General features: G+C 29.6%; 7 protein-coding genes across 9 annotated transcripts; 4 read left to right on the forward strand and 3 right to left on the reverse strand.

The window, feature by feature from the left end:
• The first annotated feature begins 17,754 nt into the window (after positions 1–17,754).
• Positions 17,755–80,589, forward strand: LOC113385823 (cadherin-86C-like). The gene is made up of 18 exons (XM_026623652.1): positions 17,755–17,772; positions 18,974–19,184; positions 21,352–21,593; positions 51,140–51,223; positions 52,727–52,852; positions 61,153–61,417; positions 66,056–66,248; positions 72,280–72,523; positions 72,706–72,925; positions 73,993–74,127; positions 74,479–74,714; positions 74,803–75,119; positions 75,491–75,614; positions 75,686–75,816; positions 76,180–76,488; positions 76,602–76,859; positions 77,205–77,500; positions 79,275–80,589. Exons 1-18 carry the CDS (start codon positions 17,755–17,757, stop codon positions 80,273–80,275), a joined length of 4,410 nt encoding a protein of 1,469 aa, XP_026479437.1. The 3' UTR covers positions 80,276–80,589.
• Positions 54,410–56,544, reverse strand: LOC113384527 (probable arginine--tRNA ligase, cytoplasmic). Of its 3 annotated transcripts, none has more exons than XM_026622259.1 (2): positions 56,463–56,544; positions 54,410–56,396 (listed from the first exon to the last, which is right to left on the reverse strand). In XM_026622259.1, exon 2 carries the CDS (start codon positions 56,390–56,392, stop codon positions 54,410–54,412), a length of 1,983 nt encoding a protein of 660 aa, XP_026478044.1. In that variant the 5' UTR covers positions 56,393–56,396; positions 56,463–56,544. The 3 variants fall into 3 exon arrangements, with proteins under 3 accessions (XP_026478044.1, XP_026478043.1, XP_026478045.1); XM_026622258.1 differs by having other exon boundaries at positions 56,515–56,534; XM_026622260.1 differs by lacking the exon at positions 56,463–56,544 and having other exon boundaries at positions 54,410–56,209; positions 56,299–56,396.
• On the reverse strand, positions 56,939–58,978 carry LOC113384529 (probable GDP-L-fucose synthase). The gene is made up of 7 exons (XM_026622261.1): positions 58,661–58,978; positions 58,395–58,509; positions 58,204–58,332; positions 58,061–58,134; positions 57,512–57,653; positions 57,268–57,418; positions 56,939–57,187 (listed from the first exon to the last, which is right to left on the reverse strand). The coding sequence occupies exons 1-7, from the start codon at positions 58,798–58,800 to the stop codon at positions 56,952–56,954; spliced, it is 987 nt and encodes a 328-aa protein (XP_026478046.1). The 5' UTR covers positions 58,801–58,978; the 3' UTR covers positions 56,939–56,951.
• Positions 80,590–92,045: 11,456 nt separating the features above from the next.
• Positions 92,046–97,871, forward strand: LOC113384505 (SWI/SNF-related matrix-associated actin-dependent regulator of chromatin subfamily A containing DEAD/H box 1 homolog). Its single transcript, XM_026622221.1, has 15 exons — positions 92,046–92,216; positions 92,325–92,509; positions 93,316–93,444; positions 93,927–94,081; positions 94,291–94,462; positions 94,693–94,877; positions 94,963–95,156; positions 95,362–95,636; positions 95,890–96,027; positions 96,179–96,415; positions 96,581–96,808; positions 96,875–97,086; positions 97,199–97,357; positions 97,421–97,551; positions 97,609–97,871. Exons 1-15 carry the CDS (start codon positions 92,123–92,125, stop codon positions 97,722–97,724), a joined length of 2,610 nt encoding a protein of 869 aa, XP_026478006.1. The 5' UTR covers positions 92,046–92,122; the 3' UTR covers positions 97,725–97,871.
• A 1,775-nt stretch (positions 97,872–99,646) lies between these two features.
• Positions 99,647–109,788, reverse strand: LOC113385824 (tyramine beta-hydroxylase). Its single transcript, XM_026623653.1, has 10 exons — positions 109,740–109,788; positions 108,346–108,554; positions 106,823–106,963; positions 103,366–103,632; positions 102,863–103,012; positions 101,676–101,808; positions 101,448–101,614; positions 101,046–101,228; positions 100,180–100,367; positions 99,647–99,890 (listed from the first exon to the last, which is right to left on the reverse strand). The coding sequence occupies exons 1-10, from the start codon at positions 109,786–109,788 to the stop codon at positions 99,647–99,649; spliced, it is 1,731 nt and encodes a 576-aa protein (XP_026479438.1).
• Positions 109,789–126,359: 16,571 nt separating this feature from the next.
• Positions 126,360–129,551, forward strand: LOC113385406 (ovarian-specific serine/threonine-protein kinase Lok-like). The gene is made up of 8 exons (XM_026623253.1): positions 126,360–126,546; positions 126,622–126,770; positions 127,326–127,434; positions 127,532–127,779; positions 128,188–128,391; positions 128,464–128,672; positions 128,829–129,009; positions 129,213–129,551. Exons 1-8 carry the CDS (start codon positions 126,420–126,422, stop codon positions 129,390–129,392), a joined length of 1,407 nt encoding a protein of 468 aa, XP_026479038.1. The 5' UTR covers positions 126,360–126,419; the 3' UTR covers positions 129,393–129,551.
• Positions 129,552–130,887: 1,336 nt separating this feature from the next.
• Positions 130,888–135,538, forward strand: LOC113385825 (protein pelota-like). Its single transcript, XM_026623655.1, has 8 exons — positions 130,888–131,047; positions 131,119–131,215; positions 131,773–131,919; positions 132,490–132,744; positions 133,312–133,534; positions 134,090–134,282; positions 135,213–135,319; positions 135,441–135,538. Exons 1-8 carry the CDS (start codon positions 131,007–131,009, stop codon positions 135,536–135,538), a joined length of 1,161 nt encoding a protein of 386 aa, XP_026479440.1. The 5' UTR covers positions 130,888–131,006.
• The last annotated feature ends 8,641 nt before the right edge of the window (positions 135,539–144,179 follow it).

Genomic DNA, 144,179 nt, shown 5'->3' on the forward strand with positions numbered 1-144,179 from the left:
ACAATCTAAACTCCTGCTTTTATTTTGATTGATTTTTAATAAGCACTTCTAAAAACATATTTTTTTAATTATATTTTTGATGTCATATAAAATATGAAGACGGTCTGATGTCAAGTAGTAATGACATTGGTTGTCACTTAAGAATATAGATGGAAATGTGTTTTTATCCTTTTCTAGCATTGCTACTTCAAAATAGAAGATTATTTGTTAATACGTCTGATCATTATTTTAAAATAACTTCATTCGATCAGACAATGTCTGAACTGAAAATTTTTTTACATAATTATATTTTGGGTAAAAATTTCACAATTATAACTCCTGCTTTCATTTTGATTGATTTTTAATAAGCCCTTCTCAAACAGACTTTTTCTACTTATATCTTTGAAGTCATATCTTGAGACGGCCCAATGTCAAGCAGTAGTGACATCAATTTTCACTTGGAAATATATATGGAAATATGTTGCCCGCAGTCCTTTTCAGGCATTGCTGCATCAAATTAAAAATCAGTATTAGAGAATTCTTATGAAAATATGTCAAATGGAATTAGGTGAAAAGTTTGGCGGCTTCCTAAAAAGCCACATATTTATGTATTTATTTTTACAATCATTTAACACAATGATACCGATGGTATCATACCATTATAAACAGTTTCAAATCAAATAGTTTAGAAGTAACATCAGTAATATCACAGCAACTCTTAGGACTCTTAAATTCTATTCCTTTTATTTTTTTAGATGTATTAGATGCATTAGATCAGTGGTCGGGTAACCGGGGAAAATTATCCCAATTGGGATAAAAATGAAATTTTTGTGGGTAATAAGTATGTATTTTTAATTGATATTCACTGAATTTGCTACATAGTTGTCCGTGGGTAATTTATTTTGGCGATGGGGGTAATAATAGTAACTTAGACAAAAAATTGGACTAATGTTTAAAAAAGTTCAGCGAAAAAAATTCGGGGTAATGATTAAAAAAGTTTTCCGACCGCTGTATTAGATGTAAAATTCACAATTTTTAAAGATTACAAACGACCTATATACAAATACAATGAAGGAATGCTCAAATAATTCAGTGTCTCGATTTTATGAAGATTGATATTAAGTCTTCATTTAGACTTTAGAGCATCTTCAGAAGATGAGGTTCTATATATCTATTGATTCGCAGAATATTTAAAAAGTTTAAAAGCTTTTCTGAAAAAAGAGCAGTATCAGAAACGAAGAAAATATTTCATAGCGCAGATTTTTCCCTTAATAATTAAACTTGTATCGTCGGCAAAAATAATGAATTACTAAAGATTGGTACAATTAGGCCTTATATAATCCTTAATATAAATTAAAAATATTTAATTAATATATAAAAACCTTGGGACAAAGAAATTATTTTTATGTAGCCTGTATTCATGCAGAAGAACAAATTTCAAACGAACAGTAGATTTATTAAGAAAATGTAAAAAAATATTAATAACTTTATTAAATATTTTGCTTAGTACCGGATATAATGTAATAAGTCAAGTGTTCTTGTGTTACCATTTTTTTACTGATTTTAATTACATAATTAATTCTCATTAAAAACAAGTGCAGTGTTTCTTTTACATATGTTTCACATGTCTTCTAAAACCTTGTTCTATTTTCATACACACTACGTTGGTATCTTTTCCTTCTACCTACATACTCTGATTTCTACTAATAAAAATAAGTGTTCTTCAGCTTTATTCTTGCGATTATTACGTGAGTTAACTCACAAGTTGAAAATATAGTTCTTATTGTAGTGTTTTAACCTTATAATTCAACATCTGTCTTCATCTTGATTATTTTAAATGTTTTAAACTTGGCCTTGTCACGACATTACACGATGCGTGCGCTGATTTAGAGAACTCTTGAACAAGATTTAACATAAGAAACTGAGAATTGTCGTTTTGCATGTGCGATCTGTATGATTCTTCTTTATTATAATGCAGATTCATGTTCTGCTAGACATTTTGTTGCAAGTTTCTTGTAGAAGTTGAAAGGCTTTGAATAATAACACATAACATTAAAAATGAATGATATTGTAATCACTACTGTAACCTCGCTGGATTATATGATTCTCTATTAACTACTCTCAAAATTGTACTAAAAACCAATATTTACCAATTACTCTGTATTCTATATTCTCTTATTCACAAAAGATACTATAATTATCTATTCTGATACTGTAATCACGACCAATTTCAACATTTATGCACATGTCCTCCCAGAGCCTACTATCTAATTGTTTCAAACTAGTGGCTTATATTCAAAAATATAATAATATTTATATTGCAGCTTGCTATATGATGTAATTTTTAATTAATATTAAGATCAGTGTTTGCTTATTTTTGTTTTCTTGATCACAATGCAAATTCATGATCTGCTTGACATTTTATTGCAAGTTTCTTATAAAAATACAAAAACTGTGAAAATTAGGGAATATCTTCATATCCAAATGGACCATGTTTTTAATCCAGATTTCTAAATGCGATGGAAGCATTTTACTTACTTTCATTTAAAAATATTAATTGTGAATCCGTCTCGATGTTCTTTACTTCGTCAGCAATAAGACCTTACACGACGATGTTAATATAGATTTTATAGAATGCCTAATTAAGCTCACCAGTGTTCAACATTTCCTGCAACTGAAAGATCATACAAATTCTATAGTTACTTAACTTTTTGAAATACCAGTTTCAAGAAGACTGAAAACGAAATTTACAAAAGACAAAATTCAAGACAATTAGCATTCTACATCTTTGGAGAAATATGGGCAGTGTGGTGAATCACTCTTTGGAGTGGCAACTATTGATATATTAAAATTTAGCATGTGTGTTCATAGGTGTGAGTATGTATATATTTTTTTAAACTCTGTTTTATTTAGCAATCAGAAATACGTAAAGATTCCTGTGAGCTAAATTGACAATATTTAAGAGCGATGCCTAAGAAGAACTCCAATGAGATCTTCTCAGTTTAACAATTAATATGATAATATTATATTAGACCCAATCTAAGACTAAGTCTAAAGACCATTGTCGTTTCAATTTCCTTATGCCAAAAGGTTGAGTAATGTCAACTATTGATGGGTTCGAATGTGAGTCCAGTTTGCGTTTGTATTTTTCCTTGAATTCTTTGAACGTTAATTGCACCATTTTCATGTTGAGGTCGTTGTGAATGGTTTCATTTGTCACGTACCACGGAGAATTAAAAATTGCACGTAAATTTTTTGACTGAGTTCTTTGCATTATAGCTATATTTGATTTGTAAGCACATCCCCAGAGCTCAATTCCGTAGGTCCAGATTGGTTTAATGATTGATTTATATAGCAGCAACTTATTTTCAACAGAGAGCTTAGACTTTTTACGCAGTAGCCAATCAAATTCTTTCATTTTGATCATTATTTGCTGCTTTTTTGTTTTTATGTGGCTTTTCCAAGTAAGTCTGCTGTCTAAATGGAGAGCTATTGTATTTTGATTGCTGTTAAAACAAAAAATAAATCTCGAAACTTAATTAAACCTAACGTATACCTCATGGATTTCCATCACTTAAATCATTTTTTTACATTATGAAATAAATTTTAAAATTTATTTCAATTACATACCAGCATCAAAATGTCGAATCTGAAACTGTAATAAAATGTTTGTAAATGAAATTATAGTACCTACCATTGTTGAAATAATGATTCGCATCCAATGGAATAGAATAGCGTATCTTTGTATGTATATTCTCGAATCTGGAATAAGATTTGTTTTGCTGTAGTTATTATTGCATTGTGCATTGTAAGATCCGCGAAAATGCCGAACTAAATTACTATTCTAAATGGACTCAGCACAAATGTTATAATGTCGCAACCGCTGTGATGTGTAATCAGAAATTTAACACTTATCTCAGAATACTCGGACGATGCGACGATTGCAAATGGTAATTATTTTACAATATATATATATATATATATATATATATATATATATATATATATATATATACATAAATATATATATATATATATGTATTTTCAATTTGAAATAGGCAATATAGACAGCCCAATGTCAAGCAGCAGTGACATTGGTTTTTGCTTGAAAACATAAATAGCGTAAACATGTTTCGACTAAGTTTCTAACTAGCCCTTACTTGGTATCGCTGCATCAATAGAAATTTTATCAGTATTACAGAAATTATAATTGCAATAGCTGTTGTTATGTGTACAAATTAAAAAAAAGTAAAATAAATTTCAAATTTACCGAACAATATCAATTTATTGCTACCTTTCATAATTCACTGTGTAATATTTGATTGTTTTCCAAATATTAATCTATCTGATAGACTATTATTTTTTGCTATTGAAATTTCCATTTTATCAATAATTTTGTAAAGCAAACATGGACTTTCCTCTTAATTTGAAAATTTAATTTATAATAGTAACGAGATAATTTATTCTACATTTCTGATAAAATCAAAAAAATCAGTTGACTTCCTGAAAGAGAAGTTTGTTTTTGGCAGAAAATCCGAGAAAACTTTGTTTTCTTGACATTTCAAGTCGTTCTGAATCATTTGTAACTAAATCTGGAGAAACTACGTGTGTATATGGGCCAATTTTTGACCTTTCATCAACGTTTTCTGGAAACTGCTGAAACAATTTCAAAAGTTTAAGAATTATTCAACGTAACAAGATAAGGACTAGCGTTTATTAGTTTTTCACTACGATTGGTTTAGTCGGTTTTCTTTAATTATCAGAGAAGTGCAAATTTTTGCCAAAAATCCTGAACCGATTTAAAATTTACAAAATCTGTTTGAAAGATTTATTTTGGAAATTGTGTAATCAAAATAGCAATTGGAAATCACATTAAAAGCTAATCGTTTTTAGTGAAGACAAAAACATTATTTTTGAAATAAATAGTTGAAAATTTTAAGTAAATTGCTAAATCTCAATTATTATTAATTAGATCAATTATTCACACCATTGGGAAGTTTATGCAACTGGCCTTAAGATAAAATGCCACCTACACGTAGTTTAATTGATTTTGAAAAACAGAATAAAATTATATTTTTTATGACTTTTTTTAAATAGGTAAGTTTTAGAAAATTGCAAACTCAAATAGTAATTTTATAATGCTGTATGAGTAATAAAATAGCTATATAAATTTTCTTATTTTAGTTACATTATCAATGAGAAAGTAACTTTTTGATCAGTTAGAATTGAAATTTATTTTCTTTTATTTGAAGATATAATTCACAACTGTCTTTAGTAAATCTGAAGAATTAACGAATCTAGACATCTAGCAAATATAAAAAATAAATGAATATGTTAAGAAAAATGATATATTATAAATAAATGACTCTAAGTAGAAGTAGCCTATGCTTTTTTTGCTTCCAGCATAAAATGCAATTGAATATGAGTTTCTTACAAAAAAGAAAAAAATTATATGAAATTAAACTTTAGTGGGTGTGTCCTTTTTAGTTTTTTTGGAATGGTAACAGCCAAGAGGATTTTCTCTAAAAAACTGGAATGGGACATCAACTTTCCTTTATGTCTGGTTGCAAACCGTAGTATTTTTTCTTGTATAGTGAAAATATTGGAGTCTTTATGTATGAGCCAGTTTGGGATATATTTAGGCTTTGACAGGCAGATTTTTAAGATTTTATTACTGTTGATGTAAGGTTTACTAGTGCAGCTCAAGAACTGGATGCCGTATATCCATGTAGAGAATTGATATTTGTAATCGTTGCACATTAATAAACAAATTCATTTATAACATGCTGTCGCCCTGCCTTTGTGTGGGGCATCCGATTATTATTATTAATATATCATGTTCTAGAGATGAATATGCATCCGCCTTATCGCGTTGAAGTGCGAATCATATATTCTTGTTGAAAAAAAACGTGTTCTGAAATATACGATAGAACTAAAAAAGAAAAAATACCGAAGCCTAGAGCCCGAGTAGATTTCTAAAGAGCCAATCACAGCAACATAAATCATAAGGTACATAAGCATTTATTAAGCTCGGTACGGCAGATACTACTTCTATCACATTGAGTGGCATTAGTCCGAGAGCCAAAGGTACAATGATAGCGATCCTTCTTACGCAGTCAAATAATACATATATATATATATATATATATATATATATATATATATATATATATCTGTAATAATATATAGCTGAATGTACTGGGTACAGTTTGCTATGAAAAATAAACCAAAAAGAAGGTACAATGAAGTAAATAATGTCAGTAATTTTATGTTATCAATTTTAAAAAGAAATCAATGTCACAGTAAATAATGTCAGTATAATATTCAAAAATTAGTCTGTTTAAGTGGCTGGATTTGATTGTTCAATTTGTAACATTAATAATTTTTCCAAGATAAAATAATGCATGCTTCCTCCAATCTAAAGTTTAGAATGGTTTTTTGTTACTAAATATAAGGCATTCAAAAAATCTGAAGAATCTCTAATTACTTATATTTAGTAACTATAACTATAACACAAAAGTTATGTTTCAAAAACAAGACTTTATCACGGCGTGTAAGAGAATTTCATACATTCAAACATTTCTAATTTCTTGAAGAACAAGTTATTGTTTTCGACAGTAAATCCCTTTTGCTGATCATTTGACATCAAAATTGGGAAAAGTATGTTTGTAATGAGTGCGTGAGTGTATGTGACCGACAATTAGACCTCTAATCATTTTCTACAAAACGGCTACATTAATTTCAAATATTCAAATGTTTTTTAGTTAGTTTTGGGAGACGATCAGTTCTTTCTTTTTTTCATAATAAGCAGAAAAGTCTAAAAAAATTTGTCTACCTTCAAAGATATCAGTTGGAAAAAATCTTGTTAAACTGATTGTTGAAATTTTTTTTCGTGTTTTTGATGAAACTTTATATGATGATTTGAGTTTGTGATCTTGACAAATATCCGAAAACTTTATAACCTACAACATGTGGTTGAATTATAGGAAATCATCAAAGCTTAGAATTATGGGCCGAGCTTCTAAAACATACAGATTCTAAATTTTAAGCTAGAGTTTATAAACTATAATTAATACAATTATAGTTATTATAAGTTTGTTCGACAGATATCAATCCGATTGGAATTTTTTCTTTTCTTTCTAGTTTCCTTTTTATCATCATTTTAAAAGTTGTTTAAATTCAATTCTTAATGATGAAGTTAGTTATTAAGCAGAAAAGTATATGCAACATTCCTTAATGTAAGCATTTACCTAGCTAATAAAGTTATGAGAAAAGTATGGAACTAGAGGTGTTGGGAAAATATAGCTATCAGTATAAAATTAATCAGTTTTATTTTCGTAGATCATCTGGTAGTCATATTTTTTTGTTTAAGATCATATAATTAATATTCAAAGTCCTTGTCTTTTCATCAATCTAGCAAAATTTGAATGGAATCTCAAAATTAGTATTATTATAGGGTTAATTTCAATATACCACTGCTGCAATGAAGGAATTTGATAGAATCCTTATCAGATCAACTTTAATGGGATAAATTTCAGATAGCTTAGTTTTTGGATCTACTGTTGTTTCTTGTATCTATAAAAGCCTTTTGCTATCTACTAGATGGTATTTAGCTCTATGACTATCAGAAGTACCTATATTCGGCCGCGGCGTAAACACATGCTTGCAATATGCCCACATGATTTACGTATCTACAAATAATTAATGATAATCATAATTCCCAGCAATTAGAAATAAAGATTCTAAGCTAGATGTGCAATATCTGTTAACCGAATAAGGATAAGGAACGAACAGTTTAGGGGGCCTGAGGTTGTCGGTAATTGAACAACGGTTGAAGAATATTACCTGAAATTTTCTTAATATTAATTAAAGGTTATATTTTGCCATAAGATCTATGTCTTTGAAGCGTTATACACTGGGTAACACCTACATTTTTTAAAAAACTATATAATCTTTAGATTACCCGACAGACGTTGTCCTGTACCCACGTCTACAATTTAAGTTACAATTTTCTTTAATATCCTATTCTACACTTGTTAATATTATATTTAATCTCCTTTTATTTATGGTCTAAGCATAAGCTATGTATGTATTGGAAAGAATAAATATAATATCTACGGTAAAAAACAATAATAATTGCTTCAATAATTCATATATAATATATAATAGTCTATAATTTTTATAATTGGGTGCCCTATATTAGTTGCTTTTTGGCAATTACAATTTTTAAATTACATTTTTCTTACTAATGATTTAATAAGCATTATTACTCTAGTTAAGATCTTAGGTGAATTAATTTGTAAAATCTAGTTCATATGGCACTTTTCAATCTAAGATCATGATGAAACAAATGAATTTTTGGCACATGAAACAAATTTCTAAATCATTTTTTCAATAAGTAGAAATTTTCTTTTGCATTTAAATAATTTAGTAAAGTAAAGCAAAATACAATATCGATAAGTTTAAAAAAAAGTATATGCAATTTTGGACGTATTGTGTTATTTATTAAACTAAATTATATATTTTCATCTGCCAAACATATATTGTATCTTAAATTGTTTTAATTTTTGGCACATCTAATCTGGTTTGCGGCAATAATATTGTAGATATTACATTTTTTATAAGCAATTATGAATATGGATGTTACATACTAATATTGTCTAGACTCGCTTGAACTAAATTCAAATATCAAGTGTATCGACATTTTTGGCAGACGACAGAGTTCTCATATATCAAAATGTTTTCAATGTCAAACAATATGCTGTTTTTGAAATTTTTTCCATTTATTTCTACAATATTACTATATTTTTATAATTACATACATCCTGAAGAATTCCATACATCCTGAAGATTTATCAAAATCCCAATAATCGTTTAGGAGGAGTATATTTACATGCATCATTACAGAATAATTTTATATTATTTTTATAATCACATACATTCTAAAAAAAATTCCTTAACAGACTTCAGAAAGATTTATCAAAATCCGAATAATCGTTTAGAAGGAGTATAATTATATACATTACATAAGAATTTTATATTATAAAATGTAGCTGCATTTGAGATACAGATGATTTAGTAAAGAATTTGCACGAACATAAAGATAAGTTATTGCAAATGAATATTAATATGGTAAACTATCAAACAAATATTATGGTAAAAATCAATCGATCAAATATAACAAACTAATGATTTAGTCAATATAGAAAATATTTCAGATGCATCCAAGAATTGAGAACAATTTGTTAGGTATGCCAATGCCAATGATGCATTTTGCTGATTAAGTAAGAAATTTTACAACCCTGACCAAATAAATTTATCTAATAAATTCTATTATATTTTTTCATATTAGAATATAAACTTATTTTTAATTAATTTAACAATAGGTATAAATATTTTGAAAATTATTTTTGTTTTGTGTTTCTCCTATTTTATTAGTTTTCTCATATCATTTATTTTTTATAAACTTTGTCTTAAACATCTTCTAAATAATTAAATCTATTATGTATGAAACATCTTTAACATCCAAAGATAAAACTATTGTCTAATGCAATTGTCGTTTGAAGTTTCAAGGTTGATGTTATTATTTTGTTTAGTGTGTCAATCAAATTGTTCTTTTAGAATTCTTTATGAACAAAAAATTGTAATTAACCATTATTTTTATGTCACATATTTTATGAATGTGATATTGATAGGAAAGAAAAGGCTCGGGAATTACGGACAATAAAATCGATTTTTTAATAGCCGCGGTTTAATCCGCGACATCCGATAATTCTTTTGTCTTTTTTATTTCATACCTCATATGAAGACATACGATTTAACATGGGAGCTCAAAATAATAAATATTTTTTTTAAAAATATAATAATTTTGCAGTAATATAGGTACAATTTTGTTAGTCATATCTTATTGATTAGATCTGTATTTCATTAACATATTATTAATATTCTTTAAAAAGTGTTACTAAACCATATTAGAATTTTTATACAAATTGCATATTTATAGGACATATTAATAACAACACACAAATGAAATACAATGTAATGACGAACATTAATTTGTGTCTGATAAATATCATACTACTTGTTACCGAATCAAATTTGTATGTCTATTATTAATATTTTTACTTTACAAAAAGACTTAAGAAACACTGCTATGCATAGAAATTTAATTACACATACATTTGTTATTTTTATGTAAAAACTTAAATTGATTCTAACCCGATTATATTTTATTAAATTTTTGAAAAATGCTCATTATTTATAAAGGTTTACTCCGGCACCTTCGCACTAGATTTTTTTTAAAAAATACTTCTATTTTTTGTGAATAGATTGATCAGAAAATGGTAAGTTATTTTATCACTAATTTATAATTATTATTATTCAAAATCAATGTACATCGACTATATAATGAGAAATAATATTCTAAACGGATTCAGATTTGTTCAACTCATCTAATTTCAAATTTAATTATTAAACATTATTATCGTTTGACTTGCTATAATTATACTAATTGCTATAGTTATATTGATATAAATTAAAACCTATAAAAATATTTTTAATTAGAATTAGCAAAAATTTTAGTACATTTTGAAAAATTTTTATAAACCTATTTCTTCAAAGAATTTTTTTCTATTCTTTATTATTTTTGAAGAGCAATCAGAACTTGACTGTTCTCCAACTTCTTTTTTGTTGCTTTTTGTAGATGCCAGCCCATCTATAATTATTTTAATTAATTAATCCATATTTGGATTAGATTAATTAGGTTATTATATGAGTTCGATTAATAATTAATCTATATTTGGATAATTTTATCTTTATTTATAATATTATATTTTTATTTGATACGGTATGGAATATTATTTAATTTAATTCAATACGGCAATAAAATATTATTTAATTTAATTAATATTATATTTTTATTTGATATGGAAAAAGGCTTTAGCCGTATACATTGTCAAAAACTGGGCTTCCCCGTGGCTCAGTGGTTATAGCTTTGGGCTTCAAATCAGAAGTTCCAAGTAACCCGTAGCGTAGGTACCTAGAAATAAGCATGGTTGAAGAACATTTAAAAGTTCTGATTGCTGCTAAAACAAAATGATCAAAAATAGCAAATAAGTAAAATATTCACCGACTCTTTTACTATTCATTCAGAATAGAATTTTAAACCCCAGTTTCCTATCACGTCTATATAAAACCGCGTCCGCTCAAAATGAAAGATTGTTAGAACTTTATTGTTATACGAAGCGTTCTAAAATAAGTTTTATCGCCATTTTTGCGGGTCACTTGCAATCGATTTTACCTCAGAAGTAGTTTTATTTCGCGAAATAAAAATTACAAATTTTCACAGATGCTATAAATTTATTGTAGCTAAATGCTTTTACTCTATCAGAAACTTGATTTATGGCAAAGTGATTTTCTTCAAAGGTCTGCGATAATTGAGCTTGTATAGAGATCGTAACCTTCATTTTATTCTCGATTGTTATTTACTAATAACTAAATATTATGAAATATTAAAGAGAATTGTTAAAGATGAAAACAACCTTCTGATCTTGTTTTAAAAAATAGTGCGTTTAATTTTTCTAAATTATATATTCTTATAGCATCTTTCTATCTAATCGCATTCGTGTTCTAACTTGTTACTAGAGAATTTAAAACTACGAATTTGAACCATTCAAAATGATTTTACATACCATTGTAACAAATATTATTAAAAACAAAATACCATCTCATTTTGTCCGTATTTTCCCTGTGAACACATATATATATATTTTCTACACATTTCATCTCACATTGCAATATTTGAAAAGATGGACAAACCATTGCCAATAAGGATCTGTGTGCAATACAGAAAAAATCTCTATTTGAAAGTTAAAACTATCCAAAGAAATTCTAACACTACATTCATTACATATGTTTACTAATATTACAGGGCAATGATCTCTCGGATAATACACTATATGTTATATCGTTGCGAAATCGAATGACTTTTACCATGATTTTATTTTCTAGGTACTAATTTTAATACTTAGGCTTAGACACTACTAGAAATGAACGTTTATTAGAACGTATGTCAACATGTTGTCTGTTATAAATAATATAGTTGCAGAATTGCTAAATAAATTTTCTAATTCGCTCGTTATAACAATTGCAAATTCAACTTATGACGTTGTTAATCGCCCTTTCATTACACCTCATATGTTCTTAGTAATTTCTTGCTTAATCTCTTCAGCGAAATAATTATTTAATATAATGCAAAGTTAAAGGACCTAATAGTAGTGGTGCTAACTTTGTATGACACATTATAAAAGATATTTTCATGTAACATGAACTATTTTATTCATTAGTTTTACTAACTTCAACAATTAGGCATACCTAATGTTTGCTAACTGCCCATATTACCTAGTGCAGAATGAAATGTATTAAGGTATTCCAAATACTAACATATACGTTTTCAGAGTCAATTCTCATTTACTATTTACATAATCATTTACTATTTACTATACTTTACTATCTCAGTGTGTCGACTTTTGCTTACATTTCTTTGATATGTAAATTTCACTCTGAGTTAAATTATTGAGATTTCTAATTTGTTCTAGTAGTTTTTAGTTCTATAGAAGCGTAATCATTAATTTTGATATACATTTTTATAAATAATAATTAAAATATCTTGAAATCTATGTAAGTATACTTGGGCGATTTACTGGCATGTACATCAGTGACCTAGAAAGTAACTCTACTAAAGAAAATAATTGAAATTTTTTTCAAAATCGAGCTCAATTAAAATCCTAGAGATTGGCCTAAAATTAGATGCCTTTCGACTTGGTATAGTTATAAATAGTTACATTTCATCAATTGTATAATTAGAATTTGAATTTAGATGACTATTGAAAATGAGATTATATGTTGGAGTTATTTCAATCCATTTTACTAAAATTCATGTATGTATCACAATAATTATATCAATAGTGCATTTTTTAACCCATAATATCATGCATCAAGAGTTATTATTAATTTCTCGTAGGGTAGGTTATAGTGATAGACCAAAAATAGAAAATGAGAATTTTCGCAAATATTCACGATTCAGAGGTTTCTGAACATTTGGCATGCCTCAGAAATAATTGATGTGTATTTGTGTATGTGCATGTGTGAAGCCAATTTTTCGTCGACGATTTTGGGCGTACGGATTATCCGATTTGAATGGTTCAAAAACATTCGATTCCTATTGATGAGAAAACCTTCTGATTAGTTTTTGATGAAGACAGATCGAGCAGCTTTAGAAATATGAAGCAAAAAGTGTTAAAATGGCAGTTTTTAAGATAACGGATCAACCGATTTGAATTATCCAAATGAATTGAATTTGATTAGATTTTGACAAAGGCAGGTCCAGCCGTTTCGGAGATATAGAGCTAAATGTGCAAAAAATGGCAGTTTTTGAGTGAACTAAGCATCCGATTTGAATCATTCAAAAATGCTGCTTGTTTTGACAAAATGATTGCTTTTGAGGAAAGAATTTTTTTTCAATTTCAATTTTCTTTTTAATTTTCCAGCAATTTACCTTAAGGCACGCTGCCATACACCTCTAGTTTTTGTTTAAAAATACATACCTCTATCAGTTATAATTGATTATCCCCTGTTTTACCTACTCAAAGTTCTTATGGTAGTAAATACTAAATCTACGTAAAAAAAACTTGCTTATTGATAATTTTACTTACAATTAGCAATGATATAATTTTTTACTCTAAAATCACACTGACTGATAATGAAAATATAAGTTCCTCCAGATTCCATTGGTGCAAAAAAAATTGACTGACTAAATGTTATAGCTTGGGATAAAATTTATTACTTAATCTCTATTATTAATAATATAAGATGTTTTAAAAATAATGTTTATATTGCATTTGAATCTGTTTTATCAGAATAAAATTCCAGAAACTTATAAGTGAAACTGCTCCGTCTACAGTGTAGTGTATTTTCCTGTTTTTGCTCGTAATAGGCAATGCATGCTGAATTCTTTAATGAAACGCTACTAACATTTTTACAACAATGAAATTAAGTAGGCATTCAAAGCAAACGTTTCCATCGTCTATATTTAAAATCTAATTATATTAAGTTTTTCCCAACAACAAGCTACTTTGTAAAATGTTACCTAGATTCTTTTCAGTTATGTACACACAACACACGGTCTTCCTTATCATATAATTTTCTACGGCGATACTGTAAATACTATTGCTGATACAGGGGTTGAATACTTTAAACAAAGAAACATTTTTAATAATAAAAGAAATTAAATTTGTAGGAAACGTATATATATATATATACTAGCTGACCCGACAAACGTTGTTTTGCTAAGTAAGGTATATTCTAAACAATTTCTAGAGAATCAAAAATATTGATACTTTAAGTGTATAAGGATGTGTTGTTTGAATGCTATATACAATGGGGTATTATAAATACAATAAACCCTATTAGTTTGTCTATATTTTGTCAATACAATCAAACTGGAAGTTTTACACACTCTATATAATCCAATCCAAGTCTTTTTTGGTCTTTCGACTTATTGATTACGTTTCAAGTTTTTCAGATTCTTTTTGAATTCTGGATTTTGTGTATAATTGTAAATAATTCTACTGAGCTTATACAAAATTTTCAAATTTCTGCGAGGAGAGATAGAAAATGAATTGAGTATTTCTTCTTTGATCTGCATTTTGAAAAGTTTCAAGTAACATTCGATAAATTAAAGTAAATTCAATAAAAAGTGTATATGTAGAGCAGGGCTAGGTCCAAAGGTCCAAAAATACAATATTTTTATAATTGATATCGTTATCAGAAATCGTTTTCGAACACTGTAGTTCACAGTGCACCTCGCACGAGCGATTATCGAGGATATTGCGAATGCATAATTATACATCAAGATAATCCTAGAGAAAACATTACAATAAAGATTCTTGTACAAACAACACCACTTTTGCAAGTGGTAGACAATTAAGATAAAGACAAAGGTAAATATAAATGCGTCGAAAGGAATTTGAAATTTATATTCGGTTTTCTTGGATTATTATATATCCTAACTATAACGAATCTTAAAAAAACGGTAATTTTTCATTGTTCATTTTATTGCAAAGTCTACAAGTTTGATGCTTCTGAACAAACATCTCAAAAGATTAAATAATATAATAGCTGAAAATGAGAGATGTCTATAATATTATCTAATTTTTTGTGCCAGTTTTGGAACATCTTGGTACTCTTCAGAGTTCTTGATAATATTGCTATTTTATAGAAGGCATTTATAACTACTTTGTCAGCACTATAGATTTAAGTTCAGAATTCTCTTTTGCTGACTATTTACCATTTTCTCATATTTATTTTTGTCAATTTCTTGTATTTAATTTGATCCAATGAGTTATATCAAATATCGAGTAATTACCCACTGGGGTAAATACTATATATTATTATATATAAATAATGTTAATCAAAATAATTTATAGAATGTTTTTATCCTCTGATGATTATTAATAAAAGAGAAAAGAAATTTTTGTATTTTACTATTCATCTATATCTCCAATTTTAGAAACTCTCCAAAGAGATTTTTAGGCCCTTTATATATATATATATATTTTTAACAATAGGTGGTATGGTGTAATTATACGAGTAAGTATGACCTGTTGACTTTTCTACGTCCAATAGAATACATCTCTATTTCATTTATTTTATAATCTGAGAATTATGGTTCGCAATCTTATATCTGATTGAGATTTTCTAAATAGATCTGTAGAATAACTGTAATCAGTTGAGAATTCTACTTAGTATCATTAAGGCAAACGCGTACATGCATTTCACATACGTAGCTTGAATAATTTCTTCTGAACGAATAGATATCATTGCATTCCTCAAGGATTCCATTTCTAATCTTATTGAATAATCTTACAGGTCGATCAGACTCTTCTGAAGGGCAGTACATGGTTAAAACTTTTGGAGTTAATTTTAGAAATGTTTAAGATTTCATTGTACTTTCACTTGATGAATTTATTTGAATTGATAAATAGTTACTAAGAAATAAGAGGTGGTATTTGTGGCATAATATAGAGTACTATTTGTATGATATGATAAGAACATTTATCTTTTTTATTAAACGTTATAGAAGCAGTAATATTACAGATCAATCAATGCCCTTGGTTCCAAAAAATTTCAGAATTTTAAATACTTTATAAAATACTTAATCGACAATACTAAAATATTGACAAAAAATAAAATAAAACTTAAAAAAAATGAATATAGTTCGTATAAATACGTATACATTGCCTTAATGTAGAGATTATTATGCTGTATACAATTTTCCAAGACATAAAAAATATGTAAAATTTATTTAAGACATGATCAATGATAGCATGTCTATTTAGTAGTTTATATGTGTTTTGATGCCGTAAATTTACCTGCAAATTTCTCTTCAATATTTCACGACTGTAAGTCCTTTAAAGAAGCATTACTTGTTTGCGATGAATTAAGAACCCGTTTCCATTTGTTAGCCAATCGCCAATATCTCGATATGTTTTCAATAACAAGAAATGTCGGAGATGCCAATTTCCTTCGATTGTATGACATTTGTTGTGAAGGAACATCAAATTGCCAATTAAAGCAATAAAACTGTATGCGACCGCGCGACATTGACAAACTGGTCGAAAAACATATTCAAGAAAATTACTTTCATGTTCAAATACATCACCCGATTTGGAATGATCAAAAAACATTCGATTCATATTTACTTTGCGAGGTGTCAATTAGCTTTAAATGCAAGTCTAAAGGCTTCAGAGTAACAGAGAAAAAAGTTGAAAATGAACATTGACATACTGATAATAAATTTCATAAGTTATTATGAAAGTTTTAATGGTTTGATGGCTTTTCTTGTCTAATTTTTGGATTTACTTTTAAACTTAGTTCTATACTTCAAACAAATTATTTCACTTTCCATGCAGATTTTCCCCTTTTTGTACAGAACTATTAATATGTGTATTTTTTATATTTTATTAGGGAGATTTTAATAGTTTGCATGAACTTTCTTATCTAATTTTCAAATTTCGTCACAATATTGAAATTTTTTTAACTTTCAATGCAATGATATAGATTTTTGAAGTAAAACTTCTTTAGGCGCGACTAGGATGTAAATCCGTACTAATGCAACGGAAGTCCGTTACGTCCGAACTGTTCGTCATTCGCTATCGATGAGGAATCAATTGTGATTAGTCATCGTGTATGTGAATAGAGATCTGTCGTTGTATGCGTACCGGAATCAACGTTGTATGCCTACCGATATCAACAAAGAAATCGGCATATATATAAACATTTCAAAGTTACATCGTAGTACAAATCTTGATTTGTATGATATGCCTAAATCAGAATAATATTTTACCCTGTTCCTTGCAAATAATAAAACTTATTAAACATTTATATTATATATTAAATTAAAATTAAATTAAAAACAATTATATTTTAAATATATAATTTATAATTTATCAATATATAAATGTGTAAAATGATTGACACTAATAAATATGTGCATCACGAGTGTTACCATATTACTAATAAACATTATTCAAAATTGTTATATAATGTATTTATTTTTACTTAAATGCCATCTTGTACAGTAGCAAATAAGTTTTATTTCAATCGCTTGTGAACCTTAAGCGCACTTTTTTTACGTCTATTTTTTACCTAATTGTGGGTTTTGCATAAACATATACAGTAGAATCTTGCTAATACGACACGATTGAAAACCGAAAGATGTCGGATTACTGGAATGTTTGGATTATTGGATCATAGTGAAAAATTTTTAATTTTTAAATTAAGACATTGGAAATAACTTTAAAATTTCCAAAAAATTGTTCGGCGCTTCAGTCGCTAGGGTGTCAGATTATTGGAGGTGTCGGTCTCTCTAATTGTCGGATTAGTGAGATTCTACTGTAATTGTTTTATTACTTACTTAACTACCTATAGCAAAATAAACTAAATAGAATATAATTGATTATTAATTTTATAATACTAATGGCTAGCATCATTTATACTCGTTTATCTAGTTCCGGGTTCGCAGCTTTGATATCAAATTCCTACTTAAGATCATAGACCTCAATGTAATTTTGAAGAGAAAATTGCCCTTAGTAGGTTTAGGTGTAGCATTTAATCATATAATAACTATGAGGCGTAAGAGCTAATACAACAACTCCACAAAGAGGAATGGTGAACCGATGGGTTGCCTTTTTTGAAACATTAGGTTATAAATTTTCAACAAACAACTTATAGCACATGTAAGGTTAAAGTAGTTCTCGATTGCTGTTCAAGCAATAAATAAAAAAAAAATATAATAGTCTAATATGATTGATCTTGTTCTTTGCTATCAACAAACTAAACAGTTTAGGTTTGCTATTATACAATATTTTCCAATTTAGAAGCGGTAGTTATCAATAGTAGTACCCTAGAAAATCTTTGTACGCTAGAAAATCTAACAATTGCAGTTTTTTATCTAAATATTTTTGTTAAATAAAATTACAAACATTTAAACCTTTAAAACAATTCTTTTTATAAAAAATTGAACCTTAAACATCTTGCAAATATACTAATTACGATATTTACTTATTTTTTCACAATAACTTATATTAAAGGTGTGATATAGCTATTTTATAATCTGGTCCTTCGAGGTAATAGATTGTTCGTGTGCAGTGTAATTTATTGACTTTTTTAATAAACATAGCGCCGGGCGTCTTTAAATGTAATTTGCCAAAATTATTTAATTTTTATAAAAATACTAAATATTTGAACTAAGATTTTAAGCAAGGAATGTCTTGCAAAATCATCTTGAAATTTTTTTCGCATAGAAATTGTAATAAATATTACGTAACTATTTCAATCTATTTCAACTATAAGTGACTATATTAATCTTGATTTATTAATGACTATTCCGAAATGTTTCTGAATGATAATACTTATGTATATTTATTTTTTTCAGATGTCGCGATCGCTTTCCGGCGGCTGGCTGCTGCTATGGCTGCTCCTGGTGGAACAAGCAGGCCGCTCGCTGGCAGCCGCACCAGTTTTTGATCCGGCAACCAGAATGCGGACAGTTCTTGTACCTTCGGACACAGCGGTCGGCACTGTCATTTATCGTTTGAGGGCATCAGATGACGAATTTGATTATCCACTTCACTTCGAACTCTTAGGTAATATAATATTCAATTTATGTATTTTTTATTTTTTTCTATAAAATAACGACCAGAAGCACGTATGTTGAAGGTATTTGCTTAATGATTGATAGATCTATAGCCACATAAAATGAATAAAAAAAAGAAAGAAAAAAAATATGACATTTTTATTATGATAATTGATATTACTTATAGTACATAATATGTCACTTAATGACAATTATCTTAAATAAATTATGGCAATCAAGAAAACACTTCAGGATAATTCATGTTAGTCAAACACATACGTGGTAATTTGGTTTCGAGTAAGAAATATGTTAATGATAAAGGCAATGTTATCAAAACAATATTTTTTTTAAAATTTATAAGCCTCCGCTTTACAGCATTTTTAGTCACCTACATCATTCATATTCTATACAATCCTTACATATATTTCTTATACATATATCATACATACTATTTTTCTTTATATCCTAATCTTCCATTCAATTTCCTTTCAACTGATTTTCATTCTTCTCTTTGTTTCCCAATATGTTTTTCTCATGTTCCTAAATAAACTTCTTTTTTTCTTCTTACTTCTAATACAATTTTTTCTTGTATTCTACAAATTAACAATTCTTAATCTACTTAAATTTTTATGTTCAATTCTGGTATTGATGGAGATTCGAACCGAATTCCTCCAGCGTGTGTTTCGAGAACGCTACTGAGTGAGCTATTCCCGCCACAAAACAATGTTATCAAAATATGAATTTAAATTGTTATCAAAATATATAGAGTGTCACAGACCTTGACGTCAAATCGAAACAAAGTGATATATGGACTTAACTGTCCTGAAAAAAATTTAGAAAAAAAATATCTTTCTTTGTTTCGATATCATAAGCTTTTAAGTGCGACCTAGAGCTTTGGTGAAGTTACGATCATTTTTCGGTTATTTTGGTTAACTTTTTTTTATTTCATTCATTTAAACTGTTGAATCGTAACCGTGAATACGTAACATTTCTAGGGCTTTCAAGCTTTTTAAAATAAATTTAAGTTTTTTACAATCGATCAACTTTGAGAGGCCCTTCTTTGAAAAAAATATACTAAATGTGTTGACAAGTTTCGCCAAGAATTCGCAAGAGTTGTAAAATGATGTAAATGTACCCAAATCCTTTTGTTTCGCATGAACTCTTTGTAGATTCCTAATTTAACTTTAAAATGATGAGAAATTGATGGATGATGACTAATCATAAAAGTTGTTACACATTAGCAAAGATTGATACAATTGTAACGAATTAAGATATATAAAATTTAAAATTAATTGATAATAATAACGCAAACCAAAATTTTATGATAGTACAATTGTATATAACCAGTCAAAAATGACACACCTGCCCTATTCTGTTTACTACTGCGGGCAGGGGGCGTCCATCAATCACATGATCGATTTTTTAAGGATTTTTGGACTCTGCCTCCCCCTTGATGATACGTGGTGATATTCCAGTTTTTCTCCCTCCCCCACGAAATATCATGTGTATCTTTAGGTACGAGAAAAAATTATTAAAAGGTAAAAAGAAATACACGTGATATCTTACTATATCCGTCCCTTCTCCCACGTAATATTTCGTGATTTTTTGTCAAAAGACCCCCCCCCACTACACCTAAAAACCTCTCGTGATTATCGCCTGTTACTACTTATCCCTGGCTCCTGTATATAATGATTCTAATGATTCTAATTGTTAGGACAGTTCACTATATATGTATCCTATTCTATATTCTTCTTATTTTTTCTTCTTCTTATTTTCTTCAATTTATGTTCTTTTTCAAATTTCTAATTCTATTTAACTTCTAGCCTCATTCCATTTTTTCTTCATTCTTCTTTTAATTTCAGCTCAGTTCCAATATTTCTCTTCTTACTTCTAATACAATTCAGCTATTCGAACTCTGTTATTCCCATTTTCTTAATTTTTATTCAAATTCTACTCAACAACACAATTTTTATCTTATTTCAAATTAACTATACATATTTTTTTTCCTATATTCTAAGTCAATGACAGGATTTGATCCGAAGATCCCTGTCGTGTGAATCGAACACGCTACCAAGTGAGCTATGCTTGCCACATATATATGTATATACATATATATATATATATATATATATAGATATATATATATACATTTCTATTTCTATTTCTATTTTCAGAAGGAGCATCATCCTCCGCATTCTCGGTGGATTCGCTGCCTTGTACGCGTTATAACTCCGTCTGTCAGGCGAATGTCGTGCTCAGGCGGCGTCTGGAACGCGGAAGATATTACGATTTTCGGGTGCGAGTGGCCGATACTGCGGGCGATTCTACCACTTTGGATTGCGCTGTGAGCGCGACCAATGGCACGACGCCGATCCAAGACACGTTTCCGAAAGCTCCGGGTCTTATCATGGTGCCCGAGGTAAGGGAATTAAGTTCTGATGCGTGTTGTGTTATTAGAATTGTTTTTGAGTGGATCGTTAAGGTTTTTTATTAAGGTTGCAGGGTTTAATTGAATATTTGAATCGTTGTGGTATTACGATTGCTAATGAAGAATTATAGGTTTATTCTGTAAATATATTATTTGATTGAACTTTACAATAAATTGAGCGACTCTATAAAATGCAATCTGTATGGTTTTAGCTGAGACTTAGGGGCCGTTCAAGTATTACGTAAGCGCTATAGGGGGGCGGGGGTCGGTGGTTGATTTCACTTATTTTGGGTTGACACGAGGGCAGGGGAGTCTGGATGATGATTACGTCATAGGTAGTATTTTTATTTTTTTACATTAATTGCAAAATGTTTACGTAAGCATTGGGGGTAGGGGGTAAGAGCATTGTTTACTTTTGCTGACAAGAGGGATGGGGGGGTTAATAGATAGATTGTAATAAATCTGCTTGCTTGATACTTGAACTATCCCTTATTTAATAAATTATAATTTTTAATCAATTTACTTGTAGTCAATGCACTGACTAAATTATAGTATATTATAGTAATTTGGGGCACTGACTAAATTAAAGTATTCATGTAAGTAGATTGGCGACAAAATATAGTTTAATATACTTGGAATAATACTTGGAAATGATAATTTTCATTACTAGTTTTGCATTTCAAAATAAGCACATATTTATATAAACATATAAATGTTTAATGGAAAGTTTAAGTCATTTATTAACCCAATTGTTCGCGCCAAATCAAAGCATGCTATATATTAATATAGAAAACATATGTTCACGTTAAATCAAAGCATCCGATTTATGATTAAAAACTAGGATTAAAAACAGACTAAAATCATTCAAAAATTTATCATAAAATAAAGTCAATCAATACAATACTTAAAACATTAAAAATATTGTAAATACAAGTACAATTTTGTAATTAATTTAAAATAAACACATAAGATTATAATTAAAGCGTTTCACAACAAATTGGTCCTTCAAAAATCAAATCAATCAAAAATTCAATGACATGGTAATTCAAAATGACATGGTTGTGTCAGTTGACATGGTGGCTTATGGTCCACTATAATTATATAAGTGATAATATAAAAAACATTATTAGTGATACAAATTTTCACTTGAAAATATAGATCAAAGAAGCTTACACGGGTATTGTTTCATCAAATGGATCAGCATTAGTTAAATCCTAAAGTCAAAAATCTAATAGTTAAAAATAGACCAATGGAGTTACCAGCTGGGTGGAAAAATTACCATAAAGGAAAAGTTTCATCAGCTTAAAAAATTAAAGTTTTGATTGTTGTTCAAAAAACTGAGAATAAAGGCACAAAGGTCCAATTTGATTTTAAGTAATCAAAACCAAATGAACTACATCACAAAACATAACACATATGAAACAAACAACTATTAAACATTATATGCAGTAAAATTTTCAGTTGATTTTTAATTATAGAAATTATAAGCGGGGTAAAATCGGACAGCCAGGGACAAAACGGATCCAATGTCTTATTTCTAATTATGATGCAATTTTCTGAAATAGTAGCACCATTATACAACTAATGCAAAATAAAATGTTTGGGGTTTGTTTTCACAGAGGTAACCTTGTATATAACCTTGATCTGGTTATTTGTCAGAAATATTCATCAACAGAGTTGAAATAACTATTTATTTCATTTATTGCTAGTAAAATTTCTTTTTTGACTTAATTTTTTATTTAGTATTTAGTAGTGCTACATCTTTGCCAGGATAAGAGTCTAAGTTTTTATAGAGGTTACATAAAAAAAACTATTGAACCTAACGTAAAAATAACAATATATCTTATGAAGCATTTGAATAACGTTTACTTTGAAATTATATTAAGTTCTCGTACACTAAACAACAGTGAGTTTTTAAACGTCTCCTGAAAGCGACGTCGTAAGAATCAAGGTGATGACTGTTTATACATCTTTTGCCCTCTTCTCTCAAATATTGGCGTTAAAAAATCTATCTTCACTTTTTTTTTAGATGTCGATGGTCGACCATTTTATTTTTGGCAATAAAACGTATGCGAATATAGACTTTACGTAAATATCTAATAAAATCGCAAAATAAAAGACCGAAAGGCAAAAATACCTAAATGTTGTTGAGTAAAATCATTCCGCAGTGGTAAACTTCTTTGACTGAGATTTGAATACAAAATTATTTAACATCTTGCACTATTCTAACAGGAATTTATTACGTCTTTAACTATTTATTTCAGTATTTTGAACAGACTAGAATAACTGTTGACAATCAATTGAAATGAGACAAAACCGCATATATTACGTTTATACGCAATTCTATTACACTTCAAATTGATTAACACAACTTTATTGAAAGAGTTTATGTGAAAGTTCTGATTTCATGTGGCTCCTTATCAATTGTAAATTTATCATTTACCTTCAATTGAAAGATTCAATCAGAGCATGCGATAACAGGCCAATATGCGGTAAAATATCTCTATAAACATCTATTGTGACCACAAAACTGATACATAAATTTACTTAATAAGAAACATTAGAAAGTTATAGCCGATATAAATTCATATATCGATTTTAACCGCATCTTCTTACTGTATAGAAAATTCGTTATATTTCAATTCAATTTAGTTTCAAATCGAATGGATTTCATTACATCATTTTGTTACAGTGAATATTCTTAACTTCCATTATATTGATTAAATATACTTGGAACACTTTGTTTGGTATTTTCTCCGTTCTTCGCATAATGGGCTACTGAGAAAATAATTTGTCAATGGCAAAGTAATTTTATTTTCATGAGTTGCCTCATATGTCACGCTGTCTTTTGTAAGTCATGACGAATTGCCAAATGACTAGATCTTTATCGATACATGGAACAAGTAATTTATTAGAATTTCACTTAATATTTAATGCGATTTCATTTAGTACATTAAGGCCAGGTAATTGAAATATTGATTTACCTAAATATTTTCACCAGCCGAAAAATTAACTCCATAATTCATTAAAGACTGTGTCAACAATTTGGTGTATACAAGAACAACTTATACAAAAAAATATGTTTAGTATTTTGTATACAAAACTTCGGATCGAAAATGTATGACTGCTGTTTCTTATTTATCAGATGATTCAATTTGGTATGGTTCTATATTTTGTGCAATATTTACAAATCATTTAACATAAAATATTTTCATACCAGGTCAGACAACAAATTATATGTACAGAATACATGAAGATCTAATTTGCGAAAGAGATTATCATTATATCATCAATATGCGAGAACATATACCTTTTTTTGAAAGAGTTTTTATAGGTAAATCAAAAAGTAATTGGATGGTTTTTGACTGACATCAAAGTTTTTTATAAGCTAATATAAGTAAAACTTTTGAAAAAAAAAAATAAAGATTTTAATAATAGAAAATCATCTGATTCTTGACATTTAATTAAGATGATATAATAAGATGATCGTTTTTCATCTGGCCCAGGTATTGTTTTGGAAGTTTCTAGCAAATTAGTTTGGGTGATCTTTGAAAACGCTTTTGTACTTGCCTGAATGAGTTCATTTTTCATGATTTAGTGCACTGATCCAGGACGTAAAATGAACATTATTTTATGAAACTAGCCCTGGTACTGTTCTGGCAGTACAAGTGAGTTTGGGTGGTCTTCTTGGCCACTTTTGTACTTGCTTAAAAACGTAAATCATCGTTTACTGTGCTGATGTCGGAGCCTTTATTTATCAACCAAATTGGAACATATTTTAGGGATATTTACAATTTCTTTTAATAATTTGTTTGGCATCTTTTGAATTGGGGGCTGGTCCCTATATAGTCGTATGTCAAAGCCAGAGATATCTTCTTCTCGTCTCTTTAAACTGGAATCGAGTGACATTTTTTATATTTGCAAGTTCCTGCGGTTTGAAAATTACCTTTCTCGTTTTCCATTGGTAAATCTGTTTAGAATAAGAAAGTACTTTTTGCGTAGGTCTCGTATCGTAGGTAAGTGGCTCGAACGACTGGACCTGAATCAGAGCTCCCAGGTTCGATTCCGCATCTCTATTTTCTTAGAAATGTAGATAGCAACATCTTTCCATGATAATCTGGCATTGCTGCATCATTAAGATATAGAAACAAACAGATTTGACAAATGTTCGGGTTGTCATTATTAAGTAGTATTAACAATAAGTCAAATCAACACAACAGGAGTTGTGTTCTAGGAGTGATTGATTATAGGAGTCTTCAGTTCTGATTTATATTCGAAAATAATTATAAAAAACTTTTTACGTTTAATTTAAAAAATAAAGGACCTGAAAATAATTCATTTATTTGATAAGAAATAAATATTTTTATCATAATTTTAAATAAATTTTATGTGAAGACTAGTCACCTGAATAAGCTATCTACTTGCAATTATCAAATGATTGATAACTTATAGTAGTAAATCATCTATTGGAATGCCTATTTATCTATGCCATACTCAAGTAAGTCAATCATAAAATGCGCACATAAATCTCCTTTTGCGAGAACAGGAAGCGAAGAATATAACAACTTGAATCCATCAGGATATTTCAGTAGTCGGTTTGATGCAGGGGTATACAACTATTTTGAAGTTACGAAACATCATTTCGATTAAATATTGATTGATCCGCGAGTATTGTTAAATATATTATAGTACACTTTCACTTATAGTTCGAAAGTAATGATCCATCGATCTATTGATCAAGTGTTTTATCTATAATCTACGTTTCATAACATCTAAGCATTAGTCTGTATGTCATAATATGGACTATCAAAATAATATATAAATTAACATAATATCAAAAATCTTCGTAAATATTAATTAATCGTAATAATGAAAAATCTCAATATTTTTTCCTATCGTGTAGAGAAGAAAGTGAATACTTTTCCGAGTAAAAAAATTTCAGACAATTTAGAAGTAGCCATAGAAATTGACATTGTAGTACCCAGAAATCCTACATCCTGTTTTACGAAAAATTAAAAAAAGAATTTGAACGAATCACACTGTGGTAACAAATAAAGATTCCGGAAATTTGGTGATTTACATTTATGTCACATATGAAATATTTTTTTTAAATAAGATCATTTAGTACAAATAGCGTTTCAATTTGTTACTTAATTACCTTGTACAGTAAAAGGAATTTCAAAAATTAAAGTTTATCATTATTATTAATTACGATTTTTTCATCACAATGTGCTGAGATTCATAATATAGCAAAATGTTGTTAGACCACTCTTGATAATTCGAAGAATCAATAGCAGAATGATTGATAGCTCATTCATTTGCGAATTGCTAATCATAGACAAGTGAACAGCTTCTTGCTCTATTAAAATATTTTAATAATATCAATATATCATACTGCAGTTTTTCGTTAGAATTGCATTTATGATTGAATCGGAAATTGTGGAAGTAGCTGTTGAAATAAGAACTTGAAGAATTCGTTTTAATAAAATATTTCATACTGTCTGTCTATGCTCTGTGTTTTCAAAACTATACATCCGATCGCCGTGAAAATTTGGGAAACTGTTAGATATTCCGACGGCATCCGAGTCGAAAGGCTTTAAACCAAACAATGATGTTTGGCCACCCCGAAGAACTTCTTATTTTTTGGGTCAATTTTCATTTTTATTCATTATAATACCTATATAAGAAATACATGTAACCTTAAATTTTTACCCTCTTGGTACAGACTCCTATTTTGTATGAATTACCGGTCAGTGATCATTTCTAACTGAATTTCCATTGCAATTTTTGTACGCTTGAACGGGTACAGTTAGTCTTAGATAAATGAAAAGTTTAGAGAAATTCCAAAAGTGGTTAAGTGATCATAAGTAATAAAAAAAAACTATTAAATAACCGATATATTTTAACGTTATTAAAGTATTATAATCAATATACATGCAGGTAACGAATGAACAGGTACGAACTATTAAAACTTTTTTTAAATGTTTAAAAAAGTTCGAAAGCCATAAATCATCGGTTCTCTAATTGTTTTAAAAAAGTAGTCAATTTAGTATTGAAGGTAATTGAAAATTGTGAAAAAATTATAAAAAAAAATCATCCTTGTACAAAAAATATATAAATATATATATAAAATAAGCTTGTGTATGTATTCAGTAATAACTAATAATAGTGTCATTTTAAATCGAAATTCGAAGACAATGATTATCTTTTCAATTTCTTCGCCTTAAGAGTTCTACTCACAGTAGGTCAACTTTCTTATACTTTCTGGTTTTTTATTTGTTCATATTTACTTCCTATCCTATGTTTGAGAATTTATATTAATTAATTAAATTATTAATTAATCAATTTTGATTTTTGCAAATTTATATTGGGTTATTAGAAGTGCGTCAAAAATAATAAAAATTGATTCGGGTGTAATTTTTATTACATTTTTAAGATCTCTTTCGAAGTTTAGAATTATGAATACCAAAACTTTTATAAAGATCTTATTTCTAACAAGTATTAATTTACAAGCATTATTGATGTCTACTATAAATTTCAAAATAAATTGAATGAGTATATAAGTTATTTCCTAAGTTTGTAACCAGTATTAAAATAATCTTATTTTTATTACTCCATCGGTTGTAAGCTGTCTGTTGGATTGCATAGTAAATACATCATCCGAGATTTATTTAAATATTTGCAAAATAAATTTGTGATGTCTAATCGTTGACAACCGTGTCTACTACGGACTATTATACCTGTTGGTGATATAGCAGTAAATCGTACTAGGAAGTTGTCCATGAATACATATAGTAATAAGGTATGAATAAAACTGAAAAGCTGAAAGGTATTCTTTGAGCATTCCTTAGGGGAATTATGTTATTCAGTATTAAAGCTTATCACAAAACTATAACTTGGGTGTCGGCGTTAATAAATTTGCGGTAATGAATTTATGCGATGCGAGAAAATGTGGAAATGTTTAAATATAAATAGAGAATCGGCCTGGGCAGCAACAACAGCCTAATGCAATGAATAAATTATGGCTATGTGTATTTGATTGTGTTTATTTTCATCCGGCACGCCTGCCATTGCAACTTATATCATATGCTTATTCTTACTTTCTTTTGTTAAAACTTTGTTCGCAATGCGTGTACTGTTACGTTGTTAGGTACGTGTCTCATTTCGCGTGGATTCCAATTACAGGAACAGTTATCGCGAATGCAATTATAAATTTATGCATCATAATAAGCTGCTATTTAATGCCATCAGATTAGGTCATTTTTATATGCAAAACAACTACATAATTAGCTCGAATTAAATGTACGAAATATTGGAAAGTGAAGGTGAAAAAGCTCCTAATTAACGAAAACGAATCTGCAAGATTTTACGACACATAAAACGATGTAGTAGTATCACTGCTCTGACGCACTCTAAATTTGAAAATAAAACTGTTATTTTTTTTATTATCACCTTAGGGTAGAACGCTAAGCTTCACTCATTGGAGTGAACTCTAGTTAATTATTTCTTTTTTTTTTATCTTTTTCTTTAATATAATTATTATTATTATTTTTTATTTACTCATTTATTTATTCATTATAATTATTATTATTATTATTTTTATTATATTTTTTTTCTTCTTTCTCCTTTATGTCACAATAGCTTATAAGATAAATTGTATCTTGATTGCTATAAATAAATAAATATAAAAAAAAACCTTAGGGTAGAGCGGGATACAAAAGACCAATTTGACTTTGAGCAATTATATTGGGAAAACTAAAACAATTATATCACAACAAATAACACATATTCAATGAAAAACTATCTAAATATGTTCAGTAAAGATAAGTCCCAGCAAAGTCATCATTGTAGAAATGTGTTATTTTATCTTTTTCTAATATTTGTTATCTGTTTTTTTTTACCTCTTAACGGGGTAGAATGGAAAGGCCAAGCAAACAGCAAACAGAAAACACGACTTATTTTCAATTTTAAAGAGATTTCTCAAAATAATGGCTACATTATTCAATGAATACAAAAAATAAATTTCAACGGTACATTTTTACAGAGATAAGTAAACAATCTAGCTCTAGTATTTCATCAGAAATATTTATCAGCAGGGTTGGAATAATTATTAAGTATTTATTCTTGATAAAATTGCTTCTTTTAGCTGAATTTTTATTTTTATTTACTATTTTTTATTGTCTACGCCCTTGTTATTTTTTACTGGTTACGCCATTGGGTAAAGGTTCATAGTTTGTCCTTTTCACCCCACCCACATGTAAGCTTTTATATAGGTTATATAAAAACATCTGTTGAATCTGAGTCAAAATGAGTAACACATCTTATAAAACAATCAAATAACGTATAGTTTTTTGATTCTTTGTAATATAGTTTAAAATTATATTAAGGTCTCGTGAACTAATCATAGTGCTCACAAACAAAAAAACTAACAACGAAAGAAAATACTTTTGTCATGGATTTCCAAACATTGCCATTTATCTCCCGATTGCAACGTCGTAAGAATCAAGATGATGGCTGGTTATACATCCTTTTCCTTCTACTTATAAATATTATTGTTAAACAAGTCTTAACTTTTTTTGTTTTTGAGATATTGCTGGTGGACCTTTATACCCGCGGATCTTTAAGCCTCGCTCTACCCTACATATTTGTGATATATATGTATATGTGTGAAATATTTAATAAATCTAAAATGTAGTTTGGCGGTTGGCAGTGTAAGTTGGCCTAGTTTCATAATTTTGATCTTTCTGACACTCGGATCTTTTCAAAATGCTATTGCCAGCTTTTATTACTTCTGCTTTCTTTCGATAAAGATAAGTCTCAAGATTATCTTCAATATCATCATTAAAACCAGCTAATTAATTTTTAGTAGGTTTATACTGTATTTACTTAATATTGTAAAATTTACTAAGAAATCTAGTAAGAGTAGAACTAAATTATGAGTAAAACCTACGTTTAGAACAAGCTTTTCAGACTGCGATAGCATGGATTGTTATTCAAGTCATAATAATCAATTCAAATCAATAATAATAATTCTTGAAATTATACCCTAATGGACAAATCAAATATAAAATTTATTTAAGGCGAAAGTTTAGATCATCGCTTTATAACGATTGAATATTCGAAGTTTCAAGTTAGAGCTTTAAAGATTTTTAAGCACAACTTCAAAATGACGCTTATTTGATTTTTTTTATGCTTTCCTACTGAAGCTTGAGAAATTTTGTATAAAAGCGAAATAAATTACACAAAACTACATTCATTTTTTACTGGATCATTTTAAACAGTTGTCAGCTTCTATCAGCTTTTGTCTATCAAGATTATCATTAACAAAAATTTGTCTATCAAGATTATCATTGATTTAATTAATCTAATTAAATGAATATATATATATATATATATATATATAATTTTAGTATGTAGTACTTAACTACCTACATTTATTCACTTGATTTTGTAAAATTTACTAAAACATAGAAATTCACGAACTGGGAAAGTACACTCATTATTCAAATATCTTAAGAAAGCTGCTTATTTAGAAACTAGACAATGAATAACAAATCAAATGTTTATTATAAAATGTATGTAGGGTAAAAATTTAGACTCAGTTCACAGCGATATAATATTGCTGAGTCATCAATATGTTGAATTATTATCATTTGGAAATAATACACAACCGATATGATTGAAATTAAGTCTGTAGTAAGGCTAACTACATATTTCATTTTTGTGACAAAAATGTCGAATATATAATCAACTATGTTATTTGCAAAATAACAATAAACTACTAAAAATTATCAAATTGTTATTATTAAACGTCCAATTATTGAGTTTTTGCTCCATTTTCACGGTTCAATTGGACGTTGCCCATTTGTTGGCAACTTTTAGATCAAGAACGATATAGAAAACAATAGTTTATGATTAACAAATTGTGTTAGGTCAATTATTAGAACGTAATAATAAACAAATAAAACAAGCTGAGTAATTTAAAAATAACTTCTTTAACTTAACTATTCTCTCAATAACTAAAGCAAGGTTGTTATTATATTACGACATGGTAGACATTGTTAATAATTTGCGTTCACTATTTATTTCCTCATAAAAAACGTGTCGAAATAATCGATTAGGTGGTGTAGTATATAATTAAAGTACCAATAAGCAATCTGACCTAAAGCAATTCTTATATCGATCATGTTTTGTTAGATCATTATGAATTCTGAAACTAACTTTCGCTGTTTTAATAGGTACAGAACATTCTTTGACATATTTTCTTGTACTGATTCGTGTTAGATTGACTTAAATATCTGATTGATGATTAGAAGTACTTATTTAGTGTTTTGCATTCACGAGGAGCAGGTTATTCTTCAGGTTTTAATTTTATTCTAGGTACAAATTTAACATTCATTTCTAAGAGAAATTATATTATATGAATTGTTTTGTTTGGGAGAGTCAAATCATTTTTCATAAAAAAATCTTAACACCTATTTCAGGATTCTACTCGTTCGTATATTATTTGTAACCAAAATTATAGTTATCATTAGTTATAGTTAATGATCATTAGACATATGCACATCAAATTATCAGATATTTTATAGAGAATTTAACAAGTATAAATTTTGTTTACAATCCTATTGGTTCCGTAACAATGTTTATCCGTTAGACGGCTTCGATATTTCGTATCTATGAAGTTAAAGCAGTACGATTGCTTTGAAAAAAAGTTCAGAATTTTCAAAATATTTCAGAATAAATTTTTCTTCAAAAAGCCTTTTTTTCAAAAAAAGATTCTCAAAAATCTATTTTTTTCAGAGTAAATTTTTTTCAAAAATGTTAATCTTTAAAAAAAATTTTTTTTGGTACGGGAAGTTCCAGCAATTTGCCTTAAGGCACGATGCCATGCGCTTCACTAGTAATTTCATAAGCCTGAAATGCTTATTGCAAAGACTGGTGTAATTCTAAAATAACAGTTTTAGAAAAAAAAAGTTGAATAAGTATCTAATAATGCATTTTGTTTCTGTTGGCTGTATTTTAAACCTCCACCAATGCCTGAGAAAATGCTAAAAATGATTACCATTTTTCCTGAACGATTTCTAATTTGAATTTTGATTGATGAATTTTATTTACAATATTTTTAAGTCGTAAAATATGTCGTTATTTATTACATGCATATACGTTTATATAAAACTTTCATCATTTGCATGCAATTGTATTTTGTAGTTATCTACATTTACATGACTATATATCGAAAGCCTGCAACATTATTGTATAATTTATTGTTTAATTAGGCAATTTTATTCAACAATAAACATGCATGTAAAGGTAATCAATATTGCATGTCAAATCTTACAAGGAACTAATTAATTTTCATTTAGGAAACTACTATATGCTTTAACTTTTACTCTGATGTAGAAAATTGTCTTTGCATGCATATCATGCAAGCACATTGTTCTGTTATGAATAATATCGTTTTGTTATATAATAAAAATATAGTAATAGAACAGTAATAAATAAATTCAATTAATAAGAAATACTTTCAATAAAGAAAATGCAACAATCAGGAAATGAGGAAGCATTACAATTTTGTTTGAACCTCTTAGTAACGAAGTTTTTTACCGGATATTGCAGTAGAAACGAATTTTATCAAATGTCAGTTAATAATTTCTGCTAAAAATTGAGATGACATGTATACATGTCATCAAAATATATTAAGTGTTTTCGCATAAGAGGTATTGAAATTTTTTCTAAATAAAGGTTGAAAAGAAAAGCGCCACTGGATTTAAGTCATCAACTCTCCTGATAAAAAATTGAAATAACTTAGTCATTATTTATAAGAAATTATTTTATAAGTAAATAGTTAAAATTATATAATTATCAATAAAATATTGTGAATATTATATCGAATGGGAAAACATCTATTGAGTTGTTTTTTCAACATGCTCCTTTAGTATACAATGTCCCTTTACTGCCGTCTATTGTAAATTCCACAAATTTATTAAATCATATTTATTAAATGGACAGTTTTAAATAAAAGAGAGAACAAAAAAGTAAAATAAAGCAAAGAACTGAATCATAATCATAATAAATCAATATACTATAAATGCAAGAAACATGTTTGTTGTGTTCGAAAAATTAATGTTTGCTAGTACAGCTTAGAAATTATAATTTAGACAAATTTTAGTGTTCATTTAAAAATCATCTAGTAATTTAAATATATTTTTTTAATTTAAATTCTTTCCACATCCTGTTATTGTATGATATAATATTACATAAAGCAAGAATTGATTTTCATTCAAATCTGCTCAATATTATAACTAATAACTTATTGAAGATTTACTAAAGAAGGTACTACCTTTACTGATTTATAGGTATAATATAAATATTATATATTTAATTTAAACAGGTTTATTAGAATAATCTCTATTTTTTAATTCTTTATTTCTTCTCAATACGTTTTGATTTATACGTATCTGTTACCTGTAAATTGATTTTTAGTTCATTTGCCTTTAGTTTTATATCCAAGAGGTATAATCACAAGTTCCGAATTCAAATCTCGCTTTCTGTGCATTTTAATATTAAATAGTAGAAATACTCATTTCATTTGCAAATGTTGATAAAAAATTGCAAAGTTTTCATTGCTGTTATGCTTTTCGGGCAATGCTGTGAAAATTAGTCAAAAATACTATTTTGTAGTATGTAAAAATATAATCTCAGGTAGTAAGGATACCAATTGAGATGCCTTCTAATAAAAGCTATGGGTCTTAAAAGAGATGAGATTAACAAAAAATAACAAAATCTTGAAAACAAACTTCTACTTTATAAAGCGACAATAAAATCGATTTGGACTTATGGCGTAGAAATGTATATGGGGCTGTGACATTTGATCAAGAATTTCATCTATCCAAACGACATAATCAAAAATTTTATGGTGTATTGCTAATGCACAACTGGGAAGAGGGGTGGACTTGTAAAATATATATTATTTTTGACTTGACAAAAAAACAAAATTTTTCAAAAAAAATTCAAAAGGGTTAGAAAATCCTAGGTACGCAAAATACACATGATGTTGGGTGAAGGGAGGGGTCGAAAGGTCCAAAAATCCTTAGAAATCTATCATGCTAATGCATGTAAACTAAAAAATCATTACAAAATGTCTTCATTTAGAGAACAGATTAAAATTGATATGGATAATTTAAAATATTTTTAATATTGACAATGGAAAATAATTTTTCATTGCGGTGTTTGTTGTATAATGATAATAAAAATATTTTACCTTACAACAAATGGCTCCTCCTGGTGGTTAGAGCTATGAAGTTTGAAGGTTTCAGGTTCTATATCCGGTTTGGACAGCTTGATGTCAAGCAGCAGTAACATTAGTTTTCTTTTGAAAATATAGGCGCCTTAGAAGCCTTTACCTAGCATTGCCACATCAATGGATAAATTACCAGTATTATAGAAATTGTAAAAATAAATTCAATTTGGGTTGGTTTTTTAGAAAGACCACGTCGTTTGAAGCCTGCGCAATAAGAGTCCTTAACTTCTGATAGCTGTTAAAAATTTAAATAAAAAACAACTGTTCAACTATGATGATATGCACAGAATAACTAATTATACAGTATTAGAAGTCCCATAGAGATTTCATATAGTATTCACTTTTTCAATTATCGGTAGAAGCGTAACTATTACAGTATTGATCGATAACATTTAATGTTTCCAGTATACCGGTTATAATGTCATAGACCTTATTTTGCACAACGAATGTGTAAAAGTCAGATAAAGAGTGTTATGTGCATACACAGTAACAGTACGAACGGCCTTGTGAAAGTCACTTGCGGTTTTAATTAACTTTTCGATATAGGAAAGGTGATATATAAGTCGTTAATAATATCGAACGATCTGATCTGATCTGATCAAGACCTATGCCAGGTATAGATTACTGTTATTCTCAAGAGATAAATATAGAGAGGCGTAGACAAATGTTATATAATATTTGCTAAGTTATTTTAGGGGGCATTCATTAATCACGAAAGGTTTTTTGGGGGAGGGGGAGTTCGACAAAAATCACGAAATATCACGTGGGGGGAGATGGGGTACAGTAAGATATCACGTGTATTTACTTTTTACCTGAATTTAAAAAAAATCCAAACATTTGAAAAATTAATTAAAAAATTTCTAATTTTTTGTCGTAACTAAAAATACATGTGATGTTAAATGGGGTAATTTTGAACATCACCACGTATCACCAAGAGGGGGGACCAAAAATCGATCACCTGATTAATGGATGCAGTACTATATTAATTATTGTGTTAAGAAAAAGGGAACAACAAATATTTTAATATAGTATTTTCAAATCAATTTTATAAGATTTTTCTATATCTATAACCAGGAACAGCAAATGAGAATATGATATTATAGACTTTTTGAGTGACTTATTAAAAATGGAGTCATAAACAATGATTGTGGGATTTAAATCACAAATTCAAAAGTTTAATACCTCCCTCGGGCAACCTAGTATCAATCAGTAGTTAAATCGATTTTCAAGATATACATAGCAATATGTTCCAGGTGAAAATAGCCCTTGCTGCCAATGCTGCATTCAATTAAAAGTCATCATTATTAGAGAAATTTTATAATAAAAAATGTCAAACTTACTTTTGAACCGTTAGATTATTTTCTGAAAGTCACGTATTTATCAAGTCATAGCAACAGTTTATAGTTGTAGTTTATAGTATAGTTTATAAAACTCCTAAACATTTTAACATTTTATTTAAGATTGGAAGGAAAATAACTAATAGGATTAGCAGCTTATGGCAGATTCAACATAATTTTTGTTTTGCTTTTGTACGATTTCTCTAGATTCTAGCAAAATTTTAGTAGTAACCAGTAATTAGATTTTTGAAGTAAAACTTCTTTAGGCGCGATATGGGTGTAAAAATTTCTTTAGGCTACACGGGTGTAAATCCGTACAAATGCAACGAAAACGCCAACGTGAAGTTGAACACTACGACGCCGTAAGCGCTGATGTCGCGAGTATCCACTCCCGTCATGTCATGCGTAAGTCGAGCGCTAAACCCTATATGAACTTGCATTAATTGAATCACGTTTTTTTACAAAAGAAGAGGTTGCTGTATTATGTCCTCATGGAATAAGACTTTTCTTAGAGAATAAATGTATCATGGAATATAATAAATTTATACTGAATCTCGTTGAAGACAAAATAATATCTACTGCCACGGATATTTATGTAGGTTGCCATGCGACAGATCAACAATCATACATTCGTCAGCAGTTTCACAAAAATCGGTTATTGATACCGGGGGTTTGCCGTATGAAATAATTTTAGTTCTGAATAAATTTTACATAATAACAACTAATATTGATGTAAGTGATGGCTTAGCTAATGGTTGTGTAGGAAAATTAGTGTACATAGAACGTGGCGATAATGATGAACTTCTACGTTTATGGTTTGAATTTCCTGGTAAGATAGGTAACAAAATAAGAAGAAAGCTGCACATCATATTCAAACTCTTAATATCAGTAGGACAGCTGTGCCGATTCTCAGGAAATCTTCATCTATTCCAATGAATAGAAATAAAATCATATTTGTCAAAAGAAATCATTTTCCTTTAGTGTCTGCTTGTGCACTCACAATACACAAATCACAAGGTGGTACTTTTGATAAAATTGTATATGAATACAATAAAACACATAATCAGCAGCTTCTATACGTTGCATTATCACGAGTTACCAGCATTAATGGATTGTTCATCATTTCTAAAACAACGACAAAAAATTTTATAATGGAAGAAAACGGCCAGCAGGATTAATGGACTTAAAAACTGAATTCCAAAGACTTTCAACTTGTAGATTAATAACACAAGAAGAAAAATTGAGTGAGATAATAAGTTTGAACGACATTTCATTGTTTTCCTTTAACTGCCAAAGTTTACGAGCTCATTTGCCTGATCTGCAAGATAAAGTGCTACAACGTTGTACGTTTTTGTTATTTTCGGAAACTTGGATTAATAATGAAGAACGAATTAATATTCAGAACTATTACTGCGTTACTCAATACAAACGATCAAACTCAAGAGCAGGTGGTGTAGCTGTCTAATGTCTATCATTCATGTTCAGATACTGTTCATAATGCCACTCCTATGCAGTTTCTTGCGCCAACGATATTACTGGATATTCCTAATGAAATTACACAAGTAGGTGATATTACACACACAGAATCAAACATTAATTATAGTCGTCCTTTAAATTTCTCCCAATAAAAACATATCAAATATTATTGAATTTCTTCATCAGCAGTTACTTCATTTTTCTAATGAGGGTGCAAAACTTTTAAACACTAATCACAACGAGATACCATTAATTCTTGCTGGAGATTTCAATGTCAATTTTCGTTCAGAAGAATCTCAACCATTAATTGATTTTTTAAATAATAAATTCAATTTAACAATGAATAATTCTCCATTTGATTCAACCACAAGATATGGCTCGACTATTGATGCAGTTTTCTCCAGAAATGTACATAGTTTACAAAGCAAAATTTATGTCTCTCATTTTAGTTATCACAAACCTATTATATCATATATGAAATATGATAGCAATTAATCTATCGTTGTTGTTTTAAACTGTGTTATTGATGTTATGTGATTATTAATAAATGATTTTTAAAATTCAAATGTGATGTTTTTTTATTTTTATCTTAATTGCCTACTCATACAATATTAAAAGTTTTACTTCAATCGCGTGTGATCCTTACGCGCACTCTTTTTAATTAGAACTCTTTTTCATATTTTTATGTCCCCTGGAGCTTTGACTAACATATTTTCAATACATTAATATATTTATCAATGTGTTATTATCAATTACTAATGTTATTTCTATACATTCATGTCAATCAATTAATATATCAAACAAATTAGGCAAATAATGAAGAACATATCAACAGATTAGAAATATTTTAGTTTCTTCGATGCAGATTTTGAATACATACATTTCACATTTAGTGCAAGGATGAAGATGAAGAACTTTTGAGGATTTGACTAAACAATATTTACAAAATGTGTTTTTATATTTATATTAAGTAAATACTAAGTAATCTTTATTTTTTAAATGTGTATATCTAAATTTATCATTTCTTTGGAATATTTATACTAAGAGTGTTATATTTATTATATTCTATTTCTGTGCCACTTCTTAGTTCTTCAACAAAAATAAATTTTCACATTATAAATTTATTTTATATAGCAAATATTTCTACTGACAAAAATCCATTACTAGCAAGCATCAAACTGCAATATCATCTAAATAAAATTGAAAACTGGTTTAACTATTGGCGCACAAAAATCAATGAAGACAAATCTCACCATATAACATTTACATTAATAAAGGGTAAATGTCCTTTGGTGTCTATTAATAATAAAATTATCCTTGAATCCGCTTCTGTGAAATATTTAGGAATGCACTTGGATAGCAAATTAATTGGAAAGAAAAATAAAATTACTGTTCTGGCAAAATTATCATTAGAAAACAAAATTCTACTTTATAAAGCGACAATAAAACCAAGTTGGACTTATGGCGTAGAGTTGTGGGGCTGCGACAGTTGATCAAGAATGTCATCTATCCAAAGGAAATAATCAAAAATTTTAAGGTGTATTCCTAATACACCTTGGTATGTCAGTAACCAAATACTACATAAAGATCTGAGAATCGATACTGTCCAGGAGGTAGTGAAGAACAGAAGCGGAGTTCATCACGACAAGATCATCAACCATAATAACCTCACATTAAGTCCTGTATTAGAAGCATCAAACATTAGAAGATTGAAGAAGAAACATCCCTTCGATCTAATGCATTAAAATGGAGTAGTCCACTGGGGTGACCTCCATCATGTCATATATGTAGAACTCTAGTACTATTACTGGAGTTCTAATAATTAGCACAATAGCTTTTAGTTTTTTCTGATTGCTATTTAATTATTGTTAAAACAAACAACAATTAATTTAATTCAGCTAATCAGTTAATGACACTTGTATTTATGAAATTGATATAATGGTGTTTATATGATAATTTTATAATAGATGCCCTAAAAATGTTCAATTATAATCATTCTTATCTTAAATTTTAGTAGCTGTAATCTGAACCTCTCTGTCTACGTCCTATCACGTTCCATTAAAATTGCAAGAATAATTCTTTACCAATTAGTGTGCATACAAATTGTGGGTACTTATTTTATAAAATCTTTCATATCCGACCGAGCGTCGTTTAGTATGAAAATTACCGCAAACTGGTCATTAATTACTAATCCACATCAAAGGGCGGAAACTCGAAGCGCATAATAATAAATTCACAAGTCTTCCGCAATGCAAACAGCATCGCCGCAAAGGAAAAAATAATCGTATACATTTTCATATGGCAAGCTCACGTTCGCAATTCGTAGGAGTCCTACAATTGCATAACATAATGCGGCAACTCTTCTAGATGCAAATGATACAGCCCGGCATTGGCGGCGGCGGCGGCGGAACGGGTAATATATTTGTTTGTTCGGCGCTCACAATATTTTTTCGATTCTGATGCTCTTTTTGCGTTCCGATTGTATTCGCTATAGACGGAGGGCAGGTTCTTGAAGTTGTTTAACGACATATCTATCTGCCTTTAATATTCGCCAACGTATGTATTTTTAACGCGATCCAAACGAACGCCGATACAAAAGCGAGATGAATCAGTCTGACTATCTTGGCAAAATGTAATTTTTTACGAATAATAATCTAGTATCGAAGTTTGATTTTTCAGAAATACACTTTGTATTTTAGTTACGTAGTTATTTGCACTTTATTAAAACTCTCCCTCGATTAACTCAGGTTGTTGGGTTATAATTTAACCCTTGTAGCTGTGGACTGTATTAAACACTAATTTATTGATGTATTAAGTATTTGTTGCAGTTCTTATAACAATCACTGATTTGTAACTAAGTTATAATGAAAGAAGATATATTAATATTTATTATTTATTATACATGTTGTTTCGCGGACTTTACTTTTAGAAGTGCCCAATTAGTTCTATTAAACTCTCCGCTATCCCCTCTACCAGGGCTAGCAACCATCATGTGTAAAAGCTCATTGCCATGAAGATTGTCGCCTTCATGCTCAATTTATTAAAATGAAAATACGTCCGAACACACTTCTCGCAATTACATAATTATGTTATGCCTACTCCCGGATCCATGCAATATTATATACCAAAGAAACACCATTTGGTAACCAGAGGATTGGCAACACTGTAATACCCTATTGGCAACTGTTTTCGCCAATAGGAGCAAGGAGCAGATTACGATCATCCTCAATTCAGTCATAGTCTAAGTTTCAATTCAATCACTGTCTAAGTTTTAGTTGGCATAACGTGTTTGCCATAGCAAACTATTTTGCGTTTATATTGACCCACGGCCTGGATGGTGTTATTCGAGTGATCCCTACATTTTAGGTAAAAGCGTTTAGTGAGCTTTTGAATTTGGTCGAGTACCGTCGGTACATCAATCTGTTCGTATTTTGTAGTATTTTGTAGAGTAGAAGTGTCTCGGCAGAGCTTCCCGTGATTTGTTGAGTACTAGTCGTAAAGCTTTGTTTTGTGCTGTCTGTAGTCTCTGTAGGATAGTCTTTGTTGTCGCGTTTCATGCTGGATCGGCGTACAACAGTATCGGCCTTATTAATACTGAATTATTTAAAAAGACCTTATAAATTATTAGTTATAATGCATATTTATATCGGGTCTATGATTATTCATTTATTGTACTAATTGACTGCTCAGTTCTGTTTTTCAACGATCGTTCACGTATTAGAAAACTTAAAGTTCATTTATAGTACAGACGATAAGAGCATTGACTAGCACCAACTAGTTTCTATCTATCTCAACCTCGGTCAGCTCGGTTCGGTTGAGATTATAGATCTCACATATGATCTCAAGTGAAAATGACCTGTTGTGGGTATTGCTACAACAACTATATGCACTTCACTATTAGATATACATATTTAATGTAGTCTACATATAAAAACGAGAGTGTTTAACTCCTGGGAGGCCCAAAAAGTCCTAGGTTAAGATTTATAAAAAATAACACGTATTGCTGATCGCTGTTAAAAATATAAAATATATCAAAAAGCATACTCTGCATAAAGCAACAAACGTATCATATAAAACACCAAAAGCATATTATACTTTCTAGAAATAAATATATTTTTCAGTTTATATTTTATAAATATTTCTCAATTCTCTATACTCAAAATAGCTGGAAGTTTTCAAGTAGAAGATAATCTGTCTAGATCTAGATCATAGGCACAAAACTATCGAGGGTCCCAAAATTGAAGTTTAGAAGTAATTCAATTATTTCATATGATTTATTATAACGTAGTGTGATAGTGCTTTTATACCAATAAAGATTGTTTATAATTAATATTTTAAGTTATCTACAGTTCACTTGCAATATTTTATGTAATAAAATCTTTGGAATGCTGCTTTAACAGACCATGGTATTCATTTCCTTATTGGTTTTACTTTTGATTCATGCCTTCATTTATAATTATTTCATAATTCTTTAAATAATTTGTGCTAGATTTTTTTTATAACTAAGTGACATAAAAACAATCCCTATATAAACCAGTTGAATAATTTGGCGCGGTCATTGAGTTTTGTTTTGTCAGAATCAAGATAAAATGTTGTTTTAAGGTAAAATGCCATTTACATGCAACTATTTTGTACGGGGCATAACTTCAAAATTTGAAATATTTTGGAATTTTGGAATTAGTTCATTAATGTAGCTATTTAGCTATTTATTTCAATATTAGCTATTTAAGCTAATGGTAAAAGATTCACATTATGCCACTTCTCCCTGATTTCTTTTCCAACGCTCGTCAATCACTGGCTAAGGGACCGATTCTGCCGCATAACAGAAAATTGTTATGGCAAGGTCATGTTATGAAGAACTTTTCAAACAAAATATTGGCAAAAGCCATGTGTTTAGTGTGCAGTCATGCGTATTTCTCAGGTTGTCGGATAGAAAACATAAGCTAGAAACCGCACAAATGTCAAAAAAACGATGTTAGATAACAGGGGTTTTCTGACTGAGGTTCATAACATACGAGTGGCGTTTCAGTTTATGGGTAAAACGCCTGAATGCACAGCACAGTATGATTTAGTATCATTATGTATGGAAGTTGGAGCATAACATGGCTTTGCCATAACATTTTTTTGTTATGCGGGAGAATCGGTTCCTAAATCATAACTTTGATAGCAATATACCATATATTTTATATGTAAAAAAATTTCGAGCATTGAAAGATTGACATTGTTTATTTAATAGAGCAATAATAAACTAAATTGTTAAACGTTTATATTAACCCTAGACACACTATAATCAAAGCTCAACACATGCCTTATGATTGGAAAGGTTATTTGCTGGCGTATTGTTAGGGTTGTAGAGGATATAACTATCACCGTATAAAAACTTTTAGAAACTGTGATTATTATTTTTATTATAACTACTTACTTACTCCCGTATTATGCCGAATGCACAGAAGAAGATCTGTTGCACGTTCTGAAAATTGCAATACGGAATCTATTTACTATATCTGAAGTTTAAGAGGAGAACGAACGCGGCGTCCGCTTGCACAACACAGTAGCGAATTTGATCACGTTTGCTGCGAGAAGAAATTGTTATTCGATAACTTATGGCTCTATTTGAGAATTTATCCTACTGATACTACTGTTTTAGAAATGATAGTAGATAGCCGTATTAATGTTAATTTTCGGTTATATGACTTACGGCTTAAATATCTCTCGCAAACAGATTGTGATCATCACTGTTCTTCGAGAGTAGGTTATTTCATTTCTGGGATAGAAAAGCATGAACTATTAGCTTGTCAATTAAGTAAGTGCGGATTTTTATTATAAAATCAAAGATACTTTTTTCACGAAACTGAATGACTTCAATCTGAATTGTCTATTGTCTAATTTGGGTCACTAACTTTTTGTCATCTTTCAAGCAGCATCATTATCCCTCTCTCGTGAAACTTCTGGTTTTTATTAGAAAAAATTCTGAATAAGGTACAATTTCACACCGTGTTTATTATTGCATTTTTTTAAATTCAAGAAGTTTTGTAAAGATCGAAACTAAAAGTAATCAGATGGTGTAAGGCAATGCTTTTCTTTTATCTATGGTGTAAGGTCAGTACTATATGGTGGACGTGGCAAAACATCCCAACAGAAGGCTCCAATAACTTTTGGAGAGTAGCCAAAGATATGTGAATCAATAATGGAAAAAATCGCCATTTCCATTTGCCAATTGAGGCCCCTTTTATTCAACTTCATCATTTACTTTTGATAGTTATTTAATGTAGACATCAGACTTGATCATTTAATGTAGACTTGAGACTTGATCATTTCGGTTGGTGATAAGAGTTCAAAGTAGATAATTCCTTCTTGATCCACTTCAACTGGTCGACCAGAGAGTTTTGCATATTTGGGTAAAAAATTACCAGAACCAAATTTGGCAAACAAAAACTGACCCTGCCGTTTTCGGCGACAAAAATTGTCGATTCGATTTTGCATCTTTCAACGAATGCCAAACTAAAACCACGGAATCGACCAAAAAACTTTTTCACTGACTCCCAGCTGAATTGCCTACTATTCAATAACAAAAGTTATTTTACATTTGAACTATGTCAACAAACCTAAAAATTCAATAGGTATATAGACCATCTAAGAGTGAAAGACGGCACTTACTTAGTTGACAACCTAATATTTTGGTCAATTTTTTGTTTGATATATTTAACCAGACATTTAATGTGATGTATATCATTCGTTAATATTTTCAAGCGTAGTTATGTTTATTAATTTTATAATAAATCTACATATTGTTACCATTTTGATAATATGATATAGATTTCCAAAAACTGTAAATTTTCAACGCTAATTATCACTTGAAAGTGTTGATAATGAGAAATTTATTAAATAGCAAACTATGTTAAGTTAACTCGACATTCCTTACAAATGTGGTTATTTACATTTTTGTTCTTAAATAAAGCATACCCTCTCGTGTTTCTTTATTTTTAAATATGATTTTCCAAATATTTATCTTAATAGGTGTATAATATTATTAATTGAATAGAAGTAATAGTCTATTACGATGGTCAATGGGCGCAAAATTAATAATAATCATTTTAATAAAATTAACTACTATCACTATATTAATTTTAGTACAAATTGGGTTAGTATACAATATAGCTTGTTAAGGAAATATAATTCTGCATATGATTTAACATTCTGCACAATAGATGAATAAATTGAAAACTTCCGCGCGGTTTGAATTATATTTAATACCTACATCATATATTTATTGTAAAATTATGAATGATTAGCGTTCTGTCTGGTTTACTTCCGTGGACAGACAGTCATATTAAGAGCTTTTACTTTTTTTTACTTTCATATGAATTATAATCTGTCTATTTCATAGTCAGTAGTAATTATTTTATTAGTTTTCATATACGGTTTCTAGAAGGCAACCCAATGATTGTCTTTTCTAGTTATTATTGTATTTTTACATAGGGCAGGGAGTAGCACAAGGGTCCAATTTGACTTTAAGTAATTTTACTATCTAAATCAAATGAACTACATAACAACACATAAAACGTATCAAACAACTATCGTATTAGGTTCAGTAAATTTCCCAGCTAATTCCAAATAATAAAAATATTTGTTTTACTATTTATTGAAATTTACCTTCTGCCTCTATATTGGGATAAAATGGGACAAGCAAGGGGCAAACAGATTCAATGTCTCATTTTAATTTTAAAGGGATTTTACGAAATTATAGCTACAATATTCAACTAAAGCAAAATGTGAATTTCCTGGGCATATTTTTTACAAAGATAACATTGTATATAATCATGATCTGGCATTTACTCAAAATATTTATTAGCTGAGTATTATTTTACATTTTTATTTACTATTTTTCATTGTTTACGCCTTTGCTAGGGTAAAAATTCAGTTGGTCCTTATTACCCCAAGGGCAGGATTCTACCACTGTACCTCAATTATTTCCGTACTTTTTATGAATGTGGAATATTTTCCTATCACTTCCTCGTAAATTTATCTCTGATTCATTCCTGCATAAATGACTTATTAGTTCTGTATCGTAATCTACAAGGGAATCCGTGATTTATCTGCGGAATCATTACTAGTATGACTTACTAATAACAATGCACGCATGCAATGTGTGTATTTCTATGACTTAAAACGAACACGCAAAAGCTATAAAACAAGAAGCAAAAATGGATTCTGTATTTGTTTTTGAGATTAGTTACGACGATTACAAACATATGATTGCCATAAATAGTTGAAGAAACGTTTTTTAACTTCCTGAAGAAAACATTTATGTTTTCGCCAGAAAATTTCATTTGCTAATTTTATGTTGTCTCGACGTTTCAGATCATTTTGAGTCCAGATTAGATTTAAAAAAATGTGTGCATTTGAGCCAAAACCACAATGACTTCTCAAAAATGGATGCATCGATTTCAATAATTTAAAAACTATTCTATGTATTCAAATTTATTAACATTGATTATTAGCCCGGTCAATTTACGCATTCAAGGCTACGATAATTCATAATGGTCTGTAACTTGGTATAATTGTTTAAAATACAATTATAAAAGAAATCTCAAAAGTCTTCATCGTTCCGATGCGAGCTAAAAACAAGGTCAAAGGTAAAAAAAATGATTTTATTGCGATTCTCAGCAGTTTTATCGCAAAATTACATTAGACAAAATTGTAGAGCATAAAATTATCTATGAAAAATGTATCAATACTTTTTTTCTCAGAGCCACCGTTTTAAAGCTATATATACTTAGATTATTATAATTGAATAGATCTAGATAATATAGATCGCTTTTTGGAGCCTGAACATATTTAATATACTGTAATAATCCAGTCTATTCCACAAAGTACTAATTTAATTTATCGTGCTTTTCAAAACAAAATAAAATCCATTGTGAAAAAATAAAAAATTAAACAAAAAATAGGTCTTGGTATATAAATAAGTGTCCATCTCATACATATCATTAGATTTTATAAATTTCAATATTAAGAAATAGCACGTAGTATATGCATATATATTTATACCTATATAAATATATATATATATATATATATATATATACATATACATATATATGTGTGTATATATAAAACGATCATTATTTAGATATCCATCCACTTAATTGAGGTAGTTTGTGTTACCAACAATAGATCATTTTTTATTTAAATGTACAGAATCCAGTGAGGCGTAAAAGATGATGCACTTTTACATAAAACAGGTGTATCAAACAATTTAGTTAAAATAACGATATTGATAGTTCAAGCAATTAATTTCTTACTTTAGGATACCTTTTACAGAACCCACTATAATTATAATAGCAGATTCTAAATTTTAAAGATTATTTCAATAGTAGATAAATACAAGTATAAAATATTGAAATTACTAGCTTTGAGTGTCTAGCTTCGAGTAATCAGACAGCAACCATAACCATCATATTTACGAAAAAAATATTTTTGAATATTGAAATAAAATTTGCATGCAATTAAATAATATACTTGATTTGATTAAAGACAAAAGGATATGATTTCCAGATTTCTTTCACATTTTATTGCATTTACTTGAAACAAAATTTCTAAGAACGGCATATGAATTTATTTCTTCTTTCGCAATTACCTAACTTTAATTTTAAAAACTTTTAAAATAGCATATTCAATTGCGATAAATAAATCAATTTGCTTTCATCAACTTTTTTTTTAAATAAATTGCAATCTGTTATTACACATTTAGTTTAATAGTTATTAGGATTATACAATTCAATTATAATGGCTTTTAAAAGGACAACATATGAAGAGTTGTAACTTGTAAATTAACATATATTATTTCATTAGTCAAATCTAAGTATAAACTAACAAATAACCATACTGTTAATTTTCTCGTGATTACAAGGTTAAACGTACTGACTTCATTTAAAGTCAACTATATTTTTTTTCAAACTAGTCTCAATTTTATATATTATATCGATTAACTTTAAAAACATTTTAATAAATAGAAGTAACAGTTAAAGTTGTCTACAACTGGCAATATAGAATAAGCCTGAAAATGGAAAAAAGTCTTGAAAACCATTAAATTATTTTCTAACAAGAACAAGATCGATCTCTTTAAATATTTGTGAATCACTAGAGCGTTAAATATGAATACTAATCGGCTCTATTAACTACAAGTTATGGGAATTGTTGAGAAAACATCTTATTCATACCGTTTGTGTAAAAAATAATTATAAAATAGGAATTATATAGTAATTATAAAAACTTATTTATATTAATTTATTATTTTACAAAATTTTCAATACAGGAACTGTTTCTCGTCATTTTATGTTATAATTTGCTCTTTCCCATTTTAAATCGATAATCAAATTATTAGAAAGCGTTTCATCTCATGACTAAAGGTTAATTTATAACAATATAAGTTTATCGACAAAATATTTCAAGTCATATCGAAAACAATCCCACGATCCAATATACATCAGTTGTTGAAGCCATTTCATTGCTTTCGCCGAGGTTTTAATATCGTAAATCACTTTTTAATTTGATTTGTTTGATAAACGTTGTGCTTGATTTGCTCGTTTCAAGTTGCAGAACATCGGTTATAGATTGCTCTATAATGAGAGCGGATATCATAAAAACATTACATTTTTACGAAAAATGTAATAAGTTAATAGATTCAACAATAAATTTAGAGTGTTTTTCAATGTATAGCAACATTAGGTAATGTTAATAATAAAAATATATTTTGCTGTGAAACTCATACAATGACATATTGCATACCTCTAATTATGATGAGATTGACACGATTTAAGCGGTCAAATTGACCTACAATTAAAAAGTTATCTTATTTGTCTTATTATTTAATTCAAATTATGATTGATTTGTTATTTAATGTTTATAAAATAAATACATTTTGATAAAGTTTTATCAATTTATTTTTATTTAATTTCTAAAAGAAATTATAAGAGACAAACAAATAAAATTGAATATTTATACAGAATGCCATATGCATAAATACTTTATTCGGCTTTCTCACTTTGTTTACTAACTATTTTTGTCTGAAATGTACATTTGAAGCAAATATATTTGTAACTTTAACAAAAAAAATTGACAAATTCGAACTTAATGACAGTGTTGATGACTTTTTCCCTCTACATTCAAACTTTGTTCTTAACTTTACTTGTTTTTGAGATATAGGTAGTGGAACTTTAAGCCCCGCTCTACCCTATATTATATGGCTCATATACGGATTTGTTTTTTTTATTTATAACAACGATTTGTTATACCCTCATATCAATAAGATTTGTACCATACAGCAAGCTATTATTCAAATCAAGGACTTTCACTGATAAGGCATTGGAATGTCTATGAAATATATACTCAGAAATATTTTTATTTGCTCTGTCTGAGAATTTAAATTTAATATGCGTTTGGAGCCATTTATGAAATATAGAAACAGAAATAATTTTTGCTTTGAGTTCTACATGTGCAATTGTGTAATCTTTATATTTGTTGCTTCGTTATGATTTAATTTTAATAGTAGGTTATATAAATTGCATGTATAAATCATCATATCGTATGGGATGCTAAAGAAATAGAAATTTTACCTTTATCTAATTATTTTAAAAATATTTTTTAACTTCCTGAAGTAGATTATTTTCGCTTGAAAATCCAATTTTCTAATTTAATGTTATTCTGAAATACCAAAATTGGAAAAAGTATGTATATGAGCCAATATTTGAGCATTACTGTAAAGCCAAATGTGTAAAAACCTTTGTCGCTTTTCGAACTCAATTATCTGAGTATACTAATCAATATTAATTTTAATCACGTGTTTCTTAAATTATTTAGGTTCATATGTGAACATATAATATGATATGGTCATAAAACCATTATCGGATACGCGTATTAAAAGCTCATAAATTGTTAGGTCTTAAATACATCCATTGAGAGAGTTGAGGTCGCACCTTACCACAAAATTAAGAGAGAATCATCATCAGATTATTCTTAATTATAGTGAGCACACAATTAGTCTATAATTAAACAAAGTGCCGTACAGAAGAATGAAATCTATCTTTGGAATTTTGTCTTTAAAATAAATATTCCATTGCCATAGCGTGTGAATTCATTCAGAAATTCTAAATAATCTTTTATAAATTTCACAAGGATTTTTATTTATGTATTGATAGATTTTTTTATGAACCTTGATAGGTTAACAAGACTTTTATCTATGTCTAATTGGAATAAGTATATATGGTATTAAAGTAGATTGTGCAATTTGATCTAATAGAATTAATTTATCACACATTTGACTGTATTATAATTTGTGAAAATATGAATAATTATGAGTGTAGATATTTTTTAACTCTTTGGTATTCTTTGTTTATAAGATAATTAATAAAATAAGTGATTAAAAATATAATACATCAAACACTCAAATAATCAATAATGATTGAATTTACAAGTGTTTTTTATGAATATTACAATATTATGATAAATATTCTTTTTTTTTTCAAATATACAATTTTGTTCTACCAAAGATTTTAATAGTGATTTTATAAATACAATCTTATAACAATCAAATAAATACAACTTATTTCATTATTGGTTTATTTTTATTATGAAAATACTATTTATTATTGCGAAACACAATCGAAATCAATTCTCTATAATAAGAGGGCGTCCATTAATCACGTGATCGATTTTTAAGGATTTTTAGACCCCCCTTCCCCTTGGTGATACGACGTAGTAATATTCAAAATTACCCTCTCTCCACCATCAAACATCACGTATGTTTTTTTTTTAAATGCAGATAAAAAATAAACATGTGATATCTTACCCTCCCTCCCCACGCAATATTTCGTGATTTTTTGTCAAATCCCCTCCCCCTTCCCCTAAAATCCTCACATTATTAATGGACGCCCCCTAAAAGATTCATGTAAAGAAGAATTTTTAATAGCAAAATGATAGTATAAAACGGGTATTACTACCCTAGGGTAGGTCCGTGAGTTAAACTCCATTTCTATTCATAGAAGAATAGTGTGAGATATATATCCCATTGCAATTTCACACGTAGTGCCCGAAAATGGGCTATTTTAAATTGGAAAAAAAATTTGATCTATATTTTTAAGTGAAAATATACATCGCTACTACACCATGTCAGTTTGTCCAGAGCGGGTGAGCTTAACCTTAATTACAATTACAAAAAAGTCTTAATATAAAAAGATATCATAGGAATCATTATATGGAATAAGTTAAAGCACTGCCCGTAAGGTCATTTATAATAAATGTCTTTAGGGCTCACAATTTATTTGATGCCCTATTTAATTTTAATCGATAAATAATTATTTATAACATTAATATCTAATACTTTATTCAAAATTTTAAATAAACACCATTATGTTTTGTTTCAGGATGCAAAACGAGGAACGGAATTAGAATTCATAATTGCAAGAAAAAATCCTCTTTCACAAAAACCAGTGTACTTGGAACTATGGGTAAGATATAAAATTGATTCCATTTTTTTAAGTATTATTTAATTTTATTTCATTAGAATTACATTATTTCTAAGCAATAGTCCCCGAACGGTTTTTGGAAAATGGGTAAAGTTGCATTTTGATGCATTGCGTTGTTGAATTGATGGTTCCGAATTAACACGTTTTTATTTCAAATTTTAATATAGGAACATTCTTGCAGACCAGTTCTATATGTACAAATTAGATTCTTCTTTGTATAGATTAGACTCAAAAATCTTATTTTCATATGAATAGAATTTAAGTGCAAACATGTTTACATGAATTATCTTAGACGCCCTGTTTTCATGTATAATTTCACATTTTATATGTATACATTTTACTTAAAAAATAAATGGGCAGCATTTCAAATTTAACAATGATACAGGTAACCCCCGCATAACACTGTAGTTACGTTCCAAAAAAGTAGCGTGTTATGCGAATCCGCGTTATACGGTGAAAATAACTAGTACAAAAAGAGGGGTTACATTCCAAGAATTCAAAAAAACATGCTACATATCATGGTTTTCTAATAAATGTTGTTATATATATATATATATATATATATATATATATTTTAGAAGTAGTATACATTATATCAATTATATGATTTTTTTTTCGTCATAATTAAATTGTAAGCGCTATCCAAAACTATCCTTTTTTTGCAAGATATCTTCATCCTCTGAACAGCTTTCTGTTTTACTTCGAGATTCGTGCATTATTTTTTTTCAAACATAAATATTTTTGCGATTACTTGCTTTTAGCGGAAATATGTTTATATATTTACTGCATGCAAAGTTATTTTTTATTAAAATTTTGTGCTCATTTTATTCAAATGATCTTTGTTTAAGACTAATTGAACAATTGTTCGGATAAGCGTAGGATTTTTTTATCGATAGAACGTACGCGCTCGTAAGTATAAAAATTAATTATTTTTTGCATTAGTTTTATCACATTTATTGAGCTATTGTACTGCGATTTTACTAATTTTAAATTAAATAAAGTTTGATTTCCATGGATTTTACAATATTTTTTTTATTTTATTGGGGTTTTGCTCAATACTCAAATCGTGTTCGAGCGAACCCGTGTTTTAAGGGGGATGGTATCAATTCTTAAACCGTGTTATAGAAGTTCTGTGCTATAAAAGTACCGTTACCGCGGGGGTTACCTCTATATACCATAAAACCAATTACATATTTAGAACATAACATATGATGGTTTATTACTCAAATTATAAATACACAATTAAATTGACTTAAAATCAAATAACAATTCAAATCGTTCAATGCATCAATTAACCAACAAGTAACCGCGAGCAATAAGATAATGTTCCTATGTGTAATCAATCTGTGGTCCATGATCGTTAATAGTTACATAATCGTCATTTTTTTCCACACATAAAACCGTTACAATAATTAACGACGAATAATTAAGGTCTATTAGAAATTGTGATAATTTTCCATTGTATTTGATCATTCTTTTGGACAGGGATCTCCGCTCTTCGCAATCAGACAAAGGCTCACGACACCAGACACGACCGAAGGAGTGATTTTTCTGCTCGGCCCACTGGATTTCGAAACCCAGAGCATGCATCATCTCACCATATTGGCTAATGTGAGTATAATTGCAATTTAGGGTCTATAGCTTAAAGGTCAGAACTGAATTTTATTACTTGGCTTATTTACCGCAGTTTATAGGATTTGAATAATGGATAGTATATTGTTAACATACGATGATAAAAATTCACATCATGAATTTAAAATGAAATTTACTTTACTAGACATATAAACATATATAGTAATACCCGACGTACGAGTTTAATTCGTGCTATAACCATGCTCGTATCTCGAAGCAATGTTTTTTTAATAATAAAAATAAATTTATCATTTATTATTAACTTCCCGTAGGGTAAGTTATTGTAATGGGCCGAAAATCGGAATTGAACATTTTTACATTTCTTGACGTTTTGAAGGTTTCTGAACATTTTTGAAGGCATACTTCAGAAAAAATGGATGTGTGTGTGTGTGTATGTATGTATGGATACAAATTTCCAGTCACGTTTTCGGGCGCACGGATCAACCGATTTGAATGGTTAAAAAACATTCGATTCCTATTGATAAGGAAAAGAGCTGATCAGTTTTTGGTAGAGGCAGGTTCAGCAGGTCGGAGATAACGAGCAAAGAGTGCAGAAAATAGAAATCGAATTTTTGAGAGAACGTAGTATCCGATTTGAATGATCTAAAAATCATTCAATTAGTAATGATTGGTAAAAGTGTTTATTAGTTTTTGGCAAAGGCAGGCCCAGCCATTTTGAAGATACGGAGCTAAATATGTAAAAAATGGCAGTTTTTGAGAGAACTAAGCGTCAGATTCAATTGATTCAAAGAACTTTCTGCTTGTCTTAACAAAATAATTGATTTTGGAAAAAAAAATTTACTCCATTTTTTTTTGTAGTTTTTTGTATATCGAAAATAATTCAGATTTTATTTTTAATTCTGACTATAGTTCTAATATACTTTACAAATAATTTCAACTCTGCAATTCAGTTTATATAATTCTTATAAATATTAGACAATGTTACAATATTTATAATAATCTATTTGAAAACATGCAGTATTCCTCGAACATTTCGTTACGGTACGGGAAGTTCCAGCAATTTGCCTTAAGGCACGATGCCATGCTAGTTCAATTATTCAATTATTGTTTTTTTCCTGTACATTCATTACATTACGGAAATGAGTTAGACATGTTTGTAAGGCCCTTAGCTGGAGTTTACCCTTTATCAATACATGTTTAAACCTATGGTTATAAAAGTTAATAATTTTAAAAATATACAAAAAGCAAAAGAACGCGGGCTCAACTTATATAACTCTACAAGCAATGTTAATATATAGTTAAAATTTCAAACATCAAAATAAACATCAATATATTGGCTTGGGTAAATCGTTATTACACGAATAATACTAATATATAATTAAATAGGATAAGTATAAAATACTTCAGCTCGCATCTCAAAACACAATGTATATATGATTGAAGCTGTTGAAAAAACATATTTGAATTTCTTTTATCAAAGAAATAAAAGCATAATTTTGAATTTTTATTATAATTTTATTTTTAATTTCAAATAAATAAACAAAAACATCATAGTGTAAAACATGTAAGATTAACCTACATAAAAGAAACCGGTTTCAAACCTAGTATATCAAAGCATTTAATAAGTGTCATTGCTGTTAGTTCACAAAGCATTAGTCGATTCATATTTACTTTAACAATTTCACCTGCTTTATTTTTCTCTATGCAATAGCAATTATCATAAAACTCAGAGAAGGACGTAGCAACTTCATACATGTATTCGCACAAATGATGCAAAAATAAATCATGTGTTATCTTTATTAATACATCAGGGAATTTTAACAAAACTTTTCCCAATTTCCATTCTTTGGGATGTTCCAATGATACATCAATATTTTCAGCAGCTTGGATAATTTGTTCACGAATAACATTTGCATTTCGAGCAATTGAGCTTATGCGTGTATACTGATACAGCATATAAGCAGCAGTATTTCCTTTATCCTCTAACATCTTATCAAAGGAAAATACATATTCGAGATTTCTATTATGAGATAAATCAGCGTATTTAATGCAACCATATGCGACAGACTCTTGTGCTGCTTTCAATTGTTGTGGCGTAAGAACTGTATCCCTTCCTTTACTTTTAAGCACTGCATCTGTTTTCCTCAAACCCTCATCAAGAAGGTCAATTAACTTAACTGTGTCTCCAGATCTGGTTTTAAACTTCTTGCCATCTTCCCCTAAGACTACTCCAAAGCCGACATGATCTAAACGATGTTTACTAGAGTTTAAAATACCAGCACGCTTTGCACAAGATTCTATGCTTTGGAAATGTGTTGACTGACCAGCATCAGTCACATATATTAGCCAGTTAGCTTTTTCCTCTTCTATTCGGTGCTTAATAGCAGCTAAATCTGAAGTGTCATATGTAAATCCACCATCTGATTTAACAATTGTCAATGGTATTCCTTCCCCATGTTTCTCACCCCACATAATCATTCTTCCATTATCTTCTTCTAATAAATTTTTATTAGACAATTCTTTTACAAGCATTTCCATTCGACTTTGATAAAATGATTCTCCCCGTTCCATAATTTTAATGTCCAACCTATCATAAAGCTTTTGGAATTCTTTTCTGGACACATCACATATTAATTGCCAAGCTTTATAGTAATCCTCATCGAAAGCTTGTAATTTTACTACACAAGCATAGGCACGTTTTTTAAAATCTTCATCTTCATCAAACCTTTTTTTTGATTCCTTATAAAATGTCTGCAAATCACTAATTTCTGGGCTTTCAGTTTTAAAGTTCGGAAATTTATCTTGTAAATGGGCAATAAGCATTCCAAATTGTGTACCCCAATCACCCACATGATTTATTCTTAGAACTTCATGACCTAAAAATTCTAAGAGCCTACATATAGAGTCGCCAATAATTGTTGACCGTAGGTGGCCTACGTGCATTTCCTTAGCAATGTTTGGAGATGAAAAATCTACTACAACCTTTAACCTTTCTGATAATCGAGGAGGAGTAATTCCATTTTTCAACCATTCTTTTAGTATCTTATTGCAATATTGTCGACACAAAAATATGTTAATGAAACCGGCATTTGCTATATCTACTTTCTCAATTAAAGGACACTTGGGACAATTCTTGACAATAAGTTCAGCTATTTCTTTTGGAGAAGCCTTTATGCCTTGTGATTTCAGTAGTTTGCATATGGGTAGAGCAGAATTACACTGGTAATCGCCAAATGGTATCTGAGATCCAACCAATGATACAATGATTGGAGGGTTGGTTAAATCAGGATAGGACTGATTTACAGCTTTTCTGAATGTATCAGTTAATATTGTCAATATACTATCCATATTAGAATCACTGAGATCTTGAATTGCCTGTTTCAATATGGAAATTCGATGAGACAGTTTTAAGTTTTCATTTTTTAATGCATCCAGTTCGGTGGAATTTGCTGTTAAATACGGACCTTTTCCAGTAATCTCACAATATTGCATCAGTTCTTCGTACTGGCTTTTCAGTTCGTTGAACTTACTATATTGAATTGCCTCCATTTGAGACATGGCACTAAAATATATATAATGAAATTGTATTTTATTATATATATATATTAATGATAACTATAACAAATACCTAAAAATATTTAATAAAATAATAAGTCACTATAATCACACGATCAGACTACCGCATCATTATCTTCACGAGCCATGTGGGTGTCACGTCACACGTCAGTGTCACACATGTCATAAAGAAGAATGTCATGACACATCATGACTACTATTAACTTGCGCACAACGAAAGCTTATTGCCAACATTAACGAAAAGCGCTTACTTCATACATATGTATTCGCATTGACATTGACGCACACACTCACACAGACACGCCGATGCGTCATACGTCTGTCGCATTTATGTCAAATTATAAGAATAATTTTCGAATGTGTAAATGTTTATACTTTTAAAATATAATGCATTGTGCATTAAATATTGGTGGATCTCCATAAAATATGACGGACCTATATAATATTGTAACCTAACATTCAACCATAAGGAATACAGTTTAAAAGAATCAATATTTATTTTTTCATGTAACAAATATATATCTGCATTTTAATTCAATCCTTAATGTCTAGCTTCCTGCACATGATTCTTATACCACTCTACTGTTTTTTTAATAGCTTCATCAAAGTTAGTGAACTTAAAATTGGGATTCAACTTTCTAAGTTTGCCATTTGTTGCAGTCTTTTTATATTGTCCATCTGCTTTAGTTGTGTCAAATTCAATTTTGCCTTTGAAATCAAAAGCATTTGCAATTGATTTAGCGCAATGGCCTATTGATACCTCATCGCATTCATCCACTACAAATTATATAAAATAAATTATTAAATCAGATTTGAAGTTTTTCAGTATGATTTATTTATTCTTCATAAAACTGTACCTGATAAAATAATAGGCTCAACTGAATCATAATTTTCAAGTACCCATATAAATAACTTTGCAAGATCCAAAGAATAAATGAACTGCCGTAAAGGTTTTCCAGAACCATACACTGTGAAAACTCGTTCTGTTTCAGATACATTTTCTTGGTCCTATAAAATTTTATGAACATAAAACATAATATCATGAATATATATAAAATGATTCCTTTTTGAATATCAAACATTTATTAATAAAAATCAAACCTTTCCATTTATAACTTCATATAAACGCCTGATAAGGGCAGGTATGACATGGCTGGTTGTATTGGAGAAATTATCGTGTGGTCCGAAAACATTGCAAGGTATGACAGATGTAAACATGGAACCATACTGCTGATTGTATGCTCTATAACAATTGAATATGATAGTTAAGTGATGGAAAGCAATCACATACTACATGATACATTTTTCATTATATTTTCAAATAGTAACTTTTTCAATTGCAAATATGAAAAACATTAAACATCTTTAAAAATAAACTTCCAATTTAATAAAAAAACATCTATGCCATTTTAAAAAGAACTTGAATTGTGTAAAAAGAATTAATTAAAAACTTAACAAGTTGTTTTGCAATATAAATTTAAAAAGTCGTTTGTTACAATTAGCTAAAGTTTTTAGCACATTTATTTCAAGTAAATATATGCTGTGTTTAGTCAACTGAATCAAGTGCTTTTTATTTCATTTTTGAGCAAACTAAACATTTATTTTTTTCGATTGTGAAATATGATTAATTTCTATTTTATAACAACTTACTTATTTGTTATATCAATTAATCGTTTTGCATAACTATAGCCATAATTTGAAGGATGTGGTGGGCCATTATGAACCTATAACATTTTAGTCTTATATTTAGTATGCCGATGCTTGTAAATAAACCAAATTAAATGCCTTTATACCATAGTTTCATCAATAGGATATGTAGTTTTGTCTGGAAATATACACGTTGACAAACATGAAACAACTTTCTTAACACCAAACTCTTGACTCAGTAACAGAACATTGTCATTCATTAGCATATTTTTTCGCTGTAAAAGATATATGTTAAAATGAAGTTCATGTTGATATGTATTTAGGAAAAAAAACTTACTAAAAAATCTAAGTTATTGTTCATGTTGTGAAAGAGACCACCGACCATAGCTGCCAAATGAATAACATGGGTAGGTTTAACATCTTCAAAAAGTTTTTTAGTAGACGCTAACTCACTGTAAGAAAATACTCAAATTCATAAAGCGTCTGCACTAAATTGTTTGTAGATTGTTTATTGTGAAACACATGTTACATTTCAATTAATAACATTATGGTCAAAGGCTTTAATGATGTTTATAAGATATAAATTATACATTTTAAGCTTACCATAAATCTGCATCTTTAGATCCAACAAAAAACCATTGTTCATGTTCACGTGGATTCTGGTTTACAATTTCTTGAATAGCTTGGCCCACTAAACCCGTGCCACCAGTCACCAAAACCTTTTTTTCATACTGATTTGCCATTTATTTACTTTGAATGTAAAAATTTTTATAAAACATAACCTGTTCACAGAACTTTATGTATAGGTATGTGTTCGTATTTTATATGACACGTAAAACAACAGGTGTATAATTTAACAATGATATAACCGATGTGATAAGCAAATATCGAAGCATAATATAAATTTACTACTATACAAACTCATTTCTGCATACGTCAAAATATTGTAATGTGAACTGTCAAACTCAAGTTACGGTCAAGAAAATTATACATTCGTAATATATGAAAGCTTTAGGAAATTCTATTCTTGCTTTGTAAATTCATTTAAAAATATATGAAATACTAGAAAAGATTTTTTTTGTATAAACTTTCTAATGAAACTATCTCTGTAGTATGTAGTTTACAAAGAATATTACTAGCAAAATTGTGTTAACGTACGGTTAATGTTGTTTGTTTTGACTTGCTCGTTTCGCCGTTCGCCTTGGTCAGTATTTGAATTGAAAATATATATTGTGCAACTAACTTTTATTGTGAAATTTCAAAATAACTATTATAGTTCATTTATGAATAGGCAATCCGGAAAATTCTTGCGACTTCCTTATTTATAAATAAATGTTAATAATTAAAACTAATCGACAGACAAAATTTTAAAACTCTTTATTACTTTTACCAAAATTTTGAGAATCAGATGTGCTAAATTTATATATTAACTTTTGTAAGTATTATAGATCAAATGTAGAAATATTAAAATAAGTGCTTTGTGCGATCCTATAAATGAATATTTTATAATTTGAACTCAAAACTAGTGGTGTATGAATTCGCCAAAAACAATAGTTTCGTCAACACAAGCAGAATGTTTTTTGAATCATTCAAATCGGATGCTTAGTTCTCTCAAAAATTACTATTTTTCTCAAAGACTTGACTTGCCTTTGCCAAAAACTAATCACGACTTCTCCCTATCATTACAAATTGAATATTTTGTGGATCATTCAAATCGGATACTCCGTTCTCTCAGAAATTCGGTTTCCATTTTCTGCACTTTTCGCTCCGTATTTCCAAAACGGCTGAACCGCCTTTGCCAAAAACTAATCAGCACCTCTCCCTATCAATAGGAATCGAATGTTTTTTGAACCATTCAAATCGGTTGATCCGTGCGCCAGAAAACGTGGACGAAAAATTGTATCCATACATACATACACACACACACCTATTTTTTGTAAGATATGCCAAAATGTTCAGAAACCTTCAAAACGTGATAATATGGAAAAATTTTCAATTTTGATTTTTGGACGATTACTAACTTACCGTAGGAAGTTAATAATGCAATTTGGTGTCAATTTATTTTTAAATATTTAATCTAATATTTTGAATGGTAATACGGATGTTTTAGATAACAATTTTAAAGACAAACTTCAAAATGTTACCTACATATTATTTTCGCGCATTTTGCATAAATAAATAAATAAATAAATTCAAAATAGGAAAATTATTATCAAATAAAATAAAATAAAATGCTTATCAGTTTAGGTCCAGGGAAATATGGACTATCTTATAATTAATTCTTTATTGTCAAAAGCATATTTTTCACAATAAAATTCAAATAATTTTAATTATGCGGATTTTTCTGTAATTAGAATTGATAATCGGCATCTAGAAAAAATGAAAAAGAACTATTTTGATATTACAACAGTAATACTATTACCGAGAGAAAGACAAGAACTTAAGTCAGTGTTTGATTACAAGTTAATTATTAAAATTTCGTCAATCTCATTAAAAACAATTTTCATATTTTGTACACAATTATGACAATTTTTCAGATTTTGGTTTCATTTCAAATATAAATATTTTTATTGGTTATTCTTATTACTCTGCCAGAAGGCTTTTAACATTGGTGTGAGAATGCCTCTCCATTCTTTTGTATATTATGTTTTATAAAAAAATCTTTTTAGATTATATGTTTTTATTCTATAGTATCTTTAAATAACCTAATAAATTTATAACCTATTGTATCCAATTTTCATTTTTGCTCTTTACAACTAATTTCTTTATTCTACCCTTTCTTCTGGTCTTGACCAATTTTAATTATACTTGACTTGCTCATTTGTAATTTTATTCTAATTGCTTCTCATTTTTCTATTTCTAATTCAACTTCTCACATTTCTATTCAATTTTAACTCAAAATTTCAAATTTTATACCATTGCCAAGAATCAATTTGAGGATTGCTGGCTTGTAAGTCGGGCACGCTACTGACAGAGCTGTACCCGCCAATGTATAATTGAATTCGTGTTATTAGAATATTCAGTAATTTAATATGATATCTTCTTCAGTGCAATAAATCTTAATACAACACAATCTCTTATTTTATTATTTCCAGGACGCCTTCCCAAACCCGCGTTACGACTCTCGAAACATATTCGAGCTTCGAGTCGCAGTTGCCGTGCAGGACGTTCAGGACACGCCGCCGGTGTTCAGCTCTGCTCCCCCTGTAACCAGCCTTGCTCCGACGCTACTACCAGGAGATGTTGTGGCCCGTGTCAAAGCTGAAGATGGGGATAGAGGCAAACCCAGGCCTATCACTTATGGACTGGTGTCCGAGGGCAATCCGTTCACCACATTCTTCTCGATCAATGAGACGACTGGTAAGAGCCAATTGATTTATGATCAGTAATGTCATCGAGCTAATCCCAATAATATTTCATTGGGTTAAATGGCTTAGTAAACCAGTGTAACAGTATTCTTCTATGAAATAATTATTGATAGCTTATAATGGTTGACTTATGTACCTATGTAATTATAACAAGGACTGTTATACATTCTGGTACAATTGCACTTTGATTATCTTTTGTTCTAACGGAGCATTCAGTGCATTATATAAAGGTTTCCCCATCGGTATGGAAAAATCATTAAAATCATTATATGTTATCATTTTATTAATCTTACTTTTGTACTTTCTGTGTAATATTGGATAAACTAGGAGTTTAATCTAATTTTCAAATATTGCAATAAAATTATACTTTTCCTATATTTTACTTAAACTTCACTCACCAGAGAATGATTTGTAAATGTAAGTATTTTAAGGGCGGAAGTTCATATAGACGCATAAAAATAGGTCATATTTTAAGAACATTTTTAGACGTGATGGAATTATTTTATTGTTTTTAAACTTAAACACAACTTTATTTAACCCTTTTAGAATACAAAAAAATATTTAAAAAAATTTTGTTTTCAAAATGGAGGCTCAGGATAACTTTTTGTGGGCTGCCTCCGACGCGAGGTTCCAAACTGCTTCATTTCTCACTCATCAACCATCGATCTAAAAAATTTTTTTTTAATGTTTTCTTTTGAAAATATATTAATGAAAATGATAAACCTATAAAATTTAAAGAAAAGTATAAAATTCAATGAAAAACAAGCCTTTGAAAAAGAAATCTGAATTTGTGGCTATTTTTTTGACGTTTTGGACCCCAGAAAATACTTTATCAACGCGAAAGAACTAAAAATTTAGGTTTATCCTTCCGATAATAATATAAAGAAAGGCCTCACCAAATTTCAGACAAATCGATACATAACTTTTTGAGTTACAACACGAGCAGTTTTTAAAAATACAGTTTCGAGATAATCGCGTTTAAAGATTTAGTAAAGGAAAATGACCAGATTTAGTTACTTACCGATTAATCTGCAATCCCAGGTCCATACAATAGTCCTTTCTTATCTTCAAAAGGCTGATTTTCTGTAAGTTGTTGGTTTTTGCTAAGTTATTCGCGCCTCATCAGTATTATCAGCATATACTTTAGCATAAGTACCAACAGTCAAATTCAGAAGGTTCATTATTCTTAATATTGAACTAAAACCTTCATTAAATATTCTAGCTGCAATATATGGTGAAATTTCAACTACCCTTAGTCCACAATGTGGGTGTTTTAGTGATAGTCGCCAAACTGTCGCGTTGAAACTTTCATTCGCGTTATGCGTATGATCACCAAGGCATCCTTCAAGTAAATCATCTTTGGACAAATCTTCATAAATTGGTGAGAGGTGCTGTTTCATTTCTTTACCCAGTAATGGAGCTAAATCTACGTCTAGAGGATCTTGACCACTCGCACTTTCATTATGACTTGTTCTTGCGTCAATTTTTTCACCTGCTTTATCAGTAAACTGATTGCCCTGATAACGTCTTTTTTAGTGTTATTTTGTGCAATATTACTTCGCCTACCTTTTAGAAAATTCGGCATTTTTACGTATTGAAATGGACTGAACACTACGAATTTTCCAGCTAAACTAACTATATTTCTCGACTAGCTTTTGTTCGTATACCAATATTACACTTGTACTAAGGTACATAGAAGTCTTCCGGTTGTAGGACAAAAGAAGTATTTCTAATTATTATAATGGAAGAGACCCTTTCACTTGAAACTTAACAAATACGCTTGATTGCTTGACAATGTGCACTCCGACCCGCCCCGTTATGTTAGCTATAACTTTGTTAATATAAGAGATTTTTTTTCGACTCGCCAATATACGCTCAACATACTATACTTGCAGATTATCGAAAAAAAAAATCAATTTTTTGAAAATGCTATATGGACTTCCCCCCTTAATGCAATCAATTGCGTTTCTACTACTATTATATTTATATGTAACTAGTGCAGTTATTTATTTCAAAATGCCTAAACTTGTATTGAAAAAGCATTTATTTATGCTTTGGTATTCAATTGCAGCAGTAATAGATGATCAGACTGACGAACTAATATCAGATTCTATATGATCATTGTAATATACCTAACTTAGAAAGCGGTGAATTATAACAAAATTAAAAATATGAAGATCACATATAAAGATTTATTACATTCTCTGTAATACTTAATTCCACTCCTTCATATTTTTTCAACCCGTTCTGCAAATTATAGCTGTGCGCATAATATACAATACGTAATATGCACACAATGTAAGCGCACATATTACTGGGAATTATTATACATATTAAGGGAAATTCAATATGTCATTCATTGTCAATCTTGTGTCCTCGTAATAAATCGATTCATATATTAAAAAATTAGATAGCAGTAATAGGGTTGTTCATGATTTCAATTATAGGAGAAGTACGGACAAAATGACATGGAGTTTTTTCAAACGTTTTTAATCATCTTTGGTTCATTGATTACCAATTACATAGTTTACATCTTTTAAATAAGTAGGTAGTATAATAACATTCCTCGACAGAATTATGCAACTAATTTCAAAAACCAATGGTCCATATAGTACGGACCAAATGACATATAGGTTCAGGACATAATTTTAAGAAGATAGTTCATAAATTATACGTTCTCTTTGGGACATCAGCTCATGAAGCATAAGCCCAAAGGGAACAAATCATACATCGTAACTAGGGTTTGTCGGTTTCTAAAAACCGGTTTTAGAAAAACCGTTTTTTTGGCGAAAATTATGGAATTCGAAAACCGGTTTTTTAGCGAAAAAAGTCGGTTTTTACTGTATATGTGGAAAATGATAAATATAAAATAGAGATGAAAGCGTTTTAATTCTTGAAATCATATCGGTTCAATAGCATTTCATATCAGTTTGCAATGGTTCCCAGAAAGATTTTGTATATATTAATTTAGATTTATATACCAGTGTATATATTAATTTAAATCAGTGTAACTTCTTCTTGAAGAAGTAACTTCCTCTACCCTAACTTAAAAAAAGAGTTTCAAACCCTAGAAGCCACAAATAAAAGAACAAAAAACTTAGAACAAGTATGAGAGTATTTTCTATTTCAGGAAATTGTGTGAGTAAACAAAGGACACGTCTTTTTGAAATCATATTTTATTAAACAAAAAAAAAACAATTGGAATATTTAAAATTAATTAATTAAAATTGCTCGGAACAGACAATACCCGAGTTTAGCTTAATTGTTTTTAAAACTATAATTGATATTAACAAGTATGTATCAACGTGTATCTAACATTTTTTTATTTTATTTTAATTTAATGATTTTTTTTATTTAAAAATGTATTATTTTTATTTTATTCGAAAAATTTCCTTTCACTATCATAAAAATATTTTCATTCTTACATGTGAAAATGAAGCATGAATAACGAATAATTATTTTCAAAGTTATTTAATCAAGATAAACTATCATTTTTTAGTTTTACTAATTAAAATTAAAATAATTTTGTTTACTATCTATAAAATTAAACAATAAATATATTCAGTCAAATACTGCTCTAAATTACACTAAATTTGCGGATAAATTACAGAATATTTGATCAAAAATTTATTTTTTATATAAAATTCGAAAACCGGTTTTTTAGTAAAATTAAAATTCGGTTTTCTGAAATGTCGGATTTTGTATCTAATCGTAACCAACCTTCGCCGAGCTCAGAACGGGAAAAGAGGGTTTGCAACAAATGCAAGTCTCTTCTTTTTACCGGTGAATCCTTTGGTCTATTTTTAGCAATTATTTTTTTATATGTTTTAATGTTAATAGTGCTACATGAACTTTATAATACCCACGTGTATAAGGTCTGTGCATTTTGTCCATTGTTACTGTACTGCGTCATTTAATCAAAATTACAGCAATCATCTGTTTTTTGCAGAAAAAATGATCGAAATCACTAGTGCTGGCCTAGGTTCATCAATTTTGATAGAAATCATTACAAATAACGATAAATAAGTTCATAAAAAACATAAGAAAACCACACTCAAAATAAACTTTAAAAGGCTCGATATACGTTTGAACTAATTACTGTGGCAATGACTCTCAACATCTGACAGGATTGTGATTATGGCTTTCGTCACATTATACAGTCGCGGGAACGTTACTAAAACTAGCCAATTTCTAAATAAGGACACAGTGTAATTTTACAGTATACTATATTATAGTATACTTATTACATTATAATTATTATATTTTACAGTATATTTTTATAGTATACTATACTATTCCGAAAAATATGGCGAAAATGGAGTATATCGACAAAATTACACTGTGTCCTTATTTAGAAATTGGCTAGTTTTAGAGTTTATAGACTTAAACAATTTTAATTTTAATAGTATAGTCTTTGTTTCTTTAAATGTCATAGATATTTCATTAAATATAATGATCCTTTAATGTTTCCCATACCTGCAATATATTCTATTAATAAAATCATTGGCGCCACATGAAGCAGTCCGGCTTGTTGCGCTCTCGTAGCAAAAGTACTTTGGCGGGCACGTACCCGCACGAACGTGAGTCCAACATAAAAATAAAACTAAATAAGAAATATTGTGAATCTTAGGGGTCATAAGTCTCGCTCGGCCTTTGGACGAGGCCGCTGCCATATCGCACGCGGGCGCTCCCATCCTGATAACGGTGGTCGCCGAAGAGGTGAAGGTCAGCAGACAGGAGCCGCCCGCGCAAGCCAGCACCGTCCAGCTCGCTTTCCTCCTGCCAGACAGATCCAATAGCCCGCCGTACTTCGACAGCGATAGGTAAAGTTTTTAGATTATCTTTATAATAATAGTCTTTGCTCATTGTATTGTACCCCCTAAAGCTGTATGAGCTGTATGATTGACTTGAACCAGCATGTAGGATTTTATTAGTTACTTACTTACTTTGCCAAAAATAACTTGCTTTAATTATCTTCTCCGAATATCGTTAACTAATTTTATTTTTCTATATTTTATAATAGTTGCAGACGGTTTCAATATTTTTTTAGGAAATGTTATAGTTTATATATAGTGACGATGAGAAACGTGAACTCCGTATTAATTTTCTATAGCTGAAAGCAAAACTCAAAATTGATTTAAATGTTTATTTTTTCTTAGGGGAGCTATTTGTAACAGGGATAACTAGCAAAACGCGTTTTTCAAATAGAACTCAATTGATATTATAATTAACCCATAGGGTTAGTTATTGTAATCGTCCAAAAATCGAAATTGAAAATGTTTACATTTCTCGACGTTTTGAAGGTTTCTGAACATTTTGGCATACCTCAGAAAAAATGGATGTGTGTGTTTGTTCGCTTGTGTATGTGTGTATGTATGTATGAATATAATTTTTCGTCCACGTTTTCGGGCGCACGGATCGATAACATTCGATTCCTATTGGTAGGGAGATGTGCTGATTAGTTTTTGGCAAAGGCAGGTCCAGCCGTTTCGGAGATATGGAGTAAAGAGTGCAGAAAATAGAAATCGAGTTTTTGAGAGATCGGAGCATCGGATTTGAATGATCCAAAAAGCATTCAATTTGTAGTGACGGAAAGAAGTGGTAATTAGTTTTTGGCAAAGGCAGGTTCAGGGGTTTTGGAGATACAGAGCTCAATGTGCAAAAAATGGCAGTTTTTGAGAGAACTAAGCGTCCAATTTGAATGATTCAAAGAACTTTCTGCTTGTTTTAACAAAATAATTGCTTTTGTAAAAAAAATTATTCAAATTTTTTTTTTCAAAAAATTTTTTTTGTATATCGAAAATAATTCTGATTTTAATTGTAATTTTGACTTAAGTTCTAATATACTTTAAACAAATATTATCAACTTTGCAATTCAGTTCATATAATTCTTATAAATATTAGATAATGTTACAGTATTTATTTATAATAATCTATTTGAAAATAGATAATATTCTTCGAACATTTCGTTACGGTACGGGAAGTTTCAATAATTTGTCTTAAGGCATGATGCCATACACACCACTAGTTTAAATATTCTTTTTAACGTAATTAAAGAAAAATCGATTAAGATAAAATGGCAAGGTTGTAGATTTTTATTTATTTCACTATTCATAAAATAAGAATTAAATTAGAAACATGTTATGTTGATAAAAATTAATTATTAATTTATTATTAGCATTAACAATTCTATCAAAAACCTTACACTTGTATAGGTTTTTTAAACATTCGAATCAAAGTCATTAATTATAAAGGGTTTTTTTTTTTTCTAAAAAAGCATTTTTTTCCAAATGCACCTGTGGAAAGATTTCAAAGGTTTAAAATAAATAAGCTAAGATTATTTTGAGAAGTTTTATTATATTAAATATTCCAACATTACATTTTTTATCATGAGTTAAGATATATATATATATATATAATTTATATATATATATAATTTATATATATATATATAATTTATATATATATATATATAATTTATATATATATATATAATTTATATATATATTATTATATATATATATATAATATATTATATATATATATATATATATATATATGTATATATATAATTTATATACGAGTATATATATATATAATTAAATTGAAATATTTAATTAATATTTTAATCACACACACACATATATACACATATATATATATATATGTGTGATTAAAATATTAATTAAATATTTCAATTTAATAATTATACTTATAATTAGGTTGCAACTTTCTTCCACGCCACCCAGGAGGTGAAGTTGCCAGGCGCGTTTTTTTTAATGTGGTGTCGCAACAGAAACAGATACTTTCATTCATATTTACGTATCTAACATCTCACATGGAAACGGATATGGTGTAAATATTACTAAGTATCGACTTCTGCAGCCCTAGTCCACCTAATCTAACTTATAAACTAAATACATATAAACATAAAATTATCCTTAACTGAACCCAATGCACCGCGAAAAACTCCCGCGAAATGATCGAATGATCCCAAATATCGTCATTAAAAACCCCTTAGAACCTTCCGTTGCATAGAAAAAGTAAATTAATATAAATGTGTATTTTAGTACTATAACGGTGAGTTTAAAGTTATAAAAAAAGTAATTACATGATGTACCCCCCTCGATCCACCATGTAAAGACTTAGAAAACAACTTCATAGTTTCCCAGGCTATGAAGTGTATGGGCAAATCATTTTATGATTTGCTATAGTTAAATAATTAATGTTAAAATAAAATGCGCGAAAAAATTGGAAGGTTTACCCATTACCATCAGGCCTGCAAAATTGAAATTAAAATACGCGATTAACCCCAAAAAAAACAATGACCGAAAATTTTAAGCCCAATACGCCATCCCAGTCTGATCCTAACTGAAGATCAATATAATACAATAAAAATAATATAATATAACTAACAATACAATAACACTAATATAATATAACTAAAGTCTTTTTCTCACATTTCATCTGCATTTCATGCGTGCCGTGCAATCCTTCTGGTTGATCTTGAGTATAAAACTTCTTTTGATCCTGGTTGCGCAATTTTTTTTCTGGTTGGTATTGAGTATATAAATTCTGATGATCCTGTTTGGTCTTGAGTTCATAATTTCTTTGGAATATTCTTGAATAATTTCTACTTAAACAAGGGTAAAAAAAACACGAACATGCGACATAATAATATGGTAAACATGCAAATGGGGCCCCGGTAATATTATTATAAGCATAACTTATAACTAACTAAGATCTAATTACTTAATACTAATAATATTATTACTAGAAAACCTTTACATATGCACGTTCTCATCTGGTGGCCTTTTGGCAGTCCTGGTACATCAAATAGGTTCGGTGCAGATTTTTTTCTATGGATTGTAGTAGTAGTTTTATGTATTTGTTACTCTGGTAACTAGTGGCAGCCGATTCACGCTGAAATAAAAGTTTGTTTCAATAATTTCTTATATAATTTAGGATTTTATATCATCGTACCTTTCATTTCACTTCAAGTACTACATCTTCAGCAATTCTCCGTCCGGGGGACCCATTGTGCCACGACCAACAAATTTAAATTATTACCAAAATTAAAAAAAATAAGTTAATAAAAATAAGTACTTTAACAAATTTAAACGGGTTACTTACATCCATAAACGCGTATCAAATATAATAAAAAAAATCAAATTTAAAAAAATATATTTTAAAGTATTTATATAATCATCAATATATATAGTAAACAAATTTAGTAAATTATTTAGATGAAAGTACATGTGTTATTTACAGACTACAGTGCATGGAGTTGCGCCATTTGTGGGAAAAACTTTGCAAGCAACCATACACCCACAAAAAGTAATAAATTAATATTTATTAAATATATTAAATTAATTTAATATTGAAACGCGAACTACTCGAACCTATCGTGGGGGGTAGGCGATAGGAACGTATTAAAAATCGCGAAACGCGGCTTTAAAACTCGTTTTAAACGAGATCAAAATTATCCATCAAAGTCTTCGAACGAACAAAAAATCGGAAAAAACGGGGATGCAAATAAAGAAAAATGAAACTAAGTGAATATAAAAATTTAAATTATCATTTAAAAACTAATAAACAATACAATATAAAACAATTTAATGCACAATGAATCCCTGAAGTTGTCCGCTCCTGTGCAAAATATTGTTCGATATTAATACAAAAAAAAAACACTATAGCAAAAAAATATTAAAATATATAAAAGTGTGTAACCAATTGATTTTGATTTTAAGTCAATACAATATCGAGTCAAATCAAATCAATCAAAACAAAAACTTCATACCATGCATTCGAAAATAAATATATGAAGTTATTACATAATAAGGATTACTCAGACTTACCATTGGAAAGGTCACCTCGAGCTCCAAATACACAATGAAATAAAATGGTTTTTGGAGATGTTTTTATAGGGTCAAAAAGGTGCTAAATTTATGAATTGTTGCCAGATGGTATTAAAATTCCAATACTGTTATCGGATTAGTTTGCGAATCTAAAATATTGAGGGCGCAATAGGATAAATTTGTAAATCAGTATGAAGTCGTGTGTTGACTAATAAGAACACAATTATATTATGTATAGTCTATTTTCAATAAGTATACATTTTGCACTCATAAGTACTGTATATAGAAACTTGATTATACTTACTATGTATTCTACTGGTATGCTTGTTAATTTTGTCTTCTAACTCATCGTACGAGCAATAAGGGAAACATTACAAAATATTATGTAATTACCAAGTACGTAAATAAATGCATTGAATTATTGAGCTAACTATTACAAAGTAATAAACTTTGTCTTAATTATTGGTAATGGCACAATAAATCGAAATGAGATTCCTATCGAATACTTACGCTGTAAGTACCTTACTCCTATTGAACTTAGACCGCAATTAAGATATATCACTCGTAACTTTTTAAGCACATAAAGTTATTACACAATCTTTGCCGCTTGTCCATTTTTAAATGATTGGTAGATATAAATGAGTTTTAGTACTTAATGCTTTAATGAATTTTCTTTTTAATTAGCATTGGTAGGAGAACCATATAACGCTAAAGGGAAGATGTTTCCTATTATGTAATGGTTGTAATTATTTATGAATTTTTAAATTTTATTAACTTTTATTCAGCTTGAAAACACTTGTTCTTATGATATAGGCTTTTAGCCATTCTTCTCAATTCCATACCTTTTGTTTTGTCCTTATTATTGTATTAAAATTGGGCAATGGATTCATTAATTCGTTGAATGATTAAAATTACAGTAATATTATATTTTTGTTATAACTGTGATTATTAAGTTAGTGAGAAAGTTATATTTTATCAGCAAAAAAATTAATTGTATTTTCCCTTAAATTCTTAATATGCTAATTAATAACAGTACATTTATTATACCTACACTATAATAGGTAGGTATAAAAATAAACTAGTGGGGTGTATGGCATCGTGCCTTAAGGCAAATTGCTGGAACTTCCCGTGCCGTAACGAAATGTTCGAGGAATATTGAATGTTTTCAAAGAGATTATTATAAATATTGTAACATTGTCTAATATTTATAAGAATTATATAAACTGAATTGCAAAGTTGAAATTATTTGTTTAGAGTAAATTAGAAAATAAAATCTGAATTATTTTCGATATACAAAAAAAAAACTAAAAACAAATGGTACAATTTGTTTCCAAAATCAATTATTTTGTTAAAACAAGCTAAAAGTTCTTTGAATCATTTAAATTGGACGCTTAGTTCTCTCAAAAACTGCCACTTTTTGCACATTTAGCTCTGTATCTTCGAAATGGCTGGGCCTGCCATTGACAAGAACTAATAATCACTTCTCCGAATCATTACTAATTGAATGTTCTTTAGATTACTCAAAAACTCGATTTCTATTTTCTGCACTCTTTGTTACGTATCCCCGTAATGGCTGGACCTGCCTTTTCCAAAAACTAATCAGCGCATCTCCCTATCAACAGGAATTGAATGTTTTTTGAACCATTCAAATCGGTTGATCCGTGCGCCCTAGAACGTGGATGAAAAATTGTATCCATACATACATACACACACACACATCCATTTTTTCTGAGGTATGCTAAAATGTTCAGAAACCTTCAAAACGTCGAGAAATGTAAAAATTTTCATTTTCGATTTCCGGCCCATTACAATAACTTACCCTACGGGAAGTTAAAAAAATGTGTTTAAAATAATAAATAAATTCGATTCTTAATCTCAGGTCATCATCGCGGCCTTGAAATATTTTTTTTGTTATAATAATGTCCTATTTACAAAATTGATAGGTACAATTAAATAATAATGAACATTGAAATTAAAAAATAAATAATATTTACAGCTATGTCATACGATTGGATGAGAACAGTCCTCAGGGTACTACCTTATTTTTTCCTGACCCGCCTGCGCCGCGAGTCAGGGATGATGATCCAGGAGACAAAGGTGTTTTCTCACTTCAGCTGATAGGAAATAATGGAACTTTCGAAATATCACCAAGCGTTGGTGATCGAGATGTCACCTTCCTCATTAGAGTGAGAGATCCAGCAATGCTAGATTATGAGAAGATGCCAGTTCTATCGTTTCAGGTAATAAAATACCTAATTATTTTGTGGATTTCCTTAACTCGTCAATTTTTTAACTCTGTCAGATGTCGTTATTATTTGTCATGATATCTTCGAAATGCGATATAATTTTATACTTATTTTTCATATTTTAACTTTATTCATTTCTTTTATGAAATGACCAAAATTAAATGTTTAATTTGCAGATCGTAGCACAAGAATTGGGACCTACAACAAACTTGTCGGCTATAGCAAACGTAACAATCTTTTTAAATGATGTCAACGACAATCCGCCGGTTTTTTTGCAACCCGAATATCGTGCGGATCTTGCGGAAAATGCTACTGCTGGTACCAGAGTCATTCAGGTGCAGGCTAAAGATGAAGATACTGGTCCTGGAGGAAGATTAAGATATACTAGAATATTGGGTAAATAGGATAAGTCTTATTCTCATCATATAATATTCTTATACTTCTATTCTATTTATGCAAAATAAAACATAGGGGGAAGTCCCCGAGTGCCAGACACCTAAGGTTATTTATAAATAAATCAAAAAATATTTTACGAAATGTTTATCAAATTATGACTTATGTTAAATAACAAAGTTAGAAATCAAACTAAATTAACAAACTTTGGTAACAAAAAATATGATTTTAAAACGTGGCACCTAGTACTGGACATTTCAAAATAACCTGGAATCTGGAATGTTTGCACATGTGTGTTTGACGAATATTCTTAGATATTGCAAAAAATAATCACTATTTATCCACCCTTTTGGCTGGGCCACACTGATGTTCTCAGCTGGAGCATTCATCATAAGATTTTCATTCTTTGACTAGAAAATACGAAAAATGAGGGTATGTAGTGATCGTTAGCACTCATACAGAACAAAATTAAATAATTAGAATAAATTACGTCAATTCTCCTAAGAAATATCTATATGTTTACTATCCGGCGCTAAGGGACGACTTAGTGTCCGGTGCTAAGGGACAGACATGTTTGTTTGGTGGTACCTACTAAAATTGTTTAAAATATCTAATAATATTCTACCATTTACGGTAGAAAGTTCATTTGTATTTTGAAATCGAAAGATTTATACTCGCTTAAATAATACCTGTTAAATAGAGTGTCAGGCGCTATGTGCCTCCGTACCTCTAAAATTTTAAATATAACATAAATATAATTCTTTATTACAATTAATAACCAACTACTTTAGATGCATTTTAGATCAATTTATATATTATCAATATCACAAATTTTTTGAAAATTAGGTTTTAAATCAATGCAATTTTAAATCCATTTAATGGTCTATTATGTCCTACTCCTAAAATATAGCCAATGATGGTTCCTATAATCTTGTTTAAAGATTGTCGTGAATTACTAGCGTAATTTTTAATATTACTGTGAACGTTTTCATTAATTATTTCGAATGCTAGTTTAACCATGTATTTTAGCCCGTTTATATGGAATAATAATCGTTTCTCTGTTATTGTAGGGTATCGAAATACATCATTAAAATTAGATTCTGAAACTGGATGGATTACTGTAGCGACTAACAATCACGGATTTGATAGTGAGGAAATGCCAGAATATAGTTTTCTTGTGGAAGCCAGAGATGCTGATGGAGAAGGTAAATCAATAATTGATAAAAATTTTATATTATGAAATTGAATAATAGTCAGTTTTTATTAATTTTCATAATAGTTCGAAAACATGAAATAATGTTTATATATAATTTTACTTATATCAGTTAAAGATCGTCTTTATATAGATACTTGTTATAAAACCTATCTAAATACACATACCAATATATAACGATATTATTTTGAATATTCATATAGAAAATAAGTGCAAACAGATATTTCTTGGTGTACATAGGGTAAACAAAAATAATAATCGATAATGTTATTTTCATTAAAATGCAGTTATACAAAAATACGTATACAGGCTTGAAATTTTAATATTTAATTTTTCCTCAAAGGTAATGCTGCTACAACTTCTCTGGTTCTATCAATAACTGATGTGAACGACAATGCGCCTCATTTTGAACGAGATGTTTATGAATTTATGCTGTCATCTGGGCTAAATAATTTTACGGTTCCAGCCTTTCTACATGCCACTGATGCAGATGCCACCAGCCCAAATAATCAAGTCAGATACGAAATCGTACATGGAAATTATGATGAAAAATTTCGTTTGGATGAAATTACTGGTCAGTTCTATAAGTTATTGAAATCATATTCATATTGATAATATAATTATTTTATTGTAAACTATTCTGAACTAATGTGAAAATTAGAATTTCATATATTTTTTTTATCAATTAGGCGAGTTAACAGTAAATAACATAAAAACATCTCGTGATACATCCAATAAGCAAGGAAATGGCCTGAAACCTGAGGTTTACGCTATGACTGTGCGCGCCTACGACTTAGGAGTTCCTCACATGGCAGCAACAACCTCAGTTCGTGTTTATCCTCCTGAAAGCAGAGCACGGTCGCTCATGTTTGTGGTTCCTGGTTCGAAGCCTGATCTGAAAGCCACCGCCGACACGATAAGAGCTCTGACAGGGGCTGCTGTTACGATCGAGGACGTCAGGCCGCATGATACCGACCCGGACAAGTTAGTTTTAGAGAAAAAATTAAAATACTGAATTTTTTAACTGAGAAATTTTCCTAAAAGATCATTCATTGGGTGTTAATTTGTACAGTTTCTCAGAAAAAAATTCAGACTGTTAAGCATTATTTTATGCAATAAAATACTGCTTGCATTACAGTTAACTTTACATATTACTAATTATTGTTTTGATTTATCCAGTGCATCCTCATTTTACTGATAGAAGACATAAATATCGAATTAATTTAGTAATTCAATGATTCGTGATTTTACTTTCTTTTTTTTTAAGTTGCATCAATATAGATATTTATTGTAAATAATTTAATGTGCCTGGCAAATGCTCTTCTCATGTTTATATTTTATATTAAACTTTTCAGGAGTATTGTTCTGGCCAGTCTTCATTATACTTCAAATTCTGTTGTGGACGTTGATCAAATTCAAAGACGACTTAGCGGCAATTATTCCGCAGCGGCTATAGCAACCGAACAAACAACAGCACAGGTATTTTTTTTATGGTAAATACAATATACACTGAAGTTATAACAAAATTATCATTTTTATTTTTATTTCAGATCTATCGAGGCGATAGCAGTAATCTATTGTTTTGGTTACTGATATTTCTGGCTCTTGCAATAGCTTGCGCAATTTTGGCTTTGATACTGTGCTGCATTTGTGCAGGTTGTCCTCTATATATGCCGCCCAGGTATTTATTACATAAATATATTTACTCCACATTATTTTGCCACTCAAAAATATCAAATTTTAAAACCACGTACCAAGGGATTGCTAAGAATATAAATCCCTTCAGTCATAAAACATCGGAATTTCATAAATTAACACAAATATGCTTTATGTTGAAAAATTTGTTGAGAATTTATCAAAGTGATAGGCCGAGGCTCAGTTGAACACAAAAGAGTAATATAATTCTAAGCGCGACTTGCTCCATGAAGAGTTATCTCTTCAAATCTCTGGGATATGGTGTTATTTACTGATATGTCGTTACTATTGATATTAGGGTATTCCACTTTAATTTTTAATGTGTTGATAGATACTATTAAAATTTCAGGAAGCGCGTTGTAGCTACCGAAGATGGTGTTCGACTGGTGCACAGATCAGCCACCGAGAAAACAGCTCTCAAAGGCGGAGTTCTTCCACAAACTGTTGAATGGACCCGAGCTCGTGAAGCCTGGAGTGCAGAAGCTGAACCACGAACAAGACCGACTCATTGGCAATTCAACAGGCGAAATAATAATCAACAATCGCAAAGGTACCGCGATGATCGTGATGACGCTTCAGTTACCAGAGAAGAATATATTCCAGGACCCGGAAGACTAACTGCACCTGAGAGAGGACCAGATGGTGCTCTCAGATTGAGGTTAGTGAAAGTTTATATAGGAACAGTAATTTTTCATTTTCGTCCGTTGATAAAATTGATCTACAATATTGTCCATCATATTAAAAGTTGCTTAGTTGTAATTGTTTTTTTAGGGATGGTCCCAACGTCATATACACCCGTGATGTTCAGTTGCGTCGATCAGAGCGCGATTTAGACCAACTCGATCGCCTGGAAAGATTAGATAGAGAACGTCTGATTACTATGGCTCAGACTGATGACCGACGCGATCAAAGATTTATAAGAGAAGGTGATGCCGAAATTCTTCAGTTGATGACAAGGGGTGGAAGGGAGGATGCATTAAGTGGGCAATACGTATTAGTTGACGGGGGAAAAGAATTGCTGATGAGAAGGTAAATGATTCAAAGGTTACATTCTTATGATTTTGAACCATAATGTATGTGATATTTCAATGTGCAAATGGGGTTCTCAGAAAACGAATCATATAAAAAATTGACTGTTTAAATTAATAAGTTTTTATTATCAAATTATCATTTTCAATTATCAAAGTTTTTACTTATAGTTAGCATGATTCATAGTTCTTCATATTGAATGATTTTATCTGATTACGATCTAATTTTCTTATCCACAATTTATGGATATAAACCGGTAGACATTTGCAATATCTCATATCTCGTATATTTCGAGTCCAATATATGAGTGTATTCAAATTATATATTTATGTTTGTTCTTCCTAGGTTCATGGAAGATGAAATGCATCAGACACAAGCAATTCCTCAAGCTCAAGAACCGCCATTGGAAGAGTCTTTACGCGAACAAAATGCTTTACTACGTAAAATTCTTCTTGAAAAGGAAAGACTTCTACTACTCCAAGAAACTCGCAGCTTGAGAGGCGGACTGGCAGAAGCTCTATCTGAGACTCAGAGCTTGCCAGGACATGCGGCTGCTGCGGTCGCCGGGACGCAGACCGACCGCACAGCTGGCACGCAAACAGATCCAAGAAGAACTAGAAGCGATTTGGACGAATCGCCTGGTAGGACAGTTACATAAATCATAATACTTCATAACATAAATAATATTTAACACTAGATACACCACGCCAGTCAAAATGACAGGTTGGACACTTTCAATTCAAAATTCCCATTATATGTAAAATTTGTTTTGTGAAATGAAGTTATGACTTTTTAAGTTATAAGTATAAAAATTATTTTATGCATTCAAAGTTACTTTATATATATTAGTAACAAAAATAAATTGTGTTACTACTACTTATAAGAGCACCAGTCAAAATTACTGGTGCAAGTTTCTATAGAAAATGTTTGATGAAAGAACCGAAATAACAATAGACACAGATAGTCTGCGTTTATCTATCGCCTACACTCTTATCGACGACAATGTATATTATTTATTTTTTATTCTTTTTTACATTGTAAAAACGTAGGTTGCTGAACTATTACTAGATTTTGACCAACAAAACAATTGTTTCGAGCTTCGTTCAACACACTAGATAAAATTTTATTGAAAGTGATTTTCAAGTATAATTATTTATTCTTTTTATACACTGATACAAGTAAGTAACATTCGCGTGGATACAGAAATTTTCAAAAATACATTCTTGAGTAAAAAAAACTATAAACGAAAAAACGGCCATAGTTCCGACTTATTTTTATAGTGACTGTTAGTCTTCGAAAAAAGAATGGAAAGAATGTTTTTTTAGCTTGTTTGGAAAATACAATCAGCGGATCTCTGAAATGTTTGGACCTAGGATTTAAAATATATGATAGTGACGGTGAATTTTTAGATAAACAAATCAATCCACAAGGCAGTGCTATTATCGACTGTAGAGATGAGAAAATTTCGTGATAAAGACAATACAGATGGATCAAGTACGTTAGTAAATGGATAGATATCACAAACAAACGTATGAGATGATGCGAGCCACTTTCTTCCAATTCTGAAGATCAATTTGGAAGTAATGCACCAAAAGAGGAAACTAAAATAGGTTTGGGCGAAGCTATTTGGACAAGAGTTGTAGTAAAGTGAAATAGGTTTTGCAGGTATATTAGAAGTTCAAAGAGCTTTCAGAGACATACTCAGACCAAATTTATACAAAATAAGCCCTGGTTTGGAACAAATTATGGAAAATAGCAAAAATAGCTTCAAACTGGGAGCTCATATCACTTTGGTTGAATAACATTTATCAACGAAGGCCAGAAGCATATTTAGCCAGTAAATGCCAAAGAAACTATAAATTTACATAGAATTCAGTCTGACATCTGATGTAGAACAAAAAATATATAGTAAATGGTTGCCCGTGTTTAGGAAAAGACGAAGGATCAACCCCTCTAAGCGAATTTGTAGTAATGAAACTTCTTGAAACATATACTATAAAGGGTATAAATGCAATAAGCGATATTATTTTTACAATTATTCATATGGCATTGAAATTAAAATCTAAAAACACGTCGGTAACTGTAATTATTGAGTATTGTGCTAAAGTACTGTAAAAACTATTAAAAATAATATATTTTATTATTTGACAATATCTATAAGTCTATTTAACAACTGTAATTAGTTTTGTTCAACTTAAAAACACAATAAGTATGTTTTCTTAGAGACCAGTCATTTTGACTGGTATTGGTAGAAATAGGTACATTCAAACGACTGGTATATCTAGTGTTAAATCTCAACCTTACGAATGAATACTAAAGAAGTATTCTATGAACGTTAAGAAAAAAATTATGCATTGGTATATTCTTTAGCATAGAATAATTTTATTATTTCATTGGTATTTTTTTATTTTTCAGGAGATGAAGAAGATGAAGAAGACTGGCGTCGCCGCCGCCGAATAAGGCGTCGCAAACAAAAGCGCGTTCTCGGAGCTCGCCGCATCCGTACTCCTATTGCAGAAGAAGATTCTCCGGTCGAGGATCACCATCAAACGTCATCACAGACCAACAGCCGCAAGAGCAGGCAAGCAGAGCGATCAGACGTACTTGCCGAAATTTCTGATTCGCTGGACGAACGACAGCGCTCTGCTGAGCGAACTCTTCAGATGACTAGAGAACCTAAATATGTAAAAGCCAAAAGACAAACAGCAACTCAGAAGCAGCATCACGAAGAAAACGGCAGATCCATTTCTGCGGATAGTTTGGAAGATAGAAAATCAGCTGATAAACCAGGAGATGCTACTAATTCTGGTAAAACAAGTACGGAAGGAGAAATGTATGAAGGCAGACTGAAGAAACCTATTCCCAAAAAGCGACAATTAGCTACTTCAGCTGATAAAAACAAAGGCCCTGCACCTAAACCTCCTAATAAATCTGACGGAGGCGAAGAAGGTAAAGAAATACCTAGATATATGCAATGGTACTTTGATCAACAAACAGACTCAAAGAAAAAGTCAGAGTCAGCTAAATCTAAATCAAAAACGAAGTCAAGAACTGATTCAAGTCTAGAAAGACAAAGTCATATTCAAAAGAAACCTGCTATAGAGACACAATCTGCTAAAGCAGTACCGTCGAACCAAGGTTCTAATCATTCTCTAACTCAACATTCCGAATACAGATACGAACATCCCTCTTCTATTCCTCAAAATCAAAATAATTTGACTGTATCTGATGGTAAAACAAAGGGTATGCCGGAGGATGATCAGGATTCGGGCATAGCTATGACATCCATGATTTTACAAAATTTGACAACTGCGAAACGAAATCCAATAGCAGAGAAAAAAAGCGTTTTTACTATTGCATATGATGACATGCGGATAAAGCAATTGCGATCCGATAGCAACTCGCCACCTTATTAGAAAATTTTGTGGCTTTGATAAGTAGTGATCGAGGATATTCTATATAAATAATTGTTTTTCAAATCAATGAAACAAGCGAGGAGTCGGAATCGAAATATGCACTGAATTAATGAAGCCTTTATGTGTCAATTGATACAAATATTTTTTATTATGTTATAATGTTGCTTCGGTTTTTTTAGGCTTTGAAATTGTTTGTAAGTTGCATTGCTTGTTGAAGACGTAAATTAACAGGCAAGTAATCGAACTAACAGCAAAAAACTTAAAAAATGAATAAAATCTTTTGAGTCGTCTGTAATATATTATTATGTTTTATCTGGGTGGTTATCAAGTTTCAAGAGACTAATACAATTAATATAAAATATTAATATTATAATGAATAAAACTGTGAGTTGATCGTCACGATGTGTAAAATATTGTTTATGTGACTGTGTGTAAATAATTACTCTTTATCGATTTTAATTATAGGGACCTGATACGTTTATTCAATTATATTAGAATAATGAATAGTTTAATCTGTACTTTTTCTAGGTTTAAATTCAATATCTTAATGTTAGTAATTTGTCCAAAGGATAAACATTTCCAAGCACTGTGCTGCCTTTAGCTGTGTAAGACTGCAATACAATTAGTTAGTATATTAACAAATTTTTAAAAGTTGAAAACTTGTGATTGTTATACAGCTTATAGATATTTTATAATTAAATATGAAATGAAAATGAAAATGAAAACAAAAGATGTAATTGATGAAAAGTACTGGATATTTTTCTTGAAGAAGTTGTTGAACGCTATAGTATCATCAAATTTTTAAAAGCCATTATTTTATATGTATTAGATATATCACGATTTATCTTTATCGCATTATATCGCACTGTTTTATACTAAAAATTTTAACAATTTTATAAATTGTTGGAAATACCAGTTCATAATCAAATAGCTTGTTTTAATTAACGAGTTCGGACTTTACCCATCTTATGGTTAATTTAAACTACCTATATCATTATACACAAAATTATTGTAGGTACGTGTGTTTACTACTAATAGATATAATAAAACGATGAAAAGTCAAATCTTAAAATGTACTATAGCTTTATTATAATTATTTTTTAGCAAATCTAAGCATGTTTGTCAGCTAAAATCAATGTTTTGCCATCATTAGTAAAATAAGTAGATAGCGAATCTTTGCATTTAAACTTTAACAAAAAATATGTGTCTTATGCAATTACAAAATGTTTTATGAAAGTGTTTGTCAGCAAATTTATAACATATATCAAAATATTTTACTATTGTTAGAAAAATAAAGAAATATATTTATTGATAATATAGCTGTATAAGTTGCATATGATCAAAAACTGTAAGTCATCCATTTGTATTTTTTGTAAATATATAGTTTTTGTATAATAAATATCTAAATCATATAAAGATGTATAAACTTTTAAAATTACCTTTTACTTCTAATGTTTGAAATATTTGAAAAATATAAAATATATTATTAATATTTACTATGTAAACAACAAGTGGATAAAAGTGCAGAAGCGGCCAGCGCATAACGAAAATTACTAATAAAATGCGCCTTTAACACGGAGATCCGGGAAAACTTTGTTGTCAATATCAGGTTAAATATAGATAATTTCTAAATAATTTAAAACAATCAAAAATAGTAAATTTTAAACCAAGTGTTAGGCGGTTTTGCGTTCAACCAAGCTTCCGATAGCGTACAAAGAGTGTTCAGTATACCAAAAATATGGGTCATTGCGAGGCATAAGCTTTTATCGTGTTTTCTCGATAGCATTTAATATTAGAATCTTTTGTAACATTAAACTAGAAGAAAGTAATACCGTCTCTATACCCGAGTGCTATAAATTTTGCTTCAGTTCACACTATATGAATTCGATTTGCGTTCTGTATTAGTTCTATGTGTAGATTTGATGATAATTTGATGATTTAGCAAATAAATTGTTGCTGATTATTTTCTAATGATATAAAACTACGTCGTTTGCAAATGAAAAGTTACATAGTTAAATTTATGCATAAGTTATGATAATTGAACAGTATATTTTATTGTTTTAAACCAGCGATCGGAGTCGGGGAACGTTTTAAATCATTACCCCAAAATACTTTTTTATTACATTACCTCCATACAGACAACAACGTAGCAAAAACAGCAAATATCAATTAAAAATACATACTTTTTACACCCAAAATCTTAATTTTTATCCATTTTGGAGTAATTTACCCCGGTTTCCCGACCACGGTTTTAAATAATTATTGACTGAATTACAAAACCACATCACAAATTCTATATTTTCAAAATTCCAATTAAAATACTATAATAATTACTATTGAATTTATGTTTAGTTCAAAATTTGCTGAGAATTTGAACGACTTTTGGAACGAAAACCATCGTCTAGCAGATTTCAGCCTTGCGCATTATGGTTGCCCAAGCGTTTAAAAATGCTAAAAAACGAAAAATTGAGCTTTCTCCTGTAAACTTTAAATATTTATACGATGGATTTAATTTATTGATTTCAACCTGCATAAGTATCTGCCAGGCGAGACGAAAGATTAATTTTTATGAGCAAGATGTATATGCATTAAAATATTATGGTTAACAAAAATAATTCTGAACATAATTTTTATATATGTACTATAATTTACAAGTTTAATATTAGTTTTCACATTACGTCTATAGAAAACTTGCTCTCCCGACATAGTACATTTGCTCTGACCTGGTGAAAGCTTAGACTGGATAGAATCGCCTGGTATTGTGCATACCTTTTCAAAATCGCTTATTATTAATTAGACAAATACATAATGAATTTTAAGTAAGTACTATAGAACCTCGATTATCCCGACCTCGGTTATACGGATTCGCGATTATTCGTACTATCAACCGCTATTTAAATAAAAATATAAAATAATAAAAATATAAAATTACTCAAAAAATATTCTAATTAAATAAATCGTTATTATATTTATTTGATATTTATTATAATTTTTTGATAATAAAGAATAATTTAAAATTAAATTTTGATCCTATAAATTCTAATCATCCTTGATCAATAATCTTTATTAATCTATTACCGTAAATTAATGGATCATAAATATTAGATACAGAAATTGTTGGTAAAAATCATATATTCCCAAAAAATACTAATTTTTTACTATTTATAAATTTAAATCTATTTCTACTAAAACTGTTTTAAACCTACAAATCGAATTTTTGCAGGATATATGCTGCAATTTACTACATATATGTATGTAATTTAATCTAAGAAAATATATATGTACATACACATAGGAAATGTTAATTTCTTATTAAATATTGATTTTCGTTGATAAATACACATCATTATTTTTCATACTTTGGATTATCTGGATTTTTGATTATCCGGATGCCTATCGACAACAATTAGTCCGGTCAATCGAGGTTCTACTGTATTAAGAATCACCAGTAAAAAAATTAACCTTGCAAGAACGGCATTTTTTAAAAGTTTCAGAAGCTTTTGGTACATAGGCTTATAATATAATCTTCGACTTGATCATTTTTCTCAAAATTTCATGATCTTGCGTTTTAGATAAAGCATATCGATTGAATTGCATAATTAAAATTACAATATCTCATATTTTTTAGTTATATATTTTTAAATTTCTTATGAATCATATGTACACACATTTTAAATATACTATGAAATATTTATATATAAATATAGATATATCTATAAATTATAATTTTTGCAAATTATTCCATATTATTAATTATAATTAATTAATTAGGCTACTATTATTTAATTTATATTTATAATTTAAGTTCATTAATTTATAGTTATAATTATTTATGTTATAATTAATTAATTATGCTTCTATGCGTAATTATAAGTATGCTACTGTTTATCGTCGGACTTTATTTAAAAAAAATATTCTGTCTATAAAATCTCTAATACAGCCCTGTAATTTTACTTTTACAGTTTTGATACAGATCAGACACAAATAAATCCATAGTGCCTCATAGCATCGAGCGAATAGGAACACAATAAACAAAACATTTTAATCGAAGCCGTATAAAAACCGGTTTCTATATAAAGCAAAAATACTGCGGAGCAACCAAACTGAAACGTAAGTATTTTCAAGGTTTTTTTTACAAAAAAATAATTTTTATTATTTTGTATGTATTTTTTGTACCAATATCTTTAACTCCTCGCATTGTTGTTTCTCTGATGAGATCGTGTTTCTGTGCATGTCAGTTATGTGTCTTCAACTAGCCCAATATACCAGGGTACCATGCGCGAGTCGGCGCTCAAAATTTCAGTCAAAATAAGGCGGGCCGAGTCGTAAGCGAGGAAATTGAATGATCTTCGGTAAGTTCATACTACAAGGGTCACAGGCACATTTTCGTTTATTGACCTTACTCATGTACGAAATGTGAAATTTCGGCAATTTATCTTTAGATTCCATTTTCACAATATGTTTGATGTAGTGTTAAAGATATATCACGCTTGTTAATGAAATATGGTTATAACTCTAACTTTAAAATAAAAACAATATTTGTGAAAAAGAACTGGATTTTTGGATTAGTATATTGAAAAAATTAGGATTAATTAAATATATGTCCAGATAGCCATCCAAATCAGCATTGAATACTCTGTGAAAGTTCAATTATTTTACGTATTTACAAGTTTTAGAATTTATTTCTGTAATTTAGAAATGCTATATGATGCAGGTATATGTTATATGTTGAAAATTTAGAATAATTTATAATATAAATTTAATAACGAATATACATATGTGTATACATTTGTGCTTACATAATATTTGTGTATTTATGTAACTTTTATTTTACTCGTGAATATAAGTGAATGATATATCATTGATAATAAATGATCTGAATTACACATATAAATATAAAACACGAATTCTAAAATTGGTAAAAATGTATGATAATTTAACTTTCACAGAGCATTCAATACTTAATTGGATAGCTTTTTGGACAAATATTTAATTAATCCTAATTTTTTTAATTTACCGATCTAGAAATCCAGTTCATTTTCATAAATTAATACTAAAAAGAAAAAATGGCTTTCATGCTATATTAATTAGCATAGATTATTTTTAAATATATATTTTAAAATTCATATGTATTTTTATTATCTTTTATAGTAATAATTATACAATAATCATTATTTTTCAAGAACTAAAATAACTCTATAGACTCTATAGTATAGAGTTATATGCATTTATATATTATTATTTTTTTTATTTATTTATATATACATTATTTTCATATTTCAGTCAGACAGAGGTGCCTGGTATGAGAGATTATGAAAAACAGTTTTCATATTTTATATATACATTTCATTTGACTATAATATCTATTTCATTAATATAATATATATTATAATTAAAATATCTCTATCTTTATATATAACTCTTCAGTCTTCTTTGTCTTCAATTTCCTTATTATAGAATCGCTAATGATTATTACACATTATTTGTTTTATTAAGATAATTATTATGCTAACGAAAATGTAAAAAACAGCAATTTCTACTTATTTTTATTTGAGAGCTGTTACAATAATTTCATTAGTTTAAAATGAATAGACATTTTATTGAGTATTTTAAAAATCTATATGAGTTTTCATACCGGATCATAATTATATCAATCCTGTAATTAATATACATATGATATTATATTTTAATTTTATATTAAAATTGAGTGCTGGATCGATTGTAATTTGCAATAATATGATTAGGGCTCCTTTTAAATGCGTTGCACTAGATATTTTAATAAATATTATATATCAATAATCATACCGAAAAATTACGAATATACTAATTCAATTTATTACTGTAATCTAGAAATCGAATTTTATATAATAAATTATTATATAATAAATATATATATATATATAATAATTAATAATATAAATAATTTTTTGGTATAAATATATATATATAATAATATATAAGTATAATAATAAATTATTATATAAAATTCGATTTGTAGATTACTGTAAAATTAATTAGTTTATTCATAATTTTTTGGTGTGATTATTAATATCTAATATTTATTGAAATATTAAGTACAACTTATTTAAAGGGAGCCCTAATCATATTATTATATTATTATTAATAATGTACTTGGGAAATTTTATATAAAAATGTGCAGACGTATTTTTCTGCCAAGAAATTATTCAGATTTTTTGCAAATAAATGATAAATAACGAATTATGATGTTCATAAAAAAATAATAAAAAATGCATAAAATAGTGAACGATTCACAGCTTTATAGTTGTTGTACCATTATACATAAGGGAGCGTCCATTAATCACGTGAGGTTTTTAGGAGGGGGGGTGACAAAAAATCATGAAATATCACGTTGGGGAGGGAGGGGTATAGCAAGATATCACGTGTATTTATTTTTTTACTATTTTTTATAAAAAAGTTCAAACATTTTTGAAAAAAATTAAAAATTTTACAGTTTTTTCTCGTAATTAAAAATACACGTGATGTTTGGTGGGGGAGGGGGGGCTTATTTTGAATATCACCAAATAACACCAAGGGAGAGGGGGAGTCTGAAAATCCTTAAAAACTCGCTCACGTGATTAATGGTTATATTTTTTTTAGAAATAGCAATTAATTACTGTTATATAATATAAACTATTTTTACTTTTTAGACAGAATTGTTAAACAGTTCTATTTACTCACATCTATAATATATTGTTATTAATTAATAATGCGTTAAGTGGATTGATGATGATGGGACACGACAGTCCCTCCTTGCGTTCTTATAAAAAAACAATTGTGCTTCCTTTATTTTTTTAACAATTTAATTTCATAAGTAGATAAGAGATATATATATAATTTAACAGATTACAAAAATTATATGTAATAATATGTAAAAATATCATAGACCTTATACAGTTACTGTAACTGTATAAGGTCTATGAAAAATATACATAAAATATACATAAAAATAATTATTCATTTGTTATTTTTGCTATACTACAGTTGAGTTATATTTAAAGTATTAAGTACTATTTAAATTTAGAAAAGTTTGCAAACATCGGTGTATTCAAATATCATTTCTTGATTAAACGTGTCAGTGTAGTCGATTTATTACGTGTACAGTTAAACATCTGTCTTATATGTCTTTTAAATTGATACTCGAAAACGGCATGGTGCCCTGGCATACGTGTTGCAGATATGTTACACTGGCGCAACTTCCCAGCAATGTTCGTTCCCAGCAATTTGTGGCTATTTGTGGACATAAGAAAGAAGTGGTGAGAAGAATTATAACTTATTGCAAAATATAAGAAGAAATATGAATATATTCAAGCATATAAATACTTATGCAAATAATTTGAAAATTTCATACTAAATGAGCAAGTAGTTTTATGTAAATAACTTATACTGAAATTTACACAGACGAGCGTGAATCTGTATAGTACATTATATTGAGTACTAAAATCATTTATGTAATATGTATTATTTTGTTATTATTATTATAAATATGGTTTTTAGTGATTATTTTTACCATGATTATTTATTTAAGTAAATTTAATTTTTTATTAGTTAGTATTAAATATAAAGTTTATGTATTTATATCTTGTTAGGATAGTTATACATGATTATATAAATTGTATAGAAATATGTATGTATAAACTAATATAAATGAAATAAATAAATCTTTAAAAACAAAAAATCAAGTGGCTGTCCATTAATCACGTGAGCTTTAAAGGGGGGTTACAACAAATCAAGAAATACCACGTGGGCAGGGGAGTATCTAGTAATAAGATACCACGTGTGTTTATTTTTTACATCAATTAAAAAAAACAACAAAATTAAAAAAAAATACACGTAATGTTGTGTGGGACAAGGGGGTAATTTTAAATAGATTTTAAAGACACCACGTGTGTTTATATCTTTCATCAATTAAAAAAAAAAAACAAAATTTAAAAAAATACACGTAATATTGTGTAGGGCAAGAGGGCAATTTTAAATATCACCATGTAGCACCAAGGATGATAGGGGTTCCAAAAAACCTTAAAAATCTCTCACGTGATTAATTGACGTCCCCTAAGATTGTAAATTAAATCGTTGACTGCCGTGGTCTTTGTACTTATATCGTTTTTCTATGCTGAAATTATTTATTTAAAAAATAGTTTTTTATGGTATTATTCATAAAATTGTTTTATTTAAACAGTAATTCAGTGGCGGTGGTTGCAAAAATATTTTTTTCGTCCTTTTTCTATTCATAGGAATCACTAAATAGTTGGTTGTACGTTGTAATATGCTGCTAAATTGGGTAGATTTAAAGAAAATCTGGCACTGTCGACGGCCAAGAAACATGGAAGGACAATGACTAATTATGAAATGGGATTACAAAATGAATATCTAATCTAGTTTTATACTATCCATTCAAGTTATATGTATATAACAGCTATGTCAGAAAAAAGAAAATTTTGCGATAACGCGTATAACTTTGCAATAAACATATGATTCGCATTTAGCCAAAACTACTTTTTTGCCACAGAGATTGCTTCACTCTGATCGTATTTTAACATATTTTGTGACTTTGATTATGTGACTTTGAACTTCTTTATGAGACACATTTATTAACTTCAGATATTTGATTTTATATGCTTAGAATGCGTCTGTTCTCTTGTCCCACCTATCATAGAAAAAAGACAATAACTTTTGTATGATTTTATCATTGTTTTAATACTTTCAATATTTTTGAATAATAGCAATCAAATATCATTAGCTTCAAAAATGGTTTATTATATTGTCATATTTTGTACTAAATGTAATCAGAAATTCTTCATTATTTAATTATACAGAATATATTAAAAGCATATTTCAGATACATGTTGAGAACCTATAAATCAAAAATATTTTTCAATAAAGAATTAATTATTTTAATGATGATTCACATTCAGATAATTAAATAATTTTAAAAATAATTAAATTGGGCTAAAGATGAAAAATATGTGGAAAACAACTTCTAAAGTTTGCAGAACTTAGAACTTTTATTCTCGACTTGGTATAAAACGATAAGACAAGATTAATTTAAGATATATATCTATTAAGATTAATTCGATTAATATGATCTTGACAACATAATGTTACTGAAAATTTTTGAATTATTCGGTTACAAGCTGCTGATTATTAATGTTAATTGATATGAGATTTTAATTCCAGAGCGTTAAATAAAATACAGTAATATGATCATCAATTTTACATAATCATGACCATTTATATTCTATCAACAGTAATGGCAGAAAAACCTACGAATCCTAAAAGAACGATAAATAATACGTATACGTATATATGTGTTAACACTATTAATTGTTAATAATAAAGATATATTTAAATGATATGAGAAAACTTACTTGTTTCGAAAATTTTGCGTTAGTTATCTAAGTCTGATGAGTTTGGCGCTTTATTCAAATATAGCATTAACAACTGCAGGTATGTTTTAGTACTTTAGTAGTAAAAAAAGTACAGTACATAAAACTAATAATTAATGGTTCAAATGTTTAATAAACTGATAAAATTTAATGGATTCAATATTCAACATTTTACACAAAAATTAACAAATAATAATGATTCTTACATACGATAAATGATTTCAATTGTCCGTTATAAGTTTGCGATATATTAACTTTGTATATGAATTTTCAATTAAAATTGATAATTAATATCATAACCACCAGTATTTATAGATATAGTATATGCGTATAAAGCCGCACATATTCAATTCATATCAAACATACCCGAATTTAAGCATATTTAACTTCCCGTAGGGTAAGTTATAGTAATCGCAAAAAAATCGAAAATGAAAATTTTTATATATCTTTACGTTTCAGAGGTTTCTGAACATTTTGGCATACCTTAGAAAAAATGGATGTATGTGTGTGTGTGTGTGTGTGTGTGTGTGTGTATGTATGTGTGTGTATGTATGTGCGGATACAAATTTTCGTCGACGATTTCGGGAACACGGATCAACCGATTTGAATAATTCAAAAAACATTCGATTTGTACTGATAAGGAGACGTGCTGATTAGTTTTTGGCGAAGTTAGGTCTAGCCGTTCCGAAGATACGGGGCAAAAAGTGCCGAAAACGGTAACTCAGTTTTTAAGAGAACGGAGCGTCCGATTTGAATAATTCAAAAAACATTTTACTTGTATTGGCAAGATGAAGAGTTGATCAAATTTTCATGAAGGCAGGTCTAGCGGTTTCGGAGATCTAATGAAAAAAGTAAAAAAAAATGCCATTCGGCGGTTAAAAATGATGATTAGACATATGCACATCAAATTATCAGATATTGTATAGAAATTTTAACAATAAGTATAATTTTTTTTTACATTTCTATGGGTTCCGTACCAATGTTTATGCGTTAGACGGCGGCGCGGCACTTGCGCTGTGACAATTCGTCTCTATGCAGTTCAAGCAGTACGATTGCTTTGAAAAAAAGTTCAGAATTTCCAAAATATGTCAAAATGAAGAAAACATTTTTCTTTTCAAAAAAATAGTTTGCTTTCAAAAAAAAAAATTTCTTTCAAAAAAAATTTTTTTTTTCAAATAAAAATTTTTTTTTCAAAAAAAAGTAATTTTTTGTCATATTCCTAGTTTCTCAAAAATCTAATTATTTCGAAGTAAATTTTTTTCAAAAATGTTAATCGTTTTTAAAAAAATAATAATTTTTGGTACGGGAAGTTCCAGCAATTTGCCTTAAGGCACGATGCCTTAATTGCCTTAAGACAGAATTCCACTTACAGCTAGTTTATTTATAATATTTATCACATTATTATTGCCATCGTATTATTACCATATTGGATTTATACGATTTTTTGTTTTTGCACTTTTGCAAACGCTAAGGACTTCACAACAAATTATCGCAGCGTTATTAGGAGAACAGACACGTTTTTGAATTTTATTTGACTAGGACTATGTAAAAGGTGGATACATGAATAGATGGGAACAAATGTATTATTGAGAAAGCGGTTGCATTTAAACAGTAAATATCAGATCAATTTAATCAAAAAAATATGGTTTATTTTCATATTTTTTTACATTTTAAGACTTTTTAATAATTTTAGAGTACCTCAGTGCAAATGACCTTTTGACCGTGTTCGTGCATTATGTATTGTATATTTATTTATTTTAATTATTTATAAACCTATGATTCGTAGTGCCAAAAGTAGATTCAACAGTTTCGGAAATTTGCAGGCAGGATACTTTTGATGTTATAATACCATTTGTTTAAAATAAAATGTATATGTTATTCATTGAATATTTTAATTTTGATAATATTTATGTATATTCGGCAAAATTTTCGCAATTTAGGTATGAATACGTACTTTTTTACATTTTTTACATTACAAGTTTTTGTAATAAAGATTGCTGAATTAATTGTTTTGTGTAAAACAGATTTGCATATATAAAACATTTTGTTGTTTGCCAAATGTATTAATTATATTGCATTAAATAACATTACAAAAGAAAAACTACTAGAATAAAATATTAATTAATTAATTAATTAAATGAATTAATGAATAACATATTAATTACATTTTCAAACTATCAAACATTTGAAACAAAATTACATGAGTATCGATAACAAGTAATTACCTAAAAGTTGTGATTAGTAAGCAATAATATATACATTCTTTTTATCTACGAATAATAAATAGAAACGATCCATTAAAATTACATATTCTACTTCTTTCGCAATACCAACGATCGTTTTTTCGTGAATTGACGACAGTGAGCGGTTTCTTAATGTTTTATTGCTAGCGTTGCTTCATATGTCATCCATCACATTTCAATAAAATCATTATTTCAGTAAAATGTCTGATGATTCTCAAACAAGTCCCAGTTTATTAAATTTACGTCAATATCGTTTTAAAAAGAAGCCGCCCAGGATTTCGGATTTGGATTCATGTAAGCATTATGTGGTCAATTAGTGTATATTAAATTATAGAAACTTTTAGGTTATGCAATGAAGAATATTGAAAATTATTTATTTAAATAGTAATAATATATTTTTAGCCAGTGAAATTCAACAAAATACAATATCAACGAGTTCGGACTTGGACAATAATGATACACCAACGGAAGATGACAAAAAAGATGCAACAACCAACCAACCAACTGTTAAACAAGAACCTGATGTTAAAAGTAAAGAAAAACATCTTCGAATTTTGGTGTCTGAATTCCCACATATTGATACAATGGTAAATGATTTATTTAAATATATTTTTTACTGTAAACTGTACATATTGTCAGCTTGTTATGTCAGTAAAATGTCATTTTATGTTTGTCGAACGATTAAGAAGATAGCATACCTGGATGAATTTGTTATTTTAATAACAAAAGCCTGATTATTCTTTTTATTATATCCTTAATATTTCGAAGCTAAATTAATCTTTGTATCTATTGGCGTAAAACATTATATATTTCTTTTTGGTTTTAATTAGAAATATTTGAACAGTGGTTTGTCATTTGACATTTTTATTCATAATTCAATGAGTTGATTAAAGTTACATCAAACATGACTACTAAACTTGAGATTTATAAAAAGAATTTGAATTACATTTGCAAACTACTCTTAATTTCTATCTAATTATCAATTCTATTATATATTCATACTTTAAATAGACGTTTGCAACTCAATATTAACCCTTTTAATATAAGTTGAAGTTTATATATTTTAGTTTTTCAAACGTGTATGTCGATTTTGTATTTATTGATTTAAACCTCTAAGTGAGGTTATCTCAATTTGTTAATAAACATACAAATGAATATTAGTTATTATTAGAATTATATAAGCACTCATATATGATTACATATTAATATTAAAATGTTTATATACCACACATGAAAATAATTCTACATATATTTCATGATTTTTGCATTTAATATGCTTCAAAAAGTGGTATTTTGTTGTAATTATTATATCCTTCATGTTTAAACAACAACAGTATACTTACAATGAAGTTTTAGTTGATAAAATGTTTATTTTTTCTAATAATACTTCTAGACATTGCAAGATACACTTTTAAAAGCTAATTGGGATTCTGAAGCGGCAAAACCCATGCTTGCTAATTATGTACCACCACCAAAACATTCCTATAGAAAATCTAATTATTTTCAGAACAGGACCATAGAGGTAAATTAATTATTAATTCTAATTGTACTTATATATATTTAATATAAATATATAACAATAGTCCAGTAGTTTCAGCATTCATATCTAATGCATGTTTTATTGATATTGTATATTTATAAAAGTTATACTATATATTTATAATTGATATACAACAATATATAAAAAATTACAGTTAATAAAACATAAATACAATTGGATATACTTATGTAGTATATTCATTAGCTTTCACATTTTACAAATGATATATGACAATATTTGGAATATGTAAAATTTTTAACATTACAATCTCATTTGAGAATTTTGATTCATACTTATGAATTTGTACATATGTATATGTATATGTTTATATATTAGCATATGATATTAAATGCAGTTAACATTTAAAAGTATATTTTGTTGAAACACACAATAATTATATGTATAATATGTAAAATGCTTGCTGCAATGTAAATTTTATTTAAACTGGGTTTTACATTTTTCAGAGTGAAAATGGCCATCAGAATAATCATTCAGTATCAAGTTTAAAAAGAGAACCTCCATCAAATAATGGACCAAAGAGGAAACGATTAAGAAGGACCGTTGATAGTGATGACAGTGAAGATGAAGCAAGACATGAATCAGAAAAGGTTTATGATAGGTACGCGATTGATTATCATGATGATTACATTATTTTTAGTAAATCTATTTTAAAAATTGATGCATGTCAATAGACCAAATCTATTTGTGTAACACATGTTGAATATAGCTTTGAACAATTTACCTTAATTTATAAGTGGCTAAAATGATATTTATGAAGCATTTTTTATTATTCTGGTAAAAATCCAATATAAAATTATTTTATTTCAGCGATGAAGATTCAGATGTAGAAGTTAGCGATAATCTCACAGGTGACAGGAAAAAAGTATTTGACTTCTTAAACACAGCAAATGCTAATGAGCTCCGCTTGATGGCCAGTTGTTCTCAGAAGAGAGTTGATAATATTTTATCAGAAAGACCGTTTAAAGGATGGCTGGATATGGTAATTTTTATTTTGAAATCATTATTTTTGCTGGTTTATTTTATGTAATCATTTATAAAGGAATTAATTCTGTATTACAACTTTATAATTGAAATTAATAGAAAGTAAAAATATCGATTATGATGAATTTTTAAATTCCTTAAAAAAATAAATAAAAATCCTAACCTTTTTTTAATAATTGAAGGAAGATTTCTTGTATTTTAACTAAGGCTTTTTTTTGTCTATTTTAGGTCAACAAATTCCAAGAGAATAAGTATTTAACAACAGATATTTTGAATTCTGCTCAACACTTAATTTCAAGTCGCAATAATTTGCAAAGATTAATGTCAAAATGCAGTGCTATTTCGCGAAATCTTGAAATTGCTGTGGCCAATGGTGCTGGTGTAAAACAACAACCAGAAATTTTAAACTCAAGGTGAATATACTAATCAAACTGATTGATTAGATTAGTTTTTTTTTTTGTAAACAATGTAATTAATTCAAAATAATTTTTATTTTAGTATGAAATTGGCTGGTTACCAACTTGTTGGATTAAATTGGTTAGTTGCAATGCATCAACAAAATATGAATGGAATTCTGGCTGACGAAATGGGTTTAGGAAAAACTGTACAGGTGATAGCATTCTTAGGTTATTTGAAGGAAAGGTGTCTATCAACCGGAACACATCTAGTAGTTGTTCCTGCTTCAACGTTAGGTTTGTTTCCAATTTTATATTGAATGATGAACTAATGTAACTTCTTAATCAAAATATTTTGCAATACTTTATCAAATTGAATTTTTATTAAAATAGCATGAGTTTTAGATGCATATATTTATTTTAACAATAATTTGATTGTTTATTCATATAATTTTTACCAGAAAAGTTATTACAATATTTAATCAAAAAATTGTTTTTACAGATAATTGGAGTAATGAGTTTGAAAGGTGGTGTCCTATGTTAAATGTTGTTATGTATTATGGAAGTCCTGATGAAAGACGTATGTTACGAATAAACTGGGTCAAAGGAGGTTTGAGTGAAGTTGATGTTATTTTGACCACATACACAATGGTTAGCAGTAGTCCTGAGGAGCGGAAAATGTTTCGTGTTACACAAATGCATTATGTTATATTTGATGAAGCACACATGTTGAAAAACATGAATACACAGAGATATGACAATTTGATTAAAATAAAAGTGAGTATACAGAACAACTTTTATTTCTTCTTGTTTGATATATTTTACTATTTATCTACTACAAATAATGTAACTAGTTTATATGAAAATTACATAGTATTTTGTGTATAATTGAACAGGAATAGTATTATGGAAATTTTATAACTTTTTGAATTTACTTTAGGAATGATTTATCTAGTAATATTTTCTAATTATTTTATAAATTAATAAAATAATAAATATTTAAAATAATAAAAATAATATTTATTTGCAGGCTTCAAGACGAATATTGCTAACTGGGACACCTTTGCAGAATAATTTGTTAGAGTTAATGTCACTTTTATGTTTTGTTATGCCTTCTTTATTTGATTGCCAAAGGGAGGATTTGAAAAGTTTATTCCAGAAAAATTCAGTAAGTCTTTTTTTTCTTTATTGAGGTAATATTTTGTTAATTTCATTGCACATTTATTTTATTTGACTGGAAATGATTTATTCAATACTGATAATATATTTCCACATATTTGTCAATAATGATTTATATTTTTCTCATGCCTTTTGTCTAGAAAACTAACTCAACAGTGAAGAAAGGTGAAGATGATGATGATTTGCCACTTTTTGAACAAACACAAATAACACAAGCTAAAAAGATTATGAAGCCGTTTGTTCTGAGAAGACTAAAAAGAGATGTTCTTAAAGATTTGCCTAAAAAAACTGATTACACTGAACAAGTTCCAATGACACCTTCTCAAAAACTTCAATATGAGCAATTAATTCAAACCTTTTCCTCAGAAACCGGAGAAGTATGTTTTTGATAACAATTTTAAGAAATACATATATAAATTTTCTATTACATTATCATCTAGAAATATTGATCTTTAGTTATTTGTATGCATTTTATAATGTTCCTATGTAGTAAGCTTAAAATGAGTTTACAAATAATGAATGTAATTTAAACAACTTTATAGATACATGCAAATAAAGAAAGTAGTGGAATGACTATGATGATGGAAATGCGCAAATTGAGTAATCATCCAATGCTTTTGCGATACTATTATGATGACAATAAATTGCAAACAATTGCAAAAAGACTTGTTGCTGATTCTTTCTATAAGGGTGATAACTATGATTATGTTTATGAAGATCTACTGTTTATGTCTGATTTTCAGATACATCAATTAACTATGCAATATAAGGTAACAATAGATTATTATAATTACAGGTTTATACATTTTTATAAAATTGTGATTATGCTATTTCAGAGTATATGTGGTATGAATGCTCCAGACGATTTGATTGTGAGTTCCGGAAAGTTTGCATATCTTGATAAAATGTTAGAAAAATTGAAAAGTGAAGGACACAGAGTACTAATATTTAGTCAATTTGTACTAATGTTAGATGTACTTGAGTCTTATCTAAAAATACGTGGTTATAGTTATTTAAGATTGGATGGCAGCACTATGGTCACCGAGAGGTATTTTTAAAAAAAAAATTTATTAGAAATCAATTTCTTATTTAAGGTTCCACAACAATAGAAAAACTTCACTCTGAACGTTTTTTAATTACAATTTATTTTATTTTTTTAGACAAGAATTAATTGACAGATTTAATGAAGATGAAGAAATTTTTATATTTTTATTATCTACAAGAGCAGGCGGGCTAGGTATTAATTTAACTGCAGCTGATACTGTGATTATACATGATATTGACTTTAATCCATACAATGATAAACAAGCCGAAGACAGGTAAAATAATATAAAAATATATCTGCTAAACTTGTTCGCAATTTATAAGTGTTGTTTTTACAGATGCCACAGAATGGGCCAAAAGCGGCCAGTAACTATTTATAGATTAATTAGTAAAGGAACTATTGAAGAGGGTATGCTTCAAGTTGCTAGAGAAAAACTCAATTTGGAGAGAGAAGTGACCACCAACACGGGTATGATTTTTTTTTTTTATTTTTAAGAACAACAATATTTATTCAAAAATATTTCAGAGAATGATCCTCAAGAAGTAAAAAATGTTGTGCGATTACTCACACTAGCGCTGGGCGTCGATTCAAATAAAGCTGCCAATCTTTTAACTCCATCGCCGAGAAAATCGGAATCCTAATTGCAAAAGCCGACTACTATTTAGCACACATTATGAATTTTGATCTTTTAAGTTTATTAGTTAATTGATGATTATTTAAAAATATAGGTATTTTTATATAATTTATGAATTTACTGCAGCGCACAATAAAATACCGTTTTACTACTCGAACTGTTATTCATTTTAATATTGTTTGCCCTTTATCTAAGTGCATTTTCTTATAGATCATATCTGTCGTGTTGCGAGTTTAATGAAAACTGCACAATGGTTACACAGGATTAAAATGGTGAAAAGATTAACTTTTGTCTCACTGGTTCGTTCTCTTTTTGTATCATTATGATAGTAAAATCAACTATTCGTGTATTTTATTGCCTTCTAAGGGATCATTCAAGTATTACGTAAGCAGATTTAGTACAATTATTTACCCCGCCCATCCCCCTTGTCGGCAAAAGGAAGCAAAGCTGTCACCAAAATGCCACCCTCATAATAAGCAAATCAAAATCAAAATAATCAACGGCTTGAAAATGCGGAGATTTTTTCAGGGGTCTTGATGCAGAACAAATTGCTATAATTATAAATATGTGATTGTGCTATTTTAAATTCTAATAGAATTTTGTTTGTGATAGTAATTACTCACTTTGCGAGAAGTGTGTTCACTTGAGTTAAACTTACTTGTGTGGAACTTTAAAGCTCGACAGTAGATATCATCGATATATGTCGTCTGATCAAGATTTAAAAACGCGTAAGAAAAATGATAGGCGTTCGAAAATATTTTTGAGCGTATTTTTTTTATTTTCTATCTAAAGTTTTTCTTTTTGGTTTTACCTTGGCTGTTATTAAACATAAACAACGAAAGCGGTTGGTAATTAGTTAGCTATGATAACAATAACGTTAAATCATGTTTTCTGATTTACTAGAAAGCTCATTAAATTTACGTGTCTTACAAATATTTAATTTATTTATAAATTTTTTGAAATTACAGTTGAAACTTTGATTAACCATCAGACTAATTGTTGTTGATATGCATTCGGATAATCAAAAATCCGGAAAATCGAATGTATGAAGAATAATGTAGTGCATTCATTAAAAATAACAAATACATAAATAAATATCAACGAAAATAATGTTTATTAAGAAATTGAAACTTTCTTATGTATGTACCTATGTACATATATATTTTCTAAGATTACATCACATACATATACTAAATTGTAGCATTAATCGGTGCAAAAATTCGAATTGTAGGTATGTACATACATAAAAATTGGTCGCAGTCGGTAGTTAGGATAATTGCGAATCCGTACAATTGAGGTCCGGATAAACGAGGTTCTACTGCATTAACATATTAATTTTGAAGAAAAAATTTTAATTAAAAATTACTTCGTTAAGCAAGAAGCTATTTATATTACGGATGTTAATTTTGAGCTTCAAGGAGTTGCTGAAAAACGGTTTAACATTACTAAATGAATTCAAATTAATAATAAAATTGTCAGTTCAAACATTGTTTCAATACATACATGCAATGCTCTTAATAGTACGATTTTGATTGATAAATATTAGATTTTTTGTTTAATTCAGTTTTATTATATATTTGTTGGTAATGCATCTCGAAATAAACAATTTATTCATAAAAATAGTAATTATCAAAATCAAAGCTAACATTTCATAAAAAAATATGGTCATCAGCATCGAAATTATATATTATCTTACACATACTTGTAATCAGAATGATTTTAAATATGATAGTTTGTACTAAATTATAGATCTTTAAAATTATACATTAACTTATAAACTACAAATTGTTTCGTACATTGCCTGATATAATTCACATTTATATTGCTCTGTTATAATATATACTTATTCTTACATAGAACAATTTTCTAATTACTGCGCGAAGTCGATTCTCGACTCAGATTTAACGCCAATTTAGATTGTAAACAAGTTTATTTGTATATTCTAAATATGGGACAAACATCTTTGCGTTCTATTTTCGGATATAATACTTTAGGAATTGCCGTGTTTGACCAATCTCCAGGAAATCGATCTCCGCTCGATTTATTGCATTGCATCCCTAAACTTTCTGATGTATACAATTCATTTAAAAATTCCACCCGAATTGGCGACCAGTCTATCGAGTGGTAGTTTGCATTTATCCCAAGCTGCTCACTAGTTGGCTGATTTTCGTACCTGGAAGTAAATGAGAAAGGCAATCGTTCATTGATAGTGAAAACGTTAAAAAATCTATTATTGTTATCAAGCTTTATATTTTAATTTAGTAAAATCGATAAAGAATGTGATAAAACAAATGATCAGCTTGCTCTTGCTTAATAACGCAATTGTTATTAAGGGTTACCAGCGAGCGCTTGCATTTTTGTTTAAAAATTTGAGAATTTAATTACAGATAAATTCAGGCAAAATGTTAGAATTATATATAAAGTACTATTTCATTTAGCAAATTTGTACTTTATCCACCTACTTGTTCATATATCTGAAATAAGTTTGCAATGCATGATCGCTAATGGCGCTTTTGCAGACTTCCAATTCGGTTGCCGGATAATAATGTATGTAGTTTACACACATTTCGTCACTAATAGCAAATCCTCCTAAGGTTACATTTTTCAAGTGGTCAGTCCGATATCCACAAGTTGTTATTAAAGCATCGCCCTGAAAGACAAAAAAACTTAAGACGTTGAGTGCCATGCGGTTTTATAGCAACTGTCTGTTCAGGCCGAGTTTCAATAGTGCGAAAATACTGCAAATCATACATATTTTCGTGAAAAATAGCACGAAATTTGACCAAACAGTTTATAACATTCACGACAATGTTTTTAAATAACATTTAATAAGTATTCACGCACCCTTATGCGGTGGTTTTTCGAGTAACTGTTATTCTATTTTAAATTTAAACAGATAAGTTCCTTAAATTTATTTTAAGGAACCTATCTGTTTGGCACATATAAACTAATCTAGAATATAGATCAATTCGGCCAGTAAATAAATTAATAATTTTTTAAGTTCTACGGCATGTGAACTCAGTCATCAGAAATATTTTCTCTATTTCAGAGAGTTTCAAGATAGTATATATTTTTCAAAATTCTTCTACTATTTCTAGTGTAAATTATTATCTAATGAGAAGTGTTTTTATTAATCTAGATTAATAAAAATACTTCTCAATAACAGTTGTTATTATAAGTGTTGCGATTTTTAAAAAAAAAATCAGGTCAATTAAGTTTTTATTAAACATTATATTTATAAAAGTAAATTTAAAAAGTAAATTCAAACAATATCACATTGTTTGAAATATTTGAATAATTTGGTGAATGTAAGCAAAAAGAAGTGTACCGGTTTAATATTCACTAGTCGTTTGAGTCTTCTAATTTCTTGAAAGTGTGTACTATAGTGCGCATCAGCATTCAGTTCCGGCAATTCCTGTCCATTCCGGATGTGCCTGGTTTTTACCCAAACTCCGGTCAGATGTGTATGCAATTGGGAACCAAATACCGTTATTCCTTCCGCAGGTAAGCTCTTCATGTAAGAATTTTACATTTTATATTACATAAATATTATATATATATATATATATATATATATATATATGTGTGTGTGTGTGTATTTTTTATATCATTATAGTAATAAATTATAATTTATTATTAATTAGTGAACGCTGTAATAAAGCTCATGGAAAGATATGAAATCTAGATGTAAACTGGTACCTCAACATACTAATTAATTCTAATTACGTACAATTTTAGTACAACCAGATACGCAGTATCCTGATAAAGCAAACTCCTTTTGACCTGGAGGAATTGCCATTTTGTCGGTATATTCTAGACCGAGTTCCATAACGGCTGCATTTAAAGGTCGCATGTTTGTCGTAACCCATAACCTCATGCCGCTGCTATCAACGTAATCTATATCAAAAATAGACGTATCACTAAGAATTGCAATAACATTTGTCAAACCAGAAATTACCTCCTCTGAGTTCAGGGTTGTTATAATGTACCTCCAACATTACGTACAGGCTAAAATTACTGCCACCAATTGGGAGACCTGCTTCTTCGGGATAAACGAATGGTCCGGCGCCCATCGCCCACGCGGCGATGACCTTAATTAGAAACAAAATTTGTTATTCGATATTGTTGTTGTTGTTGTTGAAATTGGCAAAATGCAGATACTAAAATTCGGTTTAAAACAAGTATGATGATGATTTTATTGTCGTTCTGCACATGCCCAAAGATTGGGTCAAATTTTGCAAAATCCTGTTTTGGCTCATTCAGAGCGCCCCAATAGTGTCCAAATGTATGACCGACCCCTACTAACCTTGAAAGGCCGATCTACCCATGGTTCACCCCCTGGGATCTACCCTTAGAGGTTCCCATACAAAAATTGCTTCATTTATGGTACTTCAACATGACAAAAATCAGCAATTTATTTTTATCATAAAATTTATTTAATCATAACATATTGTAAATAAAACGATATAAAACTTATAAATTATTGCTTGAAGTCCTTTTTGGTTTCAAGTCTGGAAAATACAGTCAGCCTTTACCTAGCATAGAAACGCAGAGACAAAATGCATTGTAAAAATTGAAACAAATAATTTTAATAATTTTTTTTTTGAAAACAGTTTTTTGCGTATGTATTAATTACTGTGGTTTTAAAACAAAACATTTTTGGCTGAGTAAAATATCAAGAACGATGATTTTTTTGCAATTTTATATAGGTGTTGAACGATGGGCATGGGTGGATCGGCCTTTCGAAGTTAGTGGGGCGTCGGTCATACATTTGGACGCGATTGGAAGCACTCTTAATTGGTCAAAACGCAATTTTTCAAAATTTAAACCCTTATCTTAGGGTCAATGCACGGGACATCAGAATTCATTTTAGAGGCATGTTTTCTTTAACTAAGTATCTTAATTTGATTCATAGAATTCGAAAATCATATGTGCCTATGCGACTTTTAAATTGGCCCGACCTAATATTCATATTTTTAATTATTCCTTAATAATATTTTTAAATAATTTTTAATAAAATAGCAATAAGAAATGACTTCGAAATAGCACTAGCGCTTAACAAAAGTATTTGATACTGTTCTAAAATAATTTTGTTCTACGAGTTTTATGTTATCATGCTTATAGCGATTATATTAAAATATTTACTTTTTTGCAAACTTGTGTTTCAGCAGGTCTGTCGTCTGCTTGACAGGGTCCTACATATAAAGGAATATCCTGATCTGGCGGTGCCTCGCAGTGAAAAACTTCCATATGATGCACCAATCCTTCGTTGCCTTTCTGAATTACGGCTTCGAACTAAATAGTAAGTGTTAATATATTTTAATTCATAATAAACTAATATTTATTTCGTAAATCAATGATATATTATAAATTTTTAAAACAAACGTTTTCACTTAATCTTTTTTTGAACAATCGATATTATTTTTAGACGTTTTTTATTTATCGTTAATATTTTTGAGAAATTACCATTACTTTATTATTGTAAAATAACGAGATCAGTTTCATATCTCATTCGAAAGATTTTTTTCAAAAAAATTAACCTTCAGGGCAAAGAATGCATAACAATATTTTCTATTTTTTCATGTTTGAATGGTAGACCTCTGAGTACGTAGATCATTACGCTTAAAATACAATTTGAATTTTTTTACCTCCACAACGTGATGTTTTCTAGTCAAACTGGCCGGTAATTTTTGTACATGGCACCAGTATGTCGTTTCATCTGCAGGAACTTTTACTTTAGAAGCTTTCACTTCTAAGTTTTCAGCATCCGCTGGTGGTCCTGGTGGAACATCTGCTCTAATCAATTGGGCGCGTACCATACCACGATCTATTGATTTCCCTTCAGTCACATTTATCCCTGATGGGCTTAAAATGAGACCCCTACCTCTGGCCCATACTATGTGTGTGGTACCACCCTGGAAAGAGATATTCGAAATAGTTTTGAATCACTAATACTAAAAGGTTATAATAGAAAATAACTTGATCTGTTCAAAGAATTTTCTTAAAAAAAACTTTTTTAATAATAAATGTTTAAAATTTTTAATAAATAAATGAAGTTAAACTAGTGGAGCATGGCATCGTGACAAATTGCTGGAACTTCCAGCGCCGTAATTTAAACTTTTTAAAAGCTCGGAAAAGAAAATTTTGATTCTTCTGAATTCTCTGAAATAATGTTGAAAACATTTGAAATAATTGAAAAAAATGCCGGTTTTGAAAACTATGAAAGATTTTTTGAATATACTGGTATTTTTCAAAAACTTAAAAATTTCTTGAAAATTACTGATACCCATTCATGCTGGTTGATCGATTCTGCCAAAAATATCTGATTTTCGACCGCCAAATGGCATTTTTTAAAACTTTTTTTTTGTAATAGATAGTCTTGTCTTTGCAAAAATTCAATCATCGTGCGCACACATACTCATCCATTGTTTCTAATGCCAAAATGTTCAGAAATTTCTGAAACGTAAAAATGCAGAAATTTCATTTTTGACCTTTGGACGATTACTAGACTTACCCTACGGGAAGTTGATAAAAATATAAAAAATGCATAATATTCAAGAAATTATTTTTATTATATAGTATTAATACCTATTTAGTAAATTATCCTTCACTATTACCTCAAACGCAATATTATTCAATTACAATTGCATACTGTGAAGCCATAGTAGCAAAATTGAGTGCAATCAAGAATGTATATTCACATAGAAGCAATTTGTGAATCAAAATAATTAAATCACCAAGTAAATAACTCCATAAGAAGCTTATTTTTTTAATACTCATATCTTTCATTTGCAATTTCAACGTAAACTTATAGTAGTTTCATATACTAAACTGATGGCTCCAAATATAAATAATATAAAAAAATTAAATGACCATGTTTTATATTATAATTATGGAAAAAAAATAGTACGAACTTATATGAAATATATAATGTTATTTGATTAAGCTGCGGAAAAATTAATTCAAATAAGTGATTATTTATTTTATATATAAAGATTTTTAAAAACTCATCTTATTTTTTTAGTATTTTATAGCTCGACTATGCGTATACTTTTTTACTAAATTTTTAAGTTTGTACTAGGCTCGTTTTTTACTTAATTTGGGCTTGTGAACCTACAAAAACTTATATGTACCTATATACTATATTTAGGTTATTGCGTAATATTGTTACGAAACTAATTGACGATTTTTATTTTTATACATAATCATTTTTTTTTTTTTCATTTTTTTAGATTTTTTTCCATTTTATCAAAATAAGATACTTCAAAAAAATTCGATTTTACAAAACTTTTCAAAATAATTTTGAAACGATATTTAATTTAAATGTTTAAATAATATTGGTTTAGATCAACGGATTGACGGTAAAACCAAATACAGATTAGAAGTTTTCTCAGAACTCTTACAATTTTTACTGATTTTTGTAGAAACTATCTGCTTTATTGGCGAAATTTAATAGTAATTCTGCGTTCATATATATTTCGAGTAATACATTTTCTTCTAAAGGTACATCAATATGCGTTTTTTGGCACCAATTCATATTCTGCCGAGCGGATATTAATTCCATCTAATAAAACGAACGTCATTGGGTTAGAGTCGGCTGGAACGCATAGTTATGTGAGGAATTTTAGCAATCGATTTGCGGGGTAAGAATTCTCCGTGGTGCCGATTAACTGTAGATGGGTGAAGATCTTTATTAAAAATACTTGTCTTTCACCCACAAAGAAAAAATTAGAGAACAATTATATTACACAATTTTAATATATTTTTTATATACCGTTTTTTATATTAGGTTTGCCTGAATTCTCTTGTGAAGAAGTGTTGCAATTTTCAAAATTATTAAAAAAAAAAGTATAATTATAAAAATTTAATTTTATAATTCGCACATCTTTGAGTGTGCATATAATATTTCTCAATACCAATAGAAAAAATCTTTTATCAAATTTTTTTTAATGTATGGTTATGGATTTATCGATTCGATATACCAATATTATTGGACGAATTGAGTACTGCTTCTAGTAACAAATATTGAAAAGTAATTTTTTGTTTACTATAAGTGTTTTTTCTTGTTAATATATGTTTTTAATATAAAAAATACAGTTTTCTCATTCATAACATATTGTTTTATATTTAAGCATACTTGTTGTATTGTATTTTTATCATCTGATGGGTAGTTGTAATTTTATTACAAAGTGATTGCGAAAATTCAACTATAACCTATATTTTGCGAAAACCCGGAACAATCCGAAACAAAAAATCTTCGCTTCGGAACAAATATTGCTCTCAAAAAAAAAAACAGGACACAAGGTGAAATTCGGGACTGTCCCGGCCAAACCGGGACATACGATCACCTTAGTTTTAATTATTATTTGTTGCGATGATTTTTTTAATAGTTATTTCATGGCAACTCAATAGTTGGTTTATTCTAGTATTAAATTTTCTATCTTTTTTTTTAATTACGATGATTTTTTTAAAACGTTTTACGGTAATTCCCAGTAAAGCTCTACCGCTTACGTAACGCACTTCCCAATCAGAATTTTTAAATACTAAAGTATGATTGTTTGTTTAAAACAGTATTTAAAAATATTACAGAGATAATTAAATATGTACAGAGATAATCAATATTGAGAGCTAGATGTAAATAGCATGTTGCTTTAGGGCTAGTATTTAATGAGTATTGAGATTTATAAACTTTGTAAATCTTATAGAGTTTCATCGAATGGCGTTAATTGTTCAAATCGGTGCAGCTGTTTTTGAGAAAACATCAACAAAAGGTCACACACACATATTTATTATAATTTTGTTGTCAAAATAATTAGAATGACTTGAAACTTCTCGAAAATATTAAATTAGAGAATCGGATCATTTGGCGAAAACAAAAACTTTTTTTTCAGAAAGTTAATACATAATGAAGTAAAGTATTTGAGTCATTATTGAAAGACAACATATGGCAATCAAAACGAATATAAAACTACTCAAAAATAAATTTTATACTTAACTTAATTTACAATAATTTAAATTTAACGTGAATATTGTACAATATCTTGTGTTTTTATATAAGCAAATTCTTTTAATAATATTTCAAACAAATGCATTGAATTTACTCACATCTATAGTGTAATCGTAATCCTGAATATCGCAAGTATTCAAATGGCGTTTCCATCTTATATATCCATTGCTGTTCCGCACAGGAAAACAATCTTGTTGATAGTCCACATGTAAAATTCCATGTTCATCTGACCAAGTGTCCTAAAAAATATAAAAATTCAATTTATAGGTAAAAGATCTAGAGATTTTGGTAACAAGTTGACGTCCAATTTTATCGGAATTAAGTGAAATAAAATTCGTATGAAATCACGTTATTTAAAAATACTAGTCGAAGGTAATAAAACATATTTCCAGCTTTAATTATTAAACTCAAAATTATTGATGCTTATTATGATATCTGTACTTAAATATTTGTAATTTAATATTTGTAATTTTATTCGGATAGAAGCCAGAAAAAGATAATTAAAATCTTTTAAGATCATATGTAATCATATGCCTTGGAACTTTTGGGGTGAATGACCAAGTTTTTTTTCTTAAATGAGAGCTTGATTTCAGTAATTCAATAATCGATAACCGATAGCCAATTTTGTCTTGGTTATCTTCAGCCGTTCCTTCGTGACTATTGAAAAAGTAAAGTTATTGAAACTTCATACTAGAAAAAATATAGAACCTATGCTAAAAATATATTTAATTTCAGAGAAAAACAAGAACTATTTAATATTAATGGTGGGTAAAATTTTATTTATGTGCAGATTTTGCGAACAAAGATTCCAGAAATCTCATCTACAATGTAATTAGAGAGGTACTATTTACAACGACACAGCAATATTTAAAAAAAGATTATAACACGATTTGTTATTATTAGGTGATGTTTATTATTAATGTACTGTAAAATTTTTCTTCAGTTTATAATATAATAAAAGAGTTTGCGGACGTAAAATTAATTGAATTTCAAATTTATATTTCTAGTCCTTTTATAGCGTAATAACTGTTAACAGTGTTACTACAAAACTGCATCGTTTGGATTTATTAATGCACAAATTGATACTAAAACTGCGATTTTATTACAGAGATGCAAGTTTGATTATTTTAGCGGTAAGAAATCGATAATATATATCAATTGCATAAAATGCTGTGTTTTAGAACTATGCGTTTTTAGGCACAGTTTTGAAATTATGCACGCAGTTAAACTTTAATATATTTTAGCTGATATTAGTAAACATTTGCTCTTAGGAATAACCATTTGATTGTCATATTTTGAAAATCAGTTGATTTTCTTATTTTGAAAAATGCTAAGTTTAAAATGCTGTTGACTACATTTTAGAGAATATCGAGTTGATGAACTTGGGTATGATGTAAGACAACATTTTAGATTAATTTTAAATAAATTTGTCAAATATATCATTTGCTTTAGATAAAATTGTCAAAAGTTATTAGAGATATTAAAAATAATTGCACACGCGAGTAATAAAGACATGATAATATTTAACCCTTTTTCCTGACATTTAGTTTTAATTAATATTATAAAAAAGATATCATAATGAAAAAAAAAATAGACTGAGGGCTGTAATATTCAAACTTACTTGAATTCTAAGTTTTCCATTGTAATCAGTCCACATAAAACAATAATCTGCGTTAGTTAAGTCACCTCTATCGGAAAATCCCACAGCTATCCAGGAATCCGGATATTCTGAAGGAGGTGTTACCTCGAAGTATATCAAATGTTGCTGTCTCACAGCCCATAATAAGTGTAAAGAACCAGAAGAATCCAATGCGATTTCGTGAGCTTTTGCTAAAAATAATAATTAAGTAACTAAATGTAACGTTTTTCAATTTTCTTCTTCCCGGAGGGTAGGTTATAGTAAGTTTTGCATATTTTTACGTTTCAAGACTTCCTTACGTTTCAAGAATTATTTGTCGTCGATTTCAAAAGCACTGATCAACCAATATGAATTAATTAAAAAGCATTCGATTTCTATTGAGAAAGAAATATGTTGATTATGTTTTGCATAAGGCATGTCTAACCGTTTAGAAGATACGGAAACAATTCGCCTTAAGCACGTTGCCAGTAATTAACCAATTTTTTATCATTGATACAATTGATACCTTTACAACTAAAACGTAAAAATTGTACATAAGATAGGGTCGGGCACAAAGGTCCAATTTGATTTTGAGCAGAAATAACACGTATTAAAGAAACAACTATTTGACTATGTTCAGTAACTCCCATTAAATTTATAATTGCAAAAATATATTTTTTGTTGTTTTTTTAAATTTATCATCTGGTCCTTTTACCCGGAATAAAATGAGACGGCCAGTTGCCATAAACCCCTAGTATGAACTTGTATTGTTTATAAAAGATTAAAAATATTATTTATACTTTATACTTTCGTTATTATGAAGTCCGACGTAGATGTTAGCAAAAATGGGAAGTCTCCAGGATATGATTGGAAATCCAATAGAATTATCAAATGACTATATGAGAAGTCAACGAATTTAAAACGTTACTTAATTAACTAGGAGGTAAAAGGTACTTAGGTTGTTAAGAAAAATAGGTATAGCATCCTAGCGCATAAAAAATGGTAAAAATAATTTTATTCCTAAAACCTGTATCAAATATAGAACAAATGAAATCTTAGAGGTCTTATTTAGGGTTCTATAAAGTCCACACTTTTTAAAGCTCCGGCATTTGGGTCAGTGTCGTAAAAAGTTTTTGAAAGATTACTTTAAATAAAATTATTAAATTATATACATACTTCAAAATTTTAGAAAGCTGTACTCTATAGTGATGAAGACTTATAAAATTTAAAATTACATAAATATAATAATTAAATCATAATTGTTAAATTAAGAAATATTTTTGGCTTAATTATTTCAATGATGAAGACACAAACAATTTAAAATTACACAAATGTAATAATTAAATCATAATTGTTAAATTAGAAAATATTTTTGGCTTCAAAACCTTTCTTATTACCATCCCGTAGATCAAAAGCATGCATTATATGTTGTCTTCGTCGTCTCATAGTAAAAATAGTTTGAAACTTTTGAAAGAAAAACCAATTGTTTAAAATATTTAGTTTATTAATTCTATTTGAAGCTAAACACTTACTTGATATATTTTCATAGCACCGCGCTGGCGAAGTGCAAATCCAGTAAATACACAATGCATAAACTAAAAGTAACATTATTATTTATTGTCAGTGTTGGCTTGATCTGTAGTTCAAATGAATTTCATTTTAATCCGTCAACTTACCATATTTATATACTTTTCCCGGAGAGTACATGGAAGGAGCGTATCAAGGCATGCGCAAATACCAGATTAGAGAAATATTTAAACAAAGTTATGCTTATAAATACAAATTATTAGATAATTTATATAAATTAAAGAAAATATAACATTCTTTGCTATAATAATTTAACTTGTTTTGTGTACGCATTGCAATAATTATCAAACAAAATACTATACGGATAATAAGATACGGAAATATTTTACGATAATTGAATTGGTTGAAAATTTTGGAGATTCTTAGACTATAAATAATAATACTGTACACCTTTTGCGGTTTAGTTAACATTTTCTAATGCTTTATCATGCTATACAATATATAGTTTTTAACATAAAATTAATATGATTATATAATATAACTAAAACAAGTACTTTTTAGTTTTAGATATGACTATATTTGCACCTATTTTCATTTTGGATTAATTTAATAGGTAACTGTCTGTACATTTGACACATTAAGTGCTCGTATATTTTGACTCATTAAGAAGGCAATTAATAATAATAAATAAATTTTTGATTTGTTTAATTTTTAGATTATATTAATAGTTGCAGATTACTTGAATTTCCTCGAAGTTACTACTACTTATTGAAGAAACCGCGCAAGGCGTAGCTGGCGTAGCCCATCGTAGCACTACAGCAGGCCAGGCTCACTCGCCGCACCATATGTATCAATGACATATACAAGTATATATAAGACTTTATTGATTCTGTTTTTTTCAATATTTAGTATAACCAACATAGTTTTAGTTTTTAGACCAAATCATTTCATCACCTGTACCGATATTTTCAGCTTTTGTTTAAATAAAACATTTAAATACAAGTAAAATAAATATGTAATATTGTTTTACGGTGGGTGAGCACAACAAAAAATATCAGGCACCGAAAATAGTTAAAAAGGCAGAAACAGGAAAATCCGATCATAAAAAAATCTGGCAACATGATCTTCTTTTTATTCGGTGTCTCAAGTAAAATAATTTGAAGAGAGTTGGCGGTTCTCATATTATGCATACTCTATTCTATATATAATATAGTAAGATGACTATATTTTTGTAACCCTCCGTCGGTCAGATATTTTTTCACCTTCGAACGGTCGGAAAGGTCTGGCTGGACCACCATTCATTTTACATGCGTTTATATGGGATAAATGAGTTTTTCATGTCTTATATATCAACGATATATATTAAATGTTTATAGTTTTGATTTTTTCTTTTTCTTACCGTCTTTTGCATGTGTTGAGCTTGCTTATAATAAAAATATTACATATTATCTTCTTATATATAAAAATGGAGCTCTTTTTCAAATGTCCGAATAAAACTCGAAAACGGCTGAATCGATTTGGCCATTCTTAGTCTTGAAAAATTCGTGCCAATCCAGAGATGGTCGGAAAGGTGAGAAATTATTTCAAAATCGCGTAGAAACTTTACATTTTTAATTTGAAAATTTTTGTTGAAGCGTAATGTAAATAAAACAATGGACGGTGGCATTTCGTAAAATGTCAAACGCTTTTGACAGATGATGTTCAATTACGTTTAATAGGATGTTTTACGCTAATATTATTTAATCATGATAAATTTGGTAAATAGTTTTGTTTGTAGTTTTATTTATATACAAAAACGTTAGTAAATGGGTCGCAAGTGTTATTAGAGACTCAAAATATCACTTTTTTGAAATGTTAATATGAAAATGCACTTCTCTCAAACACGGTGCTCTAAAAGATATCATTTATATAATTGTATACTCATTGGTATTTATAAAATATTTTCTAGGTTATATTATTTTTATTTATGTTATTTAAATTCAGAACCTAAGTTTGGTATCGATCAAATGGACATTTTGTCGAATAACATTTTTCCAGTTATAATTTTCCAGAATTTATCGCAGAATAGATAGTAATATATGAAGGTCCAGCGGGATTAAAAAGATCCACCACCGATGTGCCAAAAATCAGTAAAGTTAAGCATTGCTTAACAACAATATTTGAAAGTAGAGGAAAAAAGATGTATAGCCAGCTACAACCTTGATTTGAGAACGATATGCTACAACCTTGATTTGAGAACGATATTCTTTTGAGAACGATATTCTTTGAATTGGGGGAGATAAACGGTAATCTTTGAAAATCCATAATAAAAGTATTTTCTTCCCGTTGTAAATAAAATGTAATTATTTTGTAAAATACCTTTAAAATTATAATAAGGCTTTAAAACCTTTTGCCACCTGCCCGTTACAAGTTCCCCGCATATAGGATAAAAAGGTCTAGGTAACAAATTTTTGAAAGACGTCAAAAAAGCACATTTCTACAATGATGAAGTAGAAGTCAGTTTACTGAACGTAGTCAGATAATTGTTCGTTTGATATGTGTTATTTGTTGTGATATAATTGTTATGGTTTTCACAATATAGTTTATATTTGCTCAAAGTCAATTTGGACCTTTGGGTCTCACCCTTCTCTACATATATACTTTTTATTAAATTTCCTTTAATTCATCGAATGTAACTTGAAAACTTTTCAAAAACAGCAGTCAAAGAAGAAATACTTAATTCATTTTTTATCTCTCCTCCTCGCAAAAATTTGAAAATTTTGTATAAACTCAGTAGTATTATTTACAATTATACACAAAATCCAGAATCCAAAAACAATATGAAAAACTTGAAACGTAATCAATTAGTGGAAAGACCAAAAAAGACTTGGATGGTTTATACTATTTCCTATAGAAAGTGTATAAATCTTCCAGTTTAAATAAACCAATGGAACATATAGGAGTTCTGATTGCTGTTCAAACAATAAAACTAACTGTAAGTGGAATTCTGTCTTAAGGCAATTAAGGCATCGTGCCTTAAGGCAAATTGCTGGAACTTCCCGTACCAAAATTATTATTTTTTTAAAAACGATTACCATTTTTGAAAAAAATATACTTTGAAAAGATAAGATTTTTGAGAAACTATAAATTGGACAAAAATTACTTTTTTTTGAAAAAAAATTAAAAAAAAAATTTTTTTTAATTTTTTTTTTTTTGAAAAAATTTTTTTTCTTTATTTTGACGCGTAAGCATTGGTACGGAACCCATAGGAATGTTAACAAAATGTATACTGATTGTTAAAATCTCTATAAAATATCTGATAATTTGATGTGCATATGTCTAATAATCATTTTTGACCGCCAAATGGCTCATTTTTTACTTTTTCCTCCATATCTCCGAAACCGCTAGACCTACCATCATGAAATTTTACCGATTCTTCATCTTGTCAATACAAGTGAAATGTTTTTTGAATTATTCAAATCGGACACTCCGTTCTCTTAAAAACTGAGTTTCCGTTTTGGGCACTTTTTGCCCGCGTATCTTCGGAACGGCTAGACCTGCCTTCGCCAAAAACATCAGCACGTCTCCTTATCAATACGAATCGAATGTTTTCTGAATTATTCAAATCGGTTGATTCGTGTTCCCGAAATCGTCGACGAAAATTTGTATCCGCACATACATACACACACACATACATCCATTTTTTCTAAGGTATGCCAAAATGTTCAGAAACCTTTGAAACGTAAAGATATAAAAAAATTTTCATTTTTGATTTTTTTGCGATTACTATAACTTGCCCTACGGGAGTTAAAAAAATATAGGCTTCGGATTATCCGGAATTCGGATTATCCGGATATCCGATTATCCGGAATTCGGATTATCCGGAATCGGATTATCCGGAATCGGATTATCCGGAATTCGGATTATCCGGAATTTTTTATCCGGAATTCGGATTATCCGGAATTCGAATTATCCGGAATTCGGATTATCCGGACATTCCCTTATCCGGACATCCGATTATCCGGACATCCGATATCCGGACATCCGATTATCCGACATCCGATTATCGGACATCCGATTATCCGGACATCCTATTATCCGGACTCCGATTATCCGGACAACCCGATTATCCGGACACCGATTATCCGGACATCCGATTATCTGACATCCGATTATCGGACATCCGATTATCCGGACATCCTATTATCCGGACATCCGATTATCCGACATCCGATTATCCGGACATCCGATTATCCGACATCCGATTATCCGATATCCGATTATCCGGACATCCGATTATCCGGACAACCGATATCCGGACAACCGATTATCCGGACACCGATTTTCCGGACCCGATTATCCGGACATCCGATTATCCGGACATCCGATTATCCGGATCCGATTATCCGGACGTCCGATTATCCGGACATCCGATTATCCGGACATCCGATTATCCGGACATCCGATTATCCGGCATCCGATTATCCGGACATCCGATTATCCGGACATCCTATTATCCGGACATCCGATTATCCGGATATCCGATTATCCGGACAACCGATTATCCGGACGACCGATTATCCGGACAACCGATTATCCGGACATCCGATTATCCGACATCCGATTATCCGGACATCCTATTATCCGGACATCCATTATCCGGACATCCGATTATCCGGACATCCGATTATCCGGACATCCGATTATCGGACATCCGATTATCCGGACATCCGATTATCCGGACATCCGATTATCCGGACATCCGATTATCCGGACATCCGATTATCCGGACATCCGATTATCCGGACATCCGATTATCCGGATATCCGATTATCCGGACATCCGATTATCCGGACATCCGATTATCCGGACATCCGATTATCCGGACATCCGATTATCCGGACATCCGATTATCCGGACCCGATTATCCGGACAACCGATTATCCGGACATCCGATTATCCGGACATCCGATTATCGGACATCCGATTATCCGGACATCCTATTATCCGGACATCCGATTATCCGGACATCCGATTATCCGGACGTCCGATTATCCGGACATCCGATTATCCGGACATCCGATTATCCGGACATCCGATTATCCGGATATCCGATTATCCGGATATCCGATTATCCGGATATCCGATTATCCGGACATCCGATTATCCGGACAACCGATTATCCGGACATCCGATTATCCGGATATCCGATTATCCGGACATCCGATTATCCGGACAACCGATTATCCGGACAACCTATTATCCGGACAACCGATTATCCGGACAACCGATTATCCGGACATCCGATTATCCGGACATCCGATTATCCGGACATCTTATTATCCGGACATCCGATTATCCGGACATCCGATTATCCGGACATCCGATTATCCGGACATCCGATTATCCGGACATCCGATTATCCGGACATCCGATTATCCGGACATCCGATTATCCGGACATCCGATTATCCGGACATCCGATTATCCGGACATCCGATTATCCGGACATTCGATTATCCGGACATTCGATTATCCGGACATCCGATTGTCCGGACATCCGATTATCCGGACATCCGATTATCCGGACATCCGATTATCCGGACATCCTATTATCCGGACATCCTATTATCCGGACATCCGATTATCCGGACATCCGATTATCCGGACATCCGATTATCCGGACATCCGATTATCCGGACATCCGATTATCCGGACATCCGATTATCCGGACATCCGATTCTCCGGACTTCCGATCATCCGGACTTCGGATTACCCGGACTTCGGATTATCCGGACTTCGGATTATCCGGACTTCGGATTATCCGGACTTCGGATTATCCGGACTTCGGATTATCCGGACTTCGGATTATCCGGACTTCGGATTATCCGGACTTCGGATTATCCGGACTTCGGATTATCCGGACTTCGGATTATCCGGACTTCGGATTATCCGGACTTCGGATTATCCGGACTTCGGATTATCCGGACTTTGAATTATCCGGACTTCGGATTATCCGGACTTCGGATTATTCCGGAATGTTATTTAAATTCAGAACCTAAATTTGGTATCGATCAAATGGACCTTTTGTCGAATAACATTTTTCCAGTTATTCGGGCTCCGATTGAATTATACGATTCTTGATTCTCTAGAAATTGTCTAGAATATACCTTATTTAGCAAAACAACGTTTGCCGGGTCAGCTAGTCTTATATATAAAAATGGAGCTCTCTTTCAAATGTCCGAATAAAACTCGAAAACGGCTGAATCGATTGAGCCAGTCTTAGTCTTGAAAAATTCGTGCTAATCCAGAGAATGTCCAAAAGGTAAGAAATTATTTCAAATCCGCGTAGAAACTTTACATTTTGAATTTGAAAATTTTTGTAGAAGCGTAATTTAAATAGAACAATGGACGGTGGCAATTTCATGAAATGTCAAACGCTTTTGACAGATGATGTTCAATTACGTTTAATAGGATGTTTTACGCGAATATTATTTTTTTGTGATAAATTTGTAGTAAGTAGTTTTGTTTGTAGTTTTATTTATATACAAAAACGTTAGTAAACGGGCCCCAAGTGTTACTAGAGACTCAAAATATAAACTTTTTTGATATGTTAATATGAAAATGCATTTTTGGCATATTTTTCTCAAACACGGTGCTCTGAAAGATCTTATTTGTATAATTATATGCTCATTGGTATTTATAAAACATTTTCTAGGTTATATTATTTTTTATTTATGTTATTTAAATTCAGAACCTAAATTTGGTATCGATCAAATGGACCTTTTGTCGAATAACATTTTTCCAGTTATAATTTCCCAGAATTTATCGCAGACTAGATAGTAATATATGAAGGTCCGGGGTTAAAAAGGCCAACCACCGATTTGTCAAAAATCAGTAAAGTTAAGCATTGTTTAACAACAATATTTGAAAGTAGAGGAGAAAAGATGTATAGCCAGCTACCAGCTTGATTTGAAAACGGTAATCTTTGAAATGGGGGAGATAAACGGTAATCTTTGAAAATCCATAATAAAAGTATTTTCTTCCGTTGGTAGTTTTTAAGCATTAGTTTCAAGTTACCCCGCCTACAGGGTAAAAAGGTCTAGATAACAAATTTTTGAAAGACGGCAAAAAAGCACATTTCTACAATGATGAAGTAGAAGGCAGTTTATTGAACTCAGATAATTGTTTGTTTGATATGTGTTATTTGCTGTGATATAATTGTTATGGTTTTCACAATATAGTTTACATTTGCTCAAAGTCAAATTGGACCTTTGTGCCTCGCCCTGCTCTACATATATACTTTATATTATATTTACTTTTTTTCACCGAATGTTACTTGAAACTTTTCAAAAAGCAGGTAAAGAAAGAAATACTTTTTTGAATTTTAAATATTTATTTTCTATCTCTCCTCGCAAAAATTTGAAAATTTTGTATAAACTCAGTAGTATTATTTACAATTATACACAAAATCCAGAATCCAAAAACAATATGAAAAACTTGAAACGTAATCAATTAGTGGAAAGACCAAAAAAGACTTGGATGGTTTATACTATTTCCTATAGAAAGTGTATAAATCTTCCAGTTTAAATAAACCAATGGGGTTTATTGTTTTTATAATACTTCGGTTATAGAACATATAGGAGTTCTGATTGCTGTTCAAACAATAAAACTAACTGTAAGTGGAATTCTGTCTTAAGGCAATTAAGGCATTGTGCCTTAAGGCAAATTGCTGGAACTTCCCGTACCAAAAATTATTATTTTTTTAAAAACGATTACTATTTTTGAAAAAAATATACTTTGAAAAGATAAGATTTTTGAGAAACTATAAATTGGACAAAAAATTACTTTTTTTTGAAAAAAATTTAAAAAAAAAAATTTTTTTTTAATTTTTTTTTTTTGAAAAAATTTTTTTTTCTTTATTTTGACGCGTAAGCATTGGTACGGAACCCATAGGAATGTTAACAAAATGTATACTGATTGTTAAAATCTCTATAAAATATCTGATAATTTGATGTGCATATGTCTAATAATCATTTTTGACCGCCAAATGGCTCATTTTTTTACTTTTTCCTCTATATCTCCGAAACCGCTAGACCTACCATCATGAAAATTTTACCGATTCTTCATCTTGTCAATACAAGTGAAATGTTTTTTGAATTATTCAAATCGGACACTCCGTTCTCTTAAAAACTGAGTTTCCGTTTTAGGCACTTTTTGCCCCGTATCTTCGGAACGGCTAGACCTGCCTTCGCCAAAAACTAATCAGCACGTCTCCTTATCAATACGAATCGAATGTTTTCTGAATTATTCAAATCGGTTGATTCGTGTTCCCGAAATCGTCGACGAAAATTTGTATCCGCACATACATACACACACACACATACATCCATTTTTTCTAAGGTATGCCAAAATGTTCAGAAACCTTTGAAACGTAAAGATATAAAAAAAATTTCATTTTTGATTTTTTTGCGATTACTATAACTTGCCCTACGGGAAGTTAAAAAAATATATAGGCTTCGGATTATCCGGACATCCGATTATCCGGAATTCGGATTATCCGGAATTCGGATTATCCGGAAATCGGATTATCCGGAATTCGGATTATCCGGAATTCGGATTATCCGGAATTCGGATTATCCGGAATTCGGATTATCCGGAATTCGGATTATCCGGAATTCGGATTATCCGGAATTCGGATTATCCGGACATCCGATTATCCGGACATCCGATTATCCGGACATCCGATTATCCGGACATCCGATTATCCGGACATCCGATTATCCGGACATCCGATTATCCGGACAACCGATTATCCGGACAACCGATTATCCGGACAACCGATTATCCGGACAACCGATTATCCGGACATCCGATTATCCGGACATCCGATTATCCGGACATCCGATTATCCGGACATCCGATTATCCGGACATCCGATTATCCGGACATCCGATTATCCGGACATCCGATTATCCGGACATCCGATTATCCGGACATCCGATTATCCGGACATCCGATTATCCGGACATCCGATTATCCGGACATCCGATTATCCGGACATCCGATTATCCGGACATCCGATTATCCGGATATCCGATTATCCGGACATCCGATTATCCGGACATCCGATTATACGGACATCCGATTATCCGGACATCCTATTATCCGGACATCCGATTATCCGGACATCCGATTATCCAGACAACCGATTATCCGGACAACCGATTATCCGGACATCCGATTATCCGGACATCCGATTATCCGGACATCCGATTATCCGGACATCCGATTATCCGGACATCCTATTATCCGGACATCCGATTATCCGGACATCCGATTATCCGGACGTCCGATTATCCGGACATCCGATTATCCGGACATCCGATTATACGGACATCCGATTATCCGGACATCCTATTATCCGGACATCCGATTATCCGGACATCCGATTATCCAGACAACCGATTATCCGGACAACCGATTATCCGGACATCCGATTATCCGGACATCCGATTATCCGGACATCCGATTATCCGGACATCCGATTATCCGGACATCCGATTATCCGGACATCCGATTATCCGGACATCCGATTATCCGGACATCCGATTATCCGGACATCCGATTATCCGGACATCCGATTATCCGGACATCCGATTATCCGGACATCCGATTATCCGGACATCCGATTATCCGGACATCCGATTATCCGGACATCCGATTATCCGGACATCCGATTATCCGGACATCCGATTATCCGGACATCCGATTATCCGGACATCCGATTATCCGGACATCCGATTATCCGGACATCCGATTATCCGGACATCCGATTATCCGGACATCCGATTATCCGGACATCCGATTATCCGGACATCCGATTATCCGGACATCCGATTATCCGGACATCCGATTATCCGGACATCCGATTATCCGGACATCCGATTATCCGGACATCCGATTATCCGGACATCCGATTATCCGGACATCCGATTATCCGGACATCCGATTATCCGGACATCCGATTATCCGGACATCCGATTATCCGGACATCCGATTATCCGGACATCCGATTATCCGGACATCCGATTATCCGGACATCCGATTATCCGGACATCCGATTATCCGGACATCCGATTATCCGGACATCCGATTATCCGGACATCCGATTATCCGGACATCCGATTATCCGGACATCCGATTATCCGGACATCCGATTATCCGGACATCCGATTATCCGGACATCCGATTATCCGGACATCCGATTATCCGGACATCCGATTATCCGGACATCCGATTATCCGGACATCCGATTATCCGGACATCCGATTATCCGGACATCCGATTATCCGGACATCCGATTATCCGGACATCCGATTATCCGGACATCCGATTATCCGGACATCCGATTATCCGGACATCCGATTATCCGGACATCCGATTATCCGGACATCCGATTATCCGGACATCCGATTATCCGGACATCCGATTATCCGGACATCCGATTATCCGGACATCCGATTATCCGGACATCCGATTATCCGGACATCCGATTATCCGGACATCCGATTATCCGGACATCCGATTATCCGGACATCCGATTATCCGGACATCCGATTATCCGGACATCCGATTATCCGGACATCCGATTATCCGGACAACCGATTATCCGGACATCCGATTATCCGGACATCCGATTATCCGGACATCCGATTATCCGGACATCCGATTATCCGGACATCCGATTATCCGGACATCCGATTATCCGGACATCCGATTATCCGGACATCCGATTATCCGGACATCCGATTATCCGGACATCCGATTATCCGGACATCCGATTATCCGGACATCCGATTATCCGGACATCCGATTATCCGGACATCCGATTATCCGGACATCCGATTATCCGGACATCCGATTATCCGGACATCCGATTATCCGGACATCCGATTATCCGGACATCCGATTATCCGGACATCCGATTATCCGGACATCCGATTATCCGGACATCCGATTATCCGGACATCCGATTATCCGGACATCCGATTATCCGGACATCCGATTATCCGGACATCCGATTATCCGGACATCCGATTATCCGGACATCCGATTATCCGGACATCCGATTATCCGGACATCCGATTATCCGGACATCCGATTATCCGGACATCCGATTATCCGGACATCCGATTATCCGGACATCCGATTATCCGGACATCCGATTATCCGGACATCCGATTATCCGGACATCCGATTATCCGGACATCCGATTATCCGGACATCCGATTATCCGGACATCCGATTATCCGGACATCCGATTATCCGGACATCCGATTATCCGGACATCCGATTATCCGGACATCCGATTATCCGGACATCCGATTATCCGGACATCCGATTATCCGGACATCCGATTATCCGGACATCCGATTATCCGGACATCCGATTATCCGGACATCCGATTATCCGGACATCCGATTATCCGGACATCCGATTATCCGGACATCCGATTATCCGGACATCCGATTATCCGGACATCCGATTATCCGGACAACCGATTATCCGGACATCCGATTATCCGGACATCCGATTATCCGGACATCCGATTATCCGGACATCCGATTATCCGGACATCCGATTATCCGGACATCCGATTATCCGGACATCCGATTATCCGGACATCCGATTATCCGGACATCCGATTATCCGGACATCCGATTATCCGGACATCCGATTATCCGGACATCCGATTATCCGGACATCCGATTATCCGGACATCCGATTATCCGGACAACCGATTATCCGGACATCCGATTATCCGGACATCCGATTATCCGGACATCCGATTATCCGGACATCCGATTATCCGGACATCCGATTATCCGGACATCCGATTATCCGGACATCCGATTATCCGGACATCCGATTATCCGGACATCCGATTATCCGGACATCCGATTATCCGGACATCCGATTATCCGGACATCCGATTATCCGGACATCCGATTATCCGGACATCCGATTATCCGGACATCCGATTATCCGGACATCCGATTATCCGGACATCCGATTATCCGGACACCGATTATCCGGACAACCGATTATCCGGACATCCGATTATCCGGACATCCGATTATTCGGACATCCGATTATCCGGACATCCGATTATTCGGACATCCGATTATCCGGACATCCGATTATCCGGACATCCGATTATCCGGACATCCGATTATCCGGACATCCGATTATCCGGACATCCGATTATCCGGACATCCGATTATCCGGACATCCGATTATCCGGACATCCGATTATCCGGACATCCGATTATCCGGACAACCGATTATCCGGACAACCGATTATCCGGACAACCGATTATCCGGACATCCGATTATCCGGACAACCGATTATCCGGACATCCGATTATCCGGACATCCGATTATCCGGACATCCGATTATCCGGACATCCGATTATCCGGACAACCGATTATCCGGACAACCGATTATCCGGACAACCGATTATCCGGACAACCGATTATTCGGACATCCGATTATCCGGACATCCGATTATCCGGATATCCGATTATCCGGATATCAGATTATCCGGACATACGATTATCCGGACATACGATTATCCGGACATCCGATTATCCGGTCATCCGATTATCCGGACATCCGATTATCCGGACATCCGATTATCCGGACTTCGGATTATCCGGAATGTTATTTAAATTCAGAACCTAAATTTGGTATCGATCAAATGGACCTTTTGTCGAATAACATTTTTCCAGTTATTCGGGCTCCGATTGAATTATACGATTCTTGATTCTCTAGAAATTGTCTAGAATATACCTTATTTAGCAAAACAACGTTTGCCGGGTCAGCTAGTCTTATATATAAAAATGGAGCTCTCTTTCAAATGTCCGAATAAAACTCGAAAACGGCTGAATCGATTGGGCCAGTCTTAGTCTTGAAAAATTCGTACTAATCTAGAGAATGTCCAAAAGGTAAGAAATTATTTCAAATCCGCGTAGAAACTTTACATTTTGAATTTGAAAATTTTTGTTGAAGAGTAATTTAAATAAAACAATTGACGGTGGCAATTTCGTGAAATGTCAAACGCTTTTGACAGATGATGTTCAATTACGTTTAATAGGATGTTTTACGCGAATATTATTTAATTATGATAAATTTGTAGTAAGTAGTTTTGTTTGTAGTTTTATTTATATACAAAAACGTTAGTAAACGGGCAGCAAGTGTTACTAGAGACTCAAAATATCAACTTTTTTGAAATGTTAATATGAAAATGCACTTTTTGGCATATTTTTCTCAAACACTGTGCTCTGAAAGATCTCATTTGTATAATTATATACTCATTGGTATTTATAAAACATTTTCTAGGTTATATTATTTTTTATTTATGTTATTTAAATTCAGAATCTAAATTTGGTATCGATCAAATGGACATTTTATCGAATAACTTTTTTCCAGTTATAATTTCCCAGAATTTATCGCAGAATAGATAGTAATATATGAAGGTCCGGGATTAAAAAGGTCCACCACCGATGTGCCAAAAATCAGTAAAGTTAAGCATTGTTTAACAACAATATTTGAAAGTAGAGGAAAAAAGATGTATAGCCAGCTACAACCTTGATTAGAAAACGATAATCTTTGAAATGGGGGAGATAAACGGTAATCTTTGAAAATCCATAATAAAAGTATTTTCTTCCGTTGGTAGTTTTAGCATTAGTTAAAAATGTAATTATTTTGTAAAATACTTTTAGAATTATAATAAGGCTTTAAACCTTTTGCCACCTGCCCGTTACAAGTTACCCTACATATAGGATAAAAAGGTCTAGATAATAAATTTTTGAAAGACATCAAAAAAGCACATTTCTACAATGATGAAGTAGAAGTCAGTTTACTGAACGTAGTCAGATAATTGTTCGTTTGATATGTGTTATTTGTTGTGATATAATTGTTATGGTTTTCACAATATAGTTTATATTTGCTCAAAGTCAAATTGGACCTTTGTGCCTCGCCCTGCTCTACATATATACTTTTTATTAAATTTACTTTAATTCATCGAATGTAACTTAATTCATTTTTTATCTCTCCTCGCAAAAATTTGAAAATTTTGTATAAGCTCAGTAGTATTATTTGCAATTATACACAAAATCCAGAATCCAAAAAGAATCTGAAAAACTTGAAACGTAATTAATAAGCCGAAAAACCAAAAAAGACTCGGATTGGATTATACGATGTTTTCTATAGAAAGTGTATAAAACTTGCAGTTTGATTGTATTGACAAAATATAGACAAACTAATGGGGTTTATTGTTTTTATAATACCTAATTGTATACAGCATTCAAACAACACATCCTTATGCATGAAATGGTTTAGAATATACCTTATTTAGCAAAACAACGTTTGCCGGGTCAGCTAGTATTATATAAAAAAATCAAAAAATATAAAAAATCGTTGCTTTTTTTTGTTAATTTTTCTGTTTTATATAATGAAAATCAATATTTATTTTTTTTCGGCGCCTTTGATTGCGATTACCAATAAGTTTGGTAGGTTTTCAAGGAACTCTCGTCATGAAAATACTAACATTCATGTTACAACACAAAGCAAAGAATATATACAACGCAGTTTGAATAGAAAATACCATGAAAGAAGACAAAATACTGGTTTACATATATCAAAAAGCGTATATTTCATACAAAATGTATGGGTGGTCTAGACAGACCTTATCCTTCTGAACGTTTTTTCGTCCTGATTTTTTCATTGATCGACAGCTAATGAAATTTTAAGAAAAGTCAAGAAATTTCAAGTCGATAGGATTACTAGAAGTTTTTTTTTTTAATTGAAGTCGAAAATGTCTGGCCAGACCACGTCGACCGACGGAGGGTTAAATCAAAACTATGACGGCAATTTTAGTTATGCTAATCCTGGAAGAGGGGCGGGGGCTTTAAAATAACAAATGCTATTTAAGGATGCAATAATTTATTTTTTTTAAATAAATCTTCTTTTTTTAAATCATATTGTGATGGACTTTTAGTAAGAACTTTATTATTTGATTATGTATATGTAATACTTTTTATCTACAATATTATATTATATCTTTTTTATCAATGATATTATATTATATTTTTTCGATCTATATATTTTTTTCACTTTTGGGTCTTGAATAAAATTATATTTAATTTTCTTCATGTTTTGAAAAAAAAGAAAGTTCGTTTGTTTTCATAATTTTTGTTAATTTTCTAATTAATTTTCGAAAAACCTGGACAAATCAGCACGAAAGATCTAAATCCGGGACAAATATTGCTTTTAAAAAAAACCTGGGATACAAGGTGGAAATCAGGGACTGTCCCGACCAAACCGGGACGTATGGTCAACTTATATTTAGACCATATGGCGCCTGAATTAAATAAATGGTTAGGAACATTTGGAACTTTTAGCAATCGACAAAAGTTTCAAAAAAAAAAAAAACTGCGGAAACCCAAAAATATAGCAATAACCTACGTTTACGGATTATAGTAAAAAAATGATACATAGAGTACTTACCGTATCTATATTAAATATAACATCAATTAATATTTAAATATTTTTAATAAATTTGTTATAGAATTTGAAATTTAACAAATAATAATATTTCTATATAAATCATGATTTGCTTCTGACAAAATCTATCTAAGCAAGCGGCACGTAACAAATAAAATCATGGGTAAGTATGCCTCGAACTTCGATAATACTATAATTAAAATCACTTCATCATAAAATCATCAATTAAAGATCGCATCATATAATATATATATATATATATATATATATATATATATATATATATATATATAATATACTATAGAATTGTGTGCATAAATTCTCGTAGCTTTGTTAAAGTGAGAGTATAATAAGTTTATGTTTGCCAAAATTCAAATTCATCAAATACAATGGTGATATAATATATAATATACTAAAATATGTATTAATAATTAATTATAAAATTAATTAATAATTGTTATTATGGAAGATTTCTATAGACTATAGTTAATTACTGGGAACAACAAATCATACTAACAAATATTTCAGAGTCAAAAGTTCGATTGCGGCTTATATACATGCTTATTTAAAAGATTATTTGCGCATACCATGAAACCATTAATTTGTATTTTAATAGTAATTCATAAACTGAGGTACATAATTTAAACTATTTACACTAACTATTTACAACTAAAATTAAATAATAAACTTCTTTAAATTAACGCTTTATTTTTAGTTTCTGCTAGCTTGTTTTATTGCTACTTTGAATATAGAATTGCAAAATTGTTAACAAAATGAATAATGTATCATGGATATAAATTCATAAAAAAATAATAATAAAATAATAATTTTGAATATCAGATACATGTTTTTCCCGCCAAATGTGCTGTCAAATTATTTCTACATAACTTCATGCCAGTATGCATTTATCAAACACTTCAACAGAAGCCATTATGAAAAAACTCGTTTAACGCACACATATTTTATTTTATTGTAAATTATACAAAATAATAAATGACAGCATGACTGGAAATGTAAAATCAAATATCATAAAGAAGTCTTCGTTCGAAGCTGAGAACAATGAGAATAATGTGCATGAAACTATTTGGGGGCAACTAGTAGTTATACGACGACTTCACAAAAAATTTGGTATTTTGTTAAGATGATTTACAATTGTTTGCATGCTTGTTGGTTTTCTCCAATATCAATAGTGTTTTATCGTAGATCTTTCTAAATTGGAGTATGCAGTTGGCAGAGAAAATTGTGACATAAATTTGACTACAGACGAAATGTCTGTTGAACACCTACAATTTATATCTAGGACACATTTTAAACTTAAACGAGACAGTTGGAATTCTCCTGTTTATTTAGAAGTGAGTTGTTAAGAATATTTAGCTGAGTAACAAATGTACTCTTGTAATGCCATTAAATTTTCTGCGTAAAGGTAAATGTCTGCAAATTTTGATTCACAAACCATTTCAAATTCTTCGAATCATCATAAAAAGTTATATCCTTGGCAGTTTCAATGTTGAATGAAATTTTGAGTTTATTCTTTGATATCTCGTTCCTATTATCATCAATTGAATATATTGATATCACTTATGCATTAATATTCATGAGATGTTATATTTTTGTATAAATATGCGAATAAAGTTAATATACATCTTGATAATATTATTAGAATTCGAAGTTGTTTAGAAGGAGAAAATTTATTTTTGATTTCCTTTTTCTGATATAACATAATTTATTTTTAATATCATGTTTCAATTTATAATAATAGTAATAAATAGCCTATTATAATTGATAATAATATACTTTTCACGGTGTGTCTTTTTTGTGAATAGATATTACATTGTTTTCATGCAGTTGATAGAAGATTTTATGTATAAAACTTTAATAAATAAAGTTTTCATTTGAGTGCATTTCAGGATTTTTCTCGAAATGGAACATTCATAAATGGTGAAAAAGTTGGCAAAGGAAACCAAAGAATATTGCAAAATGAAGATGTTATTGCAATAGGTAGTGATTTCAGAAAATGTAAGTTTTTATTTGGTTTTCCATACATGTGTATTTAGCTTTGTCCATTGTATAAACATGACTTACTTTGTTATAATTGTTCTATTATTATTTATAGTGTTTAGATTTTTTGATCGTTTCACACATACTGTGGATAAAATCCCAAAGCTCATCAAAGATGACTACTACATTTCCCGTGAGCTTGGAAGCGGTGCATGTGGTGTTGTGAGATTAATATTTAACAAAAGGACATGTGATAAATTTGCTATGAAGCAGATCATCAAGAGTAAAGCAGATGATGAAAAGAAATTAAATCATCCTAATCGTATTATGAATGAAATTAATATTATGAAAAAATTAGATCATGTGAGTAAATTGTTAAATTTGAATTAGTAAGAAGATGAGTAAACATATTCAAAAATTCATTCATTAATATTTGATTTATAATTTTGATTTCACTGATTTCTTGTAATGAAATAAGTAAAACAGCAATTTTCAATGCTTTAATTTGAGGAATTATATGTTGATATAATTTTAGTGGCAAACGTGTTAAATTACAATACTTCAAAACCACACATAGATAATTCTTCTAAGTATGCTTTAATGTTTTGTTTTTCATTATTTAGTATAACTGTGACCCAATTCATGATGTGGAATTTTCTAATAAATTTAATGTGAAATTCCTTGAACTAATTAATATTTATATAGTACTCGAATCTGGTTGAATCTGGTAAAGTTATAATTTATTTTACTTACTTATAATATATTTTTTAGCCATTCATAGTTAGTGTCTACAACATTGTTGAAACTCCTGAAGCAGTATTTTTGATATTGGAGCTTATGAATGGAGGTGATTTATATAATAAAATTAAAGAGTCGAAATATCTGAAAGAACCAATAGTTAAGAATATTATATACCAACTAGCTGTTGCTGTTAATTACTTACATCGACAGAACATCACACATAGAGATTTAAAAGTATTAAATTGAATATCTTAGCTGATATAATAATTTATATAATAGCTATATTAATATCTTATTTCATTTTAGCCTGAGAATATTCTGTTACAAAGCAATAGTGATGATTCAATAGTCAAACTATCAGATTTTGGCTTAAGTAAAATTGTTGAAGGTAACACAGTGTTACAAACTGAATGTGGTACTGCATGGTATGTTGCACCCGAAGTGATATTAAAGAATTATAAAACTTATACTGAAAAAGTTGATGTTTGGAGTCTCGGTGTAATATTATATGTTTGGTATGTATTTATGTAGGCAAAAGATTGATATATTTTTTTATAAATTTATCATTAATTCTATTTGAGTGGGAGTTTTTTTTTCAATACTTCTGACAATATGACAATAATTTTATCTTTGCAAATAATAACTGACCATATAATATATTTGTCTTTCAGTCTTTGTGGATGCTTACCCTTCTCAGCAGCTGATCAAATTTGCAAAGGAAAATACTCTTTCAAACAAAGTATTTGGTCTTCGGTTAGTGCTGAATGCAAGGATTTAATTTCTAAAATGTTACAAGTAGATCCAAAAACTAGATATAGCAGTTCCGAAGTTCTTAATCATAAATGGTTACAGGTTAGATATGAATCATTTATTATATTGTTCATCAATGCAACTGGTATGCCAATTGTATTTAGAAATATTAGTGACATTACTAGATTAACAAACTATATTATTTGTTGTTAGTGATTTGCTTTGCACAAAATGAAGTATTTGCATTTTTTATATTTTACTTAAATTTTATGGCATATTAATAATGTTTATATATTTTTATATAGGATCCTGATGTTATTAAGCGTTATAATGATTTATTAAATCAGGAAAATGAAAAACAAGAAATTACTGTTTCTGATTTGGAAGATTCAATAAATGAACATTATAATAATTCTTGTCCTGAAAATTGTCTAGATATAATAGAACCACCTGCCAAACGTCATCGAAGTCTACTTATTTTTTAGCGATTCAAAAGTTTGATTTGTTATCAGTATTAAAAGGAACAAAATGTACATGCTACATACAAAGGTACTTCTATGCTCTAAGTAATAAAATGACATAAAAAATTACATTTAAAATATGAAATATTTTTATAAATAATAGTGAATAATACTTTTGATAATTGCACCCTGAGAAAAAAAAGCATACATTATGATAATATTTTCTTCGTTGTAAAACACAGTAAATTCTGCAAATCAAATCAAATTAATTGTTCGGCCATGTCATGTGTATGCATATTTTAAAACTAAGTTTCTTTACCTAAATTTTTAACTTTCAATTTTAATTAGTTTTTCAGATATTCATATTTTATAATATTTATTGCAAAAATATAATTTATCTAGCTTTTTCTGTTTGCATGCTAAGAGCATAGAAGTGTTGTTAGCATTTGTTTATTTTGGGTTTAACTCATAGTTTTAAGTTGAGAACATGTACCTGATTTTGATTATAATATGTTGCATGTTACCTCAGTTGTGCTCCACAATGAAATGTACCTAATAATTTAAGAATGTTATGAATTGAGTTACTTTATCAGAATATATTTTTTATTATTGATGAATAATTACACATTTGTTTTAATTTGGAATGTATAGTATACTGTAGGTGTAAAAGTGTTTAATATCATTCTTACATACAACTAAAAACTTTTGTGAACTTCTTTGTGCAAAATTATATATTGAAGTACTTCAACCAAAGCCTCCGGAGCATAATTCAAATCCAAAAATTTGAGAATAATTCTGTGAAAATAGTTAAAACATAAGGTTGAAATAATGTATTATTTTTATATTGCACACTTTAATATACCTAAGTAAAGTTGGGTTTAATTTTACTCCAGCTAAGTTGGAAAGAGTCAAATATTCACTTTCTGGAATCATTTTTTTTTACTTCAATTCAATATAATATTCTACTTCAATAAGAATTACACCATGAAAAATGCGAAAAGACCTCTCAGTTTAATCCAAAACTTAAAGTTGCTTCCAATTTATAATGTATTGCCAATTGTTTTAAGACTTTGTACAAAACCGCTTCTAACGATGTGTTTAAATAAATAATTCATTTGCTTCGTAACGTCAAAATGTGTCAATTTTTTGTTTAGAGTGAAGTTAGTTAATTTAATCATGTTGCACAACACTAGAATAATTATTTTCGTTATGTTGGTAATTCTGTAAAAATGTCAGACGAAACTTCATTTGCCGCCGCCAACGCGCCAACTTAGACACCTTGCTCATTTTCAAAAGTTTTGACAACGGATCTCATAATCTAAAAAAAATACTTCAACATTTTTCTGTGCTGCTGTTCTCATAAGTTTGTTTGCAGATTACTCTAATGAGAAATTTAAAAGATATGATACGTACATAAAGTGAACAAAAAATCAGAGATATGCATTTTGAAAATGCCACGTCCACCGTGATAAACCAAGCCTACCACAACCATCACGATAGAAAATAATCTGCTGAAAATCGACGTGTTGACACTTTGGAATTTTCACTGATGTTTCGATGTCTGTAGACTTAAATTACACAATTGAAAATGCTAAAATGTGATATTATTATACGATAATAATACGTTATTAGGCCGAAATGAAATTGGTTCACAAAAATGTGGAAAAAAATGGAGAAGGGTCAGTTGAAATAAAATATTATGTTGTTTTCTTATGATTACCAGAGGTTATGTTTTTAATTACTTTTTTAGGAGTGTTTCCCTTATTCCCGAAGAATCGGAGGATATGTGGCATGCTTTTAATTTAATATCTGAAGGCGACTCCGTTCGAGCATCAACGATAAGAAAGGTATGATAAAAATATTTTTCATAATAATTACTACATTTTCTTCAATATTACTTTAGTTTGTTTACCGCTTTACCCATCTTATCTTTTTTGAAATATCTTAGGAATTGTATAACATGGAGCCTTCATTGCTGTTTATAATCTTACACTGATTCTATCAATTATACTTGTCATTCATAATATCTTCCGTGTTTTGTTCTGTGCTAAATTTTCAGTTTTATCAATTCGCATACTCTCTCTCCTTTGAGAAAAAACTTTAAATGCAGTTTTCCAAAATGTATTTATATAAAGAATATTTTAATACTGATTTTCTTTATATAATATTATTCACTAATAACATATGTTACTTCTATATATGGCTTTCTGTAATTTTCTATGAATTATTGCATGACAAAAATCAAAAATATCTTAATAATGCTACTTTATGCCGACTGTATATGTATAAATGGCCAATTAAATTATGTAACAAAATTTTAATTTATAAAAATTTCTTTGAACATACAAAACATATTCATAGTTTTAGCAAAAGAACTAAACCATCACTTATATTTATATTGCAGGTTCAGAATGAATCCGCAACAGGTTCTTCCACCAGCAACAGAGTTCGCACGATTTTAACAATTAGAGTAGAAAATATAGATTTTGATACTCAAGCTTGCATGCTGCGACTTAAAGGTCGAAACATTGAAGAAAATCAATATGTCAAGGTAAGAACCTATTAATATGATATAAATGTTAAAATATAATAGTACACTTAATTTAATAAAATTTCTACAACCATGTCAATAATTAAATTTTATAAGAGTGAGTTTCAAAGTAGTTAATATATTTTTTATATATTTATTTGAAATATTACAATTTACAATTACTTTTTAATGATTAATCAAATTATGATTTCATTGGCTAAGCAAACAGAATATTTTTGCAAATCAAATTTATAGTGAATAGTACCTTTTTATAACTAGCAACTTCTACTCTCATTTATGAAAAACAATTAGAATTATTTTAAGGAATAGAGTATTTTTTAAAAATGATTCAATACATTAACAGTTCTATTAAACAAATCAAAAACCATATTATATTTGATAATGTTAAAATTACATAATATATCAAGTGAGGTTTAAAAATATTTGAAAAAGGTGCCTTACTCCTTAAGACCTGATTAAGTAAAATATATTTAACTTTATTCAAAAATGTTTATGTATTAGCATTGCAACTACATATTGCAAATATGTACATAAAATGGCTAAGCTATAAAATGATATTTTTTTTTGTAGATGGGTGCTTATCATACTTTAGATTTAGAACTAAATCGAAAATTTTCACTTCATAAACAATTATGGGATTCAGTTGCATTAGAACGAGTGGATTGTGCGTGTGATATAACACAAACAGCCGATGTTGCAGCTGTGGTTATGCAGGAAGGATTAGCACATGTTTGTTTAATTACATCAAGTATGACTCTTATAAGAAGCAAAATTGACCAAAATATACCTCGAAAAAGAAAAGGCTTTGTGTCGCAACATGAAACGGTAATTACTTTATGATAAAAAATACAATATAATTTTGTATTTTTTTTTTAGCAGTTTTAGACATTCAAAATTCAATTGCTTAATTATAAATACAAAAATAACAACTGATAGACAATAAGATTTTTCAAAACACTAATGTACAAAAATTGATTCAAAAAGAACACATGAAAAGATTAATATAATTTTGGCTTTGTAATATGAAAAGTATACAACGTTATATAAATCTATCTTTTTGTATTTAAAATGCAAGTTCAAACAGGAATGTGTGACCACACTCACTACGTTTTTAATATTACTATTCGATAAATTAAAAAAGTCATAATTTTTACATAAAATAAAATTATATATATATATATATATATATATATTTAAAATATATGAATTATATCTTTAAAAACATATTTAATATTTTAATTGAACTGTTTTTGATGCATGTTTTATATTTTATACAGTTATTATATTTTAACTCTATATCAATAGTTGATCATAATAAAACTAAGATATCACTCTCAATGTAGGTACTATTTATTAATGAAACTCTCTAAAATATTGATTTCTTTATTTCAGGGTTTAGCGAAGTTCTATGAATCAGTTATGCAAGCTATTTTACGTCATGTGAATTTTGAAATTGTGAAATGTATCTTGATAGCATCTCCTGGATTTGTGAAAGAGCAGTTCTTTGATTATATGTTCCAGAAAGCTGTGAAATCTGACATCAAAGTATTATTGGAAAATAAATCAAAGTTTATGTTAATTCATGCTTCTTCAGGATTTAAACATTCTCTTAAAGGTAATTCAATTTTTTTTTTTTTAACTATTAAAACACTATATAGACTTTTCTAACCTAACTGTACTACAATTCGAACAAAATTTATTTATTGAAGAATTATAGAAGTATCATCTTTAACTATTTATAACAATAAGACAATAAACTATGAATATTACATTGGATATAATAAATTTAAATATATGAATAATAAATATTAATCAAAACGATTATATTAAATATTGTAATTTTATTAGTTACACCTAAATCAATATACAACCAACTAAACATGATAGCATTTTGTTTCAAAGGTTTTAACAGCGTTTGAAGTAGAATAGATTATTTGATCTAAGGATAAATGACGAATTGATATCATAAGAAAAGTATGAAAATGTTTACATTTAAAAACAGTAAAGTTTTATAAAATTGAAATTATAAACAAATATTAGATTAAACATTTATAACGTTCTTAAAAATATGCAAGAAAGTACTAACAAAATTTACTTTAAGGCACATGCCAAAACAATTATTTTGAGCATTTTGATTTTTGTACTAACATATTTCTTCTTTTTTTTTTAGAAGTACTTCAAGACCCTTCTGTTTTATCTAGAATTTCAGACACAAAAGCTTCAAGTGAAGTCAGGGCTTTAGAGAGTTTTTATACCATGTTGCAATGTGAACCTGATAAAGCATTTTATGGTAAAAAAGATGTGCTTAGAGCTGCTGAAGCTCAGGCTATTGAAACCCTTATGATATCTGATAATTTGTTCAGGTAATTAAATTAATAATAATGTTATCATTGTCATTATCATAGTGGGTGTTCTAGACTGGAAGTTTTAAGAAATCGATTTTGTTTATATTTTTAAAGTGCAACTATTCACAAATATGCGTAGAGAGGATTTTACAAAATATAAATTGATTTTGAAGGTGTAGCTGTTTGAGCACAATAATTCTCTTCTGTTTTAATTAAACAATACCTCAATTTTCTCAACTTCTAAAGGATTTTGTGATTTTTTTTGACAACTTATCTGTTGTTCATATAAATGCGACTACATTCTAGATTAATAATCATTTCTTCATTAGATTATTTGGAGGGCTAAAATCAGGGGTATATCAATGCCCCAATTTTCGGAGACTCTCCACTTGATTACCGGTTAAAATTAAAGCTTTTTAACTGTTTTTCATTTTCAATTCTTTTCTGCATTCTTCAAACATTAACTAATATCTTATAAAAGAAATTCTTTATCGACTTTCGAACATTATATAAAATGTATGCCTCCAGACTAAAATTCCTGCCCTAAATAATTTATATGTACTGATGCTAATCATTTGTTAACATTGTTTTATTTAAGCTTTAATTAATGAAGAAGAAATCATCAATCATAAGATGAAGTAGGTTTTCAAACTAAATCTGATGAACAAAGGAGAGTTCAAAGACATATGTTAATAATAAGATTAATTATTACTAACATTTGAACTTATTACATTAATAATTAGTACATTATTAAGTACAATATTAATTAGTAAATGCATATGTTATTCATTGCAAAATATTTATTTTTTGTTTGTTACATCGCGCGCGTCTTTATAACCGTCTTTATATTTCTTAAAAACAAACAGAATTTTGATGGATTGTGAGAAAACACATTATTAAATCATCTATTGCAGCCATCAGTTTTCAGTATTTATATTACATTTATAGATGCCAAGACGTAGCAGCCAGGAAGCTGTATGTCGGCCTTGTTGATAATGTTCGCGACTTTGGCGGAGAAGTCAAAATATTTTCAAGCATGCATGTTTCTGGTGAACGTATGTATCAAAAATAATATTAATTTTATATAATTTTTATTTTATAATTTTTAATTTACAGTTTTTTATGATTTATAATAACACGTTGTTATATTATAACTAATAACATATACTTTTATAGAATTAGATCAATTGACTGGTGTAGCAGCAATTTTGAGATTTCCTATGCCTGAACTAGAAGATTCTGAAGATGACGACAATGAATCCGATAAACGGTGATTCATACAAGAAATATACATAGTTATATTTGTATGTAATTGTACATAGAGATTATTTATTTTTACTTTACTTTTAAACTAATAATTAATACATTTATATTAAATGTGTTTCATTGATAACAATTTTTTCCAGTGTCATTTTTATTTGAAATGTTATCAGTGCTTTTGGTGCCTAATTTTTAGCTGCCTTATTTTTATTTTGAAATTCTCTGAGTTCATCTAATAAAATTATAAACACATATAATTTAAATTGAGCAACAAATATGATTTAAATATTTACCTTAAGAATTTGACGGCTTTATTATTAGATTGGTGTTAAAATTTTCTCTAGTGATTCAAAATAGATTTTGGTTTCTGTTCTTCATAAAGATACATGCATTCAGAAAATTGAAATATGCCAGTTAAAGCTTGAGGTAAGTAGTTAAATTTTTATACAATATATTTTTGTGATGTATTAATAATTATTATACTTTGATATTATTTATTATAACTTTAATTGTGTAGTTACAGCTTATTTGCCGACTATTGATTAATGCATTGAGACAAATCTATAAAAATTTTATCTATAAACTGTATTTAGTAAGGTCCTTTTTCTATCTCTTAGGGGCTTATAGGAATGCTGGTATACACTTGATAATCTCCAATAATCTGGATAGCCATTCTCTGCTCCCTTCCACAAAGAAAAAGGCGGCGATAGGGATAATATTGTGTAAGATCTGCAACATATGAATGTTATGACAAAAAATCAAGTTAAGGATATAATAGATAGGATATTCAAATAGGCATTTTGGCAACTTTTTCTGATGAAAAATGAAAAGATTTGTTGATAATCAAGTTGATTAGAAGCGGTAAGTGTTAATTAATATTGGTTATATACACCTAAGTCTGTTTTTACACGGTAGATTGGTTCCAGAAGAAGCCGCGTAAAAAAAAAATCGTGTAAAAAAAGACATTGATCTTATACAAAAATGGGTGATTTGTTCCTAATCTCTAAAACCTATTAAAATTAGTGAAAAACAAGAATTTTTAGGGTATTCCCCTAAATTAGTGCTATTCACATTTGCTTTGACCAGTAAAAATTGTTTGTACGCGCTAAAGGGGAATTCACTTAAATCTTTAAGCTAGTGTCGCAAACTATCGATACTATCGATGGTTTCAGACTTTTTTCTTTCATAAATACTTTTTTGTGATATGAACATACTTCGCAAAAGTTAAATTTGACAAGGTAAGGTAAAAAATTTAAGTACATAAAATTTCAATTCGTGCTAAATGGAATAAAATCGTGTAAAAAATTAAAAATATTCAATTTTCAAACCGTGTTATATCAAAACCGTGTACAAAAAGACCGTGTAAAAACAGACTTAGGTGTAATTTTATTTCTTTTTTGCTTATCATGGTATACAAATTTTCAGCTATTCTAACCTAGCTCGAAAAAAACATAGTCAAACCAACATATTATTTTATATATATTAATTACATATTATAAACTTATCTGTATCTTTCAACATCCAAATGATAGAATAGAAAGCTGAAAATTGGTATATTGGATTTTTTCTAAATTTTTATTGACGTGTGCATCGTTTATATATCGGAATGCGACCGATTATGTTTAAATAGTAGTAATTGAATTACTACTATTTTATAATTATTAGCATTATCGTTTTTTTTTCGTTTTTTTGGAGGAATGACTGAATATTAGGGTGCATTAATTTTAATGCAGCAATGAACCATTTTCGATGAAAAATCGGACGAGTTTTATTTTCGATGAGAGGGAGGCCAAAAATATTTTTGAAATAGAAAATTATGTTATTGGGAGAGGGCGGAGAATACAAAGTTACATTTGTATTCATGCAAATATAATTAGTGCTAAAACGAGCAGTTCTTTTATTTTGTCCCGAAATCGTAGTGATTTACAACAGTAAGGAGTAAGAACCCACTAAGCCAAAATCCGTAATATTTATGTAATTTTTACGCAAAAAAGTTACATACTTATGTCATTTTTACGTAAGATTAATGTAAGATATGTGTCATAATTTCGCCTATTTTAAGTAATGTGGATTACGTAATATGGATTACGAAAATATTTCATAATAATTACGTAATTTTTGAAGAAAAAATGACGTGGAGGGGCCCTTTTTTACACACATACATAAATACATACAGGCATATTCGTATATATGAACACACACACATACACACATATGCGTATATGTGAACATATACATTCATGAACTTAGGAATGCGTATACACATAGTATGTACATACATATATAATTTATATGTATGTACATACACACACACACACACACACACATATATATATATATATATATATATATATATACTATCTGAAAAATAAAAGAAAAAGCACATTTATATGGTATGTTTATTTTTTTGACATATGTACACAATTTTAACATTAGCAAATCCACAAAGTAATCAATAATAATTCACAATTTTTATAAAATAATGTAATTACATATGACATATTGATCAACATTTTCATGGCAAATGATAAAAGAAATGCAAATTTAAAATTAAACTCGAAATAAAAATCATCGAAGTATCCTTTACAAAGTCTTCATAAGTTCTTTCACTAAATATTTCATGGAATATATTATGTAATTAGGAATTGTATCTTCAGTTAAAACTAAATGTGGTATAAGTCTATGATGTCTTCTCTACAAAAGCATTCTCGATATCTATTCCATGGCCCATTTGCGATGAAGAAATGCATCTCGGATATAAATTATTAGTTTTCGATTTTCACCTGAAATAAAAAACATGGTAATAATTTCTATTTAACTTTTAATACATATGTTTTTTATATACTTACACAAAGCAAATGGTTTTCAAAAAGTCAAGTAATTCTGTTATAAATAATTTGTCACTGATTTTTTATTAACAATAAAATAATATTTAGAATATGAAGAATAGAATAGAAGTTATTTATATATCTAATTATTATTAGAAAAAAATTTAATAACACACACGATCAATTTTTAGGTTAATGGAGCGTTTTAAAGTAAAGATTTAAGTAATTCATGTAATTTAAGAGTCTTTAAAATACATTTATTATAATCATATATTTTCACATATTTAATATCACTCTCACATTTAATTAGCAAATTAAAAATATTAATTAGACACAACAAAACACAACACTTAATTTAAAACACATGGCTCCCATAATGCATTTCAGGATAACTTGTTAACTTGGCATCATAGCCTAGGCTAGCGGCCGGCGGCCGACGGCTGCCTCGCAGGATTAACGGTACTTATGTCGCTTAAGGCCGTTCATTGGTTGACAGTTTCGCTCATAAAACGAAATATTCCGAAAAATCACGAGCTGTCGATCTTTATGTAATATATATGAAATAAAATCCTCATTTTTCTTACGTAATATTTTTTGCAGGCAAATTACGTAATATTTTTGTAATTATTGCGTAATATCTGATTACGTAATGTAGATTACATATTTCTTACACTAAGATTACGTAATATTACGTAACTGGTTTAGTGGGAAATCTGCTTAATGAGTTAAATTCGGAAATTATTTAATTTCTTTAATAAATTAATTTATTAATGAATGATGTTTAAAAGAAACTGAAACTACAAAAAACTTAAAAACAACGTTAAACTTTAAAAACAACAAAAAAAGTTAATCAGGTGAACGTATACATTTTGAAGTAGATATTTTTTTCTGAATTTAACTTGAAGGATCAGGTTTGTGAATCTCTCTTCAGTTTTGAAAATTGACGCTAATATGCCTGACTTATAAGACCCTTTCCGAGCTTGAAAGAATATTCATGTAGGATACGTGTTTCGAAGTTTTAATATTACGTTACCTTTTGGCGAATGGTTCCTTAGGCTTAGGAACCTTGATCTGTACTCGTTCAGATTTCGAAGAAGCGCTGCTGTTGGTTGAGTTCGAATTTACCGATGATGGGACGCCGGCTTTAAAAGCCTGTTTATATTCAGATTGAGGTTTTGTCAAGAATTTTGGCGGCTTTTTAGCCTTGATCTCGCACGCGACGCAGGAGTTGCATCTGGACTGAAACATAGGCGCATGATTAGGTGAACACAAATATTTTCGAAACACTCAAATAGAACAGTGAAGTCTAATCCATACTACTCAATACAATTTCCAGGAAATTAAATAAAAACTTAAAAAAACTAGTGGTGTATGGCATCGTTCCTTAAGGCAAATTGCTGGAACTTCCCGCAGTATAACGAAATTTTCGAGGAATATTAAATGTTTTCAAATAGATTATTATAAATAATGCTAAATTGTCTAATATTTTTTCCAAAAGCAATTATTTTGTCAAAACAAGCAGAAAGTTTTTTGGATCATTCAAAACGGATGCTTAATTCTCTCGAACACTGCAATTTTTTGTACATGTAGCTTCGTATCTTCGAAACGGCTGGACCTGTGTTTGCCAAAAACTAATCACCACTTCTCCCCATCATTACGAATTGATTGTTTTTTAGATCATTCAAATCGGATGCTCCGTTTTCTCAAAAAATCGATAATATTTTATATTAATTTCTGCACTATTTGCTATGTATCTCTGTAACGGCTGGACCTGCCTTTGCCAAAAACTAATCAGCACATCACTCTATCAATAGCAATCGAATGTTTTTTGAATCATTCAAGTCGGTTGATCCGTGAGCCCGAAAACGTGGACATACAAAACACACACACACATATCCATTTTTTCTGAGGTTTCTCAGAAAAATACTTGAACTGTTTTACCTGTTATTTTTCGTATTATCTTTACTACTTGACATCTTTCTATTTAATAAACTAGAAGTAGTTGAAGTATTCTTGTCTTGTACTTCAATTACAGGCATCATCATGAGTACTGGTGGCGCCGAATTCACAGTATTCTTCGATCTACAATAATGGAACATGTGATTATGTAATATATAACTATACAAAATCTTATTTTTTTATTACCTCGATTTATGGGCATTCACTTGCCTAGGAAGATCGTATTTGATATTGGATTTACATTTCATACACAATTCTTTCGAATCTAAAAGCTGCTGACGAACCATATCTCTTTCAAAATAACTTGCTCTGTAGATAAAAAAGGTACACATGTATGTCGTATTACTGATTTTATGTCGTATCTACTTAATTAATGGCAATATTAAACATTTTTTGAGATTTTATTGAAATAAATGTACGTATTTATTTTATAATGAAATAATCTAGTTGCTATCTTTTCCGTGCACGAACTGATTTTAAAGGCCCATATGTAATCCAATTTTTTTTTTTATTATTTAGGATTATTTTGTCTTTAAGCGTTTAAAACAAACGAAAAAATGTAATTCATTAAGATGTCTTTGGCGGAAAAAATGTTAAGTTAATTATAAATTAGCGCAAATGCGAAATAGCAAAGCCTAAATTTTATTGAAACTATTGCAAGCAAGATCAGAAATGTAGTCGACATAAATGATCTAATGACTTTTCTCCTATTTGTGCGAATAATATTCTGTTTTTTTATCTATCATTATAAATTATAATGTATTCACAGCATGCAATTCTTGTTATATATATTATAGAATGCAACGCAAATAACCTATAATTTTCTGTATGAGGTTCTCTTGTCTGAAAAAGAGCTTCACTCCTAGGGCGAACATTGCTAATATTTGGAGTACTGGAAAACGGCCTTTCTTGTGGGTTTCTGGTGTCATCATCTCTTTTGGGAACCAATGTAAAAACAGCTGGTGCCTTTGAATAAATTTGTGAAAGGGTTAACAGTATACTTTGTTAGATTTTATAATGATATTAATATAAATTCACCTGAGAGCCATTCGAACCATCTATATGCGTGGGTCTTTTGGGTTCATTTTTTGCAAACCTAGGCCTAAAATCCCAACTTATGGCCAAATCCATAGCAGTTAAATCTTCTTTACCCGGTGTTAAAATTAATGGCTTTTCTTTTGCTTCTATAAATTAATCCACAAATTTTAGTTCTTGATTTAGGAATTGGTAGTTCAGAGAAATTACAATTTATGTAACTTTTCTATACGAACTGTTCTAACATTGGCGCAAAAGATTATACTCAAATACAAAGAAATTCATTCTAATTTTACAAATAGAACAACGAAGTTATTTTTTGTCTCTATATTCTATGGCAGAAGTTGCCATTATGCAGTCATTTGACTATCTTTCTCAAATATGCATTAAGTTTTGGCGAGATTAATTTCATTAACGGACAAGATTTTTTTCAACAGTTAGGAATTAGGAGAATATAATTTTTTTATTTCATTGATAATGATATGTTACCTCCTCCAGCATTTGGTCTATAAACTCGTAATTTTGTACAATTGGCAGTGTGACCTTTCCAAGCTACTCCACTTGCCATGGGAACTGTATCTAAATACGCCCCTGGCGCCAATGCTCCTTGCATTTGCAATGCTCTATATAATCTGTATCCAATGATTAGTTATTATTTTTTAAATTGCATATAGTTTAATTGGAACATGTCTTGTTAATTGCATCGTTTAATTTTTCGACATTTTTAGATAACTCTCATCTGTTCATAGTGAAAATTTTTATTTATTTAATATAGAAAATATTTAAAATCTAATGATGTTAAAACGTTGCAAGTATATTTGGTTTGTATTCAGAAGATTTCTTAAAATACTTCATTTCTATCATTCAAAAATTTATTTTTGAAAATAATATTCAAAAAGTAATGGTTAAATATTGTTCCTACGCTAGTTCCATTTTTACCTGTCTTCCACTGTATCAGGCAAGGGTTGATGTTCCAGATTTTCGCGCTTCAGTTTTCTTGCATATAAATAATTTAACGGCATGTTTTGATTTTTACCTTGATTTAATTTATCACTAGTTATGCGGTTATTCTTATACCCACGAATCTACAATAAAATGATCATATTGCTAATTTGATGTTTTAACACAAATATTATGAAATTAACATTTTTCTGCTTGCTATTTGTTGTTTTAGATTTTGATAGTAAAGAACTATTTTTTTTTCACATTTTACGTTTTCTATGAGCTAAAAATAAGCATTTAAAATAATTTCAAGCTGATTTTTATGGTTTACAGAAGGTAAACAGGAATAAAGATTGCTTGAATGATTTATTTACTATAATGGGAGGAGTTAAATTTTTCTTTTGTTGTACACAAAGAACACTTTTTTTCAATTTTCTCTTAGGCCATAACTATAAATTTTGAATCATCTCTATTAATCCAATGCCGAAGTTACTAAATTTTGATATACCCTCTGATGTTATAATTTCTTTTGCAATATTTTGAAATAAAATTATAAATGTGGCACTGTCGTTAGACTTAAAAGAATGTTTTTTTCGAATATTTTTTATGAAATATTTTTTTATAATTTACGAAAATTAAAAGTGAAGACTTTCTATGTCTGCACATAATTACTCGTTGTTTATAATATTTATATTGCTTATTGGCCTCATATTTTGTAAATGAGGAATCTTAATAATTCAAGATAATTTCAAACATAATATACAATACATTCGTATAATTTAAATATTATCAATCGTTTCAATTGTGATTACCACCTAGGTTTACATTCAACTATCAGCATTAATAATGCAGTTTTAGTTTCTAAATAATGCAAATTTTTGATTGTCAAAGATAAATACCGTATCACTTATATCAGGTATTTGTTGGTTTTCCGGTTTATTTTCTTCTAATAATTGTTCGTGTGATGGATGCCTTAAACTTGATCTTGTAAATGTACCAGGAATGTAAGGTCCAGTATCTTGTGTATCTCTCACTGGTTTAGTCGGAACCTTAAAATTAAAAGTTTCAATAGGTGTTAATATATATATATATATAACAAATTATTAATTTAACTGTATTTTGGAGTAATTAATTATTGTATTATCTATTATTTAAAAGCTTCTAAAGCAATGTTGATAACTTCAGCAGATGTTTTGAGAAATAATGAGATTTTTCTGTTTCCTTTAAATATGCATGATGATTGAAATGAGATCAAATGAAAATTGTTAAAATATTATATTTGATACCAATTTTTAATTATTTTTATGAAACAATGAGTCTTAAAGTATGCCAAATCTAAAGTTAATTATATTCTAATCATTATACCGTATTAATCGGATGGACTTTTTCAATTCGAATATCATTAAGCAATCCCATTATGACATCGGGTAAAATATGATGCTTTAAACTTTCAATTTTAGAGTCGCGAGCTCTTTTCCAATTGGGAATATTACTTGGATGGAAATTTATTACATCATTTTTGTCGTCTTTTATATTGTTTGATAGCTTCAATAGTACCGCCAACTTTTCCGCAAGATAATTCATTTTCAATTTTATTACAAAAGGTTGCCTATAAAGAGCAATACAAACAAATATTGATAAAATATAATATGAGCTTTCATTAAAGACTCGAACATTTATCATTTAAATTCATTGTGAATGAAGTTTTTCATAGATTTCTAAATTAAATTTATAAATTTTATGAATATCAGCTATCGTAATTGATAGATGGTGTCGGGCGTAATACTTTTCGATTACATAAAGTAAAATATCCAGATCGAAAATTCACTTTGACATCATTGGAATTGTAAAATAATATTTTTAAATGAAATTGAAACTGCCAAGAAACATG

This window comes from Ctenocephalides felis, unplaced genomic scaffold (assembly GCF_003426905.1).
Source record: "Ctenocephalides felis isolate EL2017-DRISC unplaced genomic scaffold, ASM342690v1 CF-g0.4_SCAFFOLD_03571, whole genome shotgun sequence".
Classification (NCBI taxonomy): Eukaryota; Metazoa; Arthropoda; class Insecta; order Siphonaptera; family Pulicidae; genus Ctenocephalides; species Ctenocephalides felis.

Excerpts from the sequence above, each read along its gene's own strand:
- LOC113385823 (XM_026623652.1), top strand. Across the intron at positions 72,926-73,992 it reads AAGATATACTAGAATATTGG|GGTATCGAAATACATCATTA; the intron begins GTAAATAGGATA and ends CTGTTATTGTAG. Across the intron at positions 77,501-79,274 it reads CGATTTGGACGAATCGCCTG|GAGATGAAGAAGATGAAGAA; the intron begins GTAGGACAGTTA and ends TTTATTTTTCAG.
- LOC113384529 (XM_026622261.1), bottom strand. The coding sequence starts at position 58,800 with ATGGCAAATCAGTATGAAAAAAAGGTTTTGGTGACTGGTGGCACGGGT. Across the intron at positions 58,135-58,203 it reads ATCCTATTGATGAAACTATG|GTTCATAATGGCCCACCACA; the intron begins GTATAAAGGCAT and ends AAAATGTTATAG. Across the intron at positions 57,419-57,511 it reads ATGAAGTTATAAATGGAAAG|GACCAAGAAAATGTATCTGA; the intron begins GTTTGATTTTTA and ends AAAATTTTATAG.
- LOC113384505 (XM_026622221.1), top strand. The coding sequence starts at position 92,123 with ATGTCTGATGATTCTCAAACAAGTCCCAGTTTATTAAATTTACGTCAA. Across the intron at positions 92,510-93,315 it reads TCCCACATATTGATACAATG|ACATTGCAAGATACACTTTT; the intron begins GTAAATGATTTA and ends TAATACTTCTAG. Across the intron at positions 96,809-96,874 it reads AATTAACTATGCAATATAAG|AGTATATGTGGTATGAATGC; the intron begins GTAACAATAGAT and ends ATGCTATTTCAG.
- LOC113385824 (XM_026623653.1), bottom strand. The coding sequence starts at position 109,788 with ATGAGACGACGAAGACAACATATAATGCATGCTTTTGATCTACGGGAT. Across the intron at positions 106,964-108,345 it reads ATGGAAAACTTAGAATTCAA|GACACTTGGTCAGATGAACA; the intron begins GTAAGTTTGAAT and ends TATATTTTTTAG. Across the intron at positions 101,229-101,447 it reads TATCTGGTTGTACTAAAATT|AGCTTACCTGCGGAAGGAAT; the intron begins GTACGTAATTAG and ends TCTTACATGAAG.
- LOC113385406 (XM_026623253.1), top strand. The coding sequence starts at position 126,420 with ATGACTGGAAATGTAAAATCAAATATCATAAAGAAGTCTTCGTTCGAA. Across the intron at positions 128,392-128,463 it reads TCACACATAGAGATTTAAAA|CCTGAGAATATTCTGTTACA; the intron begins GTATTAAATTGA and ends ATTTCATTTTAG. Across the intron at positions 129,010-129,212 it reads TTAATCATAAATGGTTACAG|GATCCTGATGTTATTAAGCG; the intron begins GTTAGATATGAA and ends ATTTTTATATAG.
- LOC113385825 (XM_026623655.1), top strand. The coding sequence starts at position 131,007 with ATGAAATTGGTTCACAAAAATGTGGAAAAAAATGGAGAAGG. Across the intron at positions 132,745-133,311 it reads TTGTGTCGCAACATGAAACG|GGTTTAGCGAAGTTCTATGA; the intron begins GTAATTACTTTA and ends TCTTTATTTCAG. Across the intron at positions 135,320-135,440 it reads CATGCATGTTTCTGGTGAAC|AATTAGATCAATTGACTGGT; the intron begins GTATGTATCAAA and ends ATACTTTTATAG.